General features: G+C 32.2%; 7 protein-coding genes and 4 pseudogenes across 10 annotated transcripts; 6 read left to right on the forward strand and 5 right to left on the reverse strand.

The window, feature by feature from the left end:
• The first annotated feature begins 11787 nt into the window (after positions 1–11787).
• Positions 11788–14429, forward strand: LOC128161500 (uncharacterized; annotated as a pseudogene).
• Positions 14430–20279: 5850 nt separating this feature from the next.
• LOC128160024 (uncharacterized) lies at positions 20280–22039 on the forward strand. The gene is made up of 2 exons (XM_052823271.1): positions 20280–20956; positions 21076–22039. Exons 1-2 carry the CDS (start codon positions 20340–20342, stop codon positions 21764–21766), a joined length of 1308 nt encoding a protein of 435 aa, XP_052679231.1. The 5' UTR covers positions 20280–20339; the 3' UTR covers positions 21767–22039.
• A 565-nt stretch (positions 22040–22604) lies between these two features.
• On the forward strand, positions 22605–30973 carry LOC128161365 (uncharacterized). Its single transcript, XM_052824647.1, has 6 exons — positions 22605–23165; positions 23333–23525; positions 25743–26059; positions 27780–28028; positions 28142–30061; positions 30769–30973. The coding sequence occupies exons 1-6, from the start codon at positions 22733–22735 to the stop codon at positions 30822–30824; spliced, it is 3168 nt and encodes a 1055-aa protein (XP_052680607.1). The 5' UTR covers positions 22605–22732; the 3' UTR covers positions 30825–30973.
• Positions 30974–48293: 17320 nt separating this feature from the next.
• On the forward strand, positions 48294–55576 carry LOC128161219 (uncharacterized; annotated as a pseudogene).
• A 4882-nt stretch (positions 55577–60458) lies between these two features.
• Positions 60459–68923, forward strand: LOC128161652 (uncharacterized). Of its 2 annotated transcripts, XM_052824972.1 has the most exons (6): positions 60461–61076; positions 61423–61615; positions 63257–63573; positions 65925–66173; positions 66301–68208; positions 68720–68923. In XM_052824972.1, exons 1-6 carry the CDS (start codon positions 60644–60646, stop codon positions 68758–68760), a joined length of 3141 nt encoding a protein of 1046 aa, XP_052680932.1. In that variant the 5' UTR covers positions 60461–60643; the 3' UTR covers positions 68761–68923. The 2 variants fall into 2 exon arrangements, with proteins under 2 accessions (XP_052680933.1, XP_052680932.1); XM_052824973.1 differs by lacking the exons at positions 66301–68208; positions 68720–68923 and having other exon boundaries at positions 60459–61076; positions 65941–65998.
• Positions 68924–78445: 9522 nt separating this feature from the next.
• On the forward strand, positions 78446–84865 carry LOC128160550 (uncharacterized; annotated as a pseudogene).
• A 5511-nt stretch (positions 84866–90376) lies between these two features.
• On the reverse strand, positions 90377–92742 carry LOC128160781 (uncharacterized; annotated as a pseudogene).
• Positions 92743–98919: 6177 nt separating this feature from the next.
• LOC128160183 (uncharacterized) lies at positions 98920–102662 on the reverse strand. Its single transcript, XM_052823468.1, has 6 exons — positions 102419–102662; positions 102072–102249; positions 101766–101870; positions 100964–100994; positions 100698–100843; positions 98920–100345 (listed from the first exon to the last, which is right to left on the reverse strand). The coding sequence occupies exons 2-6, from the start codon at positions 102220–102222 to the stop codon at positions 99222–99224; spliced, it is 1557 nt and encodes a 518-aa protein (XP_052679428.1). The 5' UTR covers positions 102223–102249; positions 102419–102662; the 3' UTR covers positions 98920–99221.
• An 8393-nt stretch (positions 102663–111055) lies between these two features.
• Positions 111056–112856, reverse strand: LOC128160782 (uncharacterized). Its single transcript, XM_052824112.1, has 3 exons — positions 112819–112856; positions 112553–112704; positions 111056–112229 (listed from the first exon to the last, which is right to left on the reverse strand). The coding sequence occupies exons 1-3, from the start codon at positions 112854–112856 to the stop codon at positions 111088–111090; spliced, it is 1332 nt and encodes a 443-aa protein (XP_052680072.1). The 3' UTR covers positions 111056–111087.
• A 10017-nt stretch (positions 112857–122873) lies between these two features.
• Positions 122874–130599, reverse strand: LOC128159939 (uncharacterized). Of its 3 annotated transcripts, XM_052823171.1 has the most exons (7): positions 130446–130599; positions 128655–128719; positions 128300–128458; positions 127957–128061; positions 127523–127553; positions 126281–126435; positions 122874–124048 (listed from the first exon to the last, which is right to left on the reverse strand). In XM_052823171.1, the coding sequence occupies exons 1-7, from the start codon at positions 130586–130588 to the stop codon at positions 122931–122933; spliced, it is 1776 nt and encodes a 591-aa protein (XP_052679131.1). In that variant the 5' UTR covers positions 130589–130599; the 3' UTR covers positions 122874–122930. The 3 variants fall into 3 exon arrangements, with proteins under 3 accessions (XP_052679131.1, XP_052679129.1, XP_052679130.1); XM_052823169.1 differs by lacking the exon at positions 130446–130599 and having other exon boundaries at positions 128655–128959; XM_052823170.1 differs by lacking the exon at positions 130446–130599 and having other exon boundaries at positions 128300–128474; positions 128655–128958.
• Positions 130600–131525: 926 nt separating this feature from the next.
• On the reverse strand, positions 131526–134320 carry LOC128160783 (uncharacterized). Its single transcript, XM_052824113.1, has 3 exons — positions 134284–134320; positions 133024–133299; positions 131526–131836 (listed from the first exon to the last, which is right to left on the reverse strand). Exons 1-3 carry the CDS (start codon positions 134318–134320, stop codon positions 131526–131528), a joined length of 624 nt encoding a protein of 207 aa, XP_052680073.1.
• Between the last annotated feature and the right edge of the window lie 9859 nt (positions 134321–144179).

Here is a 144179-nt window from a genome sequence, read left to right on the forward strand (position 1 = left end):
TGTGTTGTGTTGTGAATGTGTTTTCTGTGTTTTCTAGGTTTCTTTGCATATATTATATAAAAGCAAAGTACGAATCCAAGTCTTTGATCGTTATTTATTTAACGACCCTGTGACAATGGCGCCCACGTTGGGACCAAATGCCAACTTTGCATGATATGTCAGAACTTGGACTGAATGTTCAATGTGCCAATGGCAGTTTGCTACCTTACAGTGGTCATGTAGAGTTAGAAATTTGTGTACCCTGTTTTGGTAACTCATCTTATGCTATACCTGCTCTTGTAGTTCCTCAGACTAATTATTCAAAAATTGTGCCTGTTATTGTAGGAACTTATTTCATTCGTATTTGCAGGAATACTTATGAACAGACATTAGATGAAGATGTCCCAGATGAGTGGAGAGTAGCATTTAACAGCTTGAAAAATGAAAGGCCAGTGAAGACAACGAACAAGTATGCCATCCAGATAGCACCAAATGAAACCAAAGTCATAAGAGGTACATGTATAGTAAGAAATGTCAGAAACATTGAATCAGCTGTGACTGAACAAGTCAATACTTCTCTCTCAGGTGGTCTTGTTATTAATCCAAGAGTTGTTTCCCTTACCAAGTGTAAGAATACTGTTGCCATACCTGTTAGAGTGTATAATATATCTGCTTCCATTGTACATGTTCCTCCTAGATCACTTTTATGTGCATTACATGAGGTTAAAGTCATTGATACTTGGAACCCAGACTCTTCTGAATTGGGTATTAGCAGTAAATCTAAGAAATCTCTACAGGACTTGGATATTAAGATTTCAGAGGACAACCTTACTGCTGCACAAGCAAGTCAGGTAAGACAGTTTCTGTCAAGTTGGACACATCTTTTCTCTGAAGGTCCAACAGATATTGGGAAGACAGATTTACTCAGGCACCAAATTAAATTGACAGATGACACACCTTTTAAGGAACCATATCGGCGTATTCCCCCAGGTATGTATGACGAAGTTAGACAACACGTTAAGGAGATGTTAGACGTGGGAGCCATACAACCTTCCAAGAGTCCCTACTCCTCCAATATTGTGCTAGTGAGGAAAAAGGATGGAACCTTGAGGTTCTGCATTGATTACAGAAAACTGAACTCCAGAACTGTAAAGGATGCTTACAACCTCCCACGCATCGACGATACCATTGACAGGTTGGTTGGTTCCAGGTACTTTACCAAATTAGATCTCACAAGCTCCTACTGGCAAGTGGAAATAGACGAAAAAGACAGAGAAAAAACAGCTTTCTCGGTAAGTGGTGTAGGTCTCTTTGAATGCAATAGAATGGGTTTTGGACTGACGAATGCCCCAGCCACATTCCAAAGGATTATGGAAAGTTGTATGGGTGAGTTGAACTTAACAAAATGTTTAGTTTTTCTTGACGACATTTTGATTTACTCACAGACATTCGACGAACATATGGACCGACTAACAGCTGTGTTTCAGAGACTTGAAAAGCATAACTTAAAACTCAAAGCTAAGAAGTGTGAATTTTTTAAGGACAGAGTGACATATTTAGGACATGTAGTTAGTGAGAAGGGCATAGAGACAGATTCAGAAAAGACTAAGGCAATTTCAACTTGGCCAGTTCCCAGTAATATCAAGACTCTTAGAACATTTTTAGGTTTTTCTGGATATTACAGAAGGTATGTTCGGGACTATTCAAAAATTGTAAAGCCTCTTAATGATCTACTGAAGGGTCATTCTACAAACAAAGGTAGGTCTGGAAAGAAGAAAGCAATAGCATGGAAATGGGGCGATGAAGAATCCAAGGCGTTTGAGTGCATCAAAGAGAAATTGATGTCACCACCTATCCTTGCCTATGCTGACTTTGACCAGCCTTTTATCCTTCACACAGATGCATCTAGTAATGGTTTGGGTGCTGTGTTGTACCAGAGACAGAATGGTGAGAAGAGAGTAATTGCTTATGCAAGTCGTGGGTTGCGGAACAGTGAAAGACATTATCCAGCTCATAAGCTAGAATTCCTTGCGCTAAAATGGGCTGTCACCGATAAATTTCACGACTATCTCTATGGCAACAAGTTTGATGTGGTAACTGACAACAACCCACTCACCTATGTCTTAACCACCGCGAAGCTTGAAGCTACAGGCCACCGTTGGTTAGCAGCCCTCAGTAACTTCCAGTTTTCAATCTACTACAGGAAGGGTACAAACAACGCTGATGCAGACGGCCTGTCTAGACGACCAACAGAGGAAGTAGAAGTCAGTCCCAAGGTCATCCAGTCCATTTGCAGTGCTTATATGGCAGACCGTGAAAGTTGCCCTTATTTTGAGAATGTATTCCTTTCAGAGGAGGAGGAACCATCATCATGTATGACTGCAAGTACTAACATGCTTATAGGGGTAGATGTTTCAAGTAAATCAGATTCTTTTTCTGTTGAACCAAATGAATCTCATTCTGAAAACTCATGTGTCTTCTCCAATATTGACTGGGTAAAAGAACAGTCCTTTGATAGGGAAATAAAGAGAGTTATTGAGCTTGTTCAGTACGGGTTTGCAAAGTCAGATCTGAAAGCAGAGTCAGATGGTGTTTGTAGATATTTGAGAGAGATAGAGAAATTGTTTTTAGATAAGGGTGTACTGTACAGAAGAGCTATTTTACAGAATGAAAAGATTAATCAGTTGGTTTTACCAAGTCATTTCAGAGAAACAGCATTTAAACTCCTGCATACCAACCTTGGTCATCACGGACGAGACAGAACCATCCAACTCATGAAAGAAAGGTTTTTTCTGGCCAGGAATGTTTTGAGAAATCACAGAAAGAGTAAAAAATTGTGAACGTTGTATTAAGTTTAAAACTCTTGAAAAAAATTCTGCAGAACTTGTTTCTATAGAGAGTTATCAACCATTAGATCTTGTTTGTATGGATTATTTATCACTGGAAAAAAGTAAGGGTGGTTTTGAAAACATCCTGGTCATAACAGATCATTTTACTCGTTACTCACAAGCTTTTCCTTCCAGAAACCAAACAGCGAAAACCACTGCAAAGATTTTGTTTGAAAATTTTATAGTTCATTATGGCTTTCCAAACAGGTTGCATAGTGACTAAGGTAGAAATTTTACTAGCAATGTTATTAAGGAGCTGTGCAGATTAGCAGGAGTGCAGCAATCAAGAACGACGCCCTATCACCCGATGGGTAACGGGATGGTTGAAAGATTCAACCAAACTTTAATAAAAATGCTAGGTACTCTAGAAGATAAGCAAAAAGAAGATTGGAAAGCATATGTAAGTACTCTTGTGCATGCATACAATGCTACAAGACATAATAGTACAGGTTATACGCCATTTTTTCTCATGTTTGGCAGGCATCCGCGTCTTGCAATCGATGCCTACCTCGGGTTAGACTTTAACGCGGAAAAAATTCGTAGTCATGACAACTATGCGAAAAAACTCCAAAAGCGGTTAGAGTTCTCATACAAGATAGCTTCCCGTGAAGCAGATAAAAGTGCTCACCGCTATAAATCGCACTACGACTCGAAGGTAAGAGAGGCTACTGTACATGTCGGAGACCGTGTTCTCATAAGAAATGTTGGCTTAAAGGGCAAAAACAAACTGGCAGATAAGTGGGCCAGAGATACATATATAGTTATAAATCAGCCCAATTCTGACATCCCAGTGTTTCAGGTTAGGAAAGAGTTTGGGAATGAAAAAACTAAGACATTGCATAGAAATATGCTACTCCCCATTTCCTATATTCCCAAATTATCTGACCAGAGCAAACCTAGCCCAACTTTGCCCAAACACAGTAATCAATCTAAAGCTTGTCAACAACCAGAGAACCTCACAAGCAAATCTTCTAGGGTTGATGATGTTGTTTCTATTCAGTCTAGTTCTGAGTCTGAGTCGGAGGATTCAGATTCTGGATCATCTGATGGTGGTAATGTTTATGTTATACCCCAGAGACGGGTAAATGCTGCACCAGGTGTTGATAGGTATTCACCCCTTAGTTCTATTTATTCTCAAAATCAGAACTATTCCAGTACTCCTAGATCCATATTAGATGCAGGTAATTCTTACAGTCCTTCTACGATGAATCGTAATGTGTCTGTTCACTCTCCTTCTGTAAGAGAATCACCAACTCTCCGAAGGTCCACCAGACAGATTAGGCCACCAAATAGGTATGGTGAGTGGGTGAGTCATCAAATAACTCCTGTGTATTTTGTGTAGTGTATTCAGGGGAGATTGTCACATACAGTTTGATTTCAGTTTTATGAAGTCTGATTTCAGGTGTAACTTTGATCATATTGCGTGTAGTTTGTTGTTGTTATAAATTGTGATTCAATGATTTATTGTATAAATTGTCATGAGCCATTTTCCTTAGCAGGGGAGATTGTCACAGTTCATATTAATTTATTTATTTAATGTTCATCAGCGCGCATTGCTGATAGAACGCATTGCTGTATGATCTTACATGAATATAGAACAACGCAGACAAGACTTCGGTTTACCACTAATCCAAAAGTCCTATCTCCGCCGTCTATATGCCCTAACCTACCCACCTCAACCTCCGTACCCTAATATGTTTATCTCACAACGCGTTCACTTACTCCGACGCACCGTGGTCAGTTTATATCGTACTTTATATTTAAGCCTTAGCCACTAACTCGGTTCCGTGTTTCTTATCATATATCAGCAATACAATTCCCCTAATGATGTAAACATGACCCCTAGTTCATCTCTTAAGAATTCTGTATCTACTGACCAGCGGAAAATAATCTTATGAATGAATCTGTACACGTGTTTCTAATCATTGCCGCGGTATATTTAGCCTATATTTACCCACATGTACTTTAAGCATATTTAATGTAAAATGGTATTATGATACTGTAATATCCAAAAATTCGGACCATGCAGCATTGAATATATATAAATATCAAAATTATGCATCAGATCTCCCCGACCCCCCCCCCCCGGCAAACGACAATATCCCCACCATCTTAAAACAAAACTTTAATTCAGCGCATGAAGCACATTTTGACAATAGATTTTTTTTTAACATTTGATTATTTAAAGCCAGTTTAACGAGCACCTTGATCCGTAATTACCTGCTTAACTTATTTGTTGTTTCATTTCAAACTCATAAAGATAGTTTCAAATACGAAGAGGATAATATTTTGCAAATAGATATTAAGTGCTAGCGGCCGCCTACCGCTCGACGGCGCTATACATGCTATACGGTCACGTGCAAAAATGTGTTCTGAATTTATTTATTAAAAATGTCTAAAAACTTTTTAAAAGATAAACTAATGTCGTCCGTTATTCGTAAGTGTTTTTCCCCGACAAACCTGTTCTCGGTGTGTACCCGTTTTGCACACATTTGATAATTTAGTGCAGAAAAATAGGTGTGAATTGTCTTTGATAAAAATCAATATGTTAACTTATAGAATGTGATAAAACTACGAATCGATTTTGTATGATAAAGTCCAATCAATTCAATAAATTGTCGGGGCTCAAGCGGGGTTTCCATTATTAAAAGAAATGAAAAATCACTTAATAATTAATGTCAATAGTCTCATATTTAATCGTAAAGTTGCTGACAATAATATAAATATAAGGAATAAAGAATCATTCTTTGAATATTATAGGTAATGATTTTGGTCGGAGCGAGGTCAAATCCATCACAAAGCCCATATGGTTGCATTTAATTTGACCACGCCCTATACCTATATTATTACCTCATAATTCTCAAAATATGATTCATATTTAGTCGGTATTTTATCTAAGATTTACATGGACTTTTTTCATATGTACTCTATAAGGAGCTTAGTCACAAGCACTTGAGGTTGTGTATTTTTCGTATTTTAAAAAATGTATACCCTCTAGCTAAGAATACACAACGCTTAAAACTCATTCGATACGGTGAGAATATTTTGCGATCCTTTTCGTCTCCCCATCGGCCCTTCATCACATTATCTTTCAACCGATTCACTTGAAAGGTGTGTAACGTCTGTCATCAATGGAAATCTCCCCTCAATCTGCACCCACTGCGATTTCTGTGGAATCATTTAAATTCGTGAGGGCTAATTTTCGTGGATTGCTGAAATTTTAAAGGTTCGTGGTGACGTAATTTTGTGTATTTTCTTATACCTACTATGACTTTATAACCTTAATTTATTTATTTGTGGAGGATGTTAATTCGTGGTAAAATTCCACGAAAAATTGAGCCACTACGAAATCTAACGATTCCACAATAGGTATTTATCTTTCCTTGACATATTCCCGTTTTGCACATATTTTTCTATACTAGATTATTAAATGTGTGCTAAACGCGAACAAGCCCTTAGTCTTTTATGGAGAAACATTGAGAGTAAACAACTGTTTACTGAAAGTAAACATCATTTACAAATGGCCAAATTTGACATGCCAAGTTAAAACAAATATTAGATTTAAATTACCACAGAACACATTGTAATGGTTGGTGTTTTGAATTCTATAACAATTATTGTTTTTCGCTGCTTTCAAAGACATACGTTATTTTACTATACATCACAAGACTATGAAATCAAAAGTATTTTAATTCTATAATCTTCATTAAAAAATTGTTCTTAATAAGTGCTGAGAATTTTTATATCATGTGTAACACGAATTGTGTTTTCTATTTGCTAACGCAATATTTTTAAAATAGTAAATTTACAAACTTTATTACAAATAGCTTACAGTGAATATTGAGAAGCATATAACGGTCTTATTTCACGTTTTAAAGACCCTTTTTTACTCATATGACTAATATGCGTATTTCAAGCAAAAATTGTAGTTGTTAAAGTAATTACATGTATTACTTGCCTACAAATTGTTAATATGGAGTGTTTTTTATAATATTCTTTTTATTATATAATTAAATGTATCCAGTACCCTTGCTTAACCCCCCCCCCCCCCCACCATCATGACGACCAAACCTTCTGCATTTTCTTGTCCTATCATAGGACCCAGTCGCCTGCTATCCAAAAGTAGGGAGCAAACGTTAAAAAAGCATCATGTAGTTTTTACAGTTTTTTTTTTTTACCTCAAATGAATGGATGAATTGGGATAAAGGAGGTGATTATTTTGGCTATCTTTGACTCATTTACCTTTCCATCAAATGGTACACCCCAAACAATAGTCTAGTCAAAAATTGCCAAAAAAAAGAAAGAAAAAATTAAAGTTGCTAAATATTTATGGAGATGGTTTTCATTACAAGTAAACATAGTTATCTCAGATATTGCAAATTATTGTCCGGCACCAGAATCATAACTGGGATGGAAGAAAAAGGTAAGGACTACTATACGATAGGTCTTCCGTGGGTAGAAACCTGGCTAAGGGAGAATTGCTCCTATATACATGTAGCCAGCTTCCCTTGGAGGAAAACTACTGTGTAGTAATTTTTCCAGAGGAAAACCTATATAGCCATTTTTCTGGGGTGGGGGTTGGGGGGGAGATGGCTATTGTAAAAAGGCACTATACAACACTTTAAAACACCCGGCAATCAAAATCTTCTTCATATATGTATATGTTATAAATGTCAAATGCATGAAATAAACGTAAACTTATCTTAGATACCTCTTCAACCTGCATAATAATGTAGATAAGAACTATATATCATATGAGTTCACAATTTTGTAAGCAAAATCACCGAGGAGCACACATTTTGGCGGTGTTTGTATTCTATTGTGGAATTGAACAGTCAACAAAGACATAGCAATTAAGATAAGATTACTACGGTAAACATTCTGATTATGTATGCTTCATTGTAAATTATTTAAAAAAAAACCATTTAAGAGTACGCGACGAATCAACAATTGTGTGCCTTGAAAAAATAAATAAAAATGAAAATAAGGAATGCACAGTAAAAATAATTTATAGTTACCCCCCCCCCCCTTTACTTACTTTTTCTTAAAAAATTCTATGTAAAATATTTTTAAAGTATAATTTTTTAAACATTCGGTCTAAAATTTAACGAGACCGAGTACAGTTTAAGTGCGCATTACATTGCACTCCTATTCATTCTTATGCAAAGTTATACCGTTCTTTTCTATTGTGCTTTTTTCCAAAATAAACATTATATGTAACGTTAATAAGTTGCGAAATTGTGAATTCATATGTTAAAAGGCTAAAATATCGCTGTTGCGTAGTATTGTAAACAGCTTAAAGCAGAGGCTATAAAAAGTTAGTATGATTTGCTCACTTATCAGAGGTGACGAAAGGTTTTTGGCTTTTGAAATATTTGAGCTAGGCCTCATTAAGGTTGCTGAATCCTGCTTGTAAAGGTATTAAAGTTTAAATTAACTTAAATTTCTTTAAGGTCAAGATCCAGTAAATGATTCCAGAGTGTCCTTTTGGTGCTAGAACCATTATGACGTATAATCACGGGAAAAGTAATCCCGGTACCCATATTCAATTTGATAGTATTTTAAAGAGAAGGTCACGAGCTTGTCTAATGCCGTGATTTGAGAGACTGTAGGCATTCTAAATATATTTCATTAGTCAAAAATAAAAAAATAAAAACCCTCCGAGATTTGTTACTTTAATCCTTCGTATTTCATTGAAATGGTTGTTTAAAACAATATTTTTCATTGTGTTCACCAAACCATTAAGCCCCGATACACCCTATGAAGCAAAGACATTATTATGAAGCATCATCAAAAGAATTTATATCTTGAATTTCCTAAACCTGTAGGCATTTTTATTTACTAGATCTTGACCTTTATCTCTGCATACACAGTTGAATTGTAAATGAAATGTTTGATTTTATTTGTCTTTTTTTAAAAACGTTATCAGATTTCATTGTAAATGATAACGTAATAAGATGTTCATTTAGCCGAGATTCCGATAGTATTTACGCCTGATGTGTTTATACATGTTTATTGTAAAGAGCTATGGTTAAACTGGACAGATATCTTTCATAAACATGACATCACCACTTCGCTTCGGCGTCTTTAAGACTGATCAACCTGTTATATTTCTGAAGTTATTCTGTAACAAACCTGATAAGTAATATTGTGACATGATCATCTTGATCAGAGGAATGTTTAGCCAATCGATCGATGACATTTACCTGAGGTAACCAGCGTAAGTAATAGTCCTTGTACAAATAAACCATAGTAAGGTCAAACTAATATGTCAACGTATTAGCTAGTGAATATATATTTTTGCTGAAACAGATAAGAAATAATTAATTTAAAAAGTGATAAAAATACTTATGAAGATTTGATACAAAAGAAAACAAATTAAATCTAATATGTTATTGGGTGCAATCATAAGGTTGTTAACACCAGTGTTGTTCACATGGATCATTCTTAATATATGATCCTCAATTTTGATTTATTTTCGTTAATTAATGCTTGCAAAACCTCGACTTTCTTTTAAAAATACGTTTAGACAAGATATGTGTGCAAAGTACTTTATTTCTCTAATCGATCAAACAGATTTTATAGGTAATTGTTTTTCGTTCCTTATAAAGCTTTATTTAGATTTCCTCAATGTTGAGAATTTGTAAGTTGGCACTTAATCGACGTATTTAGGAGGAAGTGTTTCTCTGTGGAGGTTTAAGACAAGAAACCATATCATCTATTCCTCATTATCGTAAGTTACAATCAATAATATAATGTCGCTGGTGAATACTGCACAGATGATTGAAAAAGAATTACAAAGACTTGAACCTCATACATTCTGGAGATATAAAAACATCCGAAAGTGTTAGATCGAAAGATTACCTATTTTTGGCAATAGTTTAACTGGAACTGAAAAGGAGCCATTACTTCATGAAATCAAAGTGAAATCGATTCCGAAGATAGAGACTTTTTTGATAACATAAAACAAGATCAACATATATTTGAAAACCCATAAGATGATTTAGACATTATAATTGTCTATTATTATAAAAATGGAACATTATGTAATAATATTTTAAGACATATATTTGTACAAAAGTTTTTTTCAGCACATACATAAAACCATATACACTATCCCTCCCCACACCCCATTTACTCATCCCCCTTTCTTTATCTATCCTCTTCATAAACCCCAGTCTCGTTGCACTTATATATACAATAATGTTATACATGCTTATGTTTACATGGTACGAATGTATGTACATTATATGTATACATGTATATACATATTTGTATAATATTTGTTTAGGTAATTTTTTTCTGTTATAATGTGCTTATAACAAAAAAATGAATTCAGAAATTATGTTCTTAATCTATGCCTATATGTGCTTTAAGTGCTTTGACATTGATAAAAATAAAAAAAAAATATAACATAACAAAAAAAGAACAACTTTGGAACATTTTAGAATTTTTTTTTTTAAATTTTAATCAATCAAAGTTCAGATATTCAAATCTGTAACTTTTGTTTGCAAACTCGCCATTTCTGCATGCATCACTCACAAAACTTGCAGATCTTATTAATATCATTGACGGCAAATAGGAATCTTAAAACCTGGCAAGATGGTTGGCATCATTTGTTATATTAGATGATATTATGTTTATGTCTGATCTTCTCATTAGCGCTCTATTAGTAAAATCGTTATCCCTCTTTATTAGTTCCAAAGTTCAAGTATATTGTGATAAAATCATCTCAATTATTCTATCCAAAATGTTCACAAGTATTCCATGAACTTCCTTCATACTTCAGATAACTCTCAAATGCATCAACTTACTCTATTTAAATTACACTAAGAAGGAAATGATAACATATATATGAAAATTCCATCCAGTCAATTCTAATAATAAAGTATTAAAGTTAAACATGGAAAATTTCAAAATGTTAAACATGAAAACCCACATTTTTTCAATTTCTTACGGCTCTCTTTTAAAGTATTTTGCATATCAAATATTTTTTTTTCAAATCATTCGAGATTATAACTGTATGTTGTAAAGCTTAAATAACACTGTTTTGCACCTTGTCAGACACCTAGAAAACTATTCATCCAAGTATGGAGTACAAGTCGCTTCATTTGTATCCGGAGAAACATGGACACATTATCTCAAAAGGATGAAAAAACCAGGCGAATTTGGCGATCATATCCTCTTGCAAGCATTGGCTGATGTATATCTTCTTCATATCAGTATCTATAATTTTAAGTACATACGTACCAAACGTATCGATATTGCCACAGAACAACCTACCTCAGTGACAACAAAATTCCACATTAATCTTGGCCTCATAGGAGAGTCCCATTATTTTAGTCTTCGTCCTTTGCAATGGCTTGCAGAAATACTTTACAGTAAAAAAAGTCTTTGTGTATTATTTGGAACATGGCTTGAGTTAATTTAAAGATTGTTAAATTTCAAGGAATAATAAATATCTTATAGGGGCTCAAATATTCCGTATGCTAGCGACCAACACCGATAAATCGTCCGAAGAAAGAACACAACTTTAAGAAAATAAATTTGCATCGGTGGATAAGAAGCAATTCTCCAAGTATCATTTGGTCAACGATATTCAATTGGTAATTCAATATTTTTCTTTTCATGAAGAAAGAAAAAATCTTGAAGATACCAATTCTCAGTGCATATTTTTTTCTTATAACGGACGAGACCTGCAGCAAGAAGAAACAGAAGGCATGTATTTATCTTTAAGTTATTAAATATAATTTACTGTACAATTCATTTTTTTTCTTTCATTTATTGTTCTAATGTTTATTGTTTGTATTTTACAGAATCACAAAAGGCGTTAATTAAGGAAGAATTAAATATTGGTCCTGTTTCAGGATTACCATTACATCATTTTATATTTATCGTAAAACATGTATTTCCGTTTCGCATGTTTTACAAGAGAATCTCGAATTCTGTAATTCGACCAGTTAATTGAGTTGATGACGTACTTTTTCATTTTCTAGGAACCCAAGGCGATGAAAGCGTTGTATCGCTTAAACACATTCATAGCAACCAGAAACCAAAATCAGAAATCATTAGAATCGTTGTTTTGGTAATGGAGAAATTAGCAAATTTTCCGAATTCATCTGTACAACAGACTCACAATTCAGAACTATTATACGTTGATTGTTCTGAAACGTATTCAGGGTTTTATAGACTCAGTCTGTTTTCGCCAAATGCATGTCGTAAACGATGTGACTCCGAACAATTTGATCCAAATAGATACCAAAAAGCATTGAAAGTACCCGATCATTTACCATCGTTATTGAAACTGGGAGATGACGATACAATTCATTGTATGGGTGTTCTTTGTTCGACCTTTCCTTTTCATCGTCAATGGGAAGGGGGCAGAAATAGGTCAAATTTCCCTTCGCAGTTTCTTCTTAGTTCTATATCTCAATTAGGAGGTACTTTAATTCCAAGATCACACCCAAAAAGCGCATGCCCAGAAATTGAGTGGCATTTTGATTTTTCCATGGCTGAGCACACCATGTTTAGAAGCCTTACAGTGTTACAGCTTCATGGTGTTTTTGTCATCAAAGTACTTCTTGAGAACATCACACCTACTCCACCTTACAAAACAAAATATTTAAAGTCCGTCTTTTTGATGACCTGTGAAGAAGTGTCCTTTCGTTGTTGGGAAACAAATTTCAGCGGATGTCTCCTGTATGTTTAGACTAATTTATATCATGTTTAAAATCAAGGTTCCTTCCAAATTATTTTATGGTTGAAAATAATCTCATCGATTGTCTTGATGAAAAGGACATCAATGTGCTATGCACTTCAGTTGAGTATGTTCGTCTTTTTCCATCCAATGCGATTCAAATTGTTGCTGAGAAACATGTATATGCACACGGGTCAATTTTAATCAAATGAGTTCTTTCAAATGCGAAAAATTTACCGGAAAGAAAAATAGGAAAGAATTCTATGACTTATGTGGTCCTTTATCATTAGGAACAGCAAAAGTGTTGGCTAAGATGGGTTTCTATGATTCATCGCTTGATGTCCTCTAAGAGAGATTTGAACAGAGCCTTTTGATAACAGAAATAGGACTAAGACATACGTCTTTAAACTTCTTAGATTTATTTTTGTCCGCTTTAACTGAAATTAAACAAAGAGCATCTCGAGTAATATTATCAAGGATGTATGACGCTAGGATGGGATCAAACGTAACTAAAACGATTTAAAAAAGAATGGAACATGTCTTCAAACATGCTTGCCATGGACAATTGTCTACGGATAGGTTGGCTGGGCGTTCCCTCAACCGACGTCAGAGATTTGACCGCAGTTGCAAATTTTTTGTTCAATTATAGTAAGAAAGAATATTGGAGGAGAAATGTAGTGCTTGCTGAGTTGGCTATTACTATACAGGAATTCTATGAATTAAAGAAACATTGAAGATTTTTTCAATATCTGAATTGAAGACAACAAGGATATTGAATTAAAAGCTGAAATGGATTCTCAAAAAAACATTGGTAATGAAAAAACTATTATGTTTTCTTATTCAGTGTTTCAAGGATAGATTTTATTTTGCCATTAATTAATGATATGAACAATATTGAAGAACTTTGCAAATCATTTCCGAAAATGGCTGGATTGGTCGGTTCAATGTTTGCTTACACACGACAACCCCATAAAGAAAAAGACTAAGCTAGAAAACACTTTGATTACATTTTAGTGAAAGGTGAGTTTGTAAAATATTTTGTCTTATATTTCAGAGTATCGATTTACAATAATTATAATGTCATTTAAAGAGTGATAGATCTAATATGCTAATCTGAAAGTTTTAACAACTTTGCTAAGAATGATGATTAAAACTAATTTTGAATTAAATGAGTTAAAAAACCGGTGAAATTAAGATTTCGTACTACATGTAGCATGATATCTAATCATTTTAAAAACAATTTTTTTTCCTGTTGTAGATATGGCGCCCATTCCGAGAGGACGGAGGTCATTGCCTTCATACTGAAACTGAAAACAGATTGTATAATAATATTATTTTAAAGCAGCCCCCACCACCCCTACACCCCCGTTGTCTGGTTTGCATATGATTTGATTTGAATCAATTTTACAAATTTTGAAAACATAAGACATTAAAGGAAGTGATCATGAAAAAATTAATTGTTACTTAATAAATTTTAAAAGCCTCTTGAAACTTAAAAATGAGGTCTGTTACCTTTTTGTTTATTTCTATCAAGAGATTTTATCAATTTAACACTCTCAGTGAAAGGTTTATGGAGTTAATCCATTATTCCCCAGCATGCATCTGTTCTCTGGCGTAGATAAGCCACATTGCTGCTGGTGACTGGGTCATTGTTGGAACTAGGCCAGTGTTTGTGTTCAGAGTTGATAAAAATTACGAAGAAAAATAAGCCTTGAAGTGAAGAAAAATTTTGTGTACTGTCATGAGAAGACAAGGATTCAGTACATTTCTATAAATGAACCTCAGATAACTATATATTTGTGCAACAAATGAATAGATGAATTAATTTGTGAAATATGAGACCATCGCATTCCAGATGTTTGTACGGAGATGTGGCAGTCAGTGTTTACATAAATAAAATGCTGTTTGTAGATTTCAATTTGAATTAATATAAAAATGTAATTTCATTTTCTTTGAGTTTTCAGTTTCAGTTTCATTTTCAGTTTCTTACCGTTACTTTTTATTTAAATGCCCTGGAAATTTTTATGATTTGCTTTTATCTTTTTTGATAGATAAGATTTTGATGATATGTACACCAGTTCTGTTTATGCTGTCAGAAGAATAACAGGACTAAGACACTTTTTAAAAGTCAGGATGCTGAGCAAAGCACCTTGTGTGCTCATTTATGTAGCACACATATTGTTCAAACTCATAAACAAGGAATTCCCGAGTGCAAGAAAAAATAGGTCACAATAACACTGATCCACGGACATTCCATTCTAGTTACATGTCACATTAACTGCTGGTGGGAATGCATCATTCTGAGATCCAAAATGTTTGGTACACCGCTCTTGTCCAATTCATTTAAAACACTTGCATTGTAAAGCCGTTTAATTTGTATTGTCAATTTTGTCTTTTTCAAAGGCTTTATATTCCAATCACTCTCTGTATGGTGTGAAGATTTGAATAGTATAAGAATATGTTCAACATACTTTTAGCTCGCCTGGGCCGAAGGCTCAAATGGGCTTTTCTGATTTAAATTTGTTCGTCGTCGTTGGCACTGCCATTGTTGTAAACTTTTCACATTTTTATCTTTTTCTCCAAAACCACTTGGCTTATTTCAATAAAAGTTAGTAGAAAGTATCATTGGGTGAACGAAATGCAAGTTTCTTCAAATTAAAGGCCACACCATTTTTAAAGGAGAGATAATTTAGAATAATTGAAAAATTGTTGGTTTCTTTCAAAAACTGATTTTTCTAGAAAAGCTGAAACTTTTGTGGAACATCCTCTTGTAAGGTAGATTTAATATTGTTCAAACCATGATCCCCGATTGTAGGGTTGCAATGCTAAACATGTGATATGACTTTAAAATCATCCTGTTAGAAAAGGGACTTAATTATAAACATAAGGATATCCCGGGGAAAAGAATGGAATTTTATTTTTACAGGATCTACATATAATTTACCACACTGTCCATATATTTTGTACAATGACTTCATTTTTTAACCGATTTTTCATGTCTATTGTTGCTCAGGTGAGCAATGTGGCCAATGGGCTTCTTGTATTAATTTGATTAAACGAATATGAATAAACTGAGGGATGCATTCTACAGGTAATAAACTATCAGAAGACAATCTTCGAGAATTTCCGAATAAAATAAAAATATCATAATTTCACATAGGTATAAACATCCGTTCAAGTTAATTTCTCTTGTTTTGATAATAATACGTCTGGAATTAAAAAAAAATGTTTGCCACGAGTTGATTTAGTTTATTTTTAGAGGAAAAAATACAATGTACGCTTACTTATTTTGAGACCAATTCATAATCTGCACAATTGCTAGTATTTCTTTGATTTGCTCCTACCTTAACGGTTATATAAATTAACGAAAAATAAACATTCTATACCTTAAAATTACAAACCATTGTCGTCTCTTATTATTTATATAAGAGTGTTAGTCTTTTAATGAACGTATATTGTTAGTTCGATTTAATACTGGTCGATTGAAAATATTTAAGTTTTCTCATATCAATCGATGCAGGGGTTTGAATTATATGAATCGTGTTCAGTGACATAATGACATAAATTGTCAATACCATACATCATATGATGGACGTTTCCCGGAAACAACATATATCTAATGAGAGGTTTCAAAGTTATTTCTAAATATATTCAAAAATGTATATATTAACTGAGCATTTTTGTCATATTTCTAAGAAAACCGATTTAGTTCAAAGAGTCGGGGGGGGGGGGGGGGGGGGGAGAGAGTTACCTCAGTTCAAAATCCTGATTAAATACAAACAACAATTTTTTGTGTTTTTTTTTTTTTTAGATTTTGTTATATCATATATTTTATTAATATTGTCCCTTATTTCCCCGTATATTTTACAAAACAGGAATGAATTTTATGAAAAATGGAAAATTTGAAAATGGTCAGAAATCCATTTTGAACGAGGCAGAGAGAGGGGGTTATTCGTATTTTATTATGCCGGTCAGATATTAAGACACTGACGTTGTGTGGTGATAAGAATAAGGATAACTTCTCATGATCACCACAAGTTATGTTGAATCAATTTCGCTTTGTGTGTTGTCACCCCGTGACCATATTTAGGATCTTAAATTCAAGAATTCGAAATACCATTTTTTGGGGTGTTTTTTCCGTTTATTGTATATGGTGTATATATGTAAAACACCAGCACTATGACTAAATCCTAAATCATTTTCTTGATTTCTCTCTCTCTCTCTCTCTCTCTCTCTCTCTCTCTCTCTCTTTATTTGGGGGGAGGGTATGTTTCTTCTGAATTCATAGATAATTAAGGAATATTTTAAGATGACTGCAGACACGGACGGATACGCACATTTCAAATTTTTGTGAAATCATAGATTGTTGTTTGTACCAGAACCAGGACATAATTATCAAAAGCAGTTTTTATCTTCCGGAACAGAAAATAATACATGCATAAATATATAGAATGCATACATGTAATTTGAACTGCTTTGATGTAATTTGTGTAACTGCATTGCTATATGTATAATCATATTGCCTAGCGATAGGTTTGTCAGGAAGAGCATTGCATGTATAACTGATTCAAATTGAATCATGGAAAACCCCCAAAAATTGATATATTTTAATTAGCCCTTTATTTTTAGGTGACCTAACTCACTCAGGTGACCTATTGTAATTGGTCTTCGTCCGTCCTCGTGCGTCGTGCGTAGTGCGTTTTGCTTTAACACTCTTACATTTTTAACATATTCCTGAAAACTACAACGCCAAATGTCACCTTTTTTGGTTTGAAGCATATCTATGGTAGGAAAATCTGAATTGTGAAATTTAGGGCTCTACCACCCCTGGGAGCCATGCACAGGGCAATATATGCAAAAATGCCTAATTTTAAAAAATCATCTTTTCTACTGCCACACATGTGAGGAAAAAACTGAATGCATGGTTATGATTTTCAGGAAGTCCTCTACCCATATTGTGAAATTCATGGCCCTTGGGTCTGGGATTAATGCTCTAGAGTTGGGCCACTTTGGTCATATTGATAAATGTATTATATCTTGGAAAATCTTCCTCTCCAATATATATTTCAATAAAACTGAATGCGTGGTTACAATGTCCACCAACTCCTCTACCTAAATTGTGAAATTCATGACCCCTTAAACATGGTTTAGGCCCTAGGGCGGGACCAATTTCGCTTTATAGTGAAAGTGTATTAAATTTTAGAAAATATTCTCCTTTACTTCCACACATGTGGGGAATAATTGAATGCATGCTTATGATGTCCACGAACTCCTCTACCTTAATTGTAAAATTTATGGCCACTGGGTCAGGGGTCTTAGGGATGGGGGGGGGGGGGGGGCAATATGGCCATATAGTGATGATGCGTATAATGTCGTATTTAAAAAAAAACAAACTTATACTGTCATTTTTAATAATATATTTTGTCAACTGCATGTAAGGAAAGGGTTATGGCTGGGAGAGGGGGTATGTATGTGTCTTTTTATTTACTCTGCTTAGAAATTTCAATGAAAGAAATGAGTTAATTCACATATTTAAACTAGATGCTGTCATTAGACAGTAATACCCGCACCACGTATTTGCCCCTAAATAACACCGTTTTGTACCAGTTTAATTAAAAATGAAGGCCACATGCAAGCTCTGGTAATACATTTAAAAATTATAATTTTCATAACCGAAGGATGAGATCCCTTCCCATATGATAATATACATGAGCAGTTCTTTATGTGCAATTTGGGGTTGAACTGTTTGTGGTGAATTTTCAGTTAATCAATAATCTTAACATTTCATGTCATAGAAAGTATAATGGTCAGTATGATTATTACAAACCAAAATTAAAAATTAAATTATGCCCCCTCCCCGTGGCGATTGCCGGTTTTAGATTTGCTTCTGTGTGCCTACATGTACATCATCGTGTGCACAGATTTAGAGAAGGGGTGGGAGTGAGGGGATGAGACCCCCCCCCCCGCCTGAAAATTCATGTATATCAATAGTAAAATTCCGAAACCTTATTGCGCATCTATAGGATACCCTAAAACATATTCCAAGAGATGATTTGTCTATTGTTGAAAATGTAGGAGGAGTTCGAGGAAGAAGGTTTTTTTGTGAAAAAAACGTCATTTCTTACCAAATATTTGACCCCAAGGACTAACAGAGAATTATTGAAACCTTTTTACAAAACAACATGAAACTCCGAGAGTTTAGTTTGCTGGTTTATAAGATGTAAGAGCAGTTTGAGAAAGTAAAACGTGACAGACAGACGGACGGACGGACGGAACAGGGTAACAACAATATACCCGAACTTTCTTTAGAAAGTGCGGGTATTAAAAACAATAATGAACCAGTATAACAAAGTTATCGATAAAATATTTTGAAAGCATTTGAAAGTTCAGTGAAGAGAATAATAACAGTTAATGGAGTTGTCTTCCCTTCCTTCTTCATAATGAAGTTATCTTCTTCGCTTGTTCTTATTTAGTAATTAATCATCAAAATATAATTTAATTAAGAAGTTGATTGATTAAAATAATATTGCAGCTATTTCATCATTTAGAACAAAAACATTTTTAAAACTTTCTAAAAATAAACAAGTAGACTGGTAAATAGTAAAGAAATAAGTAGTATCCTAGCCACCTTGTTTTAGTTCATCTAAAGAAAACTATAAACATAAAACCTATCTCGGTAGGTAACATTTTTGTACATGGGAAAATATTCTCTTTAAAAGCGGTACACCTTTTCAGTAGTAGGTCAAACACTCAATTACGAGCTGTAAGTCTCTATGATTACGAGTCAATTCAGGCAGGGAAGTGGTTGTCATAACAATATTATGATTTTTTACTCCATAATGAAACTCAATTAAATGCATTTAGAGACTTCTCCACAATTTTGTGTATGGTATGGGCTAATAAAATTTAACGGTCAACTGAGAACCATAGCCTTACTATGGTACTCAGGAGACCGTTAAGACCTATTGGCCTCTTGATTTATAATGTTTAACAAACTTAACCGTTGTCTTTCAATCAATAACAGTAAGGAAATCTCAATATAATAATATAAAACAAAGTTTGGCATTTAATTTCATATAAACAAATAAAGTTTGATGTCAATTCATGAGCAAAAATACACGCGATTAAATAAAAAGGAAATAATCAAAAGCAAAGGTATTGTAAACTTGAACTTTGCGCAGTCTTTGTAAATATGTTTCATTTTAGTTGGATTATTGATTTTTTCTCTAATTGTAGGAAAGGTGATGATAAAGGGAAAAGTGACTTATGCTAATAAGTAGATTGCATGCTGTGCAATAATAATGTTATAGATATATCATCCATTCTACATATCCTCTATATTTCAAAAACTAAACTAATTGCAGAAGAGCAATAATTGCAATAGAGCAATAAATCACTGAGAATATATGAGCAACTGTTGTTTCACGAAAACAGAAAAAACTCCAATAGGTCAATCAAATACATACCAAACATATGATATGTTGTTATACTTTCATGTTAAATACTGAAATCTGATTGGTTTAGACGCAGTTAATAATATTTTATATTACCCTCAGCGTTAGCAACGCACTTAGCAACGGGTAATATTAAAAAATATTACATGCGTGTAAATTATGCGCGTACGGTTCGCCGTAGAATTCACGTCATTCCTAAAGAAGTCAGTTATGCGTTTGAAGTAATGCGAATAAATAAAGAGTTCATTAAAGCGTGCGCCTGAGTATGATTGATTAAAGAAAACAAACGACAACTTAGACGAACTTTCACGAAGGAAAATCATGTTCGCAAATGTGGAAGAGTCACATATTGCTAAATTGTTGGACGAGAAAGACTCTGTTAGTACTAAACGTACTATTAACAGGTCTGTTAGTCTATTCCGAACCTTCCTGATTGAAAAAAGAGGAAGCGGGGATTTCGAGGGTCTATCCAAGCAAGAACTCAACGAGAATCTGCGACTTTTTTATGTTTCCATTAGGACAAAATCAGGAACGAACCTAAAAGTGAGTTCATTGAACAGCATCAAATATGGTCTTTCTAAATATTTAAAAGACAATTGCAAAATTGACATTCATGGCTCAGAATTCCACGAATCAAAAGTAGTTTTCAAGGCAGCCATCACGGACATGAAAAAGAAGGGTTTCGGATCTGTGGACCATAAACCAGCCATTTCTACAGAGGATCTAAATAAACTGTTTAATTCTGAGACCATTGTATTCAATGTTAACACACCTTGTGGATTACAAAGCAAAGTCTGGTTTGATCTAATGTTCTACCTATGCAGACGAGGTCGGGAGAACCTTCGGAAAATGACTAAGGAAACGTTTGGAATTGAAACTGATGCAATTGGAAGAGAATATGTGTTCCAGGCAATTGATGAAGCTGACAAAAATCACGGGTAAAGATTATTTATTACATTTTGTAAAAGGAAGAATAAATGATTTATTATTATGTTATTAAAACACATTTAATGTATAATGATTTCAATGATTGTTAATACATGTACATAAATTTCAGATCCAATGCAGCACCCAATGAAACAATTGGAGAAGGAAGAATGTATGCACAGCCACAATTAGGAAGCATGTGCCCCGTGAATTCATTTAAAAAGTATTTGTCAAAACTTCACAAGAAATTAGATGCGTTATGGCAGCGTCCATTAGAGGCTTTTTCAGAAGAAAGTACTACATGGTTCTGCAGATCTCCATTAGGAAAAAACACTCTAGCTTCCCTTATGTCTGAAATTTCCAAGAAAGCCAAGTTGTCTCGCATATATACTAACCATTCAATTCGTGCAACAGCTATAACAGCTATGGATGAAGCAGGGATAGAGGCAAGACACATTATGCGTGCTTCGGGACACAAAAATGAATCATCAATTAGAAGCTATGCATGTCGACTTAACGAGCCAAAGAAAAGGCAAATGTCGGATTGTCTTAGCTCAGCTTTGGGAACTGTAAATAAGAATCCTACGGAATCCCACATCGATCAAGAAAATTCAATTTCAAGTCTAACACAAGAGGATCTTGATGCAATTTTTAATGACACAACATTTGATGAAATCTCGTCCTCATCAAGCAGTTTTGTTGTACAGCAGCAACAAGCAGTCAATGTTTTGAAAGCTCAGAGTTCAAACATGATGCCACCATTAGTTTGTCCACGTATAAATAACTCCACTGTTAATTTCAATTTCTACGCTCAAAAATGAACTCCAAAATGAACTGAACTCCAATTTCAATAATTTATTGTTGAACAATTTTAAATCAACTCCAAACTCCAAAATGATCTGAATTCCAATTTCAATACAATGTATTTTATTGTTGAACATTTTAAATCATTGTTGAACTGTTTAATTTATTATTTACAAAATATTCAAAATATGAATTTGTTGAAGTTTATTGTTGATCAATTATTAAAAGAAATGAAAAGCAGTAAAGTTTTCTTTAATATTAAGACATTCAGTATAACAAAATAAATAGTGCCTGTTTGGGAGGGTAACAGTTGAAATTGACACCCCTCGAAAACCATTGTCAACCTCCGCTTCGCGTCGGTTGACAATGGTTTTCTCGGGGTGTCAATTTCAACTGTTACCCTCCCAAACAGGCACTATTTATATATTATTAACTGTTACACGTATGGTCAATTCACAAAGTATACATGTATTTCTAATAGTGGATCCGTCGCTGCTATGTAACGATTACTGCACGTAGTTTAGCTTGTCATATGGTTTCTATTTGCAGTGTATTAATTTCGATTAATTTATTGTTTTCGTATTCTTTGACCTGAATAGGAATGGTCATAAAAAATGTTTTCTTAAAAAGATATTGTTTTTGTAGTGAATGATTTTATCTACACCGGATGTGGGTGTTGCATTTTTTAATGTGCCAATGTACCATGCCTTTCTGACAATATCGAAGTACATGTTATTAAAATAAAAACACCGATATAAAAGTCATTGGATGAACAATATTTTCTGAATTTGTAAAGCTCAAATTCTTTTCCGCAAACATAATTAAAATTCCAAGTGACAGGAAACAACAATCCTGCATTCAATATTTCATTATTGATAATTTTCCTGTTAGTCGGAGTTTAAAATGTATTTTATCGTGTATGATTTATCTATCCATGTAAAATATAAGCCTGCTTTGCATCACATTTAGTATTATTGAAAAACATGTCGCTTGTAAATAACCAACAGATGTTTGAAAAAGAGAGACAAAGATGTGATCTTCACATATTTTGGGGAGTGGAAGACAATACTCAACGTAAACTTGAAAAGGAACAACAATCTGTCTTTGTCAATTGTTTAGCTGGCAAGTCAGAGGAATTATCGCCCAAGAAACAATATGAGACAAGTGATTTTAAAGGTGAAGGATTTTGCAATGATATAGAAAGGGACAAAAATTCACCAAAAGACATTAAGGAAGATTTTGACACTGTCCCGAAAGAAATTGAGTTCTATGATGATTTAGATGAAACAGACTTCTTTGATAGTGAAGATGAATACTGGGAAAGGAACAAAAACAAGAAAATTGAAGATAATCCAGCTGTTTGTGAATATTGTCTTTCATATCATCTTCCACGAAGTGTCCATGAGGATAAAAGTTGTAAGTCGACAGTCTGTAATTACTATTTTTTAATTAATTTTGTTAAACATATTTTTAGCTCAATTGGAACAAGGCGTGCAAAAAAAAACAAAAAAATAAGTGCGCTCAAAATATTTTCAAAAAAGTTGTTTAACTACTGAATATTAATGAAAAGAACATGTGTATAGGTCGTTACGAGAATGTCTACGATCTCTCACCATGGTGCACACCAGCTGTTCAAAAGTTTGCCAAAGAAAACAACTTTGAGATAAAAGACGTGTATGGTGATGGTAACTGTCTGTTCCGTGCTGTAGCAGACCAATTTATGGTCAGCGGGTGTCCTGGACATACAGAGATTTCTTTGCGTGAATCGGCTATAAGGTAAGTTTAATTATTAGAATTTTTTTCTTACAATATTAGATCTTAAGCATATTTATACACTTAGACGACATTCCTGCAAATATTATTGGTAGTTAAATTTAAATCATTTAATGATTATTAGTTTGATTAGATGTTTGCCCTATTGATTGGTCAAAAAATTTCTGTGATACCTGCATCAATAGAATTTTTGCCGGATCTTCATTTCTGAACTGTTCTGATCTAACACTATGAATTTATAGAATGGGAATTTCAAAATAAACATTGTCAACAAAAGGTAAAGTTGTGTCTGTTAAATTGTCAGCAAACAAAATACAACTAAAAGAAATTAAGTTAAACCTTAAAAAAAATACACATTATTTAATTCACTTAACAGGAAATTAAACGATTTCGTGTGCTTTAGATCAACCATCAACATTTATGGCGAAGCTCGCTGTTCCAATTCCAGGGATAATTATAATGAGTAAAAAGGCTTACACACTTTCATCGTAACACTGCTATGCTGGTTAAATTTGTAAACAAGTAGTTTTTTTTATCAACACGTAATTGATCGTCTATCAAAATAAGCATCGTAAAGCAAAGCTATGAGTAGTGCATCAACTCATTCAGCGTGTTCCAAGCCGCAGATAAATTATTTATGTACCTCACTGACTATCTAGTTACCACAACATTTTAAAAAAGTCTCACATACATACTATTCTATGTCGACATATCAACTAGTTTCGTCCATGATCACGTCTCCTTGCATTGTAATGCATATTCCAGCGGTCTATTTCAAATCTTGCTGCTTATAGTGAATATCACAAGCCATTGCCATTGCATGTGATCTCCTTTCATTTGAATAAAGCAGGTTCAGATTTCAACTACTAGTTGAGTTTAATATATAAAATTCAGCTAATAGCTCTGCATCAGCTGAAGGCGCATCCATTTTGAATATTTTTGCTGTTATTGTTTTGTATTCATATGCGCTGCTTCATCAACATTATTTATATTCTTAATCAATGACACTTCATATTTATGATTTAAAAATATTTTATTAAATAATAAGAAATTACTTAAATAATTTCTCTACTAATCGACGTATCCAAGGAAAAATTGACCGGAAAACTTTTATCATCAATGCGCTACGTACGTGGTGTTTTTTTAATCCTTCCGCATTTGCAGTCAAAACCGTTAAGGAAATTAAGTGCATCGTGGTTATAGTTGATTTCTTTGAAATCGAATATCATAATGCTAATGAAAGGTGAAATTCTCATGGAGTAAATAAAAAAAAACAAACAAACCTAACGCAAACAAGAGAGAGGGAAAGGGAGAGAGAGAGAGAGTTGAACACCCATTTCTGGAAATTCGTTTGAGAAAAAATTTGTATTTGTGCCTCATCTAGTGAGACATTACTTATGAAACAAACTATAATTATATAAGCAGGATGTCGCTTGAATTTGATACGATATATCAAGTTTGTATACATAACTGAAATATTTATTTTAAGCAATCAAATCTTTATTTAGATACGTATTGTTGATAACCAGGAACGATAACTCTGTTCCGAATACTGTGGTTTTTGTACAAATAACTCTTAGTTTGAGAAAAGACTTGTATCTTAATATATTTTTATGTTTTAGCATATATTAAAATAGTAGAACAGTGTTAGTTTTCTCTTGAATTATCTAAACATTAATTTCTCTATTTAATTAAGTTAACGCATTTTTGAAATATTTTTTGTCTATTCTTTCATTTTTGCATTGAAACCCTTGACACATATATGTTCTGCAGTTGTACATCTCACTGATATCAGTATATTTTTCTTAGTTGAAAAAGCCATTATAAAATGTATCAGCTAAGAAAAAATAACATATCAGTATGAATAGGAAGGGCAGTTAAGACCAGTCAGAGTACATCATATTCAGTACCAAAAAAGTTTTTTTTTTTTTTTTTTTTTTTTTTGGGGGGGGGGGGGGTAAAAACATTATGTGCTATTTAAAGGCGGGTTTTTTTATAAATAAAAGAATTTTCTCGGTACATTTTTTAAAAAACTGCCTCGTAAATATGTACATTTTATAAGTTACTTAAGTACTAAAATCATTAAAACATAAACTTTAAACGTTACACTAATGTTTGATTTTGTTTTTGTTGAATAAGTTCCTTTTAAAAAAAAATAGGCGTATATTTTTAATTCGGTATAAATCTTAACTTCTTTAGTTTGAGTTTTTAATATTTCAGACACCTAGAAAGCGATCCATCGAAGTACGGAGTACACGCGTCTTCCTTTTTATTCGGAGAAACATGGGAATCTTACCTCCATAGAATGAAAAAACCAGGAGAGTGGGGTGATCACATTATTCTCCAGGCTCTGGCTGATGTATTTTTACTGCACATTAGCATCTATAATACTGTTCACACGGACATAAGACGTATTGATATTACTAGTGAACAATGCCTGACGGTTACAAAACGATTTCGCATTGCTCTTGGTCACGTAGGAGAGAGCCATTATTTCAGTCTTCGTCCTTTGCAATGGAAAACAGAATTACCCTACAGTAAATAATTATTTTTTGAATACGAGTTAAAACTTAATATTCCTTACTAAATCTTTAATTTATTGTTTATAAGATATTGTTATTAAAAATTGAAAAGAAAATCATGACATTGCAAAAACTAATGTACGTTTACAAATTTTTAACATAAAATGGGATCTTGTAAAAAAAAAATGTGTGCACAAGTTTTTTTCTTTTTTTCATATTGAAGTAAAATATATTTTTTCAGGGCAATTTTTTTCATATTATGTTATTCTAGAATGTTTAATATGGCATTACTTTGTTTTATTTTCATTATTTCACCTGAGCTGAAAGCTAATCACCATTTGTCTGTCGTCCGTCTGTCTGCTTGTCTGTCCATCTGTCTGTCCGTTAACTTTTCGCATTTTCGACATCGTTTCCAGAACGACCAGTCCAATTAAAAACAAACTTAAGACAAAGCACCATTAAGCAAAGAGAATTCAAAGTTGAGAAAGTTGAGGACTATGCTCTTTTTTTCAAGGGAAGATAATAAGAAATTATTGAAAAATTTTGAGAAATTAAAAAAAGAACCTTTTTCTCAATAACCATTTACCAGGAAAACTAAAACTTGTATGGAAGTTTTTTCAGCTAGTGATTATTTAAGGTTGTGAAAATCATGACCCCCGGGGGTAGGGTGGGACCACAAAAGGGTGTTGAATTTTTACACAGGAATATATGGAATAAATCTTTAAAAATCTTATTCTGAGAAATCAATCAGTCAGGAGAGCTGAAACTAATATGGAAGTATCTTCATGTAGAGTGGATTAAAGTTTGTTCATATTATGATCGGCCAGGGTAAGGTGAGGCCGCAACGGGGGAAAGTTGAATCCTTACAAAGAAATATATAGAAATTTTTTTTAAACTTTTCTTCTCAAAAACAGATTAGCCAGAAGTTCTGAAACTTGTGTGATAGCATCCTCATGTAGAGACTGAGTAGATTCAAGTTTCTTCAAATCATGATCCCCGGGGAGTAGAAGGGGTCCCAAGGGGAGGGAAGGGGATAAGGAGGGGGGACATAAGAACAAATAGAGAAATATTTAAAGATATTCTTTTTAGAAATCATTTGCCTAGAAAAAGCTGTACATTTAGTGAAAGCAGCATTAGGTAGTTTAGATTCAAATTCGTTAAAATCAAAATCTTGAGAAGTATGGTGAGGCCACTTTTGGGATTCAATTTTACAAAGGAATTCATATAAACTGAAATGATATTTTATATGGTTTTACTTATATGCAAGCATTTGATAAATTCTCTATTCTTTAAAATTGTTTAGACTTTGACCAATGGACGATGGACCTCACAAGGGGTTCAGAGTTTGATGAAGGTTTATTTACTATATATAAATAATTGTAAAAGATCCTTTTGAAAACTGCAATGCTCAACATGTGATATGACTATGAAATTAGAATGGAGACTTGATTAAAACCATAATAATATCCAATGGAAAAATGGATTTTTATTTATACAGGATCTACATGTATCATACTACATTTTTCCAGATATTTTTTATTATGATTCTATCAAGCTGATTTTACCATGCCTATTGTTGCTCATGTGAGCGAAGTGATCCATTGGCCTCCTGTTAGATATTTTGTTCATTTTGGTAGCGCATTTTTGAGTCATCTATTTGTTGATTTTTAAAAAAGAAATCTTTTCAACATTTGCTAAGTAACTAAGTTGTTTCAAAAATTAATTTTTACCATAGAGGCTCAGGTTTTAAGGATGATGGTAACCAATAGGGACAAACCCTTGGAGGAGAGAACAGGCCTTGTGGATAGCAAGTTTGTGTCAATGGTTCAAGGACATTTCCCCGTCACTCACTTGTCGGAGTGCATTCAATTTGTATTGCAGGATATTTCCCTTCAGAAAGGAGAATGCAGGAAACAACAGGCTAATCGCAAACAAATCTTCAAAACATACACCGGGAAAGACTTAATTCAAGAAGCAACAGAAGGCAATACCATTTTATTTATCCTTAATCACAGGCAATTTTGTTCTATCTTCACTGAATAAATTTTTTGTTTTGGTTGTACATTTGTTACTATCTTTAATCGGATTCTTTTGCAGATTCAAAAAGAAAATTAATTGAAGACCAATCTTATATTGATCCTGTGTCTGGAATACCTTTGCAGCATTTAACATTTATCATGAAAGAACTGTTACCATCAAAACTATTTCAAAAGAAAATCGAAATTCTTGGACCACTGCTACGCGTTGGAGACGTGATGTATCATTTTCTAGACTTACAAGCAGATGTTTGCACTGCATCACTTCGGGACATAACCCGAACCGCGAAAATAGAAAGGCGTAATAAATTTGATAGTGTTCGTATTGTTGTCATCAAAAGGGGAACAGCTGCAAATTTTCCACACTCAAGAGGACATGCACCACAGGGACTTTTTTCAACAATGTTGCTTGTTGATTCGTCTGAAACCCATCCTGGATATTGCAGACTGAAACTTTCCTCGTCTGATTCAGGAAACAGCAATGGAGATTTTGGCTCTAACATTTATCAAAAAGCATTCACTATTCCGAGTGGGTTACAATCCAAAATCTTTTTATCAGAGGAGTATTCGTGTGAGATTGATTGTTTGGGAGTTCTTTGTTTATCTTTTCCATATGATCGCCGCTGGAATAGAAAAAAGAATGATTTTCCGTCGCAATATCTTATCAGTTTGATGATTCAAACTGGTTGTACCTTAATTCCCAGATCACATCCAAAGAGTACATCCCCGGAATTGGAATGGAAGTTCGATTTTTCAATGGCAGAGCATGTTATTTTTGAAAATCTAACGCTTTCACAGATTCATGGCTTTTATATATTGAAATTATTGATTGAGAATGTTGTACATCACCTGCCATTTAAAACAAAACATTTAAAATCTGTGTTTCTAATGGCATGTGAAGATATACCATCCGATGCTTGGGAAACCAATTTAAGTGGATGTATGTTGTATGTCTTAGACTCTTTGCTAACATGCTTGAAATCAAGATTTCTTCCAAATTATTTTCTTCCAAAAAACAATCTCATTGAATGTCACAGAGAGGATGACATCAATACAATTTGTACTTTGATTGAATACATTCGTCTTTTTCCTGCAAATGTTATTCAAATTGTTGTCGAAACTTATGGGTTTACACATGGAACAAATCTTATTCAGCAGGTTTTGTCAACTGTAAAAGATTTTATATGTGAGGAAAGTCTGCATAATGCGTTCAACAATTGTTTTTTGCCTTTAACGATTGCAACAGCAAAGACAATGGCAAAGATTGGTTTTTATGATGTTTCGCTTGACATACTCACGGCGCAATTTGAACAGAGTCTTTTGATGCCAGATACAGGACAAAGGCATATATCTATAACTTTTTCTGAGTTCTTTTGGTCGGCATCAACTAAAATGAAGCAAAAGGCATCTCGGGTACTACTGGCAAGGTTGTTTGACATCAAGATGGGATCAAATCTCATGAACTTTGTTAAGCTAAAAGAGAAAGACAACTCTCTACAAATGTACCTGCCATGGGCAATCGACAATAGGATAGCCTGGGTAGAAGTTCTGTTTGATCACACCTACGGTTTAACTGAGATTGCTAACTTTCTCTATGATTATAGCAAACGAGAATACTGGAGGCGTAATGTGGTTCTTGCTGAATTAGCCATCACAACCGCAATAAAATGCATTAAAGAAACATTGAAGCAAGAATCGTTTTTTGTGGAAAACGTTAAAGATGCAAGTTTGAAATCAGAAGTAGATGCTCAGAAACAAATGTTAGAAAAGAAACTCATTCCGTTTTACGTGCATTTGTATAGTATTGCACGAATTAATTTTTGCATTGCTCCATTGACTGAACATATGGACGACATTGAGAATCTTTGCAAGGAATTTCCAGAAATGTATGGATTGTTCTATTCAATGTGTATTTATACAAAACAGCCTGAACAGAAAAAGAAAAATGTTGCAAAAATGATTGCCTATGTTCATGGCAAGGGTGGGTTACTTTATATACTATGTTAACGATAACATTTGTTTCAAAAATTAAGAATGTAGACGCTACTCAATTTAGTCTTTTATTTATGTACCGTGTATCCGATTTTTTCTCGCGTGTCATTAAATTTGCGTAAATAGGGAAAATGAGTAATATTCTTAATTTGCGGCAGTCATTTTTGCGGGAAAAAAGTTTCTTATAGAAAATAATACAGATCATAATTTCTGCGTATTCAATAATCTGCTATTTAAAAAACATTGCTTACAAAACAAAAATTAGATCATAGCGAAAATGTCCGGATATACAGTATGCGATATATGTCTTGCTTTAATAAATCCCCGATGACAAGATAACATTCTAAATATTGTTGAGCGTACGCAAGTAATTTTGCTGAAATTGCTAGTGGGTGAAAATCATCTTTAAACTTTATTTTAAAAATGTTCAGTGTTTAATGATAATCAACTAAATACCGTTATCATGAAGTTTTAATTAAATTTCAGTTAAATGGCCTTTTTTATTTGTAAACATGACATTTTTTTGCGACACATATCAATTTAAAGCTATTCATATTAATAACATTTTAGAACTTTTTAACAAACTACTAATCAATCATGAGTTTTAATCATTTAATTTAAAAATATGCATAAAAACAAATTTTACTATCTTATTGCCCTTCAATAGAAATAAATTGTCATTGTTTTCTGTTTCAGATTTACCATATTCTCAAGAAAGTTCTCTTTCCATGGACGAAGATTATTTAAACTAGAAAAAAGTCATCGGTGTGAAATAAAGTTTAATTGTTTTACCTCTCTTTAATTTCTGTTTGTATACTTCAAATGAGTTTCATTTTTTGATGAACAGACATGTCAGAAATTTAAATAAAAAACGTTTTTTACACTCGTTATTTCATTTGTTTTTGACAGAAACCTTGAGTGAATTTTGAACAACAAACCACAGTTAGAAAAAAAGTAAACAGGAAAAACTGTTTAGACAAACATACTATTTGTAATATTCTTTCAAATTAACGAAATAGCTTAAAGAGCCATTAAAACAAAAGTTCCGATGTATATTTTTCATGTATTTTAATAAATGTTGTCCTGTCAGCATTTCAAAACCGTGTTCTCTCTGTAGCGTTGACCAGAAATGAGCATAAAACGCATTTAAACTTTTATGTGAAAAAAAAGTTAAGGATTATAACTTCGCTAAACAAGCTTTACATTAAGGGGCATCATATATCAACTACCTCTTTATAATACAGCGTATTGTTTAACAAACTTTACTTTTAAAGCCCTTTCAAAAGAATATTTAAATTATTGATATATATTTTAATTATAAGTAAACTTTTTTCAAGAAGAAAGAAAATTACATGTAAAATATGAAAAGATAACGCCCATGTTAATTTCAAAGATTATAATAAACGATACGTGAGTTCTAGAATGATTTCCCGAGACAAAGCTAAGGAGAAAAAGAAAAAAAAAACCTTTTTTATTGTCCGAATACATGTATCTAGAAAAAAGCCGTTGTATTATACATAAGAAAACTTTTTTTGTCGGGAATGTAGATTTTCTTGATGGTTAATAAATAAGCGTTATCGGTCTTTAAATGTAATGACTCAGATTACATGAACACCAGAGCTGTTTCAAGTAAAAATAAAAAATAAACAAACGAAGGAGAAAAACAAATGCTGATAACGGATAGTCTTGGAAACCATTCATTATATGTCGATAGCATGGAAATTACTTTACTGTCTGATAGAAAGACAAGTTAATTTGGTTTAGGGTTTTTTTTTGTGAATCTTTTTTTGATGAAAATGTTTTTGACAAAGACAGCAGAGAAGGATAAAAAGGATACAAGTATACACATCTCGTAGTGTAACAGATTGTCTTTTAACGTATAAGAATATAATGTAGGCCTAAGTCGCATATACTATATATTACACATATAACTCGTTTACAAATGTACCTGTACACTTCTTGAAAAAGAAGGTTAAAGTCAGTGAAAATGAGATGAAAGAGATAAACTCTTGAGAGAAAAGTGTGTGTGTTTGAGATGGGCTGGGGGATGGTTAGATATTTATATTACCTATTAAATCTGATAAATTTAACTAGTATGTCATAATGATAAGTCACATATTCTTTTGATATTCTTGATGTTTCTGATGATGGTTTACACGTTCTATTGGTAAACGTACATGTCCCAAATTAAGATACACCTACATTTGATACACACTTATTACAGGATATTGAGAAACTTTTTACGAACCAACATATTGTTCTTGGAGGTGACCTTAATTTAATTTTTGATAAAGAGTTAGATTCAAGGAATTACACAAGCTTAAATAATCCCAAAACAAGACTTGAAGCATGAAGACTAATTGAAATTTTTAACCTTACAGACATTTTCCTCGAAAACAATCCAAATCTGAAAAAAGTATACCTGGAGAAGAAAAACCCCAGTAAAACAAGCAAGACTTGATTTTTTTCTAATCTCAAATACAATATACTTTACAAAATAATGTAATTTTTATAATATATTTTTAATAGAATTTTTATAATTTGTTTGAATTTTACAAACAAAATATACAGATTGGTATAATTAATTTTTTTGACGCATCAGTTACAGCATCAATCCGTTTACAGGAAGAAAGCAGTACTTCGATTTAAAAATATTGAATAACTTTTAAATATTATGAAATTTGTTTGATATTTACTTATTCCTTTGCATTAAATTGACTCTAATTCACGTGCTGTCTTTTGTAAAGATGTAATTACCATAACAACTTCATAATAAAAGATTGTTTCTATTTTGTGCGAATACCCTTTACTTATTTGAGAAAATAACCGTGCACATGTATAATTCACGCACAATGATACATACAAGATTGTAACACAGGATTGAAGAAAGGATATAACAATGATCATCTTTCAATCATCTATTAAGTTAAAAAAGAAGGAACAAGAGAAAACAGCCACCTTATATTAAAGATAAATGAAAAATAATTGTTTTTTATTGGTATACTGAAAGATATATATAAAGTTTTTGAGACAGAAATACTCTGCAGATATAAAAACCTTTTAAATAAATGTGATGATGACTTTTCGTGCTCATAATCTGATACCTACTGAAACTGAGTTGAGGTTTTGTTTTAAACAATAATATTTGCTTGATAATTGAATATCACTGAAATAGAAACAAAGGCATGAAGAAAAAGTAATTTTAACACACAATTTAGCTTTAAAACAACACGGAATTAAACATGCTTACATAATAATGCAAAACAAGACAAATTTGAAGAAAAATAGAAGATGAATCAGTTCTTAGTTCATGGAGATTCCAATATCAATGTTACATTGTTAATATATAAACTTCTTTTAGTTTTGATTATAATATTTAGTTCTGAAGTTGTAAACCTAATGTCCAAATTGTTCGTCTGTTTTATTGACATTGATTGATCTCTAACAGTAATCACCTATAAGTTTCAAATGTTCTTTTTTCACATATGACTTGAAACACATTTATTTAGAAGTTAACAATTTATTGGATTCTAGTTTGAAAAAAAAATCTCCTAAAAAATTCAGAGTGATGTATATTAGACGTTATTTAGAGCCTGTTTATTATCATTTTAAAATCAAACATAACGTTTTTACAAACCAAGTCAAGAAGGAAAAATAGGAAACGTATTAACACTGTCGCAAAAGTCAAGAGTCATAAATGAAACAATTTTTGCCTGAAAATGTATTTGTAAATAAGATATCTTCAAACCAAATGAAATTACTTTTTTTATAAAATAAATAGAAAAAATGTTACAAATATGAAATGCCTTTGATCGAAAAAAAAGTTAGGACGAGTTGTGACTGACCGTCTTGGGTGTGAGTTTTGTTGGTAATTAGTTAGTTGCATGACAATAAGCACTTTTTATCTTCTACATTTACCATCTTTTTATTGACTTACTTCACCAAATTTTTATGATATCATACCAATTGCTTTTTAACTCTAAATGTATGCCATAATGTTTCTGGTTTCTGTTTTATATTTTCATCTGCTTTTTTCATATTTTCTACATGTATTCATTAAATGTAATAGCATGAAGTACATTTTACATTAGGTAACAATGAATTTAGTAGAAAACAAACTATAAAATCGGTTCGTTGCTCATTGATATAATTTGCTAAATTGCATTTACGAAATGCTAGTACATATTCGTACAATCTAGAAAGGAAAAAAAACATGTAATATAATGCGACATACATTTTCGTACGTCTAGTTACCCAGAGCAAACGGAAGAAACATCGCATTCGTCACCTTGAAGTTTAAATTATAAAGGAATGAGATGTGGGCATTTTTTAAAAAAATTTTTTTGCATGATAAGTATATATGATATTAGTCAAATTTGGCCCCAATAATTCGCTATTTTTTAAACGATTCAGGTACATTAATTTCATGGTTATTTTATAAAAGAGTTGATATAAAATATGTTTTTAACCTATTTATTTTATTTATATGCAGTCACTGACAGTATATGATATCATAAGTGACGTTATTTTTATAATTCTATCAAAATCAGTCAAAAATGGACATTTTTCTTATCTTTTTTTTGAGCGACACTTTGAACAAGAACGAACTTTTTGTCTTTTATAAGTAATGGAGAGATACGTCTTTAATGAAAATATTTTGTTTGTTCAAGCAGTCGCTCAATGTTTCCTTAAGGAAAAACTGCTTCAAAACAAACCGTTTTATGCTAAAAATGAGAAAATGGCGGGAACAGGTTAACTTTATGATGTCATATTTTTAAATTGTGGGCACAAAAATCAAAATGAAAATTATGAAAAAAACTTCAAATGTATATTTGTGGAAATAAAACAAAGATTTACAGTAAATTGACGTTATCCATTTAAAGGGGCCATTTTAGGCTCAAACCATATCTTGTCCTTTGTACATGTACTATCTTCATATTTTAACTCGAAAACTAGTTTAACCTGCGTATAAGCTAGTCATAGTAAAAAGCAAAATTGAGATTTATAGAATGATATTTTATTATTATTGTCGTAGGTCCACAGACACAAGTATTTTTTAAGTTTTGTAATCTCCAAGTTTATGCCTGCGTAAGGTAACTCGGCCTCTAACTTATGTACCGTCGCAAACAAAATATTTAATATATTTTCAATATCACTTTGTTTAATTTGTTTGGGTTTCTTTAACATTTTTCACCAAACTCTGTCCCTTTAAGGGAAAGAGAAATATTTGTGCTGTTAAAATAATTTTTGAACAACACGTTTAAATGTTCCTCTGTTTTTATTAGTTTCTGTTTCCTAATGCTAAACAGGACACATAGCATTATAGGATTGAATTTGTGCAACCCTGAGTTGAGAGCTACATGTATTTACAAAATATGTTTAAAATGTTCATTTCCGTCCTTTTTGGTTAACGAATACAAACGTATTCACGTGTTTTGAGAATATTTATTTTTGCTAAATGAAACTTTCAATCTTACATAACCAATTTGATATGTACTTTTGAAAAACAATCATTAGTATATATCTAATCCTTACAAAAAAGATTTTTTCTTCACAAAATTTAAATAAAAGCATTGAATGCTGAAATAAATCAAGTATTAAAAAAAAGAATATCAAACTGCTTGTGCTTAGATATATAAAGCCATCTTGTTAATATTTTTGTGAATAAAAAACTAAAAATTTCAAAACAGAATAAATACGCACTTTGATTCATATAAAACTAAGTATACACTATGCATTTGACAAGGGAACATAAACTGTATACATACTAGTTATTTTCGCCACATGTGGTTTTCGCCCTTCTACACTTGTAAACAGTGTCGCGCCCCGTCTTGAAATATCCCAAACTTAGTTGTGTTTAAAGAAAGATAATATGAGACTGACATTCGCCCAGTTTTAAACTCGCCCGCTGGCTACGAGAGCGAAAGGGGCGATAATAAAACGAGAGCTAATATTTTCTTGTATACACTTTTCAAAATAAGCACCTTATTGTATATCACGATATAAAACGTTTTAGTGTATTTGTTAGTTTCTGCGATTTAACTTTAAACCATTACAAAACCTACTGCTAGAATATTAATGTTTTACATCACTGCTTTTTGATACATTTAATGCATTTTATGATAAAACAATTCAGTTTTTAAGAAAACAATATACATTATGGGATCTACAATGCAAATGAAACATTATTAAAGAAAATAAAATGCTATTGATGTGTACTTATTGTATATTTTTCAAAACAGAGTATTGCTTCAATAGATTAAACTTTAGTCTTGTGTTTGTTTGCGACGAATACCATCAAAAAGTCAATTTTGTTCCATGTCAGCTTTAATGATAAAAGGAATGTAAGTACCATCATGTCGATAGGTCTGAATATATTTTAAAAGAGACCAAAATAGCAACGTCAAGGTCAAGGTGGTGGCATGTAGACACTTTCTAAGGCTCGTGTGCTATTTCTCAAAATTCTCATGGACTTATGAAAGTTATGTTTGAAAAAATTGGACTACGCTGTACAAGTATGTATACTGTAGCTATGTGTCTGGTTCACATGTTAGGATTTTGAAATACAATGATGATATTGTTAAAAAACGTACGACGCCCTGCTACCTCATTATTCTACCATTGAGAAGTGTTCACCGCCATTGCATTGTGACTCTACCGTATCTTTATATATCATAATATACTTGATTGATACAATTAGCAATGAGCTATCTGGTAATGACATAATTGCAATAACAGAGATACACTTAGATGATAGTATTTGTGATGAATCTTTGCTTTTGAATGGTTACCACCCCCCACTTCGAAAGGACAGAAATATATTTGGTGGTGGGGTGGTTTTATATATCTCTAAACATTTCAAGTATGTTATTAGAAATGACCTATGCCGTTCTGATATTGAAATTTTTTGGTGTGAAATTCATACCTCCAGTGATAAATTTTTAGTAGGAGTCATATATAGAACTCCTCAATCTTGTGCTGTTTATCGGAAAAAAAATCAGCAACCATTGAGCAAGCACTAGATACTGAATATAACCTATTTTTGGTTGATGATTTTAATGTTAACATGCTTGCATCAGGTAATTATACTTTTAAAACACTCTTGCAGTGTTTAAATATCTACAATGTTGTTGACAAACCAACTAACTTTATAGTAAAAACTGGTTCATACTCTTGTATAGATCTTGCCCTTACTAATGATGTGCATTGTATTGAAAATGTTATTGTAGATGAACCCATATGTAGTTCACATTCCCCTGTTACTATTCATTTATCATTTAAGACACCAAAACAAAAAGCTTATAAACGTGTGATAAAAAATTATAACCTTGCTAACTACCAGGGCTTAAATGCTGATTTGACACTTGTCGATTGGGATGAAGAAGTATTCAATACAGAAAACATTAATGATATATACAATAATTTTACTGAAAAATACTCAAAACTTATTGAAAAGCATGTTCCAACCAAAACTGTTACTATTCGACCTTCTGATAAGCCTTATATAACTACTGCCATCCGCAAACGAATGCGACAAAGAAAAAGAATACATAAAAAAGCTGTACGCACCAATAACCCACAACATTGGCAACAGTTTAGATCCATTCGTAATGAAATAATAAGCTTCCTCCGCAATGCCCAAAAGAAATTACAAAATTCAACTTGCTAACCAACTTGTTGACAAATCTATTCCGCCTGGTAAATGGTGGTGCATTGCTAAATCTGCGACTCGGCTAAAGAAACCAAAATCCTTCTCCTCCTTCAACTGTATGTCAGGATGGTAGAATACTTGTTCATCCCATTGACAAGGCCAATGAATTTAACTCTTTTTTCTCAAGCATTTCAAGTCTTAATGATGTCCTAGAGCTACCTGAGCATTGGCCTGGACCCTCTGATTTTGAATTTAATGATATAATAATAACTGAGCAAGATGTTATTGACCAATTAAAATTACTTAATGTAACTAAACCTCCAGGACCAGATGGTATTTCTCCAAGAATTCTCAAGGCAACTTCTTCTTCTATATATAAACCTCTAACCAAACTTTTCAATCTATCTCTTACTAAAAAAAGTCTAGCATATATTTGGAAACAAGTTAATGTTACACCTGTGTTTAAGAACAAGGGTAGTGCTGATAGTCTTAATAATTAAAGACCTATTTCTTTAACAAGCTCATTGTGTAAGATTATGGAAAAAGTATTGTTCAAATATGTGTTTCATTACATTAAAGACAATGAGCTACTAACACAATTTCAGTCAGGGTTCCAGCCTGGGGATTCAACTGTAAACCAACTAGTAGAAATTAATGATGAAATTATATCAAGTTTAGATAGAGGAAAAGATATTTGTTTTATCTTCTGTGATATTTCTTAGAGCATTCGATAGAGTTTGGCATCTTGGTCTTATTCAGAAACTTAAGGGGCTAGGTTTTGGGGGTAACATATTAGGCTGGATAGAAGATTATTTGACTCTTAGACAACAGAGAGTAACATTAGAAGGATTTATATCTACATTTCAGATGTTAGATGCTGGGGTTCCTCAGGGTTCAGTACTTGGTCCTTTCCTATTCCTGCTCTACATTAATGACATTACTAATGGCATTTCAAACAATATTAGATAATTTGCAGATGATACTTCTCTATTTGCTATTATTGATGATGATGTCATACAACAAACTTTATCAATTACTAATGACCTTGACATAATAAAGAATTGGTCCAACACATGGGCTGTAGATTTTAATGCAAATAAACCTGTAAATGTTTACTTTACGAGAAAAAATAACTGAAACTAAAAAACTATCCTGCAATTCTGTTTGGATATAATGGTGAAATCATAAACAATAAAACAAGTCACGTACACTTAGGCTTGCATCTACAGTCTGATGGTGGTTGGTCCAATCATATTAACGGTATTTATGAAAAAGCATGCAAAAGGTTGAATATATTAAGATTGCTCAAGCATACAATTGATAGAGAAACACTGGTTAAAATATACATGGCTTTTATCAGACCTATACTGGAATATGATGATGTTATGTGGGGCAACTGTACCAAAGAAAACTCTGAATTGCTTGAAAAAGTACAAATTGAAGCAGCCAGAATAATAACAGGGTTGAGAGTTAACTCATCTAGAAGTATTTTATATAGCGAACTTGGCTGGGAAACCTTTCAATCTCGAAGGGATAAACATAAGCTTATTCTTTTCTACAAAATAATTCATGGTTTAGCACCGCAGTACTTGTTAGACTTAATTCAACCATGCTTTCCAACTGAACATGCATATAATCTTGGGTCTAATGGCAATTTTTACTCTCTGCCACTATGTCGGACTACTTCAAAAATAAATACTTAAAACCAAAATATACCCAAAAACTTGCAAACACTACAGCTTTGGCAATAGGAAAGAAAATATTATTTTTATGTCAATTACGGAATAAAGCTAGCAATTTAAATGCTCATTTATTTAAGGATTTTTTAATTGCTGATAGTCGATGTACAAACTGTGGGTCTGAATCTGAAGGTAATATACTTTTTTTCTTGTCAATGAGTGTCCAAAATACAATCAACAAAGAGTTAATCTTTTTAATCAATTTAATGACATTAGTGTACCTTTTCATTTTAACTATATTCTTTATGGTAGTTCTGAATTTTCATACAACTTAAATTGTATGAAATGGTATGAATGGGGTGATGGGTTTATAAATGTAGGAATAAATGTGTTCATGTATATGTTAAACAACAAGTTAATTTATCATCATATGACACAATTCAAGCTTATTATTTATTATCCAATTATCCTTTGTCTTTTATACAAATATATCAATAATATATCACTCTGTAAACTGGTAAATTATACTACATTCTATATACTATATTCTATGAATATTTTATAACACCACTTCTTGACTTTGTATTTTGGAGAGGGTTTATATAGGCTTTGCCTGTTGCCTAATCCATTTGATTACTCAATAAAATATGTTTAAATTAAAATAGCATTGAGTTTATGATCTTTTCCATTTTATTCAAATATTTTTTTGAAATAAAAATAAAGCCGGATTTTATATTTCAAAATACTACACAGTTTTCTTATTTAATTATTTAATTCTTATCATTTTTTTTTCAGATGAAATATACCGTAAATCTGAAATTGTTACCGTAGATAAATTTTTAGCAAATTTGCGCGTGCTCTGCATTCGCAAAAAAAAGAAAATAGATTTCCCAAAAATTAATCAACAATAAAAAAAAGTTAATTAAAAAATTGCAAAAGCTAGTCTGGTTTCTACGTTTTCCTTATGAACTCTACGGGCAGGTATCCTTAAGTAGTAGTCATTTTCAAAATCTGTTTATATAACCATGCAATTACCTCCTCGCTATAACTAGCGTGTGGAGAAGGGCTTCACTAAAAACGGTTTCTTTGATTAACTCGCAACCTCGTGTCCATCTTTATTGTACATGTATACTGGCTACACTGCTTGCATGCGTGATAATGTACAGTATTGTGAATTTCTCGCTGAATGCTGCCGTTTTCCTTTTATTCTCGCTTGCTCGACACAGGAAAACAGGTTTGTTCCCGTTTTGCACACATTTGAAAATTAGGTATCGAAAAAATGTGTGCGAAACGGGAATTTGACCAGGTGAGATAATTGCTTAATTGCTATAGTCTATATCACAATTCCTGCGAGGGTAATTGACAATAAGATAAGTAAAACATATTTACTCGCAATTTATATTAACATTTATTTTATCTTACAATATAACTTGCACATTTACATAATAATCACCATCCATATTCATGAAATTGATTTCAAACATCAATTTAGTCATGAACAATTTCATTATTTTTTAAATAAAAAAGATTATTGCAAAAATGTTGAATATGTAGCGCCTTTGTTTAACTTACTGTCTATAGGAAGAACATGTATACGCTAAAAGTTTGAAGAGAAAATATCATATGATAATATATAATTATTGCTTTTGCTGACATAAATGGAGGAGATGTGTCTAGTGAAAACGCTGATTAATATTTTTCATTTATGTTGTGGCTTGAATATTCGAAGAAATAGACAAACTGTATGATAATAAATCGGCAATTTTATATGCTTTAAAAACTGTAAAGATTATTTCACAAAACCTATCAAATGTAGACCTTTTTCATGCATTATCAACCTTTTTCAGTTTGAGTTATATCGCATCAATATTAAAATATTATTTTCGTCAGATTTTTTTTATGTATTTAACCTCTGATATGAAAACCAAGAAAGTGACCCGCCATATACTAAAGCGGTGATGTCATAAGAACTACCGTCAAGATCGCTACTTCAAAGATTGAAATATTTTGTGATAAAGATCTGTTTTTCTTCATAATAATCTTCTGTTGATACCAAACAATCAATTATAAACATGCGTTTTACATAATTTGCAACTCAATTGTAAAAAGAGACACAGAGTACCCCATATGACTGTCCATGTAGTTTCCTCCTTCATAATATAATTATCCATTAAATCAGCTTCCAATTGGCTTGGGACCAACAATTTTTTCTGATTCATTTTGTTTTATATTTAAGGTAAATTGAGAACAATTTGAAAGACAAATCATCTAATCATTATTTTTTTTTTAATCAGTGTGCAGAAATTGAAGACTTTTTGAACATATCATTATCTTCATTTAATCAAACGAAAAAAATGGTGATAGTTACTAGACCTAAAACACAACAAAATGTCTATATTCTTCTTGTTTTATCGTTAACGCGCTGATAAAACACAGGTAAAAAAACAGGTAAAATTTTTGACCGAAAGCAGACTATAATTGCTATCACAACACAATTTACACCTATTGTTCTATACCCAATTATCAGATGTGTGCAAAACGGGAACACACCGGAAAAAATCACCTGTGTTTGACACGTGACAATACTTGTGTAGAGTACACAGACCGTGGCATGTGACGGTGTGATCTGCTAATTGGGTTAATCATCTCGCTATAAATCCTTTTCAAAATATCCCTTTAAGTAGTTTTGTTGCCTTCGCCGCTTTTCTTATATATATCGGTAATTTGACACAGATATGATTTGCAGAGATCAACTCTCACGTGATACTATATGAATTTGGTAAACATATACGATATCCGAAGGTTAGCTAACATTGTGCATATCAATATGTGTGACACTTAATATTTAAATGCTTTTTTTTATTTTTAGCGCCGATGACCATTCTCAAAAATTTAAAACGTAACAATTATTATACAGCTTTATGACCCGGTTTCGCAAAAATTAATGTACATAAAAATTTCCAGATTTACGGAAATAGCCGCAAATTTGTAAATGAATTCGTTGATATTATTGTGCCATCAATACCATCATAGTAAAATGTTTTGGAAATTATAATGCATGATGATGCTGCATGTTGTATTTATTGATAAAATTCAAAGTTATTCAACCGTACAAGGAGTCATGAGGATTGTCCAAATATCGTCCTGCATTTTTAAAACAAAAAATGCAGATCAACACAAAAGTTACATATATATTGTACAGCATATGAATGTTTGCAGTATGTATTCTAAGTTCGCAAAAAACAAGAAAAGACTTTACGGATATAAAATGTTCCTGTTATTCAAATGTATATATTACCAGAAAAAATTTCAGAGCATCTCGCACATGATTTAGTTTTAGCAACTGACATCCCCGAAGACACGGGCAAAGACGGCAATGAGATTCTGTCATCTTTAAAAGGAGATGCATTAATGGACAGTATTGACGAAGTCGATTATTTTGACAGTGAAGATTAAAAGCAAATTTTTGATGCGATGCAAACTCTACCATCCGCCGAATAACTTCATTTTGTACTTTAGAAAGTAAGATCTTGTTCTACTAGGAGATAAAATTACGGATTTAATTTTTTCCTCCATTTTTATCATTTTTTGCAAATATTTACGGGCTATTTAAAATCCGACGTGGCCGAACGCACCTACAGTAAACAATTTATCACAGACTATCGCAGTCTATTGCATTTATATATTAAGTATACTTAAATAAATGCATGTAGATTTATAGCATTGCATTAACCCTTTCGTATTTTCTTTTATATCACAATGAAAACGAATACATAAAATCACCTTTGATAACGCCATTAGTTGTAAAATTTGCCAAAGAGAACAAGTTTGAGATTAAAGACGTGTATGGTGATGGAAACTGTCTGTTTCGTGCTGTAGCAGATTAATTAATGATCAATGGATGTCCTGGAATACCGAAGTGTCGTAACGTGAAACAGCTCTAAGGTAAACATAGATCAATACTTAAAATAGATACGGCTCATACAACTTTAGCTACAAAAAATGTCAAAATTTGTATTATCTTCTAAATAAATGAACATATTCATAAAGCACTTTACCTCGTGGTATAAAATTAGTATTCTTTTAATTTATGCCTTTTGTTATTTTCAAAAATGAACATCATCATGATATGAACAAGATGTTATATGGCATATTTAACAGCAAAGTATTGAATCAATAAAATATATAACAACGATATAACAAATAAAATTCTCAGGAATTCTACCTTAGAAATTTAACTTTTTCACTATAAAACAAATGATTTGATTTTCTTGGAGACGACTTCTGGGATATTGGAGTGGTATTTATTTTTTTGAATCATAAAAAATTGATATATAAGTAAACCTATATGCGATAAATTTCATCAAAATATTTCGGGTAAAAATTTTGAGCTAGGCCTTATAAAGGTCCTGAATCATGCTTATAAAGGTATTAAAGTTTTAGTTAACTTAAGTTTCTCTAAACTCAAGATCGAGCAAATGATTCCAGAGTGTCCTTTTGGTGCTAGAACCATTATGACGTTTAATCACGGGAAAAGTAATCCCAGTACCTATATTCAATTTCACATCATTCTAAAGAGGTCACGAGCTTGTCTAATGCCGTGTTTGGAGAGACTGTAGGCATTCTAGATATATTTCATTGGTTAAAAATGGAAAAGATACTCAAAGATTTGTTACTTTAATCCTTCAGATTTCACATAAAATGGTTGTTTAAAACATAATTTTTCATTGTGTTCACTAAAACTTTAAGCCCCGATACATATAGCCGAGATTCCGATAACATTTACGCCTGATGTGTTTATATATTGTACAGATCTATGGTAAAATTGCACATATATCTTTAATAAACATAACATCATACCAGTTCGGCTCGGCGTCTTAAAGACTGATCAACCTGATATTTTTTTGAAGTCATTCTGTAACAAACCTGATAAGTAATATTGTGACATGATCTTCTCGATCAGAAAAATGTTTAGCCAATCGATCGATAACATTTGCCTGATGATAGGTAAGTAATTTGTCCTGTATAAATAAACCATTAAATATGTCAACATATTAGCTAGTGAATATATATTTTTGCTGAAACAGATCAGAAATAATACATTTAAAAAGAGATAAAAATACTTTAGAAGATTTGATACATATATATATATATATATATATATATATATATATATATATATATATATATATATATATATATATATATATATATATATATATATATATATATATATATATATATATACAGTACCGTCAACGCGGATCCCGTATTTGACCGCGCTCCCCCCGCGGTTATTTAATCCTTTCCGCGTTACACCATCGCGGTTAATTCATCGCGGTCCTCGCTGCAGCCATGTTTAAACCGCGGCGGTGTGACCTACCGTTGAACAAGATGATCGGAGATTTTTACCTGTATGCTATTAGACAATAAGACGGCCACCTAACACTGAGAGTCATTCTATACTGGCCATGTCTGATGTATTGTTTTCATTTCACATATTAAAATGATTACGTATTTTTAATGCACGTTTTCAAAACTCCTTATCAATTATTTTAGAGACATTTTAATTAAAGAATCATCTGCACCCGTCATAATTTTCATGTAACTGTTGATATACCTATTATTTCAAAAATATTTCATCATTTTTATAATGTAATCTACATGACGGAGAGGGTTAGAACTATAAATTGAAATATTATTTTTCGATTTTTTAATGATTTTAAACATTTCCGACTACAAAAATGTTTTAATCCATATCAGTTTGTAGCTCGTTTTACGGCACTCTCTCGATGCTCAAGACAATTAATCTAGTCCGTGACAGGCACATGCTACACGGAGAACGTTTACCTACGGTCAACGGCATGTTCAATATGAAGTTACAGCACAAATGTACATGTAGTATCAGCTGCGAATACCGTTTTTCGTAACCGCCCCCTCCACCTCTTCAACGTTTTAATGACTGTGAAAGTACATGTAAATTGTACTTGACTTTAGTCCCAATTGTTTAACACAAAGGTGTTAAACCATCGCATTGACGGGAAATCACTCTACGCTTTCATTTGTTTTTCAAAAATTTTTATTTACAGTAATAACAATAAATAGTTATTCATTTTACTGTTATCTGTTTAACTGTTAAACGTGTTTAAGATCCACCCCCTCTGCAAAAAGCCTAAAACCTTCAAGAGAGAGAGAGAGAGAGAGAGAGAGAGAGAGAGAGAGAGACACTGTCGATACTCAAGACAATTAACCTAGTCCGTGACAAGCACACGCTACGCGGTGTACGTATACCATACGATCAACGGCAAAATATGAACATTTGACTTTACCCTTAAAATATAAAAAGATATTGACATCTTATGTGTGTTGAATATGAAGCTACCACATATGTCGTATCAGTAGCGAATTATAACGTGTTTTGTACACCCCCCCCCTTTCCAACGTTTTAATGACTTTCAAAGTTAACTGTATTTGTTCCAATTGTTTTACACAAAGGTGTGAAACCATCGCACTGACAGGAAATCACTCTTCGCTTGAACGCACAGAATTCACGGGTATGAGGAAGGTGGATATTCCTTGCAACAAGTGACAACCAGGAATTCTACATTTATATTAAACAATTTATCTAACAGTAAAAATAAATAATTGTTTCATATTATTGCCTTCTTAAACTGTAAAAGGTGTTTAACATGTCTCTTCCCCCGAAAAGAGAGAGAGAGAGAAAATTAGTTTTCTTTTTATATAACGTTGTATACGAACTAAACTTCACAAACACAGTGTCAAGCTTTAAATTACACATCATAAACAGTGTTTAATACTGTATTGTTAGACAAACTTCTTTTTTTCCTTTACCTGGAAACTAATAGAACGAAACTAGGAAGGAGCACGTGGTGCAGCTCGCGGGCTGATTTGATTGACAGGTGAAGCACGTGGACTCAGACTGAAACTGCATGATGGATTCAATCACAATATATACTGTCCCTAGTCTATTATGAATACTAAAGTTAGGAAATTTTTATATTAGTATATTTCAATTGAATGCAGTGGCGTCGTGGGGGGGGGGGGAGCTAAAGAGCATTTCTCTCTCTCTCACTTAAAGATCGTAGATAAAATCAAGATCGGCGACACTCAATCAAGAAGCCTCCTCTGTAAGATAGTTGTATGGTTAGACGAAGCCGTACGCAATTTGGAGATTTTCTTTTGTCTTGAATAGGTGTGAAAACCCCTAGAGCATGTCGTTTTCTACCCTAGGTTTGTTAATCACTATACACAGGAAATGATCGCGACTTAAAATTAATATACACAATGAACATGATGAAGGAAATGTGTACAAAATTAGTTGGCATTTGAATTTTCATAAAGTAACTCGAGATGTATGCATTTAATAACATGTACAACTTCCTATGTTGTTTTGTGATGTAACAACCTCATTCCATTTCTTGTAAAGAAATGTCTATCTTCACGCACAACAGAACGCCTACCCTTGTTTAATGAAAATCACGGAATATATGTGTATATATCTTTTCAGGGCAACACTTAGTTTAAAACTGAATAAAACCCGTGCGATGTGAAAAATCATACAATTTTAATTATGAGTACCTTTTTTGTGTGTTTTAATTAGGATAACTGATTTTTCTTTGAACATTTAATTGTGAGCAGGTGTTTTTATAAGGCTACAACTAGTCGGTCTACAGAGCTGGTTGAAATCAATTTTCCGAACAAATTATAAATTTTTTATCAAAACAATGACGCTGTTACAGCAATTATAAAGTCGTGATTTTCCTTAATATGAGCCACTTTTAAAATTTGAATGAATTTTTAACGGTTTCATAGGATAAAAAGATAAAATGATATTGGAAATAAAAATATACATACCTGAATATTTATAAAGTAAAATATTGAATTTAAGTAAATAAGTCCTTTTAATTTTACACTTTTTTGTTAGATTTTAAAATTTAATTTAATCGTATAACGATATACATGTATCAATAATTTAGTAAAGCATGATTTTTCAATCACCTGCGGGCATGGCTCATTTCACCTTGATTGTACAGATAACAGCTTTAAATGATTAGAATTCAAATATTACCCCAGTAATACCAAATAAACAGCAAATATTTAAAAAAAAATTTTTACCATCAAAATATGTGATTTTCTTTTCAAGGATCATGATTATCTTTATGCATTTGTTAACTTATATTTATGTTTAATGCATGTTATATTTTTTTTAATCGAGGGAGATAACTCGTGTTCCTTTTCGATACTTTTTAACACCTGTAATCGATCGTTCCAACCGCGGGGGTGTTGTCATTATGGGTGATTGAACCGCGGGGGCACGCGGTTTTTACCTGAGACAGGTGTTTAAACCGCGTTGCAATTTGGACCGCGGGGGTGCGCGGAAAATACGGGATCCGCGTTGACGGTACTGTATATATATATATATATATATATATATATATATATATATATATATATATATATATATATATATATATATATATATATATATATATATATATATATATATATATATATATGTATATATTACGTGGTTATTACTGGGTGCAATCGTTAGATGGTTTATGCCAGTGTTGTTCAAATGAAGCATTCTTAATATTTGATCCTTGGTTTTCATTTATTTTCATTAATCAACGCTTGTAAAACATTGTTTTGCTTTTAAAAATACGTTTTGACAAGATATGTGTGGAAAGCACTTTATTTCTCTTATCCATCAAACAGCATTTATAGGTAAATTTTTCCCTTCCTTAGTAAGCTTTATTTAGATTTCCTCAATGTTGAGAATTTGTAAGTTGGCACTTAATCGATGTAATTAGGAGGAAGTTGTTCTCTGTGGAAGTTTAAGACAAGAAACCATATTATCTATTCCTCATTATCGTACATTGTAAGTTACCATTTATAATAGAATGTCGCTGGTGAATATTGCACAGTTGATTGAAAAAGAATTACAAAGACTTGAACCTCATACATTCTGGAGAGATAAAAACATCCGAAAGTGTGAGACCGAAAAATTATCTATTTTCGGCAATAGTTTAACTGAAACTGAAACGGAACCATTACTTCATGAACAACAAAGTGAAATTGATTTCGAAGATAAAGACTTTTTTGACAACCTCAATTAAGATCAACATTGATTTGAAACCCCAGGAGATTCAGATATTCTTGAAAAAGAAAATGATTTAAGTGATGATTTTGATGAGACATATTACTTTGACAGCGAAGATGAGTACTGGGATAGCTTTATAAACAAAACTATTGAAGAAAATACATCTCCATGCCGACACTGCCTCTCTTATCATCTTCCTCGGAGTGTCCATGAGGAAAGTAAAACATGTACGACAATTTTAATTTTAACTAACACGTTTCTTGTAATCATTGGTTTTAAGTAAACACCCAAGACATATAAGTAAATGTAAGATATTCTATCATAAATTTATTTCAATTAAATAAATTCATTTAATTAAAAAAAAACAACTTGTGAATGATATCTACATAGGTATATACGAAGAACCATACGATCTGTCTCCATGGTGTACTCCAGCAATACAGAAGTTTGTCAAAGACAAACTGTTTGAAATCAAAGATGTCTATGACGTTGAAAACTGTCTATTTCGCGCCGTAGCCAATTAACTCATGATCAATGGTTGTCCAGGACATACCGAAGCATCGCTACGTGAAATAGCAATAAAGTAAGGCTTTTTTTTAAAAAAAAGTTACAGGTTAAAACATCTGTTTTTGAACGGCAATGACCTTTTTTAAGAATAGAAACAGGTTCCTGTCTCTGGAAATTATGGATATATTGACTAGGTACTGAATATATATATATATATATATATATATATATATATATATATATATATATATATATATATATATATATATATATATATATATATATATATATATATATATATATATATATATATTGTAATGTTGTCAAACACTGATTTGCCATAAATTATAGTATAAAGTCATATATAGAACTGTTTGTATATAATTGGTTGATATTCTGAGTTACTTAATTACTTCCACAAAACTAATGCATCTAAGTATTAACATAATGTGAAGCTATTGAACAATCTGTTAATCTTGGATGAGTTCAAAATCGGAGCTACATATGTAAAAGAGCATTTAAAAACCCATATCAGATATATGTGAATAAGACTTTCTATTCTTATTATGCTTCTAGATGAAAAGAACTCCTCAAAACATTTTTAATATACATGTAATTAGCTTCACTCATAAGTATTCTAGAAAAATTACTAATTGGAGTCTAACTTGATTCAGTACACATACCACAATGAATCATTTTTTGGGGGTTGATTTTAATCAACTCTCCTATGCAGTTACTCTGGCAAACCGGAACTGAAACATTGTTTGGACTTAAGCACAAATCATCATCGCTGTCAAGAGTTAGTTCTTGAAAATAATCGATAAATTCGATGTAATGTACGCTGAAGCATTTTTTTAAAAGGATACTTATTTACAAATACCTAAGAAATAGTCAAATTTAAAAATAGTACGAACATTTTAGAAGTTTTTTGCAGTCGTATGGATTCCTACGCCAGAGTTCAATATAGACTCGTTCAACCATCGGCTGTCTCCGTATCTCCGACAAGCATAGAGTCAGTCTATATTTAGAGGTTGCATCATCAAGCTATCACGTGACCTGGTTTCTCTTACTTGTCGGAGATTAACGGAGACAGCCGAGCATCTGGTTGAACGAGACTAGAGTTCATTAGCGGTTGGATGCATACACTTTTTGAAATCGAATACCGATACATAGTTTGATGAAATAAATTCTAGTTTAAATTATTACACAACATGATTCATAAGAGGTTTTCTCGAAATTCTTGTCGGAAAAGTCCGAGAATTCATATGATAAAAATGTTCGTAATTCAAACAGAGATTATAAACTTGCAAAGCAAAATAACATATCGTTGATTTTAAGATAAATAATAATCGATAAAATCAACTCCCGTCAGTACTTCAGCACTTTGATTTCTTAGTGTAAATGTTTACTAGAAATACTCTAGCATTGGTTTAAGATAGAAGAATGGATAGTCTAGTTTGGAAAATATGCAAATTGAGACATTTATAAATTGCAGGAATTACTTATTTTATTCTTTCTATCAAACAGTACATTTTTGCATTTAAATACCAGCAAACGACAGTTCCATCCCTATACTTTGGTTGTCTAGAGAAAATAATAATAGAGGAGAGGGTTTCAATACAAAAAATATTTACTACTGAAATATTTTAAATATAATGGATATGAAAGACACTGGCAAGATATCTGTAATAAATAATAATTGTCTATTACTATAAAAATGATCATTATATAATTATATATTTCAAGAACTATATTTGTACAAAAGATTTTTTTAGCATATACTTAAAACCATATACATGTACCCCACCCCCTCCCCTCACCCCCATTTACTCACCCCTTTCTTTATCTATCCTTTTTATAAGCCACAGTGCACTTATATATACAATCGTGTTATACATGCTTAAGTTACCATTGTGCAAATGTATGTGTATATACATATATGTATATATGTACAGTCTGGGATAGGAATAATATTTACTTATGTACATGTAATTTTTCTTAGCTAAATGGTACTTATAACAAAAAAGTGAAAGCAGAAATAAGTACTTAAAATATGTCTATATGCGCTTTGACATTTTTTATTAATAGAATAAAATTGTAAAAGAAAGAGAAAAAAGAGAATTACTCTAGAACATTGTAGAACTTTTTTATTTAATCATTTAAAGTGGTTCAAATGCTCTATTCTGTAACTTTTATTTGCAAACTCACCATTTCCCCATTCATCACTCACAAACCTTTTATTTCTTATTGATATCATTGGCGATAAATTGGAATCTTTAAACTTGGCAAGATGGTTTGCTTCATTTCATTATATTAGATGATATTATGTGTATGTTTGATATTTACATTAGCTCTATATTGGACATGGTTGGAGGCAAAATTGCTATCCCTCTTTATCAGTTTATTTTGATTCAAAATTCTCTCAATTATTCTATCCAAAAATGTTAATAAGTATTCAATAAACTTCCCTCATACTTTAGAAAACTCCCAAATGTATAACTTACTCTATCTAAATTGCACTAATAAGGAAATGATTACGTATATTTGAAAATTCCATCTAGGTAATTCTAATAATAAAGTATTAAAGTATGTAAAAAAACCCAACAAAAACCATTATTTTTTTCAATTTTGTTATGTCTGTCTTTTAAAGTATTTTGCAGATCATTTTTTTTTTCAATAATATGAGATTTTTACTCTATGTTGTAAAGCTTAAATAACATTGTTTTGCACTATTTCAAACACCTAGAAAACTATTCATCCAAGTATGGAGTACAAGTTGCTTCATTTGTATCCGGAGAAACATGGACACAATATCTCCAAAGGATGAAAAAACCAGGCGAATGGGGCGATCATATCCTCTTGCAAGCATTGGCTGATGTATATCTTCTGCATATCAGTATCTATAATTTTAAGTACATACGTACCAAACGTATCGATATTGCCACAGAACAACCTACCTCAGTGACAACAAAATTCCACATTAATCTTGGCCACATAGGAAAGTCCCATTATTTTAGTCTTCGTCCTTTGCAATGGCTTGCAGAAATACCTTACAGTAAAAAAAGTCTTTGTATATTATTTGAAATATGATTTGAATTAATATAAATATCGTTTAAATTGCAAGGAATGATAAATATCTTTTCAGGGGCTCAAATATTTCGTATGCTAGCGACCAACAGCGATAAATCTTCAGAAGAAAGAACACAACTTTTAGAGAATAAATTTGCATCGGTGGTTAAGAAGCACTTCTCCGAGTATAATTTGGTCAACGATATTCAATTTGTCATACAATATTTTTCTTTTCATAAAGAAAGAAAAAATGCTCTAGACACAAGTCCTCAGTGCATATTTTTTCCTCTTAATGGAGGAGACCTTCAACAAGAAGAAACAAAAGGCAAGCATTTATCTTTAAGTTATCCAATACAATTTACTTTATAATTCATTTTTTTTTCTTACATGCATTGTTTTAATATTTATTGTTTGTATTTTACAGATTCACAAAAGGCGTTGATTAAAGAAGAATTGTATATTTATCCTGTTTCGGGATTACCATTACATCATTTAACATTTATCGTAAAACATATATTTCCGCTTCAAACGTTTGGTAAGAGAATCGCTAAACCTATAATTGGACCAGTGAATTGCGTTGAAGACGTATGTTTTCATTTTCTAGGAACCAAAGCGGATGAAAGCATTGTATCACTTCGTAACCTTTATCGAAACCGGAAACCAAAAACAGAATTTAATAGAATAGTTGTTCTATTAATGGAAAAAATGGAAATTTTTCCGAATTCATCTGTACGACAGACTAACTATTCAGAACTATTATACGTTGATTGCTCTAAAACCTATCCTGGGTATTGTAGACTCAGTCTTTCTTCGTCCGATTCATGTCATAAAAGAAGTGACTCTGAACAAATTGATCAAAATTGATACCAATCAAAGTACTGAAGTACTGACGGGAGTTGATTTTATCGATTATCATTTATTTTAAAATCAACTTATCTTGCGTGGCAATTAGTTTCTAGTCTGTATTTAAATTACGCACTTTTTTATAATATGAATTTTAATTAAACTTTTCAGACAAGAATTTAGAGAAACCCCATATGAATCATGTTGTGTAATATTTAAAGACAGCTTTCAAACTATGTATAAGTAATCGAAACAATTCTAAAAATTGTATGGATCCAAGCACTATTGATATTGAACCAGACGCTCAGCTGTTTCCGTTAATCTCCGACAAGCAAGAGAGCCTCTCTGTTTGTCGGAGATTTACGGAGACAGCCGAGTTTTTTGTTGAACGGGACTATATTAAACTCTGGCGTAGAAATACATGAGACTACATAAATATCTAAACTGTTCGTATTATATCAAATTTTACTATTTTCAAAGTGTTTATAGATAAGTTTCCTTGAAAAACAATGCTTCAGCATACATTACATCGAATTTTTGCATTATATTCAAGAACTAAGACTTGTCAGCGGTGATAATTTGTGCTTAAGTCCAAACATTGTTTCACTTTCGGTTTGCCAGAGTGACTGCATAGGAGAGTTGATTAAAATAAACTCCCAAAAAGCATTTAATGTCCCCGATCATTTACCATCGTTATTGAAACTGAGGGATGAAGATACAATTCATTGTATGGGTTATGTTTGACCTTCCCTTTTCATCGTCGCTGGGAAGGGGAGAGAAATAGGTAAAATTTTCCTTCACAGTTTCTTCTCAGTTCTATCGCTCAATTAGGTTGTACTTTAATTCCAAGATCACACCCAAAAAGCGCATGCTCAGAAATTGAGTGGCAATTTGATTTTTCCATGGCGGAACACGCCATATTTAGAAGTCTTACCGTGTTACAGCTTCACGGTTTTTTGTCATCAAAGTACTTCTTGAAAACATAACACCTACTCCAACTTTCAAAACAAAATATTTAAAGTCGGTATTTTTGATGACCTGTGAAGAAGTGTCATTTCGTTGCTGGGAAACACATTTCAGCGGATGCCTCCTGTATGTCTTAGACTCATTCATATCGTGTTTAAAATCAAGGTTCCTTCCAAATTATTTTATGCTGGAAAATAATCTCATCGATTGTCTTAAGGAAGAAGACATCAAATTTGCTATGCACTACAATTGAGTATGTTCGGCTTTTTCCATCCAATGCGATTCAAATTGTTGCTGAGAAATATGGATATGCACATGGGTCAAATTTAATCAAACAAGTTCTTTCAAATGCGAAACAATTTATCGAAAAGAAAAATATGAAAGAATTCTATGACTTATGTGGTCCTTTAACAATAAGAACAGCAAGAGTGTTGGCCAAGATGGGATTCTATGATTCATCGCTTAATGTTCTCCAAGAGAGATTTGAAAAGAGTCTTTTGATACCAGAATTAGGACTAAGGCAAACGTCTTTAAACTTCTTAGATTTATTTTTGTCCGCTTTAACGGAAATTAAACAAAAAGCATCTCGGGTAATATTATCAAGGATGTATGACGTTAGGATGGGATCAAATGTAACTCAAACGATTTTAAAAAACAAGGGGACATGTCTCAAACACGCTTGCCGTGGACAGTGGACAAACGGATAGGTTGGCTGGATGTTCCCTCAACCGTGATAGGAGATTTAAGCGCAAATGTTTTTGTTTAATTATAGTAAGAGGTAACATTTGAGGAGAAATGCAGTGCTTGCTGATTTGGCTATTACTACAGCAATTAGACGCATTCAAGAAGCATTGAAGATTTTTTCATTACCTGATGTAGAAGACAACAAGGTCATTGATTTAAAAGCTGTAATAGATTCCCAAAAAACATTGGTTAATGAAAAGACTAATTCCTTATTATGTTTTCTTATTCAGTGTTTCAAAGATAGATTTTACAATTTTGCCATTAATAAATTATATGAACGATATTGAAAAACTTTGCAACGAATTTCCGGAAATAGCTGGATTGGTCAGTTCAATGTCTGCTTACACACGACAACCTCATAAAGAAAAGGAATACGCTAGAAAACTGGTTGATTACCTTTTTGGGAAAGGTAAGTTTGAAAAAAAAATTGCCGTACATTTTTGAGTATCAATTTACAATAATTATGATGTCATTTGAAGAGTGATGGATCTAACATGCAAATCTCAAATTTCAAGGTTCAAATCTAAGGTTGATGATAAAAAATAATTTGAATTAAATGGTGTTGAAATTCAAAACAATGAAAATGAAATTTCGTACTACATGTAACATGATATTTTAATCTTTTTTTTTTTAAACAGTTTTCCTGTTGTTGTTGTAGATATGGCGCGCATTCCAAGAGGAGGTCGGTCATATCCTTCTGACTGAGCCTTAAAACAGATTGAAAGTACATGTTTTATAATATTTTAACATCAGTTCTTCCTCCGTTGTCTGGTTTGCATGTGATTTGATTTAAATCAATTTTGCAAATGTTGAAAACATGAGACTACTCATTAAATATTTGTAAATCAATTTTGCAAATGTTGAAAACATGAGACTTCTCATTAAATGCTTGTAAAATAAATATTTTGTCATACACCAGGTATTGAATACCATTATTGCCATTAAAGCTATATAATTAATATGAATTGTAAACCATATACAACATTTAACAAATTAAAGTTCTATTTTCATGACTTTACTTCAAATGCTGTTAAACCATGCAATTCAAATTCTCATGTTGAATTGCAGACTTTGTACTAAATTCAACTTAATTCTCGTGACAATTTTAAATCGTTCAAAATAAGTAAACAGAATGAATGGTCATAGAAGGGCTATATTAATTTCACATTTACATCAAAACTAAAGAGCGTTCTACTTTATGATTTTATAAGTTTTTTCGGTTTTTTTTTGTTTTTGGCTTTTTTGTTTTGTTTTTTGAATTCAATAAAGAATCGGAATGGCAATAATACTATCATTTTTGGTACAAATAAAAAAAATGACAATAACAAACTGTCAACCATCTCGGAAATCCATAAAACGAAATACGAATTCAAAGCAGAGCAACACAGACCTCCAAACAGATAGAGGCAGGATCAGGTGCCTAGGAGGAGTGAGCATCCTCTGCTGACCGGTCATACCCGCCGTGTGCTCTATGTCGTAATCGGGGAAAAAATCGGAAAAGTCCGTAGACAATTAGGTGATTAATTATGGTCTAATAATTAGTATGAAAGATGTCGGCCAGCATGCGACCCAATGGAAAATTGTATTTGCTGACAAGGTCTTTGTATCGACCATAGAACTTACGAAAAAAGGACTTCCAGCGAGACTGTTGATAGTCCTGTTTTATCAACTTGTTTGTCAGTAGCTTGCTTCGACTTAGAAACTGTTCATACGAAGAGCATGCCCTTGCGTATCGAATCAACTGAGAGACAAAAACACCATATGCAGGTGATGAAGATTTATTGCTACATAAGTAAGGATAGTTGACTATAGAAAAAATTAAGTCATCGCGTTTATCATTAAGTTTTGTTGTTAGGTTACCATCAATGTCCATGTCCAGTAAAATATCCAAATATGAAACAGATGACGCAGACTCTGTGTTTCCACTGGGATATATCGAGTCGACATAAGTATGGAAATAACAATTGCTAAGTGATGATACGTCTTCGATATACCTGAATGTTGAGTTGAAGGCCAGAGCGAGTGATTTTTTTTTTTTTTTGATGTACAAGTCTTGAATAAATTCTGCTTCATAAGAATACAAAAATAGATCTGCTAAAAATGGGACACAATTGGAACCCATGGGAATTCCAACAGATTGTTTAAAGACTCTCCAAGAACTACATAGATGTTGTCTATCAGAAACTCAAGCATCTTTTTAATGTTAACTTCAGAGTACTTGTGTGTGCAATCAGAATGTTTTTTAACAAAATAATTTTTGAGATTTCCAATGACAAGGTAAGCATTTTTACGACTTCTATTTTTATTGAAGAAACAACTGTCAATAATATCAAAAAGCCTAGATATAAATTTGTTATGGGGAATGGTTGTATGGGCAACAATCACCATCTGTATTGTGTGAAGTGTCGTAAACTTTTCACATTTCCATTCTTTTCTCCAAAAACCACTTGGCTAATTTTAATCAAACTTAGTAAAAAGTATCATTGGGTGAACGGAATGCAAGTTTGTTCAAATTTGTTCACTCTCTTTTTAAAGAGGAGATAATTTAGAATTATTGAAAATTTGGTGGTAATTTTCAAAAACTGATTTTCCAGAAAAGCTGAACCTTTTGTGGAAGCATCCTCATGTAAGGTAGAGTCAATATTGTTCAAACCATGATCCCAGGATGTAGGGTTGAGCCACAGTAGGGCTCATTTATATCCCACATATGAACAATCGTATAGAATCTTTTTGAGATCTGCAATGCTAAACATGCGATATGATTTTTAAATCATCCTGTTAGAAAAAGGAATTAATTATAAACATAAGGATACCAGGGGAAAAGAATTAATTTCTATTTATACAAGATTTAGATATATTTTACTACATATTTTGTATAAAGACTTTATTAAACCGATATTTTCATGTCTATTGTTGCTCAGTTGAGCGATGTGGCCAATATGCTTCTTGGATTAACATGATTAAACGAATATCAATAAACTGAGGAATGCATACTATAGGTAATAACGTATCAAAAGACAAGTTTTGAGAATTTTCGATTGAAATAAATATGTCATAATATCATATTAGGAATAGATGTCTCTTGTTATGATAAGGAATCGTCTGAATTTAAGAAAAAAAAATGTTTGCCACAAGCTGATTTCAATTATTTTTATAGGACCAGTACAATTTACTTGTATTCATTTTGAAATAAATTCACAAACTGTACAATTGTTCGTATTTGTTACATTCGCCCACACTTTAAAGGTTATACAAATTGACGAAAAACAAACATTTTCTTTTTTAAGATTACGACCCATGGTCGTTTTTTTCATTTATATAAAATTGTTAGTTTTTTAATGAATGTGTATTGGTACATCGATCTAATAATGGTCAACTAAAACTCTTTAATGTTATGGTTTGACTCTCATATCGATCAATGCAATGATTTGAATTATATAAATTGTGTTCAATGACATAATGACATTAATTGTCAATAACATACATCATATGATCGACGTTTCCTGGAAACAACATGTCTAATTAGTGGTCTCAAAACTATTTCAAAATGTACCTAATAATGTATACATCAAGAGAGCATTTCTGTCATATTTTTCTCAGAAAACATTTAGTTTTAAGAGTCTTGTGGGGAGGCGGGGGGTGGGGGACATAACGAAGTTCAAAATGCTGATTAAATATGAACAATATTATTTTTTTTAGAAAAATTTAATTTATTGTTGATTTGAAGATATATTTGGTAAATATTGTCCTTTATTTTACCCTGAATTTTTACAAAACAAGAATTCTATGAAAACTGAAACTTTGAAAATGTTCATATTTCCATTTTAAACAAGGGAGATAGAAGGGGTTATTCGTAAAATATTATGTAAGACACTGACCTTGTTTGGTGATCAGCATTAGGAGGACTTTTCATGATCACATGTAACAAATCTAAAACATTATGTTCAATCAATTTTTTGTTGTTGTCATCTTGTAACTGTTGTCATCATATTAAGAATTTCAAACTCACGGTTTTGAAATGACTGATTTTTTGTTGCTATTTTATATTTCGATATGTAAAAATGCAAGCACAATCACTAATTCCTTAAATCATTTGCCATTTGTATAGTTGTTGTTTAAGATTTGTTGGGTAATTCCAGTAAACCGATTTTTAGATTTCGTAAACACTGAACTTATAATAAATGATAAAGTAACTGAAAACAAAAGAGGTATTGCCTAGCCCAAAACAATTCTTTCCATCAAAAATTGCTAGAAGGTCAATAATTGAATATTAAAAACTATAACTATGTGGTTACCAAAATGGAGCATTGAGAAATCTTTACTTTTCGAAAACAAAATTGAATGGAATTTTGCGGTTGTGTCTAACAATTAGTTTGTAACGTATTTGTCAATCTAATAAATGTATTGATACATTTCAAAGAGAATAAAATGTCTTAATTGATTAAGATTCTTTGGGTTACATTTGTCAATAATTTTGGTATTACAGACAGATGTTAATGTGAAGGAACTTTAATGCATGATTAAGTATTATTTCTCTCTCTCTCTCTCTCTCTCTCTCTGTCTCTCTCTCTCTCTCTCTCTCTTAATTAGGTGGTGTATGTTTCAACTGATTTTCTCGATAGTATAGAACTATTTTGGGAAGGACGCATACACGGAAGAAAATGCATCTTTCAAATTTTCATAAAACCATCGGTGCTTGGTTGTACAAGGACCAGGACATTATTATCAAGAGCAATTTATATTTTCCGCATTAAAAATAGTGTTGATATAAAATGCATACATGCTTTTTGTACTGCTTTGATGTAATTGGTGTATGTTAAAAATATGCTTTTTTTACCGTTAGTGTGTAGGTTAAGCAGTGAATATACATTCTGCGTATGATGACGCGATAATTATCTATTGTCCAAATCGAGAAAAAAGAAACTGAAACTACAAGCTTTTACAAATAAGATCCAGTAATTATTTAAAACAAATCACTATCATGTTAACAATAATAAGTGAAACAGTTGAGAACAAAAATTAAATAAAATAATTCTGATGTCAATTTATAATGCGAAATAGATGCGATTGAATAAAAAAGAAATAATCAAGGCAAAGGTTTATCGTAAACTTCAACTTTGTAAAGTTGCTGTAAATATGTTCCTTTTGTGGGTTTTTTATTTTACTCTCTAATTACAAGTATAGTGATAAAAAATGGACAAAATATTGATTGCCTGATGCAAAATAAAAAGAATACCATCTATGTCATCTAATCTATCCTCTATATTTATATTATAATTAATTGTAAAAGAGAAATAAAAGACTAAGAATGTGTTAGTAATTACTCTTTACGAACATTTAGAGAAAAAAATCATTTGATTCTAGTCAAAAATGACACAAAAAGCAACAAGAAAGAAGATAAATACTTGGCTAGTGCTGATAATTAGCAGAACAAATTAGCCGATTACTGTGATCAACAACCCAGTACATCAAACAACGTAGATATAACAATCAATTATTTTGAATGTGTTTTTGTTTGTTTTTGCTTTTTGCAAAATAAAATCCATTTAATTTAATTACAAACCTTTTTTTACTTAATTTTGTACACTCCCCGTACGATTCAACATTATCGATATACAACAAACATTCGTTCATCAGATTTTCTACTTAAAATTTATCATTTAAAAGATTGGTAATATTAGATATAGTAAAATTAGATATTTATTTGCCATTATAATAATATCGAGGTATATGTTATAAAAAGAAAATCACCCATATTAAAATCGAGAGATGTATCATATTTCTGTATTTGTTAAGCTCACATTCTTTTCCGCAATTCTAATGAAAAAAAATTGTAGTGACAGGATACACCAATCCTGCACTCAATATTTCACTCTCGCTAATTTTCCTGTTTGTCTGATATTAAAATTTATTCTTTCGTGTAGGATTTATCTATTCATGTAACATTTAAACCTGATTTGCATTACTGTTGGTATCAACGAACCAAAAATGTCGCTTGTAAATAGCCCACAGATGTTTAAAAAAGAGAGGCAAAAAGGTGATCTTCACATATTTTGGGGAGGGAAAGACAATAATCAACGTAAACTTGAACAGGAACAACAATCTGTTTTTGACAATTGTTTAACTCCAATACCAGATGATTTATCACTCAGCGGACAATACGAGACATGTTATTTTAAAGATGAAGAATTTTGCAATGACATTGAAAGAGACAAAAATTCACCGGAAGACATTAAGAATGGTTTGGACCCTGTTCAGAAAGAAAATGAGTTCCGTGATGATTTAGACGAGACAGACTACTTTGATAGTGAAGATGAATACTGGGAAGGAAGCAAAAACAAAAAAATAGAAGATAATCCATCTGTATGTGTATTTTGCCTTTCATATCATCTCCCACGAAGTGTTCAAGAACATAAAGAATGTAAGTCGACAATACGTAATTAATTTAATTTTGATTTTAAAAAATGTATCATAAAGTTTTATTTTCAATGGAAACAGTGCATGCTCTAAAAACTAAAATTATGTATGCGCTAAGCTGACTCGATGGCCATTTTAAGCTGTACCTTATTAAGATGAATAGTTCAGTATAAATAATTATGTAGTAAAATACTGAAATTTGAGATCACAATTTTAAGCTTTAGTTTATGGCCAAATATATCATATGACAGAAATTAAGACAGATCTGAAATTTCTTTTGTTGACCACCTAGCCTCCTTATTTTTTTTTTCAAAATAGTTGTTTGTTGATTATATTGAACATGTGTAAAGGTTCTTACGAGGAAGCGTACGATCTGTCTCCATGGTGTACACCAGCTGTTCAAAAGTTTGCCAAAGAAAACAACTTTGAGATTAAAGACGTGTATGGTGATGGTAACTGTCTGTTTCGTGCTGTAGCAGATCAATTTATGGTCAATGGATGTCCTGGACATACAGAAGTTTCTTTGCGTGAATCTGCGATAAAGTAAGAAGTATTGTTTTGATACATGTAATGATGTGTGGTTGTGAGCAATGAAATTATTAATATCCGAACAAACTTGTTTTCTACAATTTTTGTCATATATTTGAAGATATCTTTTTTTTCAGAAATACGTAAAAGTTTCATTATTAGAGAAGCTTCTTTGATAAGATTAACTTTAAGGCATATTCATAGCTCAAGACGTTCTGTTTTGTTGGATTTTAAATACCCCCCCCCCCCCCCCATCCGCTGACGTATTGAGGATGACGTTTACTCAGAATGAAAAAAAGTCCACTGATGATAATGAAAAACCATCTATTGTATGTTATAGACCTTTAATTGTAGCGCTATTTTTCACTTTCAAAAATGTAAGTCAATGAATCACTTTTTTAGTAAATGGCCATTGAATATTGTTTTGCAAAATTAAGAAAAATCCCTTAAAATTTTACACTATGATTTAGATTTTCTTGTGAAAATATTACAAATAATTCTACACTCTTTAAAAAATGAAACACAGTTCATAAACGGCATGTGCAGTAGAACTAAGCAGATACAAAGCAAAAATGCATCACATATAGTATTGGATATCACTGTTCATTTGTGTAATGAAGATTTAAAGATTTAGCATTTTGCCCGGTTAGAGTATTTTTTCGGTGATTTTAATACTACCATTTTTCTATATGATCTTAGCTTCGGACATCCTTAACATAGCTGCGTATGACATGAAACTTTATAACAATCCGGGTTTGAGAACAAAACCCTGCGTAAACAATATCCTTAACCTTCTGTATCAAATACGCACAGCACCACAATACTGCAAGTGTTCTCTTAAATTATATCTACATTAATTTCTTTACATAATGAACAGAATGTTTGAAATAACTTTTGTTTATACTTATTCTGATAATGGTCGATTTTTCTGCTTTGATTATGCCAATTTGGAAGGTATCAGCTTAGAAAAATAACATAATAATATGAGCAGGAACGGCAGTGAAGACGAGTTAAAAAACTTTGTTTGCAGTAACAAGTTCTGGGGAGAGTGAAAGATTCTGTGCCGTTTACAGGCCAGGTTTGATTAAATTAAAAGACTCATCGACCGTTTTGTTTAAACACAATGTATTTATTGATTTTAATATTTCTAGTACGATTTTTTTGCACGACCAAAAAAAAGAAAGAAAAAAAAACAAACAAAAAAGAACAAACAAACAAAAAACAAAACAAAAAATCTCAAAAACTATGAAAGTAGCGCGAGGATTAAAAATTAAATTGGTAGTGTTTTGACATTTTTCTCAAACAAGAGCAATAATTATTTTAACTTCTTCGATGATTTATTTCATGTGTGATATTTCAATCAAAGTGCTAAAAAGTATACAGCATCAAAGTTTGAATTTCAGTAGATTTGCAGATAAAATGCTATTAATAACATTTTACTACATATCAATGTAATTGTGGTACATTTGTTGTAACAGCTGCCTCTTTGATAATCATTTAATGTTACAAAAAAAATCATGAAATAAAATTAAATCGTTACACTACTGTGTCATTTTACTTCTGTTGCATAAATAAGTTTTTAAAATCTCTTCCGGCATATTGTTTACATGTCGGTGCAGATCTAACTGTTTTTAAATGTAAATTTCACCATTTCAGACACCTAGAAAGCGATCCATCGAAGTACGGAGTGCATACATCTTCCTTTTTGTTCGGGGAAACATGGGAATTCTACCTACAAAGAATGAAAAAACCAGGAGAATGGGGCGATCACATAATTCTTCAGGCTTTGGCCGATGTATTTTTACTGCACATCAGCGTCTATAATACCGTTCACACGGACATCAGACGAACTGAAATAACTGGTGAACAATACCTGTCAATGACGAACAAATTTCATATTGTACTTGGGCACGTGGGAGAGAGCCATTATTTCAGTCTTCGTCCTTTGCAATGGAAAACAGAATTACCCTATAGTAAATATAAATATATATATATATATATATATATATATATATATATATATATATATATATATATATATATATATATATATATATATATATATATTTGCAGGCGAGTTAAGGCCAGCTATGCGCATTTACATACGTGCTACTATTAGCTAATTGAAATGCCTACACATGACGATCCAGGAAAATAATATTGAGCAATGATAAATTCTAGATACTGAAGTAAATGTTCATTGTTTTGTCATGTTGTGGCATACTGTAATTTCCTAATTAAACGCGAGGAATTAATATCCGCGTAAAATCGCGAGAAGCCCGTCTTGCGAATTTTAAGATCTCGCTTTTAATTTTGGGACACATGTAAACATGAAAGTAAGATAAAATTTTGGCATTCGCGATTTTATGTTCTCGCGATTTGATGGTAAATCGTTGAATCGCGGAATTAAGTACTCGCGTAAAATAAGGAACGTACAGTACTTAATATGTTTTACGATGCGACCGTAGGGCTAGTGCAATATACGATAAAATTTACCTAGGTATCATTATGATTAATTGATAAAAAAATGTGCATGGTTTTAAGAAAGTATGAAAAATAAACCTTTTGCAATTTGATAATTTGAAATAAAAAACATAATACAATTTACCTTCTTTTTAAAAATCCCTATTCATAATTTTTACGTTTTAGTAAATAGGCAATGCCTCGATTTTCTGACAGAGGTTTAAACTAGATGTGTGCATTAAATATATTGACTTTGACTTGGATATTTTTTTACAGGACAAAACGCATGTAAACATTTTCTTTTTGCATTTAATGTAATGGTCAATTTAGAAGTTGTTCATATTCAAAATATTTTACTTCAGTTGACTTGAGTATTTTGTTCATTTTCCAGGCACTGCTTAAACTCATTTGTTTACTTTATTTTTAATTTCATATTTTCTTTGTAACAAATATCGCTTGAAAGTATACAATATGGCCGATTTAGCATTGCGTTGAGTGACGACACTTTCAACTCGGTGTGAATCACAATTGCGATTCGCAACAACTATTCTGATTGGCACATTTTTATAGACCTGTCGATTTATCAATGCAATGGGCGATGTTAACGTATATGTGTAAATGATGTTAGTGCAAAACAAACACCCAAAGAAACGTTCTCTATAATAGCATGGATGGGCGCATATAGATAAAAGTTACACAGATTGTTTTTCGCTCATCGAATAATGTTATTTAGTTAATTGTGAAGAATTTGTTCAGAAACTGTTAAGTGAACAAATATAGCTAAGGTTACCGTTTTGCAATATATTTCATGTGGAATATCGCATACGTTGAACAAACTGTAATACTGCTAATTTATGCCACAAAACAATCTTGCTGGAAAATGTAGATGTACAGAAAAAATTGGGTTGACACGTCGTGAAATTCATTAGACGTTTACTACACACGTGCAATAAATCTGTGCTGAAAAATCTTTAAAACATCGTAACAAGCTCTGTAAAATAAAACAAAAGTGGTTTGCTTAAATAAATGTAACATGTCGTAGAATGGCGACTCGATCTGAACGTGAATTTAACAATCCGAGTTCGGTTAGTGCGTTTGAGAGCAAGTCAGCGGCAAATTCAGCGTCAACATCAGCACTAATTGTTTGATGAATTTTGAGGTGAAATAATGATTCTACAGACTGAATGAGTGAAAGATAATGTTACTCGGCGATCAGTCCAAAATTAAACAAGTTTGCGCCGTACATTTCAAGTTTTCGGTATGTTTAAAGACACATGTACACTTGTTAAATTAAGTGAGCCATTGATCGATTAAAGTTCAATAAAATGCAATTTCTACAATTCTTTTTGTAAATTGTGTGTGGTGAATTCTTTGGAATAAGCTACAGCAAAATGAATATTGCCTCATATTAAATTAATGCGTTAAAAATAAATGAATTGATCGATGAAGCACTGTGCAGACAAATGAAATTGGGAACCTATTTAAAATATTTATGAATAACAGTGTGTTTTTGTTCCCACCATACAAAAACAAGAATCAATTATTGAAAGAACTCTAACTTGGGAACCTATTGCAGTAATTTTTTTCTGCAGTCCTGATACATAGTCAAACGTCACAGTTTGCAGTTGATAAATAAACAATCAATACCGCTGAAGAGTGGGCGGGTACTAAATGACCAATTAAAACGCCTCTTTTATAAATTGAAACCCGTGATTCGGCCTGTTTAACTGTTACATCAAATAGTGTCGTAACTCAGCGTATCACTTTATCGGAAGAAGTTCATACTTTCAAGCCAGATTTGTGATGAATCATTTTGTTATGTATTATGAAAAATGTTTAAAACAGCTGATTTTTTATATAGAGGCTCAAATATTTAGAATGTTGGTGACCAATAGGGAAAAAACTTTGAAGGAAAGTACAAGACTTATGGACAGCAAGTTTGTATCAATGTTTCAAGGTCATTTCCCGGACACTCAATTGTCAGAGTGTATCCAGTTTGTATTGCAGTATATTTCACTTAAAAAAGAAAGAAATGACAAACAACATGCTAATCTCAAACAGGTCTTCATAACATACACCGGAATGGATTTAATTCAGGAAGCAACAGAAGGCAATAACAATTTTTAATCATTCTAATCACCAACAAAAAATTAATATTTTGCTTTTATCAATTTTCACTGCAAAAATTGATAGTTTTAGTTATATGTCTTATTTTATTTAAAATCGTTTTTTGGCAGATTCTAAAAGAAAATTGATTGTAGACCAATCGTATGTTGATCCTGTGTCCGGAATACCTTTGCAGCACTTAACATTTATTATGAAACAATTGTTACCATCAAAAATATTTCGAAAGAAACGCGAAATTCCTGCTCCATTGTTTCGTGCTAGAGATGTATTGTATCATTATTTAGGATCACAAGCCGATGTTAGCACAGCAACGCTTCAAGATATTACCCGAAACCGGAAAATAGAAAGGGAAAATAAATTTGATTTTTGTCGTATTGCTTTATTGAAAACGGGAACAGCAGCAATTTTCCCGAATTCACATGTACCGCAGGGAGTTTTTTCAACACTGCTGCATGTTGATTTGTCTGAAACCCACCCTGGATATTGCAGACTTAGACTTTCCACGTCTGATTCATGGGAAAACAATGGAATTGTTGGCTCTAACGTATTTCAAAAGGCATTCAATATTCCAGATGGGTTACATTCCATTCTGTCAGAGCAGTACTTAAATAAAATTGATTGTTTAGGAGTGTTTTGCGTAACATTTCCATTTACTTGCCGCTGGAATGAGAAAAAGGATGGTTTCCCGTCGCAATTTCTTATTAATTCTATGATTAAAACTGGTTGTACCTTAATTCCAAGATCGCATCCAAATAGTACATCCCCAGAATTTGAATGGAAGTTTGATTTTTCAATGACAGAACATGTTATTTTTGAAAATCTAACAGTTTCCCAGGTTAATGGTTTTTACATATTAAAAGTATTGATTGAAAATATTGTACATCACCTGCCATTCAAAACAAAACATTTAAAATCTGTATTTTTCATGACATGTGAAGAAATACCACCCGATGCTTGGGAAACTAACTTGAGTGGATGTGTGTTGTACGTTTTAGACTCTCTTCTTACATGCTTTAAATCAAGATTTCTTCCACATTATTTTATTCCAGAAAACAATCTCATTGACTGTCACAGAGAGGATGACATCGCCACTATTTGTGCTTTGATTGAATACATTCGTCTTTTTCCTGCAAATGTTATTCAAATTGTTGTCGAAAAATATGGGTTTACATATGGAACAAATTTGATTCAGCAGGTTTTGTCAAATGTAAAAGATTTCATTTCTGCGGAAAATGTGCATAATACATTCTATAATTGTTTTCTGCCGTTAGCGATTGCAACTTCAAAAACAATAGCAAAGATAGGTTTCTATGATGTTTCACTTGATATACTCAAGGAGCAATTTGAACAGAGTCTTTTAGTGCCAGAGGCAGGACTAAGGCAAACAACTATAGATTTTTCCGATTTCTTTTGGTCGGCATTAAGTAAAATGAAGCAAAAAGCATCTCGTGTTCTCCTGGCAAGATTATTTGACATCCAGACGGGATCAAATGTCTTGGACTTTGTTAAACTTAGAGAGAGAGACAACTCTCTACAAATGTACCTGCCATGGACACTTGACAAAAGGATAGGCTGGCTGGAAGTTCCCTTTGATCACACCAACGATTTGATCGCAAGTGCTAACTTTCTCTACGATTATAGCAAACGAGAATATTGGAGGCGAAATGTGGTACTTGCTGAATTAGCTATTACAACCGCAATAAAATGCATTAAAGAAACACTGAAGCAAGAATCGTTTTTTGTGGAAGACATTAAAGATGCATCTTTGAAAGCAGAAGTTGAGGCCCAGAAAAAAATGGTTAAGAAGAAACTAATCCCGTATTATGTGCATTTGTATAGCGTTGCTAGAATTGAATTTTACCTTACTCCCATGACAGAACATATAGGCGACATTGAAAACCTTTGCGAGGAGTTTCCAGAAATGTATGGATTGTTCTATTCAATGTGTATTTATACAAATCAACCTGAAAAGAAAAAGGAATATGTAAAAAAAATGATCGCCTATTTTCAAGGAAAATGTGAGCCTTTTTCATATGATATGTACACCACAATATATTAATTGACAATTTAAAAAAAAATATAGACCACTTTATTTGGTCTAATTTATCATAAGTTTGCGATATATGATTCAAACCTACATAAATCGCCGATGAAGAGATAAGCTTACGCATTTGAATGAACATACGCTTTGATTTTTTATTGAAATTCCTTGTCGAGCAAAATCATGGTCATACAAAGGGTTTATTTTTTTTTATATTTTAGAATAATCAATGTATAACAATCATCGAGCAGTTTTGATTAAAATATAAATGTAGAAACACTGGTTTCCTTTATAAAAAATACATTGTTCTAACGACATTTGAATTCAATAACAGATACTGAGAAATTGAAAAAAAAAAGATTTTTTTTTTACCACTACCCACTTATCATACGACCAAATTGTTTTATTTACAAAAATATGTATTTAAAACATATTTCACTAGCTGATATGCCTTTAATCAAAATGACTTTTTTTGTCTCCTGTTTCAGATTTGCCGTACTCTCAAGAACTTTCAGTCCCTATGGACTAAGATTATTCAAACAGGAAAAAAAGTAATCGATGTGAAGATAAACTTTAATTGTTTTGTCTTTTTTGCATCTTTCATAAATGTCTCATATGTGTATTTCAATAAAGAGACATTGAGATAACTTGTCAATAAAATTATTGAAAAAAAACATTCCAATTATTTACACTCGTTAGTTCATTTGTTTGTGATTAGAAAATTTTAAACAACAGACCACAAAAAGATGTATAGAACATCTAAGAACATCTTATATCAATAACGTCCTTAAAGTTCAAAATATATTAGCTGACCTATTTTTGTATTCTTATGAAGCAGAATTAATTAAAACACTTGTACGTGAAAAAAAATCGCTCGCTGTGGCCTTCAATTCAACATGCAGGTATATTAACGACGTATTATCAACTAACAATTGTTATTTCAATACTTACGTTGACTCGATGCATCCCAGTGAATTGAAATAAAAGATACCACTGAGTCTGCGTCATCTTTATCATATTTGGATATATAACTGGAAATGGACATCGATGGTAACTAACAACAAAACTTTATAATAAACGCGATGACTTCAATTTTTCTATAGTCAACTATCCTTACTTATGTAGCAATATACCTTTATCACCTGCATATTGTGTTTTTGTCTCTCAGTTAATTCCATACACAATGGCATGCTCTTCTTATGAACATTTTCTAAGTCGAGACAAGCTACTGACAAACAAGTTGAAAAAAAAAACCAGTACTATCAACAGTCTCGTTTGAAGTCATTTTTTCGTAAGTTCTATGGTCGATACAACGACCTTGTCAGCAAATATACCTTCCATTTGGTCGCATGCTGACTGACGTTTTTCATACTAATTGTTAGACCAAAATTAATCACCTAATTGTCTACGGAGTTTTCCTCTTTTTCCTCGATTACGATAAAGAGCACACGGCAGGTGTGACCGGTCAGCAGAGGATGCTCACTCCTTCATGGCACCTGATCCTACCTCTGTATATATTTTTAGAGGTCAGTATTGCTCTGCTTTGTAATTCATTTTATGGATTTTGAGATGGTTGACAGTTTGTTATTGTCGTTTTTTTCTTTTTGTTCCTTTACTGTTATCGCTCTATTGCCTTTGCAACTTTGCACTATTTGTACGCCTTTTTTGATTGATTCAGCAAAGCTAGGTCGATTACATATAGTTTGATGCAGGCACCGTACTCGCCTATCTGTATGCATGCGCAAGGCAATCATGCTTACTGTGATAATGCTTAATGTATATTAAAAATTTCTCTGCGTTTCGTGATATATATGTTTACAAGTGCTGATAAATACACGCCTTATCATTATATGATCAATATAAAATGTATTGTCCACCATAATGTGCACATGCACTTTCAGACTCTTGCTACTTACCAGCTGTCTGTTTACCTTAAATCAATACCGTGGTTTAAACACAGTGGCATTTTAATTCCAGCGACATCCCGTGTTCATGTACCGGTATAGAGGGGGATATGTTGTATGGAACCCCGACCGCCCGAAAAAAATCAAGATCATCATTCCACACAGTAAAGGGGATAGGGAGTCCAGATCCATCTTCATGAAATTTGATATTAATAATCTTACATAGCAAAATTATCATATATATGACTCAGACCCCCCTCCCCAACAGATACAATTATCCCTTGGAAACCCCCCCCCCCCAAAAAAAAAAGCAGCAAAAAACAAACAAACAAACAAACAAAAAACCAAAAAAACAATAACAAAACCAAAAAAAAAAATAAATAAGAATCCACGCAGGATGTTAAATACGAATTCTAAAAAGTTCTGCCTCAGATATCGATGTCATGTTTACAACTAAAATTTTATTCAAAGTATAGAGAGCTCCACAAACATAAAATTGACAAAGGCGAAAGTTCGAAGTTGTAAAGGCTGGATTGTGAAGTTGCAAAGACAAAAGAACGCGATAGAAGTAGCGCTCCTTTGCCTTTGCAACTTTACATTTTCGCCTTCGCGTTAGCGCGCTTTGCCATCAAATCTTAACCCATTCGCTCCTTTGTCCTTGAACCTTCGCACTTTTGCCCTCGCAACTTTGCACTTTCGCTCTTCGCCCTAAAGGCGAAAGTGCAAAGATCGAGGTTGCCCCATCGGAACGCCGTAGTTTTTGTAAAAAGGTTTTTTTTTCTGGAATACAGGCAGTTAAAGGCCTGTTACAGTATAAGACAAGAACTATCACAAATTTGTTTTATTCGGTTGATGCCAAGATGAAATGTTCAATATATTATCTGAATTCAAAATTGGGATGACCAGTTAGATATTAGACTCTGCGTTTTGTTCATACATTCACAAATACATACTCAATCAAAACCGCGAATTTCACAAAAATGAATATTTTTCTTTTAGCGTAGTGTTGTATATTTTCACAACACATTTGCTAGAGCGTCCAACCGTTTAATTAAGGTTTTCCGTTGGGAGCGGAAAACCTTACTATTATTCTGAAAATTTTTCAAATTTCTTATTATTTTTTTTTCTTCTAGACGCCAACTTTGATCCTTAATATCTCGCTCGTTTGTTCACCGATTGTTTTGAAATTTTCAGGACTGATAACTTGCCGCGTGATGTTGTTGTTGCATTTTTAGTTTAGGAAAATTCCTATCCGGTTTTGAGTTATTCCCCTTTTAGTAAAATTTAACGACTTCTTTTGTCCAGGGGGTTTAGCTTTAACGATGACTGGCAGAGTCTCAAAGATGGGATGGTTTGGAAGCTAATACATTGAATACAGGGAGTTAGAGGCGTCCAAAGTTTCTTGTCAATAACTTAAACAGGAATAAAAATTTCTAAAGCATTGTTGAAACAAAGTTGTAAAGAAATTAATTTTGAATCCTTCTATAGTATTCAATTTAATGTTTTCGTAATTTATAGTCAGTATTTGCAGACACAATTGTTGTAAGTTCGGTCCAATTTTGTGGGGGTGCGCACGTTTATGAGGTTATGAAAGGGCTTCTTGTATTTCACTAACTGATACATATAGCGCGCAAAAATAATTCCACATAAAATTCCCAAATGTCTTTATTCATATGTACATTTTCATTTCATATAGATGAACCTCTTTGACCTTATTTTTGTTGTTTGTTTCATAACTGTGCCCCTGCCTATATTTAGATGCATTACGAGACTCAGGTAACCGATCGATAGGAGAGTCGCTAGCTGTATTCAGGCCGTCGCCTAGACGACAGTGCATGTGCTTGTAGAGCTTAACGCCCCACTGTGTTACTGTAACAGAGACATTTTGAATTGTTTCAGTACTGGGAGATGTGTTAATAAAATGGTTCCAATGCATGGTAATTAAACTCAACTTTTCTACAATACGTATACACGGCCGTCTTATAAAGCACAATGTGTATTACCGACATGACAAATGTACGCTGGCAATTTAAACGAACGCAGGATTGCTCCCGATAGAACAATTCTTTTCATGCAAAAAAAAAAAAAATACTGATTTGCGATGGATATAATATAATTATCATCGTGGAGATGATTTTAAAAAGTGAACTTAATATTCGTATTCGATTATATTAGAATCCAAAGCTGCTAGTTTTAAGTTACGGTTATTAGGGATATTAATTATGACTTGCCCCGCGTTTCAGGTTTTTTACTTGCAAAACATCTACAAACAAAAATACCAAACAGCCTTCAGCAGCAACTTATAAATTATTTATTCATACACATTCTAAAGAAGTAATTAAATAAATTTTATAAATGCTTTACACTTGTATTCGCTATCTTCCATGGGAAAAAGTGGCATGGAAAAAATGTTGTTCAATGTTCATCAAATACGCTGTAGCCTTAGCAATCGAAAATAATTAACAAACTGTATATTGATAGATTGACATATCAACAAACATTCAGACCCGCAATGTGTTTTTTTACAAGTTCTATAAAATGTAGACTCAATGACTGAATTCAATACCGTTTTCCGTCTGGGTTATTTTGAATCACGTGTGTACGTTATGTGTAGCCATATAGATGAACACTTTAAGTGTTTATTTTTTAAAAGAAATTGTGGACATGAAGAGCAATGCAATGCTAGGACAATTAAATTCCAACAATGTAAATGGTGAGGCCGGTCAGACTGATACTGGTTCTGCTTGTTCTACAAATATTAGCGAATGTAAGACGAAGTATTTGGGTGTTATGTTTTAAACTAATACAAGTATTGCTTTCTTAAAAGCTTGCATTACTCAACAAAGTATTTTTTTGGAATCATTCTTAGTTACCTTAGCTGCATATATGTACCGCTCGGTCTGTATCCCGGAAAAATTTACTACCATCCGAAATTTTTCATACATGGTCTACAGACTTGCAGCTAACATTACCTTTAAAAATACATTTTAGAATTTGCCGCTTCATTCATTAAAAAGACGCGCAGAATCAAGTGGTAATATGTCGTTTGATATGGGATTAATGACGTCTATTTATATTGTTTTCATTAAAATTATTTCATTATTTCAAGCTTGTGGGTGGAATAAAATCAGTTTCACATGTTATATGACATAAAGATGTCCTCTCCCCACTTTTTCTCGCAGCAACTATTTTTTTTTAAATTTACATAAAAAATTGAATTATCATGGAGTTGCCCCCCCCCCCCCCCTTTTGGTAGCATGTAAAACAAATGGTATGAAAATCATGAAATTATGAGTGAAATTTGGAAAATTTTGGAAAATTCAAAAAAATAAATTCTTTTTTTGCTTGTCAAGATTTGTTGGATGAGTTTGCCCCCCCCCCCATTCAAAAACGATGCTACGTGCTTGGAAATTACTCATTTCTTTATTCCCCTCTTTAATAAACATAACCGATCAATAAATATAATTACATGTATCAAAAATTAACTTCAAAAACAAACTAGACATTCATCCTTCACCCACAATATTGCCTTTTCGATATTTGTCATCATTGTAGACCCGTGTAACAATCTGTTAGGTGGGTGCTTGCACGACTAAGAACCCCTTGCTGATCTACATTTTCATTAACGCATACAAAGAAAAAATATATTTTGATATATTTTTGAATTTCTTTTGATGTAAAAAAAAGAGAAGAAATTGGTTCTCAGTCTCTCTTTATGCCTGTTTGTTAGCGGTTAATTCAAGTTCATTTTTAATATCCTTTTGTAATCAAAAAAATGCAATGTAATTTTTTTTTCATGCAATATTTCGGATAAAGCAATGAAGATTAGTTTCTTGAAATTGAATTACACCATACAATTGTAAAATGCTAACATTGAAAATTGTGCCCGATTTCTTTCTTTTTTTTTTAAGGTAAAACTTTATTGATTTAAAAAATGATTCTTTGAGACAAACAAATTGACATAATCAATAAGAGTTTGACAATCTCTAACTGCAGGTCTGTAGCTCTTAGTCAGAAAAAGAATCGGATGGACGGCCTAGGACACAGATCGTCCATCCGAATTTCTTGAAAATTGCCATTATTTTCGTACGCGGACGCAATACTCACCGAGACTAGATGATTTGTATCTTAAGTTTTAACTGCTTTGAAAGGTGATATTGGTTTTCTGATAATTATGAACATGAATAATTAAATAAAAATGGTAAAATTACAGTAAAATTACCGGCATCAGTCTTCTCCGTGCGCGGATCTAGAAGGGGAAGGGTTCCAGACCACCACCCCCCCCCACCAGCGAAATTTCTTTCAATTACGTGTACATTATAAACTTACCAAATATGCCTCGGACATCCCTTGGCAAACTCAAATAACCGTCTGACTTTTCAACCCCGGAAACATTTTCTGATCCGCGCATCTTCCCCCTCCTTGAAATACAAAATTATTCTTCAAAACCCCTTGTAAAATTTCCAGGATCTCCGCATATATACTAAGATATTCATTGGCGCTTGCGTTCGATAAAAAATGCGTGTAAAACGTTTGCCTATGGTCTTTTTACCTTCGTACCGGGCATAACCACAGTCCCACTCTGTGAAAAAAATGCGGCGAATCAAACTAGAGACAACGTGTTAAGATCTGTATTTGCTTATAAACATGTAGTATCATCGTGCAAAATGCACTGTTCAATTATAATTTTTTTTTGACTTGTAAAATTCAACATCTGTTTCGTAATTTTTTCTCACAGTTTATTTTTTACAATGTTACTTTTTTATTTAGTGATTGACACTTTTCAGACTTTATATGTGATTTCAAAGACACAGAGTGTCATGTCTCAAGGACTGTTAATCTCTTAAAACAACAGTGTGCAATTTATTGCATTACCTGTCAATTTATACTCATTGTTAAGATTCTTATAAATAGTTATATACAATTGTCAATGCGCAGTCTGGAATACGGCGGCCAGCCCCGGCCACGTCCAACTTTCCCAGAGTCTTGAGTCCGGAGGCCACTACTGGCCATATCCGACTTGTTTGTAACATGCCTGTCTGTTAAATTGTTATAATGTTGCCATCGTTGAGTCTCGTCCAATAATGTGGAATCCTGCATCAATTACCTGTTTATTTCTCTGGAACTGTATACTTGTGGACCTTCGGGAAACGGCAAACCTACCCTTCGTTTAAGCTTACGTCCCACAGCGCCCCACAACCTTATACATGTACCTTATAAATACACTTTACGCCAACATTTCCTCACCCGGTTCGTACTGCACACGATCGATGCAGATCCAGAGGAATTCTCTATCATCGTAAAATCTACGCGGTCACAGGAATATAATACTTTGTTTCTTAGTGTTTACACATCTAATATTGCACTATGGTCAGCTATCAATTTTTTGTAATACGTCACAAGTATGACGCAGCTACGACGGAAAACCTAATCGTTGCTTGCAACGAGCTCGTCTCTAGTTACAGTAGCAATTCTACAATAAAAATATGTTTCTCTATCCTGTAAGTAACCTGTACTGTATTTGAAAAAGAAAATGGTGGATTACAGAGAACTGTATTTCAGAGACTGTTTTGTGAGTTGTTACATCTATAATTTGGATCAGTGTCGTTTTGCTTTAATAGACAAACAATGCTCTCAACGTTATTTTTACAACATTACCGATACAACAATGCAATAACAGATAACGATATAACTTCATAGACACACAATACGAACGTTTTGATAACGAACAAGATGACAAACGATTGCTAGAAAGAAAATTATCATAATGGTTTATTGTTGGCAGCTAGGAACTAAACAACATATAATTTAAAAATTACTTGCACATGAATGAATAAATAATCAAACCACGATATGATACGGACGAATAGAAAACACGAGCGGATATAAAAAGAAAATTGTTATCATTAGTTTAACGTTGAAGCTGCTATGATTCAGGCACGTTAGATACACAAGAGTAATAGCATGATATAACAGTCAATCAAACTTTAGAAAGAGGCAACAAGTAAAAATTACCTCCATATATATATATATATATATATATATATATATATATATATATATATATATATATATATATATATATATATATATATATATATATATATATATATGTTTAAAATAAAAATATACAAATGAAATTAATATATAATGCAAAATTTTAGATAAGAAGTAACATATAATAGTTACCCAAAAGAGAGGAGCGAACCTTTTTCAAAGAAAAATGAACTAGATAGTGATTTCACTAAAAAGTAAAACTGGACACATTTTATTAATGTGAAAACTTCCTAGAAAATGACATTTTTAGATTATTCCTTTTAAGCACACAAACTCTGATGACCCTCCTCCTTTATTTAAAATGTATTTCAAACAAATTGAAAACATTAAACACCCATCTATTTGCACCTTTCGTTTTATATATTTAAAGAAACATCATAATCTCTTTCTCCTTGATGATTTGTGCTTCCAAAATATCAACCTTATTTGAAACGTTTCCTACAGTCATTTTGTACATAATTTAGAACGGTTTGCATCATGTTTATCCGGGTTAAAAGTTAAACAGAAGATATATGGTCACTTTGTTTTAATTCTAGTTAAAAAATAAGTTTAAAAAGATAAGATAAATGAAACTCTTGATCACCTCTTTCATGACATAAATTTTGTTGAAGCAATTTCTTTGCTTAAAAGGGTCTCCGTTCAAGATTCTAAGCAAATTAATGTATATTCCTTGCGTCACCTTATCGTCAATATTGTGAAAAAAAACGACGTAGGCATGTTTCTTTTGCGCGATAAATAAATGTTTGCATTTAATATCTTCATATTTTAACTTGAGACTAGTCAAACCTGCATATAAGCTAGTCATAAAAAATAGCAAAATGAAGATTTTTAGCATGATTTTTATTATTATTATTATTATTCTGGTCTAAAGACACAATTAGTTAAAAAGTGTTTTAATGTTCAAATTTATGCCAGTGAAAGGTAACTCGGCCGCAGACTTACTTATGAACCGTCGTAAACAAAAAAAAAAAATCAATATAGTATGTTCAATTTGTGTGGGTTTCTTTAACACTTATGTAAATTTTCACCAACCTTTGTCCTGTAAAAGGAAAGGGAAATATTTTTTTTTAAAATAATTATCGAACGACACGCGAAAATGTTCGTATATTTTTGTAAGTTTCAGTTTCCTAGTACTACAACAGGATACATAGCAAGATAGGATTGGATTAGTGCAACTCTGAGTTAAGAGATACATGTATTTACAAACTATTTTTAAAATGTTCATTTCCGTCCTTTTTGATTTGCGAAACGTAGCAGTTTTATATTATTTATAAATCAAGTTTGAATTAAAAGAATATCATAAACTGCGTATAATAAGAAATATTTAGCCATTCTCTTTATATTTCAATAATTCAAAAATCAAACCAGGGTAAATACGCATTTTGATCTATATGAAACTAAGTAAACACTATGCAATTGACAAGGAAACATAAATTCAAAATAAGCACCTGATTGTATATCACGGTATAAAACGTTTTAGTGTATTTGTTAGCTTCTGTGATTTAACTTCAAACAAGTAGAAATCCTACTGCTATAACGTTAATGTTTGAAATCACTGCTTTTTGTTACATTTAAAGCATTTCATGATAAAATACTTCAATTCTTTGAGAATACAAAAACTTTATGGAATTAAGAATGCATAAGAAACATTATTAGAGAACATGAAACTATATTGATGTGTTTTTATTGTATATTTTCCAAAACAAAATCTTGCTTCAATAGATTAAACTTTAGTCTAGTGTTTGTTTGTGACATATACCAAGGTTTTTTCCCATGTCATGTCAATAGTGATAAAAGGAATGTATGTAACATCATGTCGAGATAGGTCTGAATATACTCCATTTTATTCAAAAATAAAAAATGATAGTTCAAAACCAAAAATACTAAATAGATTTCGTATTTAATATTATTTTCATCACAATTTTGTCAATGGAAAAATAGTAGCCGCAAGTTTGTAAATAAATTCATTGATATTATTATTATGCCATCAATGCCATCATAGTAAAATAATTTTGAAATTATGATGTTTGAAGATGCTGCATGATGTATTTATTGATATAATTTATTAAGATGTTCAACCGTACAAGGAGGCGTAAGGAATGTCCTAAATATCATTCTGCATTTTCAAACAAAAGTATAGTTCAGTACAAAATTTACATACATACACAGCATATAAGCAGTGTATATTCTAAGTTTGCAAACAACAGGAAATGAATTTTTGCGGATATAAAGTATTCCAGACGTGTTATTCAAATGTATATGCGGCTAGAAAATATTTTGTAAGCAAGACCAGAAATGGAAAGATATATTTTGAAAAATTCTAGCATTGTGTGACTTAACAAAATACTGTGAATTAACTATGTCGGTAGTGAGTGTTCTTCAATTAATTGAAAAGAAGAAACAGAGAGGAAATCCTAAAGACTTTTGGAGAAGTACAGCAAATAACGAGCCGATGAACATTTATCTGACGTTTTTGAAAACTGTTTTATTCGAACGGCAACAAATAATTGGCCTGTTTCTTTATCAAACAAAAGCGTTTCTGAAAGTATAATAACTTCAGGGCATCTCGCGCATGATTTAGATTTAGCGACAGACACCAACGAAGACACGGACAAAGACGGCAATGAGATTCTGTCATCTTTAAAAGGAGATGCATTAATGGACAGTGTAGACGAAGTCGATTATTTTGACAGTGAAGATGAATATTGGGAAAATCTGAGAGAGGAATCAATTAAAAGTAACTTTTGTATGCGATGCAAACTATACCATCCGCCGCATAACTTCATCGGTACTTTAGAAAGTAAGATATTGTGTATACTAAGATAAAAAATTATCGAATTTTTAGGGTTTTTTTTTCATTTTTATCATTTATTGCAAACATTTACTAGCTATCTAAAAGCCGACAGAGCCGAAAACACCCACAGTAAACAATTTTATTCAGTCTATCGCAGTTTATTTTATTTATATATTAAGTATACTTAAATGACTGCATGTAGATTTTTAACATTGCATTAACCCTTTTGTATTTTCTTTTGTATCACAATGAAGACGAATACATAAAATCACCTTTAATAACGCCATTAGTTGAGAAGTTTGCTAAAGAAAACAAGTTTGAGATTAAAGATGTTTATGGCGATGGAAACTGTCTCTTTCGTGCTGTTGCAGATCAATTAATGATCAATGGATGTCCGGGACATACCGAAGTGTCGTTACGTGAAACAGCTCTAAGGTAAACATGCATCAATCAAATAGATAAAGTTCATAAAACGCTAGCTACAAAAATATCAAAATTTGCATAATCTTCTAATGAACATATTCGTAAAGCACTTTACCTCGTGATATAAAAAATAAATATTCTATTAATAATTTATGCCCCATGCGATTTACAAAAATGAACATCATCATGATATGAACAAGAGGTCACATATTGTTCAGAAAATACTTAATTTTTTTTCAGAGGATAAAATAAAAAATATACAGCATATATAACAACAAAGTATTGTATCAATAAAATATATAACAATTAACAATATAACAAACAAAATTCTCAGGAATTCTACCTGAGAAATTTATGTTCATTTATATTCATTTGCTGTTAAACAAAACTACAACAGATCTGATGAATTTCCCATTTTATGACAGCTTTTTCCTTATAAAAAGCTATGAATACTTTCTTGGCCATTTCTTATAAATTTTGTTTCATATGTTTAAAAGAAAGACCTGATGGTGAAATTTAATTTGCTTTTTTTTGAAAACGATATTGCTTGAAAAAAGGCTTCAAACTATCAAAATTCAAATTTGATTGTGTCACATCCTAGAGAATGAATACTAAAAGAGGGTTTGTTTGAAGATGATTCTGTATTATAAAAGAGTTCTATGAAAACGCTACTTTTTAGTCAATGTGTAAATCATGTGCATTTAATGTGTTCAAAATGCTAGGAACTAGTATCTGTAGAGACCTACTGAAATAATTCTAAAGGCATTTCCAAAGTGCTATAAAATCTACAAAGCAAAACAAGCAATAATAATAACTATATTAAGTTTTGCTTAAAATAAGCAAACTTAATATAGTTATTTCTGTTATCAGAGTATCTAATAACTTTAAGTTTATATGAACTACTAGTATTTTCCTGGTATTGAACAATGGAAAAAAATCTTTCCGCAACTGTTAATTGTGTAAATCACTTTGTGACCTTTACATAACTTGCACATCACTTTTTTCCGATAAATTATCTGACAAATAATATCAAGAATCCCATATGTATAACATAACACAAATAAATTGCATTTACTTGTTTTCATGATAAATAGGTGGAAAAAATACAAATCTGATGTTGAGTTTTCAAATAGTAATTACATTTCTAGAGTTTTGTTTTCAATTCACTTAAATTTTCAGATTTATGCCAGAAAAGGGTTGAATAATTGACTTCATGGCGGAAAGTGTAGGGCTTTGAATCTGACAACTTTGGTTTAAAATATGCATGCAAATGGATATATAAAAATGAAAAACCTTAGCGTGTTTCAATTTCATTCTGTTTTATACCACGACAGATTGGATGTAAACCCTAAACATTAATTTGTAAACATTAATTAGCAGATTATTGTATTTAACGTCTATCAGTTTAATTGGGATGCCCCCCCCTTCCATATCTCCAGATTGTTTTTCTAAACAGTCTTTTATCTGAAATTCTTATTTGGTAGAGTAACAAAAATTATATAGAAAATTGACCAAAAGAACCTTTAGAGAGAAATACACTTAATACCCATTCTCTGATTTGAAATAAATACAATGAAAAAATTACATTTATATATTATCAATTTTAGTTTAGACTTTCATCCCTGCCTGTGCCTCTAAATATCAAACAATGAAGTTTGTTTTTAATTTCGATTTTATAGAATAAGGTAAGGAAAAATCGAAAAAAGTAAATACAAAAACGAATAAAAATACGGTTCAACATATTCAGCATTATATGATAATAGTGTGTAAAGTGTTAAATCCCACGCTTGCGCAGGGTATCATTTAGAGTTTATAATAAATATATCTTGAAAGAGAACATTTTTATAAAAAAAACCAAAAAAAAAACCATTCAGTACACATGTGTAACAATGTGCTAGTATTACCTGTAGGACTTCCTGAAGATGCAATCATAATAGAACAAGAATATAAGATTGAAGTAGACTTAACATGTCCCTAAAATAGTGAGGACACAGTTTATATTAAGTATTTAAAATTCTTAACTCTTGTGTAGCTATCTGAAGAATAATCCAGCAAAGTATGGTGTACACACTTCTTCCTTTTTGACTGGAGAGACATGGGAGGATTACTTATGTAGAATGGAAATATCAGGAGAGTGGGGCGATCACATTATTCTTCAGGCATTGGCTGAATGTTTTTTGCTTCATGTTTGTGTCTACAATGTCGCAAACAACGATATTCGAAAAACTGAAGTAGCTGCTAAAACAAACGTAGAGGCGTCAATCAAATTTGATATCATTCTTTGTTACGTTGGACAATCTCACTATTTTAGTCTTCGTTCCCTAAATTGGAGGATGGAACTACCTTACAGTAAGTTTATTTGATTTTTTTTAAAAATCTGTTTAATAAGACTATTCTTCTATTAACATGTATGCTGTACAAAAACAATTTATTTCAGAGTCGCAGATTCATAGAATCTTACTGGTATGTTCTGATAAAACATCTTATGAGAGGAGGAAATTGGTTGACAGCAAACTTGCATTCATGTCACAAGGGGTTTCCGCAAATTCTTCTCTGGCAGATTCTGCCCAATTCGTGTTGCAATGCATTTCTCTAAATGAAAATGCTGAGAGACTAAACCCAAATAAACCCATTGATTTTGAGCATATTTTTATGTCTTATTCTGGCTGTTTTTTACAATTAGAGGAAACAGAAGGTATGTTATTAACTTAAAACATAATTTTTTATGATTTTTTTTCTTTATTTGAAATGCATTAATATTGGTGTTTAGAGTTTTTCTTCACACGAATGTTATATTTTGTAGATACTCGTACACATTTGATCAAAGATCAGAATCTCATTGACAGCATTTCAGGAATACCCTTGGCTTACCTGTCATTTATATTGAAACATATAGCTCCATTTAAAATGTTTCAAAAGAAGTTCATCATTCCCCATCCCTGGTATAAACTTTTTGGTAGAGTGTTTCATTATTTAGGGTCTGTAGAAGACGAAAGTGCTGTCATCTTGAAGGACATATCATGGACTCAAAAAGCGTCTTCCACAATGAAAGATAAAATTGCTCGTATTGTTGTTTTCAAAGAAAACATAGATGCAGTTTTTGACACTAATGTAGAAACAGGTGAACCATTTTTAGACCATTTGTTCGTTGATTGTTCAGATACCCAGCCCGGGTACTGCAGACTAAGACTTCCGTCGTCTTTCCATTGCAAAAACAATGACCAGTTTGTAAAAATTGGATCAAGTATGTATCAAAAAGCATTTAGCATTCCTGATACTCTTGAATTTGAAATCAATGTTGGGTTCAAAAAAAGAATCCAATACATCGGGGTGCTCTGTCAAACTTTTCCATTTATTCCCAGATGGAAGAAAAAGAAAAGATGTGATTTTCCCTCAGAAGAACTTATTAAAAAAATAAATCAAACAGGTTGCACATTGATTCCTAAATCACATGGAACAAGTTTGTTACCGGATATTGAATGGCAATTCAATTTCTCCATGTCAGAACATTTGATATTCAAAAGTTTAACAAATGCACAGCTACATGGCTTTTATGTATTGAAGTCAATGATTGAATGCATGGTGCAATATCTACCCTTCAAAACGAAGCACTTAAAGTCGGTATTCTTTATGGTGTGCGAAGAAATACCATCTAGGATTTGGGAAACGAATTTCAGTGCATGCGTTTTGAATGTTCTGGGATCGTTGCTGTCTTGCTTCAAAGCAAGATTTCTTCCCAACTACTTCATGCCAAAGCTCAATCTTATTGACACTATTAGAGAGGAAGACCTCAATTCTTTATGTATTATTTGTGAATACATTCGTGAGTTTCCTGCCGACGTTATAAAAATGGTCGGAGAGAAACATGGTTTTAAATACGCACCTAACCTGATTAAAAGCGTATTATGTGACGCTAAATCATATTCAAAAACCAAGAACATGAGTGTAGCATTTTGTGATTTGCTTTTGCCTCATTCAATATCAACAGCGAAAGTCATGGCAAAAATGGGTTTCTATGAAACAGCGTTTGATATTTTAGAAGACGCGTTTGAGCAAAGTCTTTTGGTATCACATACAGAAGTAAAACATGCAAATTCAAATTTTCCAGACTTTTTTATGTCAGCTATAAGAAATATTAAACAAAAGTCATCGAAAATTATTCTTTCTAGGATACTCCAAACTCAAATGGGGACTAATATATCGGAAATGAATGTCAATACGGAAAAGGACTGTCTTCAAACTCATTTACCTTGGAAACTTGACCAAAATTTAAACTGGCTTAAATATCCCACAGAAAACTCGAGAGATTTAACTGAAATAGCACATTTTTTGTATGAATTTAGTAAAAAGGAATTGTACAAGAGAAACTGGTTACTTGCGGATTCATCAATAACTACAGCAATAAGATGCGTTAAAGAGTTGTTGAAAGAAAGTTCTTTTCATTTGGAGAGTATGGAAGATACTGGGTTGAAAAATGAAGTAGAAAATCAAACACGAATAGTAAAACTGAACCTTATTCAATACTACAAACATGCATGGTATGTATCACGTTTATACAGGGGTTTGTATCCCTTGATCGAATATATGGACGACATTGAAAACATGTGCAAAGAATTTCCAGAAATAGCCCATCTGGTCAGTTTAATGTGCCACTACCTCGGACAATTCGACAAAAGTCGGGAATATGCTAGAATTAGTAATGTTCATCTCTCTAGGCTAGGTAAGTAAAGTAAACCTGAGTATTTGATATTTTTGGATAAAATTGTTGAATAAAGCATTAAGTTTTACATTTACAGTTATGTCGTATTTAAAACAAACCAACCTTTTTTGTTTTAAATATTTTGAAGTAAACTGTCGAATCATTTTATAAATTTAATGATGTATGGATGATTTTTTGTTATATAATATTGTTAATATTATAATTATAAAGTATCAGTATATATTTTTCTAGTTATTCACTGACTGTTTATAATAAGGATTTAACTAAAGGAAGGCAAGAAGACAATTCAATACGTGATTGGAATGATCTGCTCAAATCCATCACTCTGGACTTTTGTTATATACATGTACTTAGTAGCAACTACTGGATTTGAAAAAAAAAATGTTTTTAGTGACTCAGTATAAGTTATATTGTAATTATCATATATGCTTCATGTAACAGTTATTTTAGAAATAATGTTAGATATTTATAATATATGCCACTAACAAATAAACAGATAAATTAATAATAATGATACACGAAATGATATTGACAATACATTTTGGGAATGTTGATAACATCTTACCTGAGTTTTCTCTGTGTTACAAGGCAAATAAGTCTAAATTGATGAAATTTAAAATGATTTGACACCATAGTCCCCCAAATTATAATGCAATAACTATTTTCATCACTGTATGCGTTTTGTTGCTAAAAATGCCAAAGCAATCAAACAGTTACATTGGCCATTACTCCTTTAACGCCGTAACCATTACTTTTTAAATTATTTCAAGCGCAGGTGCATCTCTCTCTCTCTCTCTCTCTCTCTCTCTCTCTCTCTCTCTCTCTCTCTCTATATATATATATATATATATATAATTTCCCAATACAACAAAAAATTAATCGGTACAGGTTTTGAATAATTTAAAAATAATTAATATCCAGAATAAAATCACAAATTGATCCTATTTCCTGCAAACATTTTCGCCATTCCTGGCTGTGTTTGATACCGAACTTAGTACCAATATAGAATCCAATTGGAAACGTTTTTTGACGACTGTTTCATTTTCTGGGCTAAAGGGGAAGACGACTTAGAAAATTTCATTCATTACTAAATACTTTAAGGGAATCAATACAATTTACGATGGAAAAGAGTGACAAGGAACTTCCATTCTTAGATCTACGTATTATAAAAATGGGTCATGTATAACAACGGATTTATACTGTAAGCCCACGGACACACTCCAGTATCTGCAAATTAGAACATGCCACCCTTTCCACACAAAACAATATATTCCGTTTAACTTAGCACGGATAATGTGAAAAATTATCACAGACAAAACCTTACGATCCATACGTCTGGAAGAATTAAAATTATTTCTTCAACGACAGAAATACCCGATAAATCTAATCAACACTGGATTAAAAAGAGCGACACAAATTCCATTACATGTTCTACGTAATCCTCGCCGGTCTTCTAATACTCCAAACAACGACGGGAAACTTGCTTCTGTTGTGACCCGCAATCCAAGGAACGGAAATATTCTAACAGATGAAAACGACTTTACCCTATTTTAGAACAGTTGGAAAATATGAAGAAATTATTATTTTAACGCCTTTTTGCTCTGTGACTTTAACTTTCCGCTACTTCAATGTTATTGTGACGTCATAATAAACTTTTGCTTATTGATGTTACTACGTTACATATTAGTCATCTGTACATAACTGCCTGAAGACCCAGGAGTGGCGAAAACGTTTGCAGTATGTTGGATCAATTTGTGATTTTATTCTGGATATTTATTATTTTTAAAATATATATATATTTTTGTTCTGAATAGTTTTCACTTTTTTTCCGATAATCTTTTCTCATACTACGAATTGTTGTTTCTGAAACTCGTTTTTCATTTTCCTTGAAACATTTTCATTGATGTCTTTGTTACACCAACTTCCTCGGACAATTTTGCAAATTTCGCCTGATGTTCAGGTGTGTAAGAGCCATATTCCCCCCGTTTACGTTTTCAGGGTTTTGACAGCGATGATTTTGGAGAATCGACCAATCTTTCGATTGCATTATTGACTTGAGTTATAGCAATTGCTTATTTTTTGGTTGAAGCTCAAGAAGGAAGTCAAGGGGATGAAGGTTCAGTTAATATTTTAGAACGTTTTACCCATTTCATCAAAGGCATGTACGCACACCAGGAATGATCTACAGATTGACTGGGAATTCGATTAAAGTGTAAAAAATCAAATTGTTAGAACTACTCAGCTCATTACTGAATTTTGCTAAATGTACTAAATGGAAACATTGAGACAATCACACTGGAATTTGTAATTCCACGTGCTCGGTTTATACAATGCTTGCTTATAGAGTTATCGGTCGTTATGTAGGATAAGACCGTGATATTACGATTTGACGAAATTAGATCCCAACGTACTTTTATATGGTTTAAAAGCAACGACATTTTAACCCAACGAATACATGTGCCTCTACAGTATATACATGCATTAATTACATGGTTTGTAGTTAATCTTATATAGTTTATAGGGGACAGCAAATTTCAAATGGCGAGCGCTATATGGAATACACGACCGCATATAAACCATATTAGGTCTATTACAAACTATGTAACGATTATATCTTACCAACTGCCTTTGATTAAATGGCAAATAATAGATAATATACAGTTAAGCCTTCTGATAAGGTCAATTATGGTTTTATACACTCTCATCAGGTCTATAAAACCGGGTACCTGTAAAGTGCTAAAAGATATAGAAACGAAACGAAATGAAACGAAATCTACCGAAACGATACTTACAGAAACAAAATGAAATAAAGTTCATTGATATACATTTGTATGTAACCATTTCAATTTTAAATTACGCATTTTGCTCAATTTCATTTCATTTTGTTTCTGTTTTTGTTTCGTTTAGATTCGATTCTATTTCGTTTCCTTTTATTTCATATCGTTTCGATTCTCTTTTGTTTCGCTTTCTTATGTACCTTTATAAAACTATGTATTGACCGATATCAAGAGGCAATAAAGTTTTAACATCGCTCTTCAAGCAGATACTAGTGAAATAATTTGATCGTAGGGTATAGATGTTGATTTCACTATTGTGAGATTACATTATCGCACATTCCAAAACCAGAACTTTGTCATAAAAATCAATTTTTAGTAAAGTGAAGTCTATGATTTTTTTTATTTTTAGTATTGTAAGGTCTGCATTAGAACTTATTGCACGGTCTTGTGACAGCAATCAACCAATCGTATGCTTGGAAAAAATACGATATTATGATTACAACATTAAAGTGTTAGATTTTATGTTTTAATTTTGGTAACAATTATGACGCCTTAATTAATACTCTAAAAAATGACGTCATCATTCTCAAAGAGTAATATTAGTTATCAAGGTACAATCAAAGGTGTACGGGGAGTTACTCTGGGTCATATTCCATAAACCCTTTGGCCGAGGTCACGCTATTTACCCCCGGCTCAAGTCGGGTGTACGAAAATTTACACCCAACGCATAAGCCAATCAAATCTCATGTTACAATTTACATATGGTATCATATTTTGTACTGAATATGTATGAATTATACATGGCCTCCACGTGACTCCTGGTAATAATTTTCTTAGAATTTGTCAGGGGGTAAAGAGATATATTAGAAAGAATGTAGTTAAACACCCTGTGGATTTGTTTATACATTTGTACTTCAATTCAATTACAAGCAAAATAGTTTGTAGCTGTTGTCACATGTATTATTAAGTACTGTTTATTTAGCTTAGTATAGATATGTGTTGAAAATTAATCTAATGTATGTACTTGTAGATAAGATTTAAAAAAGTGAATTGAACACTACTTTAAAACACTGATAAATTTGAAAATAGATGATGGTAGTTTCAATTTCACAATCCCACTGAGCAAAAAGTTTATTTTGACTTACTTCTTATGGCTTTATTTTGATAAACAATGGTCGTTTTAGCAAACAGTACTAGTATTTCATGATAAACTAAGATTCGAACCAACAGCAAATATTATCACATAATTCTAAAAGATATTAACCATTTATTAGATTTACAGCGTTGTGTAAAGTAAATCAAAACAAAATAAAAAGCGAAGAAAGTCAGTATTCATTTTTAATAAGTAAACTGTGAATATAAAATCTGTTTAATACAAAATATACATGTATAAAGTTTCGATAACAATAAACTATCCAGTCTCACTAAGAAAGTCGGGAGGATATACCGGTATATGCAGATTAAAGACGATACCCATGGGTAGTCTTCCAGTAGGACGATGCTCATTCGATTTAGTCGTGAAATTCAATTTGAAATTGATTTTTTTTCCAATTAATTCTATCTGACAATGTTATAATTCTAGTTTGCAAAACTTGATATTCAAACTATATTCAGTTTTGAATATATTAACAAACGATACGATAAAAAAAAATTGATTGCCCAACAACCTAAAAGCCTAGTTATACAATGTGTATCATATGTCTGGTGCTCTAATCCCTGAGTTATTTCAGTCACAAGGACGGCTGTTTAAATGCTACATGTATATTAAGCTACTTTTTGGCCATGAATTTACGGACCTGTATCATTTGTCTAGAACGTTCGATTGTTGGGATACAAAATGATTTTTTTAACATAAAGTGGGTCATCTTTTTACGTTTTTGTTGATTAAAATCGTTTTTATTTTCTTTACACATTTATTTCATAAGACTGTGACAAAAATATGGAGCAAAGTCCCAATCTATAGAGGGAAATGCATTGACGTTTTAAAAATATACACTTTTTGGTGTATAAATAGTTTACATTAAATCAACATATCCCAAGTGTTGAACACATTGAAGGGTTACAAATTGAAGCTGTATTAAAGAAAAATTATTAAAAAGGAATTAAAATAAATATATCAGATTTGTCGATCTTTTAATTTTCCACGATCTTATCTGTCCTTATCTGAGGCATTTTAAACGCCTCATCAAGCCATCTTCTTTCTTTAAAACAGATTGCCTAAATCATCCACAGATTACTAACTTACGCAAGCACAATTGAAATTTCATCAAACTTAAGGATGTCGACTTTAGTTTTCATTGCGCATGTTTTTGCACATTCTAGTATCTTATGAAAATTTCACGATGTCATTTATAAAACTGAACACAATAGCACATATTTCAGCTTGTCTGTAAATATGTACCGTTATCAAAGCAAGTCTTATTTACAATCCTAAAATTTACCTAGTACTTATATAATTAACTTTCTCAAAATCTATCACTGTAATATTCGGAGCATTGTTGACCTTCCGGAAATATATTTTGTTTACGGTTGATAATCCGTTTTTACGTGGTCCCTTCCTTTTCTATTTTGATCAGCTTCAGTGAAGTCGGTAAAAGTTGATGACGATAATTTTTTATTTCCATCCAAACCCTACCCATTTTGTCAATATCTTTTTGGCAAAAGTTCTGCTGGGTTTGGTTTTTTTTTTTTGGTCATTTCAGGCTACCAGACTATCGGCACAGTGGTTAAGAATTCGTCATCCGGCTTGGTTTGTTGAAAGAGTTGCGAAATCTTCACCTTCAATTCCCAAGTTTGGACTATGATTGTTTACGTTGAATGTTGTTTTGTTGAAAAGTTGTTGTTGTTTTGATATAGCATAAACTCTGAATCATTTAAAATATATCAATTTATTAAAACATAAAGTTAATATAAAATTTACCTGCTACTGTTGTATATATGTTGCAATATTATGAGAACCACTGTAGCCAATTTATGCCATCACTTCATAAATTTTAAGTCTATTCTTATTGGTATTGTATTTAATGTTATTTAGCACTTTCAGTGGTCTTTTGATAATAAACAAAATACAGATAAAAATATTTAGATTTTTAATTCTTTTTTTACGATTGTTCCGTTGTGCGGTAGGATGAGCATTGTCATTGCGCTTTTATGACGTACTGATAAGATGAAGCTTTGTAGTAGTACGTATAAGAAATAACATAAAAGAAAAAGTAAAAATTGTACACCGAAGAACTTTTATACGCAGATTTATGCAATCCTCGGGGACATTTATCTTATTTTTTTTTTAAATAAATCCATTTTACCAATGTTCATTCGTAATGTTCCAAATATATAGCAACATTTGGTACATTTTAATATTTTGAGATCGCTCCCACTAACAACAAGACGGTAGAATTCAGTATTTTTTACATATTAGACAGGAAATGATATTAACAATAATATATGACAAATTGAGAGAAAAAAAGCTACAGTAGTATTTTTTAAATCTTCGAAGTGCAGAAAAAAACACTTTCCTTTAAATTTCTATAGTAAATGTATCTCTATTTTGAGATGGTCCCTAAAAAGAGCCAGGCAGTCAATTTTCTTGAAACTTTGCAAATTAACTAGGATTGGTTTAAATGACATGTGGTTAGTAGGTGTTGCTATTGTAGTTTTTCCGCAAAAAAAAAAAACAAAAATAAATTTGCCTCCAGAATTAGTCAGCCCTCAGGCTGATTAATAAATAACAATTTATTCAACCAAAATGTATTCTAATGCACAGTGAATCATAAGATGCATTAAAGTCATTCTTTGCTGTACCCATCCCCACCCCGAAAAAAAATGTGCTTATTTCCGCAACTTGTGATGTGATGAATCTCTTCGCACCGTTTTTTTTTTTATGAAAAATGAGTTTTTTAAGTGATGGTAGGGAGTTTTAACTGTCTCTCTTATAAGGTCCGTACTTTAATAGCAGTGATTTAGAATGTACAATAAAATTGTACATGTAACTGGTAAATTGTCAGCAAAAGAAATTTTTCAGGATTGAAATCCACACAATGCAACTTTACAAAACTAATTCTGCGTTTGTTTGATATAGAAAGACTTTCTATATTCCCCAACAATATTTGCTGGTATTGAATCATTTGTACACACGCGTCGTTTTCGTATTTTCTCGTCACAGCAGTTGATAAGTTCCGGGTGTTTCTGAAAAATGAACTTCAAAAGAACTTTTTTCACAACTGGCACTTGAAATGTAAAAATACCATCCTTTTGTTTTAAATAAGTTCTTTCAAGTTCTTTCAATGTTGCAGTAAGACAGTCCTTATCAAAATCACAGTTTTCTAGTTTCATTATTTCGTTTAAAATGTCATAATTAGTATATTCGGGCCTGAGTGCATCAGTTTGAAAAACGACTAATGCCAAAGCAATTATCGACCATTTTTGGTTTTTATCATTCAAGAGACCCTTTAAATCACTATGCAACCATGACACTGGCGTTGTAATCCTTCTACTAAATTCTTCATTTAATTTGTTTCGTCTCGTTAATTTACAAGCTAACGCAACTGACGCGGGCATCCCAATGCCTCGCTCTTTACCAATATCGGAGTATTAGTTTTCAATACTCATTTATAATGTTCCTCGCTCAATTGGGCTGCTTTACTTTTTCCATTTCCGTAGTCTTTATCTACTCGTACAATGTTATTTAGTTCCATGTGAAATTCTAAAATCTTATTTAGATCTTCGGTGCAAAGATGATCCAAATCAATCATGTTCTGATAATGGTGTTTTGCAAAGAGATAGGGGTATCTATCCGTGATTAAACTTGAAACAGTAAGAAGGATTTTCCTATCCCCGTTTAATGCCACGCGTTCATATAATATGTCTATCTGGCGTTTTATACCAAGCACTTCTTCCTCTGTTTGAAGTTCTTAGAATAGGTCATCCAGAATACAATAACCGATTCCCTCAGATATTTCAGATATATATTTTTGTTCACAAATCCATTTAACGTCTGCATTTTGTTTTATCCATTCTTCACGAAGACGAAGACGTTCAGCCAAAAAGGTTTTGCCTGCGCCTTTTATTCCTTTAAGGACAACGAATTTCCCTATTTAAAACGCTCGTTTGGTACGAGCTAATGCCCTTTCATAATCTAGTGTTAATATCTCCTTCCGTTCTTCTGGAACTTCCTTTATGTTTCTTTCTCCCTAAAAAACACAAAAATATTTACATATGTTTTACTACAAAGCATAATTATAAATGTCTAAAAACCTGCAAGTAAATCATTTGTTGTATATGCTACATGTATGACATAAATATAGTTTACGCTATTAGCTGTTACATGTATTTGTTTAACCTTAACAAAATAAGAAGTGAAACAATATTCTATAAAAGAAGAAGGTTACAAATGCAATATATGTATGTGAATAAAAACATATTGCATCTAATTCAGTAGCAGTTGAAACAGCTAAGGCGATGGTTGCACGCGTCCTACTTTTTAAAGATTGAGTTTTACCGGATACCAGAAAAACTCCATAAGATTTATACATGTATACATGAACTACTTCTGTAGTATGTAACCGCAACGACAACAGCTATCATGCATAACGCTAAAATTCCAAAAATTAACCCCGAAGCTAATGCAAGTATTGATGTGTCGACATGTTCTTCGCCCTCAGAGGTCAGTGTGACATTCAGTGTTTTGAGTATGTTGTGCTACAGTCAAAGTTATTTCAAAACAAATAAAAAAATAATGATTTGTTAATGTATTTTCTTTACCTAAGACTGGTAGAAAAGCATATGTCTAATAATTTAGGTACTCACATTTCTAACACTGTTGTCCTACATCCTTCATCTAGCATAGAAAAGCAATAGCAAACTTCGTTTAAAATGACTAAAACATAATTTGAGTTCAAAGTTTTCAAATTTTATTTTTCATTGTTTAGGATCTACAATATTATTTTTGACCAATTTAAAAGTTGCAGTCAAAATGCAAAATTGCTTGGTTTATAAACAAAGATCGAGTCTTGTTATTGTTTACAAATGTGTTGTATTGATATAGTATCAATCAAATGTTGCTTTTCAGTTTATAATATTAGTTATAAACACATTGTATGAGTTTATCTTGTTAAGCACGAGTCTTTTTTCAAGGAATGAAAAATTCTGTTCTTTGCATATTTTGTTAAGAAAAAAAAATAAAACTTATGCTTTATTCACATAACAATGATATATTACTTTTGTATCTTGCTTGAAACTTGAACTCTAACATTCAAATTTAAGTCAATGATTCAAAATGTACCAGTAAGCAATTTTTAAAAAAAAAATGATCTCAAATCGTTTCTATGTCCATATATCAGACAAAGTGAATTAAAAGTAAACCTTTCAAAACAAAATTAATTAGTTTAAGTGATCTATAAAAATATCTCAGAGACTGGAAAAAACCGTGCACTGGATATTTAGAAACATGATTTTCGATATAATATTTTACCACTCAGTAGCATCATATCACACAGGCATCGTATTTATTGGATTCAATGCACATGAACTGATATTGATGATATTTTAATAATAAGCGCTTTTTCTTATTTAACAATAAGCGCTTAAATGGTTTTAAAAAAGATCAATGAAATAAAGCAGCAAGCTGTCAGTAGTTTAACCCTATTATTTGAAATGATTTTGCACTGAATCTTACACAAGTGATACAAAGATGACAAGTTGGACAAATGTTTCCAGCACATGGTCCGTAGTTCAGCTGAGTTGCAGCAGTGTTGAAGACCGGACATTTGTCTAAAATTAGTATGATGCGTTAATAAACGTAGAGGTGTCGGAAAATGAATTTCAACGAACATGAATGTTTGTTCAAATTTATTTGTTGATTGTTTTGTTGTCATATCATCGTTAATATTTAATGTATTACTTTTTTTTATTTCCATATTATTTTTAAAATTTCAACGCAATGTCGGTCTTTTGTTATTTTACTTTCTTACCCGCTTCTACCCATAGTGGATCCGTGCATATCCACCCTGGCCGAGGACATTCATCAATTAAACAGTGGTATCTATCAGGATCAGCACAGAATTATCGGGCAGTAATGACCCAGTTATTATATGGACAGGATGTTTCAATAATGTTGAACATTTTTATTCTATTCAAAATTTGATTTGACTGAAAAGATAAGATATCACTGATTTAGCATACTATCAATAAAACATTTGTAAACATGCTGATATTAAAAGTAGTCACAAATAAATTCTAAATAATAGTAACTGTTCAATCAATAAGGAAGGATTTTTCAATACAACTGAACTTACTAAAGTCCACTAAACTGATAGCAGGTATCTCTAAAACAAGGATTTTGGAATAGGAGTTAAGAGATATATATTGAAGTGCAAGGTTTTCCTTATAACAAATGAAATTGGGAATGATTCACATTTGTATAAGATGGATATGAAATATGACAATATTTTATATCAAAATACGAGTATTTTTTAGATTATCAATTTTCAATCACACCGGGTCCATTATTTAAATGTTGTCAAAAAGAAGGGGATCGAAAGATAACACTGTTATCGCGTCAGAAAATGTTGGTCTGCATTGATTTTTTTGTGTTGTTGATATGCTAGTACTTGTATGTGTAGTGTGTGAAATGTAATGTACTGTGGACAAGACATAGTAGATAGGTATGCCTGTCTCTGCATATTTGTGTTGAGGAGATGTTGTCCTATTTCATGTTTAAGAGAGAGAGAGAGAGAGAGAGAGAGAGAGAGAGAGAGAGAGAGAGAGAAGAGCTCAGTTGACAACATCTTCTATAGGAAAAATAAACGAAAATTGAATATTCTAGTTGTACCTTTAAAACATGTGCATGTTCACCTTTAAATGTACTTCAGAATAGCTTATATTCTACTAAAGATGCATGTATTGTGAATATTTTCTTGATAAATGCACCCCTATATACAAAATCTATTGCAAAGATAAATACAACATGAAGCTATTTCGTTCAATGAATGGTGAAGTCTGGACTCAATGTTTTTCAATTTTTTTTATTTAATATGGGTCAAAAACAAAGAGAAAAAACACACAAACTATAAAAAACACTCACAACACAACAAATTACACAAGTTGGCAACATCAATAGTATACTTTGGGCTGCTGCTGGAACAGAAATGATTTTTCTTGAATTTTAGACACGCCAAAATATTATGTTAGCCATATTAACTTCCGGTTTTATAGCTTCGAAGCGGTAAATTATGAATGAGATAGATTTGAATTCGTATAGGGTACCTGAATTGTGTGAAAGTTTACAGGAGAGAACAGTTAATTGTTCATTAAGCAAAACAATTGAACTTGTTTGGTTTTGTAAATTCACTGTAGAGCTGAACCTGGAATATTGCTGAATATGACGTTAATGATAACAAGGTCATGGGCGTTAATGTAGACATTTGATCGCCGACTGAAGTGAAAAGCTGGCAAAAGCATCTCGGTAACTTACCAGACATTCACACGTATGGCTTTCTTATATTCTTAGTGACATATTGTACACACAAGTGGGACAATCAGAGACTGCAAACCTACAATAATGACAACGGTTTTCGACTGTTTTCTGCAAATCAATAATAAAACAAAAAAATTTGTACTCTGCTTTTTTTTGACCACTTTTTGTTTTAATGTCATGAACCATCTGCTCAACTTATCACTAGAGGGTTTCATGTATAACGACGTCAACTGGTAACATCATCAACAAAATAGTTTAAAAAAATCAAGAATATGATTATTTATAAAATGCGTCATCTGATTGGTCTAAAGGGTTCTGTGACTGGGTTAACAAAACGTCGTGTCTCATGGGGAAAAAATCATGTCTAACATCTTCAAAAATCTCGGGATTTTTCATTCCAAAATTATAAAAAAAAAAGGGCAATATGAGCATACGATGTTGAAAAATATAATAACATGTAATTCAGAATTTATTCATTTAATTTCTCTTTACATCATAGAAAAACAATTTTACTATATTTGATTCGAATTTATGAAAGAAACTAGAGACAATGATAAAAAAACTAAACAAAGAAACAACTGCGATGTTAGAGTGAAGTTGCCATTTCCGGGTCACGTTAGACTTTTTTTTTATATTTTACAAAGCTCTCTCTCTCTCTCTCTCTCACTCTTTTTCTATATAAATAAATAAATAAATAAATATATATATATATATATATATATATATATATATATATATATATATATATATATATATATATATATATATATATATATATATATATATATATATATATATATATATATATATATTTATATATATATATATATATATATATATATATCGTCTCATAACACATTTTTATTTCTTTGCAGCATTGAACAAATCATGCCGATCAGAATATATATTAATAACTACTGATACTCAAGAAATAGGGACAAATTTCTAAGTGTAAATCACAGTCGTGATTCAGAATGAAAGGATTTTCATTATATCATAATTGTGACAAAAAGAAATAAATTCAAAGAAATATAACAAACAAGATAAACAAAATGACATCTGAGCTGGATGGATCATTTAATTGAATTGAATCTCTTTTTCCCCTATTTCACTTTATCGTAAATCTGCAGAAAAATATATTTCAGGTAGTGATCCGCATTTGGGGAAATTCCGTCAGATTGATTAATTGATTGGTGTAAATTTATTTAAGCAGTTATCATTCTGAATAATTTATCACATATTACTGAATGCATGTACAATATTTATCAACCATTAACGCCCTCCAACAAGTTTCCCATGAATCACGCTGCAGCGTAAATAATGATAGTAGCATGTCAAAGGTGTGTGAAAATCTCTATCTCGAAAGTGCTTGATTTCTAATTTTGTTTCACGGAGGATCTGTAAATGTTAATTTTCGAATATCGTTTAACGATCAAAGACAGAAAGGCCTATAGTTTTGATCAATGTATTTATTAACTTTTTCCGCCTCAATTTAAACAAAGTGACATGAAAATCACACGAGTGACCCGGAATTGGAGACGACCCGGAATTGGCGACTTCACTGTATTGCTTTCGAGGCAAAGCCCTCGGGATATATGATTTTTCTTGGGGGAAATAATTTTTTTATTTCTTTATATCTCCTTTACCATTATACAAAAATGTATAATATAAAATACACATAAACGTTTCATATTAATGAATATTATTTATATACTAATAATTGTATTTGTGACTGTTACAGAATTGCATCTAAGGTCGAGAAGTGCTGTTTTGAAATATACAAGCTGAAGCGGTAGCGAAAAGTTTTATATTTCAAAAAACATTTACTTTCAAATTGACGAGGTTTTTCTGCAAAATTCACGATTAGAACTGTATATATATTTTATACAGCTAAGTATTTCCTCTGATCGTGTCCTTTTAAGAGACGATCTAAGTCATTTTGTTGGCTGTTCTGTGTAACCTTAACGGATTTAATAGCTATAGTTTACACTGGCATCGGTCATTCTACCGACTGGAATGACCGCGGGTATGATAGGGCAACTCTCAGCGATCGGTTGAGAAAAAATTCCTCTGATCGATATGACGTCACAATAAGCAGCATGATGTAATACCATACCTGAAACATGTCAATTGTACTTCATCTTCTGGTTTAAATCATGAAAACTACAGGCGTAAAATTTCACTAGAAACACTTCTTACTGAATATATCGTCGATTTCTCTGCATTACGTATAATTATCGATGACCTCAGATGCATGTTAATAGAGAAGATCAATGTCGGGAGGCATATCATCTGGATGCAGTGTAAACAATGCCGAAAATGACTTTTTCATACTGTTACACAAGATTACGATTAATGTCAGTTTGTATATCATCAAGATAATACGAGCATGGATATGTTGTTTCATTAGCGAGTATTATAATGAGAGCAGGTAGACATTTATGTGGCTTGACCAGCCTTTCCTCTATCAGTGTGTACAAAAAACGGTAAGTGTAAGAGTGCAACACTACCCCGAATATTTTGAAAGTTTAATTTGGCAAATATCAAAAGCATATGACCTAATCTACTTAAAAAAGCTGCTAGAATCATGTGCTTTGTTGTTGTAAAAAAAGAATAAGAAGTATTTTCAATAAAATTGAAAAAGTCGAGGAGGTTTCTGATAAATAATGACAAAATTTATTTTATGCGATTAACAATAGGATTCTAGCAGTAATACTAATAAACATGAACTAATTGTTTATCAATTTATTATATTATATCTACAAATGAACTTCGGGGTAGTGTTACTCTTTTCGATTTTTTGTTAAGGTTAAAAACGTTATCTATTTTTAACTGTCACGTGATGATTCCGAAGTAGAAAAAAATAGCATGGCGAACATATTTACTTGATATTAATATTTAGGACTGTTTTCATAAAATCGAACAATTTTTAAATTAATCATAATATCGACGGTGATTAAACTCGGAGTTGCCTTAACCTACCCGCGACGGTTTTTTTTCATTTCACTCGACGACAGACAGCTCGTCTACAAAATATCTTTGAATCATATTCATCCCATTTAATTGATACGAAAGGTTATTTATTACATGTAAAACACGTACTAAGTGCAAATTTGTTAGAGTGGGTCCTTGAAACAGCATAGAGCTATTTGAAATTAATATTTGACGCATTTCACATCGTTTTGACCAGAAGCAATACATAAAATTAACACAGTTTTACAATTTTGTTTTACGTTCTGAACTTATACTTTCATAATCAGTGCGAGACTAATACAATGTATGTATTTCTTATTTGATGATTTACTGATGATGATCCTGTAATATTTGAAATAATATGGCCGCGACATCTCTTTGATCTCGGCAATAATTGTAGAAGAATAAATGTTTTATCATTGCAAGTAAAAATGTTGATACAAACTCCCTTCTATAGTTTTACATGTGGGTTTTCTTGAAAGAAATATGAGATACAAATCGTTTGTTTTAAATACAATATTTATAAAATTAACAATATATATATACATACATTGCAGCATTCCCCTCCCTCCCCGGTTCTCCCCAAACACAAACAGAATTTTCTTTATTTCTACTGTGGCGGAGATTGGCTCTTTTCACTTGTTTCTTTTGAAAAGGCGGTTTTAAACTGATGGAGAGTTGTTTGAACCCTCTCTCTCATAGGTTTTTCGAACGATCAACAATGATTTAGAAAAAAGTGACATTCAGTAACATTATGATGTATCCAAACATTTGAATGGCGAAAATGCAGTCAAGTATCAATTGGTACAAGCAAAAGAACCTTTCCAAAAAAAAATTTGAAAAAATTCAACTATATAAAATCAAAATGTTCATTTGATATAGAAAGACTTTCTATATTCTCCAAAAATATTTGTTGGCAATGAATCACACACGCATCGTTTTCGTATCTTCTCATCACACAAGCTGATAAGTTCCGGATATTTCTGTAACATAATTTTCGAAAGAACCCTCCCCACAACAGGCACTTGGAAGGAAAAAACACCATTTTTTTCTTCTAGATAAGTTCTTTTCAGTTCTTTCAATGTTACAGTAAGACAGTTGCTATTAAAATCACAGTTTTTGAGCTTCAAGAATTTGTTTAAAAGATCAGAATTGATATTTTGGGGGTTAAGTTCTTCAGCTTGAAAAGCGACAATTGCTAAAACAATAGTTAACCGTTTTTGGCTTTCATCATTTATTAGGCTGTGTAAGTCATAAATCAACCACGACACTGGTGTTTTCATCCATCTACCAAATTGCTCATTAAATTTGTTTTGTCCTATTAATTTACAAGCTAAAGCAAATGACGCTGGCTTCCCGATACCTCGACCATTAACAATATCAGAATCTGTAGTTGCCGTTGCTCTTTCAAAATTCTCTTCGCTCATTTTGGTTGTTGAACTTTTTTCATTTCCGTTGTCTTTACCAACCCGTACAATGTTATTTTGTTCCATGTGAAATTCTAAAATTTCATTTAAATCTTCGGTGCAAAGATGATCCAAATCAATCACATTCTGATAATGGTGCTTTACAAAGAGAGACGGATGTCTGTCCATGATTAAACTTGTAACAGTAAGAAGGATTTTTTTATTTCCATTTAGAACCACTCTTTCATATAATTGGTTCACCATGTTTCTTATCTCGAGCACCTCTTTTTCTAACTGAAGTTCATAAAATAAGTCATCCAGTATACAATAACCGATTCTTTGAGATATGTCAGACATATGTTTTGGTTCACAAATCCATTTAACGTCTGCATTTTGTTTTATCCATTCTTCGCGAAGACGCTTAGCCAGAAAAGTTTTACCCGCGCCTTGTATTCCTTTAAGGACAACAAATTTCCCTGTTTGAAACGCTCGTTTGGTACGAGCTAATGCTCTGTCATCATCGAGTGTTAATATTTCCTTCTCTTCTTCTGGATCTTCTTTATAGTTTCCTTTAAGTTGCTTTCTCCCTATGAAAACAATACTTATTAACATATGTTTTAAAATAAAACATAAGCCTAAAAACCTGCAAGTAAAGCATTTTGTCGTAAATGCTACATGTATAACATCGATATAGTTTACACTACTAGCTGTTATTTGTTTAACCTTAACAAAATAAGACTGAGGTGAAAATATATTTTATAACAAAAGAAGAAGTTTACATATACGATAAATGTGTGTGGATAAAAACATATTGCGTCTAATTTAATTGCCGTTAAAACAGCTTCTCCGATGGTTGCACGAGTTTTGCTTTTTAAAGATTGAGTTTTACTTGATACCAGAAAAACTCCATATGATTGATACATGTATACATGTACTTACTTCTGTAATGTATAACCGCAACAGCTATTATGCACAATGCTAGAATTCCAAAAATTAACCCCAAAGCTAATGCAAGTCTTGATGTGCCGACATGTTCTTTGGCTTCAGACGTTGGTGTGACATTTAGTGGTTTTGAGTATGTTGTGCTACAGTCAAAGTTATTTCAAAACAAAAACAAAAAATAAATAATTAGTAAAATTAATATATGTATTTTCTAAACCTAAAGTTTGTCAGGTAAGCAAATGTCTAATAATTTAGGTACTTACATTTCTAACACTGCTGTCCTACATCCTTCATCTAACATAGAAAAGCAATAGCAAACTTCTTTTAAATTTTCAAATTTTATTTTTCATTGTTTGGGATCTACAATACTATTTTTGACCAATTTAAAAGTTGCAGTCAAAATGCGAAATTGTTTGATATATAAACAAAGATCGAGTCTTGTTATTGTTTACAAATGTGTTGTATTGATATACTTTCAATCAAATGTTGTTTTTCAGTTAATAATATTAGTTATAACACACATCATTTCAGTTTATCTTGTTAAGCACGAGTTATTTTATCAAAGAATGGAAAATTTTGTTCTTTGCATATGTGTTAAGAAAACAAAAAATAAAACTTAAGCTTTATTCACATAACAATGATATATTACTTCTTTATCTTTCTTGAAACTTGACTTCTAACATTCAAATTTAAGTCAATGATTCAAAATGCACAAAAAACAATAATTCAAAAGCAAAAAAAAAAAAAGATCTCAAATCGTGTCTATGTCCATTTTATCAGACAATGTGAAATAAAAATAAATTTTTCCAAATTAATGAAATAAAATTAATTAGTTTAATTGATCTTTAAAAAATATCTCACAGATTGAGAAAAACCGTGCATTAAATATTTAAAAACACGATTTTCGAAATAATATGTTACCACTTAGTAGCATAATATCTGATTTTGATGATATTTGAACTACAATAAGCGCTTAAATGGTTTTAAATAAGAACAATTAAATAAAGCAGCAAGCTGTCAGTAGTTTAACCCTATTATTTAAAATGATTTTGCACTGAATCTTACACAAGTGATACAGAGATGACCGATAAAGGGAAGTTGGACAAATGTTTCCAGCACATGGTCCGTAGTTCAGCTGATTCGCAGCAGTGTTGAAGACCGGACATTTGTCTAAAATTAGTATGATGCGTTAATAAACGTAGAAGAGTCGGAAAATGAATTTCAACGAACATGAATGTTTGTTCAAATTTATTTGTTGATTGTTTTGTTGTCAAATCATCGTTAATATTTAATGTATTACTTTTTTTCAACTTCCATATTATTGTTAGAATTTCAACACAATGTCAGTGTTTTGTTATTTTACTTTCTTACCCGCTTCTACCCATATTGGATCCGTGCATGTCCATCCTGTCCGAGAAAATTCATCAATTAAACAGTGGTATCTATCTGGATCAGCACACAATTTTCGAGCAGTAATGACCCAATTGTTATATGGGCAGGATGTTTCAATAATGTTGAACATTTTTATTCTATTCAAAATTTGATTTGACTGAAAAGATAAGATATCACTGATTTAGCATACTACATGTATCAATAAAACATTTGTAAACATGCTGATATTAAAAGTATTCACAAATAAATTCTAAATAATAGTAACTGTTCAATCAATAAGGAAGGATTTTTCAATACAACCGAAATTACTATTCAATAATACTTACGGGTGATGTTTTTGCTCCTTACTAAAATATGAAAGTCTAAAGTCCACTTAACTGTTTGCGGTATCTCTAAAACAAGGATTTTAGAATAGGAGCTAAGAGATATACCGGTATATAGAAGTGCAAGGTTTTCCTTTTAACAAATTAAATTGGGAATGATTCACATTTGTAAAAGATGGATATGAAATATAACAACATTTTAAAATACGAGTATTTCTAGGATTATCAATTTTCAATCACACCGGGTCCATGATTTGAATGTTGCCAAAAATCAAAACGGTCGATAGAAAACACTGTTATCGTGTCAAGAAATGTTGGTCTGCATTGATTTTTAGGTATTTACACCACAGTGTAAAGGCCTTTTGATATTGTTCTGTTTGTTTTTATTATTATTCTTCCACCAGCGCAGTGGAATTTTTGTTTCGCGGCTTATCGAAAAGCTTTCATGCACATCGTACTTCTTTCGAAAAACGATGAGGGCATTTGACCCTGCGTCTTAAAAACACCTCACGTTTCGTTACTATTGACGCGCCCTCGTAAGAGTTTGTTATCGCTACTCCTCGGAAGCCTCGACACTTTCTGGTCTGCATTGATTTTTTTTGTTGTTGATATGCTACTACATGTATGTGTAGTGTGTGAAATGTAATGTACTGCGGACAAGACATAGTAGATAGGTATGCCTGTCTCTGCATATTTGTGTGTGTAAAAAATGTTGTGAGACAGTCCTAGTTCATGTTAGAGAGAGAGAGAGAGAGAGAGAGCTCATGTAACAACATCTATTTTAGGAAAAATAAAGAAAACAAACAAATGAGTATACTAGTTATATTTCTAATGCATGTGCATGTTATTTTTTTTAATGTACATCAGAATTGTTTATATCCTACTAAAGATACGTGTACTGTCAATATTTCGTTGATACATGTATCCTAAAATATATATAAAGTCTATTACATACATGTATATAAATACAAAATGAAGCTATTTCGTTAACAAAATGGCGTAGTCTGGACTCAATGTTTTGCAATTTTTCATATAATATGGGACAAAAACAAACAGAAAAACAACACCACAAAAAATCACACAAGTTGGCAAAAATCAGTAGTACATTTTTGGGTTGCTGCATGTATTTTTTTCGAATTTTAGACACGTCGAAATATTATGTTAGCCATATTATCTTCCTGTGTCCTAGCTTCGAAGCGGAAATTATAAATTCAATAGATTTTTTTTCGTATAGGATACACGAAATTCACTGTAGAGTTAAACCTGGAAATTATTGCTGAATATGACGTTAATGATTACAAGGTCATGGACTTGAAGAGGAGAACAGTCGAGGTAAATGGCGTTAATGTAGTCATACCATCGCCGACTTAAATGAAAACCTGGCAGAAGCATTTCGGTAACTTACCAACCATACACACGAGATTATCATATTCTTAGTGACATATCGTACATGTAAGTAGTACAACCAGAGACTGTAGACCTAAAATATTGACAATGGTTTTCGACTGTTTTCTGCAAATTGCATTGACCATGTCCAGATTTCGAAAGTTCTTGAGCATGGTTACCTATATATAAAAGCGTCCTGTGTACCAGAGACAAGTCAAACGTCTGCTCCGTACTGTGTATGAATGATGATCTGTCATTCAAGATTAGTGTTATTTGGAGGGTGCACTTGTGTTGCACTTTGGTTGCGTAAGTATTGAATTATTCATTGTAAAACAGGGAGAAGTGGAGTAATTCTAAATTTTGGTGCCTCTCTAAAAGTGATACTCAAAACCTATTCTCACATATACTACATAAACATTGAAATTGTTATATCTTATACATGTATATGTCCATCACATTGTATTACATTTGCTTTATTTGACCAATTTTATTCTCTCTTTTTTTCATCATATCATTAGTGGTTTATTCAGTTCTTTTCATTCAGATATGGTTGTTGATCAGGGTGTATCACATGTCCTAGTAAAAAAAAACAGACATTTTTGTACTCTGGTTTTTTCGCTACTTTTTGTTATGATGTCATGAATCATCCGCTCAACTTATCACTAGAGGGTTTCTTGTAGAACGATGTCAACTGGTAAAAAATCAAAGAAATGATAAAAGAAAAACAATAAAATGATTATTTTATAAAATGCGTAATCTGATTGGTCCAAAGGTCTAGGATTATGTGACAGGGCGAACAAAACTTCTTGTCTCCCGTAGACAAAATCGTGTCTCACCTCCTCGGAAATCTCATAATTTTTCATTCCAAAAATATAAAAAGCCAATATGAGCATGCGATGTTGACAAATATAATAAAATAAAAAAAGTTATTTATTTAATTTCTCTTTATGTCACAAAACCAATTTTACTCTATTCAATTCGAGTTTATGAAAGAAATTAGAGACAATATATATATATATATATATATATATATATATATATATATATATATATATATATATATATATATATATATATATATATATATATATATATATATAGCCCTCGGGATATCTGATTTTCCCCTCAACATCATGCAATAAATGTATAATAGCGAGCGCCGCTCTACCGGCGCGAAGCGAGCTCTACCGGCAAAGCGAGTGTGAATAGAAAATTCGGACTATTTGCACATTCGTTCAACGGATGTTTTTGGCGTCAGTAAATCGGACCAGTAATGCCTTGTTTTAATCGTCCCAGTAGTTCCCTGTAATTATGGTTTCCCATTTCACACTCTCACGAGAACAAGATAAAAGACTATGTACATGCATTGTACTTTTAAGACTAACGGAGTTATCGTCCTTTCGAGTGACGTCACAATGGATTTCTTGCACATTGATCCGAGAGAATTTTTCAGTAAATTTCGACCCACAATGCAATTCCTAAATGTCGGCCGATCTCACTAGCATGGATACAATCTCGCGAGAATCAAAGTAAAACTTTTGAGAAACAGATAAATTGTGTAATTTCCAGAACATCATGCTTTTTAAGTAAACAAAACAATATTTTTCGTGTAGTTTTTTCTAGTGTGTTTTCAAAGAGACAGACTACAAATGACCGACGTGAACTTTGACGTCACAATAAGGGCAAACTACTCTAAGTAGTTGTTGTAAATCTGCTGAAATCTTCTCAAAATCTTGCAGAGCTAACGAGTTGGGACATTTCTTCAGAGATAGGAAACAGCTGTACCTTGCTCTCATTTGGATGAATGCTCACATTTATTTTATTCACAAGCAGAAAGAAAAATAAAATTCTCAAAATCAGGAAAATTCTAATCGGGGTGAGGAATGGGGAGTGCGTGGTATGCCTTTAGCTCTTTGGCTGCTCAAAAGTGTCTTTATTTTCACTACTATTTACGGTATTACATGCTCCCGGGGGATCCATTTTCCTTATGTGATCAACAAATTTTTTATACGTAGAATTGATTTCTTTTTAAACGGGGGAGGGGGGATTCTGTGATAAGTCAATTTTTATTTGTAAGTTTAAGAAAAATGTCTGCAGCAAGAAAAGAGGAAATAAACTGCAATGTGCATTATGTTAAAATCTTTATTATTCAACAACATTTTATCTGAGATAAATTCTATACTGGTGTGCGACCAGTATATAAACAATCTGATTAAAATCAGATTTCTGATCCGCTCCGACAAACTCTGATGTCGCTACACTTTGTTCAGCGATTATCAGAGTTTTTGAGCGTTATTAAGATCTGATTTTAATCAGATTGGTTTATAAATAAATAAAAAATCTTATGAATTATTAATAATGAAAATTTACTGGAAAATTGGTATATTTATTTTATTTTGCATTCTTCATTTAAATGTACTTTATGTCACTACTTTTATTTTTATTGATTTATCATAATTCATTTTTGATCACCTGCTGCGCTCGCCCCAACGGTCGCACCGTAAAACATATTATAAAAAACACATAAACGTATCATGTTTATGTAAATTATTTATACACAAATAATTGTATATTTAGTTTTAAATCTCAGTACCATCATAGGCTTTTAAGATTGAACAAGATTAAACACAAGAAAAGTCCCTTTTCATAACAAAATATTCTTTGATTGAAACAATGGAAGCTGAACAGGCAATGGTTTGGCCTTTTGTTTAATGTCAACGGCTTTTGCTCTCATTATGAAAATAGAGGGACTTAAGTAGGAACAGATACCTACGTCAACGTCAACGTCTATGGAGGTACACGATTTTTACCTAAAATGGTATACACAGACACCTACTCACACCAACTCTTAGTCAACTGTGAACAATCTAAATTGTAAGGAAATTAAGTTTAAACTTAAACAAAGTAAGGGTTCAAATGTATTGCTTCTTCAAACATCATATGAAGATGGTGATGATATTGAAAATGACATTTTTGATGTCCCAGTTGTTATGAATGTAGCAAATTCTAACCCTGGTAATATATTTGATGCTTTTAGAGGTGTATATGATAAAAACAATACGTAAAACTAAAGCAAATACTATAGATCAAAGTGAAAACCCTGAGTGGGTCAATCATTGCAAAGGTAGAACTACAGTCTCAAATATTTCATCCATATTAAGCTTTAAATTTACAGAAAATCACGTAAATTTTATATTGAAAAGAGTTATGGGTAGTTTATCAGTTATTGGTGCTCCTTCTTTAAAATTGGGAAAAGAGAATTAAATTCTGGCATGCCTATTATATTTTACAAAGTATAACGTGTTATGAAAAAGCTAATCTTGACCAAAGTGGTCTTCAAGTGGATGAGTTTAATCCATTTCAGGGGCCTCCCCAGATGGTCTGATTAGCTGCAATGTTGTGGTGAAGGCTTTTTGAAATAAAATGTTCCTATATGTATCGAAACAAAACCCCAGATGAAGCATGTCTAGATCATCTTTATCATGTCTTATTAGATTATTAGATACATCCAAATTCAAGGTATCATGGAACATCATTGTGTATACAATAAAGAGAATAGCTCTTGACATAATGCATTTTGACAGTAAAACAAGAAATTCTATGACAAATACATTGTTAAGGCACTTTTGAACGCAAAGTTAATGTTTTAAAACATTTAAATATCTTTCTTTTTATCAACGGTGTCTGTAATGTACAGAAAAATGCACAACCTGTAAATCACTGGTTTGACAATGGCTTTAATGTAATGATTTTTAAAACATGATTTTTTTAAAAAACCTTTCTATGGCACATTCCACATGAATTCTTAGACGAGCGAAACATTTTGTTTTAACAATGTATTTATGCAACAACCTCCTATCTTTGCCCCAGTTACATTTCTTTGTAAAAAGGAGGTATACCAAGTTTAACGCGCTTCTCTAACTACAGATCTCTAATCAAAAATCCTCTATCTGCCATGATTTTATGACCTGGTCTTACATTGTCAATTAAACCACTATGCATCGTTATATATCAATCTGATGTATTGCCGCTCCAAATTTTTTAACATAAAAATACTTGCACCAAATGGCAATTTACCAATTAGACCTTTAAGGTATCATGGTATTTATAATAACTATACGTTATGAGGAGATCTAGGTTTTTGTACAAAAAACTCAATGTGCAACCAATAATACAAACATTATTGGGATATGAACGTTTGAAAGACTTTGGTAAATTTTCTTAATGACTACATTAAATTTAGATGGCCAAACTAACAATGGTGTAAAAACGTAGTACATCAAATTGACCAATGTTGTACAATTTTAAATTTGGGAAACACGTGCAATAAAAATCCCAAATGCATCTGCTAAAACAAGGTAAATACAGCAAGACGGAGACGGATCAATATTAAAATGAATTCTTCATATTTAAAAAGCTTTTTAAAAGGCCCTGTCTTCATCTTTTGGTTCTGCTGATAGAGGAAATTCTCAGCACTGCCTTGGCCACTCAGGTAGTTTAGATTTGGGGGAGCTTTCCAAGACATCAGCGAATCATTAAAAGAAAATCTAATGTTACAAGGCTCCAAATGATACTTTGTCTTCAAAACCTTGGTGTGTTTTAGGACCTAATTCATCCAAAATAGCATTCAATCCTTAAATATACCACAAAATACATCAATGCAGAAGTGTATTGTTGTGAGATATAACTACATGTATAAATATTTATTAATAACATAAGGCTCAAACTGTTTGAAATGAAATCAATATTTTTTTTCTAATAAAAGCCAATCAATGTCAGTGACTTAAATAAATGTAGTATGCTTATATTGCATTGGATGTAAAAAGTAACATATACTGCAGCAATATTTAACATGAAATTTAACAGTAATTTGCATATAACTCTATTGATGAATAATTACAAAGTACAAATTACTTGGAACTTTGTGATGTTATATCGTTATAATAAAACAAATTTATCATATGAACCAACTAGCATGGACTTCTTTACCCTTTTGTCATTTGCTGTGACTTTGTTTGTATATGTAAATAACCTCTTAAAACTGCATCAGGGTTCTGTGATTTCTCTTTGATGGTGAGTAGTTTAGTCATTTCAGCCATCCCAACGTCTGTGTGTATTCCTTTTTCCACAATCTCTAGAGGAGTTGTCATGTGAAGAGGATGTCAATGCATATTCATGATCAGAGGGGCTCCGTGACATACCTAAACACATGCAACAGTTACTGTAAAATTAACCTACAACTCTTCAACTACTACTGTACATAAATATATTGTCTTTTTGTATCAAGTCTACTTTCTGCAGACAGCTGTGATTGCATGCAATTAAAATATATTCAAAATTATAGCAATATTACATGTATTATTTTCTTTTGGTAGTTATGTTACAGTTACATATGGATAAAAGAATAAACCTGTGATCTCCAACTCAGCAGTAATAACAATCTCCTCTGACACTACAAGGGGGTTTCCATGGTTTGTTAAATTCATGTTAAATAACAATTCACATCTCTGTAAAAATATTGATTTATGAACCTCATGCAATCAAATAACCATGATTATCTTCATAAACCGAAGTGTAGATAAGATTTATAATTCCTTTTAGGAAAATAAAACCGGCTTATTTTTTTACCTTTAAAATTGTGCAGTTTCTACCGGATGAGCATGATCTTACATGTACCTTTAAAATAATCCATTTCTATTTTATTATGTGGTCCATTGAAATCATATTAACTAATCAATACAATGTAACAAAAAATAAAAATGGTTTGAAATACATTATCTCCAAGAGAATAATGATGAGCTGAACTTTGTATTTGAATAATATACAAATCAATGTGTTCTCCATTACATCATGATTTGGCTATGGTCATACAATTTCCGTTAGAAATACTTACAGTAACGAACTCGATTCTTTATAATAATAGTAAAATGTTAGACTTCAAAACGTGTTGCTGAAAATATATTAAAATTAACCATCAAAATAAGTACAACTAACTCGTTATTTTCTTTTTTATGGTGTGTTTTTCATGTAAACAACCAATGATGATTCATACAACAATCATATTTTTTGCGGCCCATTTGACGCTTGCGTCAATATGTTTTCTTAATGTTCTTTTCTGTTTTATATTACATTTAAATCACTGGCTCATAATATGGCATGGTACTTGCACAGCACAACACTATATAGATATATATATGATTCATGAAATTATATTGGTCTTACTTAAGGTACTGTATGCATTACATGTACAACGTTTAATTAGAAAAATAAAACTATATCAACGAGTTCTATGCTTGACGAACTTTACGCATATATAGTGCACAGAGTTATTAAAACATGAATGATAATGGTCTAATAGTTATCTGTCATTAGTTAGAGGTATCGGTAACCTGTACCTGGCCATTACATATAATAAATATAGAAAACCACGTGTCAAATCAAAGCGCACATGCACTCATTCAAACATACAGTACCATGTTCGCTTAGCAACATGAAACTAGAGAAAAAAAGTTATGTGTTTAGGGTAACCCGACCTAACTTACAAAAATACCCCGATCCTACCATTTTTAGATGTCTGTTTTTATCCGATTGTGAATGTTATATTTATTTTATTTCTATTAAAAAATCCGTTTTTAAACAAGACACAAACAAACATTCTTAGGATTCATGCAGAAAAAAATATGATAAAATATAAAAAAAAATCCCTACCTACCTAACCCAGTTTTTTCATCAGTATTATTCTAAACACACACTTTTTTTATAGGCCTAACAAGACTTATTTTCTAATGAAAGAAACCATGTATATAGTGAATTCGCTATCGTTATTATTACGAATTCGTTATACGGATATAACGAATTATGGATATAACGAAGTAAATCCATTGGTCCCTAGGACTTCGCTATAACCGAGTTTTACTGTAACATACAGTTTTGTGGTAATTTGCGGTTCATTTTTTTTTTCATATACATATGGTTTATTCGAATTTTTGCTCAGAAAAAAAAATTGTTTAAACGCACAATTTGTCTTGTGAGCAAAGAAAAACAGAACAGACCCTCATTTTTGCAAAGGGGAGGGGGGGGGGGATTTGTTTTCTTCACACCTCTTAAATATATAAAAGGGGGAATCTAATGGAAGGGATCGTTATCCTTTTCTTAAACGCTATAGATGTGTTTTTAAAATAAATTACCTTTCAGTTTAAATCATTATAATCTAACCAAACATTGGCACTGTAAAATGCAATCTAAATCCAACAAGCCACTTTATTAACGAAATCAACACACTGCAACTATTCATAATTATATTTAGTTTTTTTGATATAGAAAGATTTTCTATATTCTCCGTAAATGTCTGCAGGTAATGAATCACACACGCGTCGTTTTCGTATTTTCTCATCACAGCATGTAATAAGTTCCGGATATTTTTGAAAAATAATTTTCAATAGAACCTTCCTGACAATAGGCACTTGGAATGTAAAATGACCATCTTTTTCTTCTAGATATGTCCTTAATTCTTTTAATGTTGCAATAAGAGAGTTCATATTAAAATTACAGTTTTCGAGCTTCATTAATTTGTTCAAAAGATCAGAATTGATATTGTCGGGGCTGAGTTCTTCGGGTTGAAAAGCGACCATTGTTAAAGCAATAATTGATCGTTTTTGTCTTTTGTCATTTAATAGACTGTTAAGGTCACTAAACAACCACGACACTGGTGTTTTCATCCATCTACCAAATTGCCCATTAAATTTGTTTTGACCTATTAATTTACAAGCTAAAGCAATTGACGCTGGCTTTCCGATGCCTTGACCTTTAAGAAAATCATAATCTGTAGTCGCCATTGCTCTTTCAAAACAATCTTCGCTCATTTGGGTTGTTGATCTTTTTTCCTTTCTGTAGTCTTCACCAGCCCGTACAATGTTATTTTGTTCCATGTGAAATTCTAAAATTTCTTTTAAATCTTCGGTGCATAGATGATCCAAATCAATCATGTTCTGATAATGGTGTTTTGCAAAGAGAGACGGGCATCTGTCCATGATTAAACTTGTAACAATAAGAAGGATTTTCCTATCTCCATTCAGAGACACGCGTTCATATAATTCGTCCACCATGTTTCTTACCTCAAGCACCTCTTTTTCTAATTGAAGTTCATAGAATAAGTCATCTAGAATACAATAACCGATTCCTTCAGATATTTCAGAGATACATTTTGGTTCACAAATCCATTTAACGTCTGCGTTTTGTTTTATCCATTCTCCACGAAGACGTTCAGCCAGAAAAGTTTTACCCGCGCCTTGTATTCCTTTAAGGACAACAAATTTCCCTGTTTGAAACGCTCGTTTGGTACGAGCTAATGCTCTGTCATCATCGAGTGTTAACATTTCCTTCTTTTCTTCTGGATCTTCTTGATAGCTTCCTTTACGTTTCTTTCTCCCTAAAAAAACAATAAATATTAACACATGTTTTAAAAGAAAACACAAGTTAAATGTTTAAAAACCTGCAAGTATATCATTTGTTGCATTTGCTACATGTATGATATAAATATAGTTTTTGCTACTCGCTATTATTTATTTAACCTTAACAAAATAAGAGGTGAAACGATATTTTACAAAAGAAGAAGGTTACAAATGCAATATATGTATGTGAATAAAAACATATTGCATCTAATTCAATTGCAGTTGAAACAGCCTATGTGATGGAGTTTTACCGGATACCAGAAAAACTCCATAAGATTTATACATGTATAGAACTACTTACTTCTGTAATATGTAACCGCGACGACAACAGCTATTATGCATATTGCTAGAATTCCTACAATTAACCCCAAAGCTAATGCAAGTCTTGATGTGCTGACATGTTCTTTGGCTTCAGAGGTTGGTGAGACATTCGGTGGTTTTGAGTATGTTGTGCTACAGTCAAAGTTATTTCAAAACAAAAAATAAATAATTAGTAAAATTAATATATGTATTTTCTAAACCTAAAGTTTGTCAGGTAAGCAAATGTTTAATAATTTAGGTACTCACATTTCTAACACTGCTGTCCTACATCCTTCATCTAGCATAGAAAATCAATAGCAAACTTCTTTTAAAAGGACTAAAACATAATTTGAGCTCAAAGTTTTCAAATTTTATTTTTCATTGTTTAGGATCTACAATACTATTTTTGACCAATTTAAAAGTTGCAGTCAAAATGCGAAATTGTTTGATATATAAACAAAGATCGAGTCTTGTTATTGTTTACAAATGTGTTGTATTGATATACTTTCAATCAAGTGTTGCTTTTCAGTTAATAATATTAGTTATAACACACATCATTTCAGTTTATCTTGTTAAGCACGAGTTATTTTATCAAAGAATGGAAAATTTTGTTCTTTGCATATGTGTTAAGAAAACAAAAAATAAAACTTAAGGTTTATTCACATAACAATGATATATTACTTCTTTATCTTTCTTGAAACTTGACTTCTAACATTCAAATTTAAGTCAATGATTCAAAATGCACAAAAAACAATAATTCAAAAGCAAAAAAAAAAAAAAGATCTCAAATCGTGTCTATGTCCATTTTATCAGACAATGTGAATTAAAAACAAAACTTTTCAAAATTAATGAAATAAAATTAATTAGTTTAATTGATCTTTAAAAAATATCTCACAGATTGAGAAAAACCGTGCATTAAATATTTAAAAACACGATTTTCGAAATAATATTTTACCACTTAGTAGCCTAATATCTGATTTTGATGACATTTGAACTACAATAAGCGCCTAAATGGTTTTAAATAAGAACAATTAAATAAAGCAGCAAGCTGTCAGTAGTTTAACCCTATTATTTAAAATGATTTTGCACTGAATCTTACACAAGTGATACAGCGATGACCGATAAAGGGAAGTTGGACAAATGTTTCCAGCACATGGTCCGTAGTTCAGCTGATTCGCAGCAGTGTCTAAAATTAGTATGATGCGTTCATAAACGTAGAAGTGTCGGAAAATGAATTTCAACGAACATGAATGTTTGTTCAAATTTATTTGTTGATTGTTTTGTTGTCAAATCATCGTTAATATTTAATGTATTACTTTTTTTCAACTTCCATATCATTGTTAGAATTTCAACACAATGTCAGTGTTTTGTTATTTTACTTTCTTACCCGCTTCTACCCATATTGGATCCGTGCATGTCCATCCTGTCCGAGAAAATTCATCAATTAAACAGTGGTATCTATCTGGATCAGCACACAATTTTCGAGCAGTAATGACCCAATTGTTATATGGACAGGATGTTTCAATAATGTTGAACATTTTTATTCTATTCAAAATTTGATTTGACTGAAAAGATAAGATATCACTGATTTAGCATACTACATGTATCAATAAAACATTTGTAAACATGCTGATATTAAAAGTATTCACAAATAAATTCTAAATAATAGTAACTGTTCAATCAATAAGGAAGGATTTTTCAATACAACCGAAATTACTATTCAATAATACTTACGGGTGATGTGTTTGCTCCTTACTAAAATATGAAAGTCTAAAGTCCACTTAACTGTTTGCGGTATCTCTAAAACAAGGATTTTAGAATAGGAGCTAAGAGATATACCGGTATATAGAAGTGCAAGGTTTTCCTTTTAACAAATTAAATTGGGAATGATTCACATTTGTAAAAGATGGATATGAAATATAACAACATTTTAAAATACGAGTATTTCTAGGATTATCAATTTTCAATCACACCGGGTCCATGATTTGAATGTTGCCAAAATGAAAACGGTCGATAGAAAACACTGTTATCGTGTCAAGAAATGTTGGTCTGCATTGATTTTTAGGTATTTACACCACAGTGTAAAGGCCTTTTGATATTGTTCTGTTTGTTAGGGTCTTCCGTTTCCGACGGAAGACCCTCTTGTTATTCTATTGTTTCTTTTCCTTATTATTATTTTATTTTTTATTTTTTTTCTGACTTTTTTCGAACGCTATTTCTCGTGAACTACATGACCGATTTGCATGAAATTTACAGGACACATTGAGCATCAAATATACTTGATATTATAAAATTTCTGGTTGATGACGTCACTTCCGGTTCGAGATTTTGAGGATTTAGTGAATTTTTAAGGACCATTTTGTCCACGTAACTTCTCAAAAACTAATTGCGATAGAAACGTGAAACTTTCAGGGATAGTAGATGAATGTCTGTAGATGATCCTATTTATTTGATATTTTGAAAAATGCGCAAGGCCGCGAAGCTCGCCCGAGCTCAAAAATAGGCACCAATTTTTTTCACGAAATTTTCGCACATTTTCGGCCCTAGCTTTTAATGTGTAAATATTTTGTTAAGACATGTAAAGCAAAAGTTGTTTAGATTAACTAGGACTTGCGTTTGATTTCAAGAAAAAGGGGCTGGCCCCTCAAATAAGGGGCCAAAATGGCTCTTAAGTCTTTTTGCAATAACTCTTTACTGAAAAATAATTTGTTATCAATTATAGAACCAAAAATGTTCATTGTATATCTTTTTATTTATTCAGTACCATGCCTAAGTCATATGTAACGTTATTAGGGGCTTCAAGGGGCCAGAAGTTCAAAACTTTGATCTTTAGTATCTAGAAAAGGAGAAATATTTTGATAAGCATTATAGAACAAAAAATGCTTAGAATAATGTTCTTAACAATATGCTACCTTAATAATTTTTGTTGGTGGCCCCAGTAAGGATTTTAAGGGTCGGCCCCTAAAACACAATTGTTCAGATATCTTTAGAACGGTCAACAATTTCTGAACACTTGGTGAGCAAAATGTGTTTATATTTAAAAGACCTTTTATTTGATATCAAGGAATAAGGGCTGGCCCCTCAAAAAAGGGGCCAAGAGGGCTCTAAAGTCTTTTTATAATAACTCTTTACTGAAAAATAATTTGTTATCAATTATAGAACCAAAAATGTTCATTGTACATCTGTTTATCCATACGGTACCATACCTAAGACATATGATACGTAATTAGGGGTTTCAAGGGGCCAGATGTCTTAAAATTTGGTCATTAATATCTAGAAAAGGAGAAATATTTTGAAAAGCCTTGTAGAAGAAAAGTTGCTCAAAATAATGTTCTTAACGATATGGGATCTAAAAATATTTTTTTGGTGGCCCTGGTAAGGAGTTTAAGGGTCGGCCCCTAAAACACAGTTGTTCGAATATCTCTAGAACGGTTAACAATTCGTGAATACTTGTGTAACAAAATATGTTTATATTTACAAGACCTTTCATTTGATATCAAGAAAAAGGGGCCAGTCCCTCAAATAAGGGGTCAAAAGTGCTACAAAGTCTTTTCATAATAACTTATTTTTTAGCGATAATTAGTTATTAATCATAAAACAGAAAATAAGAGCTTATTATTCATAATTCAAAACTGAAATCCGTTCTAAAATCGACCGACGCAATACAAAGATAAAGGGGTTTAAAATTTGATTTTTCCGGAAATTTTGATTCCACATTCTTGGTTAAGAAAATAGTTTTATGTTCAGAGCTAAATTAATTCGTACCCAAAATTATTCGATAATTGTTAAATCGTACTTTCACAGATTCGGATTTGTATTTGCTAAGTCGTTCTTGAAATCGATAAGGTTTGTTAATTCATACTTGGTATCATTCGGATTTTGTTAACTCGTACCAAGAATAATTCGATTTTTTTTGGTCTTACGTTTGTTGGTTTAAGAACCTGCTTCTTACAGGAACTTCTAACTTTACTTTCGACATTACCGGAAGACCTACTCGTTGCTTTGCAACGAGCTTTGCTCTAGTTTTTATTATTATTCTTCCACCAGCGCAGTGGAATTTTTGTTTCGCGGCTTATCGAAAAGCTTTCATGCACGTCGTACTTCTTTCGAAAAACGATGAGGGCATTTGACCCTGCGTCTTAAAAACACCTCACGTTTCGTTACTATTGACGCGCCCTCGTAAGAGTTTGTTATCGCTACTCCTCGGAAGCCTCGACACTTACTGGTCTGCATTGATTTTTTTGTTGTTGATATGCTACTACATGTATGTGTAGTGTGTGAAATGTAATGTACTGCGGACAAGACATAGTAAATAGGTATGCCTGTCTCTGCATATTTGTGTGTAAAAAATGTTGTGAGACAGTCCTAGTTCATGTTAGAGAGAGAGAGAGAGAGAGGAGAGAGAGAGAGAGAGAGAGAGAGAGAGAGAGCTCATGTAACAACATCTATTTTAGGAAAAATAAACAAAACAAACAAATGAGTATACTAGTTATATTTCTAATGCATGTGCATGTTATTTTTTTTAATGTACATCAGAATTGTTTATATTCTACTAAAGATACGTGTACTGTCAATATTTCGTTGATACATGTATCCTAAAATATATATAAAGTCTATTACATACATGTATATAAATACAAAATGAAGCTATTTCGTTAACAAAATGGCGTAGTCTGGACTCAATGTTTTGCAATTTTTCATATAATATGGGACAAAAACAAACAGAAAAACAACACCACAAAAAATCACACAAGTTGGCAAAAATCAGTAGTACATTTTTGGTTTGCTGCATGTATTTTTTTCGAATTTTAGACCCGTCGAAATATTATGTTAGCCATATTATCTTCCTGTGTCCTAGCTTCGAAGCGGAAATTATAAATTCAATAGATTTTTTTTCGTATAGGATACACGAAATTCACTGTAGAGTTGAACCTGGAAATTATTGCTGAATATGACGTTAATGATTACAAGGTCATGGACTTGAAGAGGAGAACAGTCGAGGTAAATGGCGTTAATGTAGTCATACCATCGCCGACTTAAATGAAAACCTGGCAGAAGCATTTCGGTAACTTACCAACCATACACACGAGATTATCATATTCTTAGTGACATATCGTACATGTAAGTAGTACAACCAGAGACTGTAGACCTAAAATATTGACAATGGTTTTCGACTGTTTTCTGCAAATTGCATTGACCATGTCCAGATTTCGAAAGTTCTTGAGCATGGTTACCTATATATAAAAGCGTCCTGTGTACCAGAGACAAGTCCAACGTCTGCTCCGTACTGTGTATGAATGATGATCTGTCATTCAAGATGAGTGTTATCTGGAGGGTGCACTTGTGTTGCGTAAGTATTGAATTCATTATTCATTGTAAAACAGGGAGAAGTGGAGTAATTCTAAATTTTGGTGCCTCTCTAAAAGTGATACTCAAAACCATTTCTCACATATACTACATAAACATTGAAATTGTTATATCTTATACATGTATATGTATATGTCCATCACATTGAATTACATTTGCTTTATTTCACCAATTTTATTCTCTCTTTTTTTCATCATATCATTAGTGGTTTATTCAGTTCTTTTCATTCAGATATGGTTGTTGATCAGGGTGTATCACATGTCCTAGTAAAATAAAACAGACATTTTTGAACTCTGGTTTTTTCGCTACTTTTTGTTATGATGTCATGAATCATCCGCTCAACTTATCACTAGAGGGTGTCTTGTAGAACGATGTCAACTGGTAAAAAATCAAAGAAATGATAAAAGAAAAACAATAAAATGATTATTTTATAAAATGCGTAATCTGATTGGTCCAAATGTCTAGGATTATGTGACAGGGCGAACAAAACTTCTTGTCTCCCGTAGACAAAATCGTGTCTCACCTCCTCGGAAATCTCATAATTTTTCGTTCCAAAAATATAAAAAGCCAATATGAGCATGCGATGTTGACAAATATAATGAAATAAAAAAAGTTATTTATTTAATTTCTCTTTATGTCACAAAACCAATTTTACTCTATTCAATTCGAGTTTATGAAAGAAATTAGAGACTATATATATATATATATATATATATATATATATATATATATATATATATATATATATATATATATATATATATATATATGTAGCCCTCGGGATATCTGATTTTCCCCTCACCATCATGCAATAAATGTATAATAGCGAGCGCCGCTCTATCGGCGCAAAGCGAGCTCTACCGGCAAAGCGTGTGTGAATAGAAAATTCGGACTTTTTGCACATTCATTCAACGGATGTTTTTGGCGTCAGTAAATCGGACCAGTAATGCCTTGTTTTAATCGTCCCAGTAGTTCCCTGTAATTATGGTTTCCCATTTCACACTCTCACGAGAACAAGATAAAAGACTATGTACATGCATTGTACTTTTAAAACTAACGGAGTTATCGTCCTTTCGAGTGACGTCACAATGGATTTCTTGCACATTGATCCGAGAGAATTTTTCAGTAAATTTCGACCCACAATGCAATTCCTCAATGTCGGCCGATCTCACTAGACTTGATACAATCTCGCGAGAATCAAAGTAAAACTTTTGAGAAACAGATAAATTGTGTAATTTCCAGAACATCATGCTTTTTAAGTAAACAAAACAATATTTTTCGTGTAGTTTTTTCTAGTGTGTTTTCAAAGAGACAGACTACAATTGACCGACGTGAACTTTGACGTCACAATAAGGGGAAACTACTCTAAGTAGTTGTTGTAAATCTGCTGAAATCTTCTCAAAATCTTGCAGAGCTAACGAATTGGGACATTTCTTCAGAGATAGGAAACAGCTGTACCTTGCTCTCATTTGGATGAATGCTCACATTTATTTTATTCACTATATTTACGGTAATTCCAGGAACGTTTTTTTAAATGGGGCGTGGCAACATCATTCAAAAAATCTTCACAAGCAAAAAGAAAAATAAAATTCTCAAAATCAGGAAAATTCTAATCGGGGTGAGGAATGGGGAGTGCGTGGTATGCCTTTAGCTCTTTGGCTGCTCAAAAATGTCTTTATTTTCACTACTATTTACGGTATTACATGCTTACATTTTCCTTATGTGATCAACAAATCTTTTATACGTAAATTTGATTTCTTTTTAAACGGGGGAGGGAGGATTCTGTGATAAGTCAATTTTTATTTGTAAGTTTAAGAAAAATGTCTGCAGCAAGAAAAGAGGAAATAAACTGCAATGTGCATTATGTTAAAATCTTTATTATTCAACAACATTTTATCTGAGATAAATTCTATACTGGTGTGCGACCAGTATATAAACAATCTGATTAAAATCAGATTTCTGATCCGCTCCGACAAATTCTGATGTCGCTACACTTTGTTCAGCGATTATCAGAATTTTTGAGCGTTATTAAGATCTGATTTTAATCAGATTGGTATATAAATAAATAAAAAATCTTATGAATTATGAATAATGAAAATTTACTGGAAAATTGGTATATTTATTTATTTTGCATTCTTCATTTACATGTACTTTATGTCACTACTTTTATTTTTATTGATTTATCATAATTCATTTTTGATCACCTGCTGTGCTCGCCCCAACGGTCGCACCGTAAAACATATTATAAAAAACACATAAACGTATCATGTTTATGTAAATTATTTATACACAAATAATTGTATATTTAGTGTTAAATCTCAGTACCATCATAGGCTTTTAAGATTGAACAAGATTAAACACAAGAAAACTCCCTTTTGATAACAAAATATTCTTTGATTGAAACAATGGAAGCTGAACAGGCAATGGTTTGGCCTTTTGTTTAATGTCAACGGCTTTTGCTCTCATTATGAAAATAAAGGGACTTAAGTAGGAACAGATACCTACGTCAACGTCAACGTCTATGGAGGTACACGATTTTTACCTAAAACGGTATACACAGACACCTACTCACACCAACTCTTAGTCAACTGTGAACAATCTAAATTGTAAGGAAATTAAGTTTAAACTTAAACAAAGTAAGGGTTCAAATGTATTGCTTCTTCAAACATCATATGAAGATGGTAATGATATTGAAAATGACATTTTTGATGTTCCAATTGTTATGAATGTAGCAAATTCTAACCCTGGTAATATTTTTGATGCTTTTAGAAGTGTATTTGATAAGAAACAATACGTAAGACTGAAGCAAATACTAAAGATCAAAGTGAAAACCCTAAGTGGTTCAATCATCGCAAAGGTAGAATTACAGTCTCAAATATTTCATCTACAGGATGAAGCTCTGCCATTTAGTCAACTGAATGTTAACTGAAGGGTCTGGAAAGGTGACTGAATGACATAGCTATGTCATTCAGCTATGTCATCATTCCGGACATATCATAATAAAGTGATATTCGTCGCCAGTGTTATTTTTACATAAATTACAAAATCGTTGATTTCTAGGTACATTGTTCCATCTCCCTGTCTCATTTGGCAGTTTATGGTTACTTGTTCTAAATATAACTAATGAAGTAATATTATTCATATAAGCACCAGAGTTTATGTAATTTCTAGGTACAAAAATGTTATTGGTAAACAAGTTATAGATCAATCCTTTACTAGATGCGTTACAATCAGAAACCCATTTTTGTTGAAATTGGTCAATCAAAGTTTGCTTAACAACATTTAATATCCATTTTTCATTTTCTACATTATGCGTCAACCAGACATAGCTTAGACCACATTCATGTAAAATATTCTGTATACATTCAACCCATTTGAAATTATAATTGTTGATTTGTGTTAGGCTATGTAAAAAATTATACAATATATATGACAATTTTGATTCTTTACCTTTCAACAAACTTATCCAAAAATTCAACATTCTAATTTTTACTTTCACACACAATGGATATCTAGCAAGTTCACCGTAGATCATAAAATTTGGTGTGGACATCTTAAGACTAAGTAGAAGTTTACAAAATTTAAGATGCAATTTTTCAATGATACATAAATTTTCAAAACCCAACAATTCAGAACCATACAGTAAAATTGGAACAACCATTTTATCGAACATATAAAGTTGACAATCAATCGATAGATTTAATTCTCTTGACTTTTTAATTATTGCGTACATAGCTCTGGTAGCTCTCGTCACTAAATATTTCCTAGTACTGTAGAAGGGCCTGTTCTTGAAAATATAACTCCTAAATATTTAAATTCCTTGACGATTTCTATTTCGTTACCACTGTATAGAAATGATACATTTGAGGTTTGTCTACCTTTACCAAAAATAATAATTTTAGTTTTCTCAACATTCACTTGTAATTTCCATTTTCACAGTACAATTGAAAACAATGAAGCTGATATTGTAGATCATCTTCAGTTTCGGACATCAGTACAGTGTCGTCTGTTTGAAATGAAATCAATATTTTTTTTCTCATAAAAGCCAACCAATGTCAGTGACTTAAATAAATGTAGTATGCTTATATTGCATTGGATGTGAAAAGTAACATATACTGCAGCAATATTTAACATGAAATTTAACAGTAATTTGCATATAACTCTATCGATGAATAATTACAAATTACTTGGAACTTTGTGATGTTATATTATTATAATAAAACAAATTTATCATATAAACCAACTAGCATGGACTTCGATGGCAGGCCTGTAAATTTCTTTACCCTTTTGTCATTTGCTGTGACTTTGTTTGCATATGTAAATAACCTCTTAAAACTGCATCAGGGGTATGTGATTTCTCCTTGATGTTGAGTAGTTTAGTCCTCTCAGCCATACCAACGTCTGTGTGTATTCCTATTTCCACAGTCTCTAGAGTAGTTGTCATGTGAAGAGGATGTCAATGCATATTCATGATCAGAGGGGCTCTGTGACACACCTAAACACAGTTTCTGTAAAATTAACCTACAACTCTTCAACTACTACTGTACATAAATATATTGTCTTTTTGTGTCAAGTCTACTTCTTGTAGACAGCTGTGATTGCATGCAATTAAAATATATTTAAGAAATGAATTTAATTTCTACCTATGTAATACGATATAACATAACTTGGGGCAGTTTGCGCTTTATTCGAATTTTTGCTCAGAAAAAAAATTGTTTCAACGCACAATTTGTCTTGTCAGCAAAGAAAAACAGAACAGATCCTCATTTTTGCAAGGTGGGGGGTGGGGATTTGTTTTCTTCACGCCTCTTAAATATATAAAAGGGGGGATCTAATGGAAGGGATCTTTATCCTTTTCCTAAACGCTATAGAAGTGTTTTAGAATAAGTTACCTTTCAGTTTAAATTATTATAATCTAACCAAACATTGGCACTGTAAAATGCAATCTAAATCAAACAAGCCACTTTATTAATGAAATTAACGCACTGCAACTATTCATAATTATATTTAGTTTATTTGATATAGAAAGATTTTCTATATTCTCCGTAAATATCTGCAGGTAATGAATCACACACGCGTCGTTTTCGTATCTTCTCATCACAGCATGTAATAAGTTCCGGATATTTATGAAAAATAATTTTCAATAGAACCTTCCTCACAACAGGCACTTGGAATGTAAAATGACCATCTTTTTCTTCTAGATATGTCCTTAGTTCTTTTAATGTTGCAATAAGAGAGTTTCTATTAAAATCACAGTTTTCGAGCTTCATTAATTTGTTCAAAAGATCAGAATTGATAGTGTCGGGGCTGAGTTCTTCGGGTTGAAAAGCGGCCATTGTTAAAGCAATACTTGATTGTTTTTGTCTTTTGTCATTTATTAGACTGTTTAGGTCACTAATCAACCACGACACTGGTGTTTTCATCCATCTACTAAATTGCTCATTAAATTTGTTTTGTTCTATTAATTTACAAGCTAAAGCAATTGACGCTGGCATTCCGATGCCTCGACCTTTAACAATATCAGAATCTGTAGTTGCCGTTGCTCTTTCAAAATTCTCTTCGCTCATTTTGGTTGTTGAACTTTTTTCATTTCTGTAGTCTTCACCAGCCCGTACAATGTTATTTCGTTTCATGTGAATTTCTAAAATTTCATTTCGATCCTCGGTGCATAGATGATCCAAATCAATCATGTTCTGATAATGGTCTTTTTCAAAGAGAGACGGGTATCTGTCCATGATTAAACTTGTAACAATAAGAAGGATTTTCCTATCTCCATTCAGAGACACGCGTTCATATAATTCGTCCACCATGTTTCTTACCTCAAGCACCTCTTTCTCTAATTGAAGTTCATAAAATAAGTCATCCAGAATACAATAACCGATTTCTTTAGATATTTCAGATATATATTTTGGTTCAGACATCCATTTAACGTCTGCGTTCTGTTTTGTCCATTCTTCACGAAGACGTTCAGCCAAAAAGGTTTTCCCCGCACCTTGTATTCCTTTCAACACAACGAATTTTCCTATTTGAAATGCCCTTTTGGTACGCGCTAATGCTCTTTCGTCATCTAATGTTAACATCTCCTTCTGTTCTTCTGGTTTTTCTTCGTTGCTTTTGCGTTTCTTTCTCCCTGAATGAAACAAATAGTATTGATATGTTTTAAAACAAAATGCAATAGATATCTTAAAAAGCAGCAAATTAATCAAATAAGTTGTGTATGCTACCTGTATAGACCAGAAAGAGTATGTTTCCAAATGATTTTATCCGTTAAGTTTTGAAAAGTGAAATGATATTTATATCTCCTAATTCAGAAAGAAAGTTTTGGTTTTACCTATGCGACATGTAATGTTATACCATAATCGATTTCATTTTCCGGCCTAATGTTTATCATTATATTGAAACATTTATTTATATTGTTCGATGTATGCTTTTTTAAAATTTGAATTCATCGGAAAACAGTAATTATATTGAAACATTATTTATATTGATCGACCTACATGTATGCTTAATGAAAGATTGAATTCATAGGAAACAAACACTACATATAAGTAAGTCTCAACGACAGCTAGGTTATTGCAATAAATATGAAATAAAATTCATTTGATAGATTCCGTATAACGTGCTGCTAATTTTTACTAATTTTTACGAGTTTTATAAATCCGTAAAAATTAAACGCGTAAATTTTCACAGAAGTAAAAAAACACCGCACGTAAATTTCTACATCGTACGTATGAGAGTAATGTTCATGACCTTCAGCTCAGTCCCTGACGGCTGTACATGTACATGTAGGTGTATTTGAGCGTTTTTGATCACGTGAGGATAAAAGTTCAGATCTTTCATTCAGTCGTGAGTATTTTTTAAAACTACGTATATTGACACGTTAGTAGCTAGATGTCTTTTTTGGTTTGGAGAGAAAGAAAGAGAGAGAGAAAAATTTTTTGAAATGGAGTTGTCTTTCTTTTTTTCCCCGGTAAATCGAACTGAGACGAGCACATGATGTACATTAATGATGATACCCAGATAAATAGGAATAAGGAAAGTGTATATCACATATGAAATAAAGTTAAATGAATAAGTATAAACACAATCATAAATACCACAGATGATTTTAATTTTTACGGACATGTCCAATTCGTAAAAATATAACGCGTAAATATTCAAATCATCCTATTTTATGACAAATTCGTAAAAAATCACAGCAGTAAAAATTACCCGTTATACGGTATATAATGGATATCTATATTGTGTGATTTTATATTTGCTTTATCCAATGGGTTGAAATGATGTTTATATTCGCCAGGCTTGCCGAGCGAATATAACCATTTCAACGAGTTGGATAAAGCAAATATAAAATCACACAGTTAAAGATGTTCTATTTATGTCATACAATTTGATTTATAGTATGAAGACAGTACTTTACATGACCCCAATTGATTTTTTTTTCAAAGATTAAAACGATGATGCAACGTTGTGTTATGCGGTTATTGTGACCTTGCGCAATACAATTTAGTACATCATTTCTGAGATAAAGCTAACTGTTGTAATGTAATGTTTCACTGAAAACAACTTTGAAATAATTTCTTAGCTCTAAATGATTATTCTTAGAGCTTATTCATTTGATTAAATGGAAATATTGATCAGAAGACTTGAATGACCAGGTTTGTTGACATACACAAAGTTGCGAATGCTCGTTAGTTTGAATTGACTCGAACGAGGAACAGTTGTTGATCTTTTATAACACAAACACCAGCCTGATGATTCGAGATTGAAAACGGTGAATAAGAATGCGTACTGGTGGTGGAATCAAAAGTCTTATGAAACACTATGTCGGTAAGTTCTTATATATAAACACAACCAGTACGCTCTGTTTTCATCGCGTCGTCCGGTTGAACTTGATCCTTGTCCTTGATAGTTAACGTAATGTGCAGTTTCATAAACTACACAAAGCAAAATGAAAGTTTAAAGGGCTAAACTTATTAAACAATCTTGACAAACAAGAAAAAAAGGTCTTTTGGTGACGATTATGTATCACTTTGCAAGCAAAAGGGGGAGGGCTAAGCCCTCCCTCTCCCTCATAGCCTGGGTTCGACGCCTATGCTACGCAGTTATGTGCTTTCCTTCATATTTGTAATTTAAGCCTTTGACAAAATCCATTTTAAACAATTTTTGTAATAGATATAGTTATGTTGAATGTACTAGCAAATCTTAGAAAATAGGTCACTGAAGCGTTGAAGCGAGGGGCTATGCCAAAAATAGTTCGGGCCAGAAGTATTTGTTAAGGATCACCCGTTTAATATTGCAAAGTTTATCACAAGGGGTAATATACACCACACGTATAAATAAATCTTATCAATTTACTCACTTCTGCAAAATAAAACCGCGACAATAGCAGCAGCTGTTATGCAAAGTACTAAGATACCAAACGTTAGCCCCAAAGCTAATGCAAGTCTAGATGTGCCGACCTCTTCTTTATCTCTCGACGTCAGTGTGGAAAACAGTGACTTTGAGTGCGTGGTCCTAAAGTAAAATGAATGTTGTTTTTAATTCAAAACATATGAATGACGAAAGATGTAAAAAAAAAAAAAATATGCATATTCCAAACTAGTGCCTGTCAGATAATCAAAACTCTAAAATAGGGAACTACGGAGAAGTTTTACTGGCCCTTGTCTAGAGTATAGTTGAGACATAACCACCCGCGACAAAGAGAGAGAGAGAGAGAGAGAGAGAGAGAGAGAGAGAGAGAGAGAGAGAGAGAGAGAGAGAGAGAGTGTGTGTGTGTGTGTGTGTGTGTGTGTGTGTGTGTGTGTGTGTGTGTACTGGTTTATTGGGTTAATTAAAGGTGATGCAGATGACATCATTAGTTATATAAAGTTACAAAAATTAACGTATGTTGTGTCATATATTGTTATAGATAGTAATTTTGATTTCTTTGGCCCGTGGCAAAGAGTCTATGAATACATGCTCATATGGAAGAGTCCAAGACTACGGATTTTCCATAAAATGCACCTGAAAAACTTTGAAGTAAAGCATACGAGTATTTTAAATATTCTAATCAAAGTTTTTCGAACTTTCCCGGAATTAAACGCGGTCTAGGTCGCAATTTGTTGGTAGAAACGTTGGCATATAACTGAAAATTATCTCAATATTACAACTTTTCCCCCGGACGAATATGCTCGCCATTGTTTTAATTTCGGTTTCCCCAAATCTAAACGAATTCATTTATCAACATCCGTTTTCATTTTGAATATTTAGCACCTGCCTTCTCCAGGTTATTTTTGACATGACGTCATTAATTTTTGTAGACATTGTTGTCAACGGCCAAAGAAATTTTAACAATCTTACTTCTTAACACTTTATAGTTACATCAAGGATATACATGATACATACATGTATTCAATTCATTTGCCAGTTTAACAAAAGATGATCTACATCACCTATAATTTACTCCAATGATTTCGTCTCTCTCTTTCTCATTCAATTCACAAGCAGAAATTTCTTAACTCCGTCTACTTTGATCTGGTTGGTCAATCAAAACGTTACTTTTTAGTTTTTTTGAGTTTATGCCTATTAAAAGCTTCTAAGTAGTTTGCTGTGAGGTACTCACATCTCAAGCACTGCTGTTCTGCAGCCTTCATCTAAAAATAGCAATGAAAAACTTAAGCTGTTATTCATTTATACGTGATGCATGGCATACTTCTAACGACCCCGGCAATTTACTGCCTAATAAAAATGCTGCTGATTTAATATCATGATGAGTAATGGCTATTTTGCACATATACATAGACACCCAGCTGCATGAACAAAAGAGGAAGAGTGGTATGTAGATTTGGAAGGTGATGTATGATATTTAGATATAATTATATTATACAACTCAAAAATTTACATTAATTATTGATGACTCAGCATTGTATGTTCAAATACAACTATTATGTCATTTATTGAACATTGAACGTTCCAAATCGCGTTAAATATTGACAAAAAAGAATTAACTGGTGTAAAGCATAACCCATGCCAGTACTTATAAATTATAGTGCTTACATAAGTGATTCAGTGATGACTTGTAAATGGAAAATGGGCAACTGTTTCCAGAACACGGCGCAGAATCCATCTTGTTTGCAACGGTGTTAAATTCCGGGCATCTGTCTGGAATTATTTTGAGCATTTTTATGGATTATTTTGTAAAAGAAAATATTAAAGAACATAAAAAAATACCAAATATGATTACTAATAATTTATTTACAAGGTAAATTGTTTAAATTGTTTATGTAGTCTCTGAACTGTTTTTTGATACATGTATATATCATATCAATTTTAAATTTGATAAAAAAAGGTCATTCAATATTCATACATTCATAAGACTTTCAGGATTTTTGTCACTTACTCGCTTCCACCCATATTGGATCCGTGCATATCCATCCCGGCCGAGAGTACTCGTCAGTCAAACAGTGGTATCTATCTGGGTCAGCACAGGATTCTCTGGCAGTGGTGACCCAATTATTGTAGGGACAGGATGTGTTAATGATGTTAAACATTTCGATATCTGAAATATTATTTGACTGAAAAGATACATTATCAATTTATCATGCATTTTAAGCATACACCTTTTTCTGTAGATATTCGTATTTATTTTTAAGTAATGCAGAAATAATTTATAGTTTGTAAAGAGAGTTTTAATTTCACGATAAATAAGATCTGAAATAAAATTATATATTATGATGTATATCACAAATACTTACAGTTTATGTTGAATCTCCGAATCAAAATATAAGAGTTTAAAGTCCATGCATTTCTATAACAAGGACTGGAAAATGCGATATAAATATAGATACACAGATACACTGGCTTTTTAAAAATACACTTATTAATACATTTATAAAAGAAATGCCACACATCTAACATGAGCAAATAAACCTTGAATTTTGATTCAGAAAATATACACTTTATCATTCGCTTATCAACTTTTAGTTCAATCCATGATTTAGATAATGCCTAAACGAAGGTCGCTAGACCACGAGGTTAACATGTTTACAAAAGTGGGTCTGTTTTGATTTTTTTTTCGTCTCCTTGAAACTCACAGTGTACATAATTCGATGTCTAGTAGACAGCCTGCGTGTGTGTGTTTGCGTTTGAGGGCTGACAGAAAGTGGAGTGGTAATGTACCTACGATATATAGCAGAGTGGGAAAAATAATATAAAATCGTATATAAACGCTTGTTTGTATGTGTGTGTGTAAGGGGGGGGGGGGGGGGGGGTTACTCAGGGCGAATACCATAACATATATAGGGCAAGAAAAGAAAAGAACGAAATACCTAAAACTATAAACGTGATAACAAGGGATAAGGGTAAATTTGAGGTCACTGCACAGTGTTTACAACCAATCCATTCCCTTATTTGGGACTTCCTGTATATTCTTAAGGATGTTTATCGTTGGAGCGGAAATTCCGTTTAAACAATTTAAGCATTTGATTTTTTTAATAAAACTGACAAATGTTCAACGGCAAAGTAAATAAAAACGATATTCAATAAATATTAATGTTTGGAGAAATAACTTGAGGATCTAATTTAAAAATTAATCAAAATTAAATACTAAATGATAGACAAACTAGAGCTTATTTGTTTTTAAAGTTTATTCAGTCATCTGTTTGTTCTTTTGCTATAACTGTGCATGAGGTTTGTTTCATTTTTTATTTTTTGCCCCTCTAAAAACTAAAAAAAGAAGTTCTTTACAGTGTCTATAAGGAAGAACATGATATCAAAATGATTAATTACAATATACTTTTTTGGTCACTTGAGTCACTCCTATTACAAATGGCCCCCGTCCGTCGTCGTGCGTCGTCCAACGTGCGTCGTACGTTAGCAATTTCATTTTTTTTCCACTTCCGGAACTTATTGGCGAGGCCAAAAAAGCCAAAAGCCAAAACGGGAATTTTTTTTTAATCGTCTCTAGTCCCACACTTGTGAGGAAAAAACTAAATACATGGTGATGATTGGTGCATGATTAGATAAGGATATTTTTTTTAAAAGCATTTTCATAAAAGAAAAAAATTGTTAACACAGGCATACATAATATATAATATACTGTAACTTTAACAGAAATAACTACATATTGATACAGCTCTAATAATCCTTTAGGACACAATGCTAACAATAATTAAAGGTTAATTGAAAATACGATCTACTGAACCTAGGTTTTACATAATATTATGTTTCTACAGTTGCTCTTACATGTTACTTAACACTCCTTTGAATAAAATTCCAAGTACAATCTAGCAAATCACATATTACAAGATGCATAGGATTACGTCTTTTGAATCGAGCTTTGTCTGAACAAAATGAACTGTTGCTGATTTTACTTTTACCTAACGAATATTTGATCAAATGTTGTGAACAAAATAATCATCAACTGGTTTTATTTTCCAAAATTGAATGTAAATACAGTAACTATTGTGATAAATGAATCGACCTAAATGAATGAACATTTTTACACCTCTAACGTTCGTTGAATAACATTTTATATATTTAGTTGCCTTTCGCATATAAACGGTATCAGAGCATTACGCTTTATATCGTTCTGTGTCATCACGCAGTATTCAAAACCGTTACTTGGCTCCCCGGGTCGGCAACTCAGAAACATCGAGCTCCCGTCAGAAACACGCCATGTTCTATCCATGAGGTCAGTGACGTCAGGAACGATTGTCCTCCCTGTTGAAAAATGTAACATGTGCATGTATAAGGTATTTGAAGCATGAAACCAAATTGAATATCATGTATATATTGGAAATAACATGTATGATTATGATTGAAAGACTTTATAGTTATGATGAAATTGGTGTTTGAATATGTCGACGATGTTAATTGGGTGTGTCTAGATTGTTGTGTTTCAGTGGCATCCCAAATAAATGTCTAAAACCCAAAAAGATTTACAATTCTCATTAACCTAATGTCAATTAATCATAATTACATATAACTATGGAAACTGACATTGTAGTTATTGTAGTGAGATGAATTATGTACAAATAAAACAAGTTTCATCTATACGAGATCTTTATGAAAAATTACATTGCACCACATCTTGCATATTAAATAGATAACCAGGCGCAACATATATTGTTCTGTTTTACATGCATTGGAGAGGATGGGGTCCTATCTTTAAACGCGTGGGAAGTCTATTTAATCTTAGATAAAAGTTAACATCATGATGGAGGTTTTCATAAAGTATCAAAATATATAGCAGGAGAGGTTTGAACAGTATACTAACAGTTTTCATAAGTTGTAATATATGAAAGAACTTTTCCTTAAAACTGTAAATCATATGATATATTATTTTGATTAATTGTGCAGATTGAAAACGTGTATGTAAAGCAGATATTCACAATAAATCTATATATTTTGGCTATCAATTCTTTATTAGTATACTAGTATTGTCCTAAGAGACAGAACGTAGTTGTTATCGAGATAGACAATGTACATGTATAGAATAATTAATACATGTATACCGGAAGATAATGCTACATTCGGTTGTGTGCTTCAGGGATTGGGAACTCTGCCACCATATGGGTGGTGGTATGAGCGGATTTAACTTACAACCGTGCCCTAGGGTGAGCTTGCTAAACCGGATAACAAGCATGCCCTTTTGTTAGGATAGCCTCAAGACCCCCCTGAAGAGTATTTAGAAAAACAGCATTAGCCAATTTTGACAAGTGTACTCCATTACAGAAAAACAAGGAGTCACGCTTTATATCAGGATGGCGGATAATTGCGCTGTCATACCGCAAGGCCAACTTGGATGTACAAGAATTAAGGCGTTTACGTTGTGATTCCATAGCACGAGAGTTTTGAGAATAACGCCATTGTATGCGTGGAAGGATGCAAGACCAAATGACCGTAGAATGTGGGGAGTTGGTTTGAATAAATTGAAGAAGTTTCACCAATGAATTTTAAGAGTAAAATTCCTATCGCGAATTTTCCGTGAAGTTACGGTTAGCCCGGTAGCATGCCAATCGGCTTTCTACTAAAAATACTACCCAACTTTCACAAACTTTTCTTGTATTTGATTTGTATTGTAAACTGTAAATTGTAATGTAAACGTTCTTAAAATCCATATGGTGAATTCAGGGGAAAGCTCAATTCGTTACATTCGCTCAAGTTTACGCTGAATAAAAACTCCAAAACGAAACAAAAGTTCAACAAGTTGTATTTAGGTTGATGAAATAAAGGTACATGGTATTCCAATAAAAACCGATTCTCTGAGTTCCGAGATAACAAATTGATAACGTGCGGAGATTCCAGCACTGACAGTCCGACATAATTCTTTGCACAAAATCGACACTAACGTGCGGAAATCCAGCACAGTTAGCCCGATATCACACACACTCCACTAACGTGCGGGGTTCCAGCACAGTTAGCCCAACCGTTCTCTTCCCGATCTTAAAACATTCTCCCTTACAATTAATTTTTTTGACAGGCATTGCTTTTCTTATGACAAAGGGATAGTAATGGCATGCCAGAAAAGTAAACATTCACACATATAGCTGTTACGATAATTTCACACTTCTATTGTCCAACAATTATTTAATTTGCTTGGAGATTAAGTAAAGAAGATATCAATGACTAGTGTCAACAGGATTAACATTTTATCACATGAAAGCATCTCCGTTTGTTTTGTTTTTTTTTTTTTGGGGTTAATGTGGAATCATTAAAATTCGTGGGGGCCAATTTTCGTGGATTGCTTTAAATTTCCAGGTTCATGGGGACGTAATTTCGTGTATTCTCTGATACTTACAAAAGGAAATATAACAGGCATAATTTTTTTATTCGTGGAGAATGTTAATTCGTGGGTGAGAGGTACCCACGAATTCCACGAAAATTGATCAACCACGAAATATAATGATTTCACAGTATTTCCTTTTTTTTTATATAAACTAAATTGCGTAATTAATCTGAGAGAAAAAAAATTAAACTTAAGTTCTCAAAGCAGCTTGTAAATTTTAAATCGTTAACCTCTTACATTAAAAGTTTAAAATCAAAGATTTTTAAACTTATCTATAACAATCTATTGTTATAGATAAGTTTAAAAATCTTTGATTTTAAACTTTTAATGTAACAAAAGCTTCATGCAAACTAGCCTGAGTTTCCTAATTGAAGTCTCCCCTAAGTCATTTCCCCCACAGTGTATTAAAATGACATTAGGTGCAGGACCCACCTTTGCAAGTGTTTTAAGCTTCTGCTCTACTTGAGACAATTTCAGGCCACTGTACCCCTGCCACCATAATGAAATATTGAGCCTTTTCAAGTTCAGGTGAAGACCTCCAGGTCTCAAAAATGCTTCTAATTGAGCATGCTTCAGTTTTGAGGACCCCACTAACCACACTTTTTGTTTGTCTACAATATATAAGCAAAGCCTATGAATTAGAATTTTGGTATACGAATGTATGACTTAAAACACGAAGATTTCCATCTTCTACATTTCTGAATCGTTTCCGCAGAAAAATCTTGCAATGCCAATTTAGTGCTAGCTCCAATTCGAGAGGAATGAGATTTGTATCTTGTGTTCTCCGGTAACTTAAGACGAACTATTGCTTTTGAGAGTACTGCCGTAAACTGGTATCTTGTGAGCGGGGTCTTATCAAAGTGACAAACACTAATATGCAAGAAAAAAAAATTGCATGTGGCAACTTCCCTCCGCGTCCTAAAGAGGGTAAATAAATAATTTCAAGTTGATAAAATATGATAACTTACCAACAACTTGATAGAGACTACGTATTATAGCTCCTTAAAGCGCATCCTGATGCATCTGCCAATGAAAATCTCAATACTAAGAGTTTCAAACCATCATGGATTTTATTGGCTGTAAAAAATCAATACGAATGTAGGTCTTTCAAAACAAATAAAAAGATATAGTTACATGTACATACATGTATGTACCGTTTGGTCCATCTTTTTAGACAGATATTCTTTCGATAAATACATTATGATATGCATTCTTTTTTATAGAAATGAAACTTTTTTGACTATATGAGTTTTTAATACAACGCGAATTTTTCGACTAATAATTAAAAAAAAAGAAGACATGCCACTCTTTTATCGGTGTCTGTCTACCTCACTTTAACTTTCCTTGGTTGTATATTAATTGTTTGGATAAATATCAAATATGTTTACTCCAATGACATTATCCTTTTCATTCGTTCTTTTACTGTATTTTAAGAGACACAGATTTAGAAATGTATTAATAAAATCACCCATATACAGTCTGTAAGTCGTTGTAGAGTGCATCAGCTTGCCCAGAGGAAAAAAGAACGTTAACTCCAGTTAATTTCCTTTGCTCTGCATTACTGCTTTTAAATAGGTTTTGATCTTAAAACATACCATCCCCTATTATAATATTGCTTTCCACATAGTGCATATTAACAGAAATATTCAGACTTTATAGCTTTAAGATTACTCGAATCTCGACAATTAGAGCCTCATTTCATCGGTGGTGGCCTGAAAGGAAACTATATTTTTAGCTCAATAACATTTAGAACTTTTTCTGCTGCATTTAGAAGCCACTCATTTTTCTGGTCATCGTGCATAAGCGAAAGTAACGGTATTACTTTAGGAGTACACTAAAATCCCCCATTTGCACAACATAAAGAAATGTTGCAATAATGTATAGCTAGGAGTCAATGAGTCTTTGAAGTTATGATGTGCTCTGAAAAAACCCAATTAAAAAACAGACTAAAGTCTTTTAGTTTTCATAATAGAAAAAAACTCGTCAATGTACCTGAGCCCCATTATCCTTATGTTTTTCTATTTTCCTTATAACAAACTCAATATATAATAGAGAGACAGGTAAATTTAATTTTATGTAAGATGTATCAGAAGCAATATCTGTAGCTTGAACTAACTTTTTCAGGGCCAGAGACATCTGAACTGCATTTCACTTGATAAAAGAGATGATAAATTCCCAGCACAAAGAAAAATATAAACAGTGATATTCAGACAAGAAACCAAATAAAAAAAACCCGGACATTCTTAGCATTTAATTATTTATTCTTTACGGGCATTATTGGTAAACATAAACTGCTAAAATACTTTTACCATTTATTTTACTTTCATTGATATTTAAAATCACAGGATGAACTACTGCCATTCAGTCAGCTAAAAGGTAACAAACATTTAACTGAAAGGCGACTGAATGGCATAGCTGTGCCATTCAGTCACCTTTCCAGACCTTTCAGTCATTCAATTGACGGAATGGCAGCGGTTCATCCTGTGAATTTTACTGAAACTTTATGAGATCAACAAATACATACTTTCTTTTATTTGCCATATAAAGGCTAGTTTGTTGCCAAAAAGAAATCAGCTAATAAGTGTGCTATGAAATTCTTTACAATCTAAGGAGTGATAGAGTCAATTAAATGACAGGCACTGAAACAAAAGGGTCTTTTAATAATAAAAAATGATTTTTCCAGTTCTTATCAATAAAAATGTGCAAAACATGATGATTATTATAACTAAATACGATCTCGTAACGAGTATAGGACTTCCGTCTTTTCTTTCATTTTATTTTTAGATAAGATGAAGTATCGATACCATTTTAGAATTAGCCCCCCCCCCCCCCCCCCCCCCCGCACACACACATACACACTTTCAGGTAATGAATAAAATACTCCTTATTACATGTACGTTATAAAAAGGTGAGACAATGATTTTTCCAAACAGATATTTTTACTTCTAAATATTTTTAAGCATATTTGCTTCTATAAAGTATTATAAAATATCCCTCAGTAAAGGGTCATACATAAAAGACTTAAGACCCATCTAGGTCTCTAGTTTTAGGGGCCATCCCCCTATTTCTTGATATCAAATGAAAGGTAATTCAATTTTAAACACATTGTGTTCAACTAGTGTTAAGGAACTCGTTACCGTTCTTGGGCTATCTAAGAAAGAACGTTTCAGGGGCCGACCCCGTATCTCCCTATCGAGGCCGTTATTCGAAATTTTGATGGTTGAATGTTGTTTAGAATATTCTTTTAAGCATTTTTTTTTCTATATTTTTTTTTGTTTGAAAATATCTGTCCTTTTTGAGATATAAATGGTCCAAGTTTTAGACTTCTGACCCCTGAAATCTCCTTATCACGTGACTCATGAGATTTTTTCCCTTATAATGCATAGTTAAAAAACTGTACGATGAACATTTTTTCTTCTATAACATATTACAAAATATTTTTCAGTAAAGTGCTGTGAAAGAAAGACTTTAAAGCGCATTTAACCCTAATTTAGAGGGGCCAGTCCCTTTGTAACGACACAATTGTCCCCGCAGGTGACTAAAATTGCAAATGTCAAATTTAGTATTAGCATTAGTTTAATTGGAGAATAAGTTATAAATCCTTGAAAATGACTCATTTTCTTATGAGTTCAAGAGGCATAACTCTGTTACGTGCGTTCTATGCGTGGTACTTGTTGATGATCATTAAGCAGCGAGCTCAATATATGGACTACTTCGAAGTTTTGTAAACACTAAACAATATTAACATCATTGCCCTAAGTTACATTTAATATTAATGATAATGATGGATTTCTATATAGAAATGAACATATATCAAAAGACAAGTTATGAGGTAGTCTTAAAAAGGCCCAGGGGTATGTAATGGGGGGGGGGTGGATCTTGTCCTCAATTGAGCATCTATTGACCTAGCAATTATTATCATTAATTATATCTATTATTAATTTCTATTATTATATTTTATATAATTTATTTATTCATTTTTGCAGTTTAGGCAGACACATTTGGTAGCTTTGGCCAAGCAAAATGTTACAGGTCCCAGAAGAAAAGTGAAAATCCACATGATGTAAAAGTTATTTTCCAAAAAAGTGATATAGTAGAGGCCAGTTGCTCTTGTGTCATTCCAGAAAATGTTACTTGGAGAGAACTGGTTTTGAAAAACGGGAACTGTGGACATGATAAAGCACTCTTGTACCAAATTGCATACTACAAACAGTTCGACATTAAGTACATTCAAAATTTCGATATTGCTAAAACGTCAATATCTCAAACTTGGCACATTCCAAGGGTAATACAACTGCGCGGGGACAAAGTAGACAATATTGAAGTGCAAGCTTATGACCGCTCCAATTCAAACCGTGAAACAAAAGATATTACGTCAACACTTTACAATTCTCTATCATCACCTGATGACATTTTTTATGTACATTGATTTACTAATCACTAAGGGATTTCTTCTTAATTTTATGACAACAGTGACTTTACAAACTTACCAATAGAAATATAATGAAAAACCGCATTCCTTTTGAGCTCAAATACCAACAATTAAAGAAAATTGAATCACTTAAAGTAACAGAGAAAAAAAGTATAGAAATTTAACAGGGTATACGATACAAATCCAAGGATCTAAAGTGAAATTAAGTACGGCAGAAGAGGATCACAGCTTCTTCAGCAGGGGAAATAGCAAAAAGATTAGCAGGTATTTGCAGAAATTAGACACTTCTCATTCCTATCTTATTATAATAATTACAATAGCTTTGAATCACTTTCATATGTGGAACACCAAATTAAGATTTACTGAACTGTTATTCAAATAATATGTATTTGTGCACATTAGGAAATGTCTTCAAAATAAGTAGTGTACATTTAACTAATAGGAAAAAAAGTGCAAATGATTTTAAATTTATATTACTTTTGAAATGTTTTTGTGCTACAGTATGTATATAGGCAGTATATTTAAAGATTAAATTAAATTTGTATTTCTTGAAGATGGAAGTGAGCTTGCAGAAAGACTGATTACATTTTGTCATGTTCAAACAGCAGCAATGAAACGAGGCTTAGAATTTGAAAGCACCGCTGCACAAAAATATAGCAAGGTACATGCATATGAAAGTTATTTAATTATATATATAGGAAATAAACTACAAAAAGCGTAATTATATCTTATGTAACACAGGTGTGCTGAAAAGTTGAAATGTAGCAAGTTACATTGACAGGAGAGAATAATAATATTGTAATTTGTTTTGAAAGGTAGGTTATGGATAACGGTGTCGATTTTTATACATCTGTTGTGGTCATTAGCCCCTATTATCACTGGATGGCGGCAACCCCAGATAGGAAGGTGTACCGTCCGTCAAGGAATCCACCATATACGGTTTGCTAAAAATCAAGTGCCCAAGCTTTGAAGCCCTGAGTGATGTGAAATGTCTTAAGCGAATAGATGATGCTTAAATTAAAAAAAAATGACAATTATTATTACCAAGTTTAAATGCAAATACCTGTTACAGAGGTAGAATGGTGTGACTTTTTTCATTTGGCTGGATGATGAAGTTCACCCAGAAACAAGTGAGTTTGATTGATTCTGTAACATGATCAAGGACAAGCTTGATATTTTCTAGATAATTTACTGGTAATAACAATATAGAAAAAAGAAAGTGATCAAGTTTTTTGTTTTATTACTGGTCCTGTGAACAAGGTTAAAATGATAGCAATTATGTACAGCTGATTAATGGACCCTGCAATAGATAATGGCACTACTGATTCAAAAGCCTGTACTCTTGAACACACTTAATATGTCTCTCCACAGGGTTCCTAAATCATGCTTTTCCTGGTTTCCTGAATTTCTAATGAATTAAACTGTTCATTTGAACAAGAAAAGGGGAGTACGTCTTTGAATGCCTTTATCTTGTAGTATATTATTCAATACAACACCTTTGTCAGCCATTACTTCATCACCACATTTTTAGAGATCTATAAGTCCACAGGATTCATTCATTTCAACATCAGACATGCAGCCTGCATATAAAAACGAAATGAATGTAACTGCACCATCAGGGGCTATTCCAACAAGACCCTTCCAAGTGTTGTGGCTTTCATAACTTGAAAAAGTTTTCGAAGCTAAACAAGAGATGATGACTTTCAGTAAAAACAAGAAAACATATTGACGCAAGCGTCAAATGGGCCGCAAAAATATAATTGTTTGAATCATCATAGCTGTTTAAGCATTAAAAACACACCTCAAAGAAGAAAGTAACTAGTTGGTTGCACTCATTTTGATAGTAAATTTTAATATATTTTCATTAACACGTTTTGAAGTTTATCATTTTACTATCATCATTAAGAATCGAGTTCGTTACTGTAAGTATTTCTAACGGTAATTGTATGACCATTGTCATATTATGAAGTAATGGGGAACAAATTGATTTGTACATTATTCAAATACAAATTTCAACTCGTCATTATTCTCATGGAGATTATGTATTTCAAACCATTTTAATTTTTGTTGCATTGTATTGAATTAAATCTTAATGCATTAGTTTATATGATTTCAAGGGACCAGATAATAAAATGGCAGTGGATTATTTTAAAAGTACATGTAAGATCATGCTCATACGGTAGAAACTGCACAATTTTAAACAGTAAAAAAGCAGGACAATTTTTCTCCTAAATGGAATTATAAATCTTATCTACACTCCATTTAATGAAGATAACCATGGTTATTTAATTGCATGAGGTTCTCAAAAGAAAAAAAAAACAAATCACGTCAGCTCTAATTTTTAAGTCATTCAAGTTTTTCAGGTCCTTCATATTTTTGCGTAAATAATTTGTATGGGTGTCATTTTAAGATATTTTTCTACCACATTTCACATGGAAATACAATAAATACACGCACAAGGTAATTTTATTTGATGTAGAACATAGAAATTCAAATATATCATTTATATAAAATTTCATGTCATTCAGGTCTTTAGTGTTTCAGGTCTTTAGTATGCCCCGTATACCGTTTTTAAAAAAAAAATGAAAAACTCCGAAATTTTCCGAATAGATTATAGTCTCGATAAAACGCGCCTAACACGACAGTCTATGGCCTACTTTACATTTACGAGTAAAAAAAAAATATGTAATAATTTTTAAAGGCATAAAACATATTTACTTTTAATTCAGGAAAATAAGCATGCATTACCCGGTAATTCTATTAAAAAATAACTACCCCGCAGAAACGCAGTTACAATATCTAAATGTATATCAAATAACGGACCGCCTTCTGGCGGCCCGTAAAAAACTTGGTACATTCTATTATAATTCGAGTTCTTGGATAAAGGACTTGAAAATCCTGTGGCATATTCTGCACAATTTGCTCTCGGGTTTCCCATATGTTTATACTTCCTAAAATGAAATATAAGTAATTTTTCCAGTTCATCTACAAGTATAACTGATTTTGGTCTTTCTCTAAAACTAAGATTATTAGATGTAATACATATTTTTCATTTTTGGAGCTGTAGGTTTCATAGCAATGAAAATGCTATATAAACAGAGTATGTAGGAAAACTGGTGTAAGATTCAATCACATCGTCATCATAAGTGAAACTATTTACACCCATCTATTGATAGCATTTCATTTTGTTTGTTAATTTCTTCATTCTTCTTCTATATAATTTCCTTAAGTTCATCCACTTTTAACTGGCATTCTGCGTGGTTGTCCACTCTGAAAAATGAATTACTCTTATCAAAAGAAAATTTAACACCACACCAAAAAATTTAAAATTTGGCCTTGGTAATGCAATGGGCCAAAATAAGTATGGTTACAAACAAAATTGTCCAAAGTATTTAACTGAATTCAATTTTACTTTTATTTCTATGTACACAGTAGGTCAGGTCTATTGATGATTATTTAGTATTAACAAGTATATGTGTAAATGTCATTGTAAATTTAACTGCATAAAATGGAGATCAATTATATTATGCATATATAAAAGAACCTACGGATTGCCATTATGATCACTGTCAACACCACAATGTTGACTGTGGATATCTGTGGAGTCAGTTAAACAGTTCTCAGGTTCTGTTCTCTCAAAATGGTCAACCAAATTACGTTGTAGTTTTCTTAGAATTTTTCTACATTGAGGTGAGTAGTGACGCTCTCTAACAGGTTTTCTGTATGATGTATTCTGGGTCCGTGGGAGTACAAATTGGACGGCATCATCTAAAGGCACTTCCTTACTAAAGTGGATCGAACGTTCGATTCATTAAAATGCCTCCAACAAATGACAGTGTCATTTCTAAAAAATAAACTGCAAGTTAATTATTAATTTCAAAAATCTTTATATGATGTCAGAAAATGCTCAGATGTTACGAACATAAACATCGAGGAAATTCAAATACATGTACATTGATTAAGCATTTCACATTTAGTATCTAACCTACAGAATTATTGCCAAAGATGCACTGTTCGTGAAAACTAAGAAGACATGTACATTTGTTATCGATTTTGTATTATCGGTATAAGCATGTCAAGTACGCGTCCATGGGTCATTATAAATTTGCCTACTACATTGAACTGAAGTCATTCGTCGCGTCGTATAGCAACGAGCCCTTTCTTCCGTATCTCTAGCTTTTTAGGAGATAATGGTGAATTCTAGCATTTCGATTACATAACGCCACGCAATGATTTTCGTCTCGCTTAGAAACTGTTAATTCACGAGTTAGAGCGTTTTCGTTGGACTCTATGTTGATGCTGACACTGACCTAGCTTAGCCTCGTTTTCAAGAACTTGACCTCAGGTCCATTAATATACATGTATGAATATTTTTTGAGAAACATCTATATACATCTCTTCAAAAGTTAGCGAGCAAAAACTGATAATTTTTTCGTAAGTTCAAGTAACAAACTGTCAAAAATCATTGACGTGAAACCAATTTCGAGCTCAACTTGACGTTTATTTAGGAAATATATCATTAAATCACATTTGAGTTGACTATGTGCAACGGTTGTTGAGATAATGATCGGGAAGTGATTTTTTTTAATTTTTTCAAAGTTCACGGAGCATACGTGTAACTTTATCAAAAACCATCGGACCTGAACCAAATTCGAACTCAGCCTATATATTCATAAGATACATTCATTTGTATCAAGTTTGACTTGAATGTGTGCAACGGTTGTTGAGATAATGATCGGAAAGTTAAAGATACCGGAACGACAGAACGATGCAAGGACGGATTGACGGAATGGCCGATTGGGGTAGCACTATATGCCCCAGCCATTTTATTGCGGGGGCATAAAAATAAATTTTATTTACTCTAGACTGTATGTTTGGTGGCCGCTCACCGCTTGAAGAATGGGTCCCGGAGGTCGCGAGTTCAAGTCCCGGCCGGGGCGAAGGTGGAGCTCCAATTGGATGAATTTCTCTGTGCTTTATATATATATATACATCTTGCACCCAGTTTATAAAAAAATATTGTGATCTCTCGCGACATATCAAAGAAGCTGCGCACGCGCCCGCCGTGAGTGTTACATTAACTATAAAGAAGAGTATTGTGATGCCACCGGTCTTTTGAAATACATACACAATATTCTCTTGGGGGATATCAAGGTCAAACTTGAGTTGTAGCATTGCACCCAGTATACAAATTATAGTAATTCTCTCGCGCATTCTCCATAAAAGTCAAACTACGATGCTCAGTTAAGACAAAAGAAAAATCGCAACCCTTTCATGCCATCTGCTACGTTCGACAGTCATTATAGCTTTTTATACAGTATCGATCAGACATATAGATAATAGCAACATTTGTTGTTTGAAAATTGTTTAAAAGACAAAATATAGCATTGTATAGTAACGCTTGATCATACTTTAAAAAAGATATATTTAAGGTATCCGATCCATATTAGCCTCAGATTCAATGAATCTGGGTGCACAACAGATATGTATGGGCTTTAATACTCAGTATACTCGGACATAATTTTCCTATTTAAGGATCAATATGTAAAAGTGAAATGTGTCCTAATTAATGACCTTTTTTTTAAAGAGTTGTCCCCTTTGCTTTTATTCTATAAAAATGAATTCTAAAAAAATCTACACAGTATAAAATTTATTTTCAATAGTTGTTGTATTTCTAATGATAAAATACATCTTTCCACCAAAGCATTTTTTGATATTCCTAGTAATTACTTTTTTATTTTAAGAAATGTGCTAGTCTCCGTAGACCTTAATGCAATCTTCATTAATTAATTACTGCTTAGTTAATAATATTTTTGAAAATTTCTCTCGGTAAATCATTTTCTACTCGAAAATGCTTTAAATGAATATCAAAGTATTAAATACATGATGGATATTCAAGGTTCGAAAAATTTGGTCCGAATTTGGATCGGATACCTTTTGTGGTTCTTTTTTCAAAAACATATAGAATTTGTGTTTTTTGACTACTGAACTTTAGAACTGCAGAACCATAAGAATAATAAATTTTCGGAACACGTGTCAGGAACGTGACCAAGTAATACTCATTTGATCATAGTAAATTTTTATCTCCGTTGACGACAACTTAAAGTTAAAAATTTAATGTTACTTGATGTTTGACCAATTTAAAGAAATTAATCTATGGCACAAATTTTCACATTTAATGTTCATTTTATAATGTATTATTTAGTGTAATCAACCAGTTTAAGTGCAGGTATTTACAATAAATTTTTCTCTGAATTTAAAGTAAAACGCTATATGTTTTTCTGCATAAAATATTTATTTGATAATGTACTATTCCGTGAAAATCAATCAAAATTGAACAGAGAATTGCAAATGAAAGAGTTTTCTAAACTTTGCAGATAAAAATGTGTTATTTTTCATTAAATATTAATTTTAAGTGTACACGTTCGTGTCAATAAACATGAATCTCAAATAATGCAGATGACTGCAGATAATTCTCTGAATTTCAAATAAAAAGCATTCTTTCTTGTATATTGAAAACCTACGGCTAAGAAAACGACAGTTTTACATTTTCTTTAAAGTTTCAGATTCCCAACAAACATGTATCTAGACAACATTGAGACGGTGATCATGTTAAAGGGCCCCGCTTTAAATAATGGATAATAGTATGAAAAGCATTTTATAGAATTTTTCTTTGACCTTGACCTATAACGTAGAAATTTTACAGCTGGCATAAAACTTTTTTATTCATTCTCATTACCACTTACATATAGGCATTTTTGTTCAACCTAAACAAGATTAAGCTAATGGGAAATAATCTACGGTCTAAAACTGATTATTAAGAGATTTGCTATGAATTTCAAATTGACTTGGTTTATGTTATAAAGTCACTGCACACCATAAACACAAAAGCTCTGTTATTGTGAAGTAGAAACCAAATAAGGCCAAGTGGAGAGTATACTTTGTAAAAAGGAATTGTTGCGTACTCAAATATGACCTTGACCTTTGACCTACAAACTTCATGCAAGGTCACTGCACACCCTTTGACCATAGGCACTCTGTGAGTGAAGTATGAGCCAG

This window comes from Crassostrea angulata, chromosome 8 (genome assembly GCF_025612915.1).
Source record: "Crassostrea angulata isolate pt1a10 chromosome 8, ASM2561291v2, whole genome shotgun sequence".
Taxonomy (NCBI): Eukaryota; Metazoa; Mollusca; class Bivalvia; order Ostreida; family Ostreidae; genus Magallana; species Magallana angulata.

Excerpts from the sequence above, each read along its gene's own strand:
- LOC128160183 (XM_052823468.1), bottom strand. The coding sequence starts at position 102,222 with ATGTTCAACATTATTGAAACATCCTGCCCATATAACAATTGGGTCATT. Across the intron at positions 100,995-101,765 it reads GTCATCTCTGTATCACTTGT|ATGAAGGATGTAGGACAGCA; the intron begins GTAAGATTCAGT and ends TTTCTATGTTAG. Across the intron at positions 100,346-100,697 it reads TGCGGTTATACATTACAGAA|GGAGAAAGCAACTTAAAGGA; the intron begins GTAAGTACATGT and ends TTGTTTTCATAG.
- LOC128160783 (XM_052824113.1), bottom strand. The coding sequence starts at position 134,320 with ATGCACTATGTGGAAAGCAATATTATAATAGGGGATG. Across the intron at positions 133,300-134,283 it reads CAATATTATAATAGGGGATG|ACAAACAAAAAGTGTGGTTA; the intron begins GTATGTTTTAAG and ends TATATATTGTAG. Across the intron at positions 131,837-133,023 it reads GCTAGTTTGCATGAAGCTTT|TTCAATTTATTCAAACCAAC; the intron begins TGTTACATTAAA and ends TGGTGAAACTTC.
- LOC128160024 (XM_052823271.1), top strand. The coding sequence starts at position 20,340 with ATGTTCGCAAATGTGGAAGAGTCACATATTGCTAAATTGTTGGACGAG. Across the intron at positions 20,957-21,075 it reads GAAGCTGACAAAAATCACGG|ATCCAATGCAGCACCCAATG; the intron begins GTAAAGATTATT and ends CATAAATTTCAG.
- LOC128159939 (XM_052823169.1), bottom strand. The coding sequence starts at position 128,865 with ATGATAAAGTGTATATTTTCTGAATCAAAATTCAAGGTTTATTTGCTC. Across the intron at positions 128,062-128,299 it reads TCCAATATGGGTGGAAGCGA|ACAGATGCCCGGAATTTAAC; the intron begins GTAAGTGACAAA and ends AAATAATTCCAG. Across the intron at positions 127,554-127,956 it reads GTCATCACTGAATCACTTAT|ATGAAGGCTGCAGAACAGCA; the intron begins GTAAGCACTATA and ends TGCTATTTTTAG.
- LOC128161652 (XM_052824972.1), top strand. The coding sequence starts at position 60,644 with ATGTCGCTTGTAAATAGCCCACAGATGTTTAAAAAAGAGAGGCAAAAA. Across the intron at positions 61,616-63,256 it reads TTGCGTGAATCTGCGATAAA|ACACCTAGAAAGCGATCCAT; the intron begins GTAAGAAGTATT and ends TCACCATTTCAG. Across the intron at positions 63,574-65,924 it reads GAAAACAGAATTACCCTATA|AGGCTCAAATATTTAGAATG; the intron begins GTAAATATAAAT and ends TTTTTTATATAG.
- LOC128160782 (XM_052824112.1), bottom strand. The coding sequence starts at position 112,856 with ATGCTAGATGAAGGATGTAGGACAGCAGTGTTAGAAAT. Across the intron at positions 112,705-112,818 it reads AGGACAGCAGTGTTAGAAAT|CACAACATACTCAAAACCAC; the intron begins GTGAGTACCTAA and ends CTTTGACTGTAG. Across the intron at positions 112,230-112,552 it reads CGCGGTTACATATTACAGAA|GGAGAAAGAAACGTAAAGGA; the intron begins GTAAGTAGTTCT and ends TTGTTTTTTTAG.
- LOC128161365 (XM_052824647.1), top strand. The coding sequence starts at position 22,733 with ATGTCGCTTGTAAATAACCAACAGATGTTTGAAAAAGAGAGACAAAGA. Across the intron at positions 23,166-23,332 it reads TGTCCATGAGGATAAAAGTT|GTCGTTACGAGAATGTCTAC; the intron begins GTAAGTCGACAG and ends ACATGTGTATAG. Across the intron at positions 30,062-30,768 it reads TGCCTATGTTCATGGCAAGG|ATTTACCATATTCTCAAGAA; the intron begins GTGGGTTACTTT and ends TTTCTGTTTCAG.